This window comes from Diadema antillarum, unplaced genomic scaffold, assembly GCF_040938485.1.
Source record: "Diadema antillarum isolate AM-2024a unplaced genomic scaffold, OU_Dant_1.0 seq00002227_RagTag, whole genome shotgun sequence".
Lineage (NCBI taxonomy): Eukaryota > Metazoa > Echinodermata > Echinoidea > Diadematoida > Diadematidae > Diadema > Diadema antillarum.
Window position 1 is genome coordinate 345,108 of NW_027272859.1, and position 133,405 is coordinate 478,512.

Genomic DNA, 133,405 nt, shown 5'->3' on the forward strand with positions numbered 1-133,405 from the left:
AAACTCAGACGACACAAGCTATAAATAGATCCACTTTACGCGCGTTTTGCACATGAGCAGAACATGTTTTTTTTTTTCCTTTGAACGTCCCCGTCGCGAAAATCTAAGCTCCCTATTACAACCAGCACTGACCACTGACAATGCTCACTCTCCACTCCCTATAGGGAGCATTCCAGCCAGTCGCCAATTCACAAAAAATGCGCACAAATCATGTATTAATATAGACACTTTGCCCAAGAGCAGAAAAAAGGGTCATTTGTACCAACAGGCATTTTTGTTTGTAAATTCACTGAGATAAGCATCTGTGATGCAATGATTATTTATGTGATCCTTATCTCAATGGTGATTGCCAGCACATTCGCCTGACAGCAAGACTATTTCGCAATATACAAGGAAATAGGCTATTATTGTATTCATTACAAAACAATGAAATAGATGTCTGCTAAATTGTCAACTGATGGAGTATTCTGATCACCTGCCCTAAACGCAAGCTCATTCTTTGTTTGAACATGAATATGTGTACATGAGCTAATTACGAACTGATTCGTTGTTTGTTGTGCGTGATAACTAGTGGAGTGCTCTGAAGATCATGTATTATTTACATTAATCTACGATACTTGCAAAAGTTGTAGTACTGTAAGTAGTAGTGGTAAGATAAATGGTAAATTCATGCATCATAACTATGTTAAATTTTGTTTCATATAGTATACAGGCGGCTGAAGAAAAATATCACCATATACTAAAGTGTACTTTCTTCTGAGTTAAACTGCCATTTCTATTTGGGTTAGTGCTTATGATGAAGAAACTGACACTAAGTCTTGTCTCATATTCTGCTCACCATAATTTGGAAGACCAAAATGCGATAAATGTACATCGTATTTAAATAGCGGACACATTTTATGCCCAAAAAGGGAAGTCGCCCTCTCATATTATTCTTCACTCAAAACTTTGAAAACATACATGCGAAAAAAGTGTCCCTTTCTCCGAGTTAAATGTTGTCTTTGTTTTGTTTTTCTTGGTGGGGGATATTTCATTTCATTTATTTATTGTCCATAAATTGGGCATGCCCCCCCCCCCAAAAAAAAAGAGGAAAATCTTCATGAATAAGGTGGCATACATGGTTACACATGCAAAAAGCGCTCAAAATGAAATACAAGAGGTAATGAAAATAACCCACATTGAATAAACTCAGAAATCATTACATCCAATACCCTCCCCCCCCCCCAAAAAAAAAAAAATACATCCACGACATAACGTAACGATAATGTGGTAACACCAAGAAATATGACGCTTTGCATTCAGGTAATGTGTATTCTGTCTTTGTGAAAGAGCATGCTTGAAGACTCGTTCAAAGAAGGCTTGAAGAATTGCCTCAGCAGTGCATTTTCCGTGAACCCCTGTCGAGCAGGGTCCGCTTGAACAATACAGTATTATATATTTCCTTTGATTAAAAATGTCCAAATGTTTCACACAAAGTACTGAGTTAGTAACTACCATTCCTCAAAAAAATGTGAATAAAAGATAAGGTGCTTTGGAAATATGTGAGTGCACAAGATTTATTTGTCCTTTTAGCGTTTTTTTTTTTGTGTGTGTGTGTGTGTAAAATTTGATATTTTTTGTGGAAGAAGTGAAATTGCTAAAAAGTGCAATACACATTTGAAAGCAAAAGTGTTTGTTATTTAGCTTTAAATATTGCTTCCATAGAAGCTTCCATAATGCAGGCATTTACAACCGTATAACATTACCAAAGATGAATCAGTAGTTCAATTCAAGTTCGAGTTCAAGTTTATTTCCGTTGGCCAGAACATTATATGCGTCATAATTTCTTTCCTGACAAAAATAATGTAAACGAGGCAATGTTTATTGAACAGAGTACACAACAATAATTGAAACCTTATAGTAACGACACATTGTAATGAGTATACTGAAGTATGTAATGTGAACGATGAACAGTATGCAGTAGGCGTTTTCACATCAGCCCGATAAAAATCCAAGGTCGAGATATTTTTCGCGATTGCGAAATAGCGGGCTAATTCATTTCTTATTCACATCAGCCCGAGGAGAATTAGCACGATTTTTTTTTCGAGCTAATTCGACAGCTGAGTATGTGAAAACAGCATCAGTAATGTGTGTGCCCTCTCAAAAATTCCTCATGATTTGTGTGCAGTTTGCCTCGATCGATTGGGTCACACACGCTAGGCATGATGGGATGCATCGCGCTAATTTCTCGAGTCGTTTTCACATTATCAAATAGCGCGCTACTGTCCCGCTATTTCAGAAATTTCCCGAGTTGGACTCGAGAAATTTTCTCGATCAGAGCGATGCACTAGACGTTTTCATATCAGCCCGATGTTTCGAAATAGCGCGCTACTTTCTGACTTGGGAAATTGAAAAATATCTCGAGCTTGGATTTTTATCGGGCTGATGTGAAAACGCCTAATTAGTGCGCTAATTTGTGTTAACATTATCAAATAGCGCGATATTTCGCTATCGGGATAATTTCCCAAGTCAGAAAATAGCGCGCTATTTCGAAACATCGGGCTGATTTGAAAACGCCTAGTGTGGCAAAAATGGAGTGACCCTTTGAAAAGACAACGCTTGTTGAATGTGGATGCCTCTTGAAAAAAAAAATCAATGCAAAATTGGTTTAAACAACAACAACAACAAAAAGAAGAAGAAGAACAATTAAACAATGTTAAAGCACAATGGTTGGAAACTATAATACATATTTTATCTGAATGTAGAAAGATGGGGACGAAAGGAAGTGAGATATGTGAAGTGAAATGAAAATACACTCAAATTTTTCACAGTTGAACAACATTTAAGCACACAGTACGAACACACGCACGCTCGTACACACACAATTACACTCACAAAAAGGCACCACATGGATGAATAAGTTTTAATGAATAAATGTTTAGACAAATGACACATCTAAATACCGATAAATGTATGTAAGTTATTGTACACACACACACATATATATTTCATATATATATGTGATTATATATATTATAATATATACTATACACATACACGTGCAGATGTATATAGACATATAATATGCTATACATTGTATACATATGTATACCGGGTGTCCCAAAAAAAAAAGCGGAACGGTGGATTTTAAGTACCTTGCGGTCTAAAAGTTATATATCTTTTGACATCATTGGAAAGAATACTCTTTCTAATGATGTCAAAAAATATATCACTTTTAGAACGCAAGGTACTGAAAATCCATTTTTTTGGGACACCCGGTATATATATAATACAGGTATAGACATATTTTATGCATACATCAGTGCATGAGAACACACATCCAATCTGATGTATGAAATGAAAGAGAAGGAAGCGGAGAGAAGTCACTTAGGCCAAAAGAAAACCGTCTAGGAAAGAATACAAATATTAGATAATAACGTACTATGGAACCGACACAGAGAGTGCGATCATTAAAAAAAACCCACAAAAAACACGAGAGGTAGGGGGCCTACCATATACTCCCATCTACGAGATCTCTTTCTCTGTTTCTCGTTTTGAATATCTCATCATATCAATATGCTACTTCACCACATATTTCATATATTCAAAAGGAAATTAAGAAAAGAGAAAATATTTTATATTATAGTGTCAGTTTTTGTGCTGAGGTTATCACCATCGCTGTCTCGAGTCATGCACGGCTCAAAGTCAGCGGGGAGAGCGCGGGAAGCTATCAGACAGGCATTCGGTTCGGACCGGGGACTCATCCGCTGCTTTGTATGGTGCGACTCTTAATCAGACCTGCTTTGGTTTCAACTTGGGAGCAAGTATGCTTGCAGGTTGGCTAGTAACTGATCAGTGGGAATCAGTGGGAATGTTGGGGGATGATTGTTCCAATCCTTGTGGGATTCATTTAATAGTACATTATATCTATTGTTGTATGAAATTATTCGCTTCAGAATGGTCTCATATTCAAGTAATGTGCAGTTTAATGTTTCTAGGTTAGCATGCCTGTGCCATGCAGTGACGGGACATTAAACTGCACATTACTTGAATATGAGACCGTTCTGAAGCAAATAATGTTCACACAACAATAGATATATAATGTACTCCTAAATGAATCCCACAAGAATTGGAACAATCATCCCCCAGCATTCCCACTGATTCCCACTGATCAGTTACTAGCCATCCCCTTTAATTGTACAGTGCAATTTAGACGTTCCTGACTTTAGAATATTGAAAATATGGTTTAACCCATTCGTCACTAAACCGCCCGAAATCGCCTGTCTAACTCCCTAAAACGCCCGAAACTGCCCGTCCGTTTTCTTTTTACTGATTCTATGCTTTACCATTTTTGTTTTCATATAGAATATTATAATTATGTTATTTGAAAGAAGTCAAATTTCAACAAAAGTAGTTCAGAATTGTATCTGTGACACACCATTCTCTAATTGTTAAAGTCTATAGACTTTCAAGTTCTTATTCTCTGTTATCAAAGGACACTGGACTAAGTGAAATAACTAAATTTTTTTTTGTCGAAAACGAAATAAGTTTTGAAATTGAACTTGAAAATAAACGTGACTTATTATAAACAAAAAATAACCATGTAAACAAAAATAAACATGTAGTGATTTAAATTTCAGAAAGTTGTCGAAATTAGAGCAATATTGTATCTTCCATGGCACCATTTATCATAAGCTATTGTGTAACTTCAGTTGTTAAAGGGTTGAAAGAAATTATCAATATTTCATTTTTGTAAATAATTCATGATGTGTTGGTTTCATCATCTTCGAGAAACGCATGTTTAGTTTGACCAAGGAGGTTCGAGAAATGGAGTCACAACAGTCTTATTCGCTTTGATCCCATGCTCGAAGCCGCCACTCAAAAATGTTTGAAGTATGTGTCAAACTGGATCTGCCACTCAGATGCGAAGACAATTGACTCGTGTCTCATTGCATAATAACCAGCCACTTTCCAAGGAAGATATGTCTTTGTGATGGTAATTACTTTTCGCTATCCCTACTTACAAACGATGGGCGGTAGACAATGGTAAAGGCACGGGGGCGCGCAAATAGAAATTGCTCAAATATTGCTGAAATAGATATCAAAATTACTCGACTGTACGTGTCTGTACGCTAATCTGACATATTAATTTATAAAGAACTATACTTGAAGATGATACCATATTAGTTTCATTTGGCGAAAATAAGGAGAAAAGTGAAAAAAAAACCGGCTTTCCATGAGGGTAAACTTTCAAACACTTTCACAAAATACAGCTCAGATTTACACTTTTGCACATAATTATCGAACGGAATTGACTTTTGTTTTATATGCTTTGTCATTAGGTGAAATTTCATTGCATTTGATATATAAACGAGCAGCATATACCCGATGTTAATTATGTTAGCGTTAAAAATGAATCTTCAGATTGCTCAGAAAGATGGCGGCTTCAAGCATCGAACATCAAAGGCACAAAGGGCGGTGAGTTGGCTCAGTCGGTAGCGCGTCTGCCTCACGATCACGCGGCCCGGGTTCGAACCCGAGTCTGGACTGAGCAATGTTGTGTGTAAACATACCGTCCCCTCTAGCAAGAGGCAAAACACTCTGTCCCTCGGATAGGACATATATTGGAGGTCCCGTGTTTGAGAGAGTCACAGCTCATGCACGTAAAAGATCCCGCTTCATTTATTCATCGCAAAGAGCAGGGTGTCTAACCCGGTGAAGTGGTCCCACCCCACATCCAACTGGACCCCATGGAAGACCAGCTTAGTGTATAGCTGAATATGGGCTATCCAGCCATCTTCACAGATGGAAAATGAACAACAACAACAACAACAACAACAAATGCACCTGTGGAAATCTTTCGTCCATCCATAGAAAACTGACAGCTGATTGAATAATTATAGTCAGTTGTAAATCCATCTCTCGAACCTCCTTGGTTTGACGTTTAATCATTACAATGATTCGCTGGTATTTCTTTTGAATATCTATCGGAAGTAATCAGCTGCAGTGCGATCCTTCAACTTTTGAACTCGATTGTCTTGGATACAAGCATGTTATTTGATTTTGCGATTTTAGATATCTCCTTTGTGCACGGACTACATTTTTTTTTTTTAGTCAAGGTCTTTGTAGGAATGAGTCTTTCAGTTAGAAGAAGTGAACTTATGTGAAACATTAAAGGAGACCTCCCGATGATTTTCAAATTTTTACATTTGAACAACTATAGATTAGTCATACTGAGTACAGAGTTTCAGAACTTATGATGATTGTGATGAAGAATAAGAATGTTTTCGAAATTTATAACAAATTGCAATGAACAAGAATGATGGCATGGCAGCCTCACCATAAGAATGCATGAATTTCGGCTCAAGGAAGCAGGACAAAAAGAAGGCATGCATAGATTATACACAGGTGAACTTGCCAGCCAGCGGTATTGTAATGGAATTACACTGCTACATTTCTGAAATATGTGAGCCTCTATGTCATCAACACTGTCAAATGTAATTTGTTTAAGATTTTCCAAAGAATTGTTTCTCTGCTTATGAACTACAATAACTTTCACACATCTGTACATGGACCTGTCGATTTATGTACTACATGATGTGAAATTATGAAAATCGTCTGGAATGCCCCTTTAATCTTTTTCCCCTAACACGCCTAATGTTCGTGTTGGCTTCAGCACAACGTGGAAATAAATTTCTACTATTGATTTTTTTTCTTTAATATAGTATTGGCCAATGTTTTTACCGAAATTTTAACGATATGTAATAACGAGTGAGTACAAAAGCTGTCATCATTAAAACAATATGAAGCTTTTATAACCTAATACATTTTGTATTTGTTACTTGGCGGATTCTCGATAAATTTTTCCTCGTTGTATGAATTTGGTCAATCCACCAAAGTTATTGTCACATGGAACAGGATAATCCCATATCAGCTTTCTTTCTACCTTCGTGAACTGTACCATCCGAAGTTGCTGATAAGAGAGTAATTTAGATAATCATTTACCGGAGTGCTCGTTATATAATCTCTCCTGATTCTGCCGCTAATCCAGCTCTGTGTCTGTTCTCAAGAGCCATTCAAAGTGTATAAGGTCCGTTTTATCTTGTTATTTGCTGAGATCAAATCCGTATTGTCACCACCCTAGACTTTCCTCTCACCTCCCTGATCAACTCTATAGCTGACTCTCAATAAAGCAGTTGCTACCAAAAGATCGTCTTCATCGTGTCCTCTGTCTATAATTATTGAGTGAGCTACGGTAAGACCTATTCAATTTTCTGTATTTCCTTAGTTCTGTTGCATTGTTGTGTGCTGTACGGATTTTGTAGTATAAAATTTCTGAAGCTACATATATGTTCCATGTTGGAATGATTAAAGATTCTTGTTTAGAAGTTGTTTCTGTGAAACAGAGTTTGCATCGAATTTGAAGGGGAATGAAACCCAAATATGCTATGTGGATTGAGCGACTTCATCAGAATTATTAGTTAAAAAGCAGGGGGAATGATAATTACCCAAGACAAAGAATGGAAGGAAAGTGTACTTCTCATTAAAAAGGACACTTTGCTAAAAATTCCTTTTATTATTACATTTTTATTATATTGTTGTCCTACTGTGACATGACTAATTGTTGTAGTATACGGATTGCTTGATTTTTATTTATTAGTATCACTGTGTGCTTTATTGATATTTCTCAATGTTGTCATATGTTGACATTGAATATTGCAAAGGAGTAAATTTCAAATTTTATGTTCTGTATTTATCATTAGGTTTTCACATACATTCATTTGAAAAAACCGCCACTGTGATTTGAGGGGAGTGGTTCCAACAATATAGGTTATTAAAGTCCACCCAAGTTCACATATCCAATGTGGATTGAGTGAATGCAGCAATATTAGTAGAACACAATGACATCAATGAAAACTTTGGCAAATCGGACAATCCGTTCAAAAGCGAATTTTAAAATATCTGTACAGTCACTGATGGATGAGAAGACTACTATACACCATATGATGTCGCATGCGTAGAATGATAATGTAAAGAGAATTTCACAACATTCTTTTTTTTTTTAAGTATAATATTTCTCGACATGTCACTGGCGTGTGTTAAGGGTAATATTATTGGGTGCACGTCACGAGACCGACACCCACGAGTCATACAGCCCACAAGTTATACAGCTCACAAGTCATACAGCCCACGAGTCATACAGCTCACAAGTCATACAGCCCACCAGTTATACAGCCCACGAGTTCGACACTGAGTAAATAAAGCCCACGAGTTCGACATCAAGTAAAATAAGCCCAGGAGTTATACAGCTCACGAGACCGACACTACGCACAAAAGGCTCATGAGACCGACAGTAAGCAAACAAAGCCCACGAGACCGACACTACACTTAAAAGGTCCACGAGACCGACGCTACGCATACAAGGCTCACGAGACCGACATTACGCAAAAGAGGTTCACCAGACCGACTCTAAGCAAAGAAGGCCCACGAGACCGACAGGATGAACAGCGCCACCTATAGACCAATAAATTGTATAGGGTGTCCTGATAATAACATAGGAAGATTATGAGAGGTGGAAAAGAAGAGTTGCCAACTCCGGCAGGGTGTTACCCCATCAGTTGCCCCCCCCCCCCCCCCCCCCCTGAAATGATCAGGATCTTTAATTGTGTTTGCATGGGTGTGTGTTTGTGAAAAAAATAAAGTACAGTAAAAGTGTGTAACAGATCTTTCCACAATTAACCTGCGAGGGTGTTGATTTAGTATTAATAAAAAATAAAAAATAATGTAATCGTCTATTAAGGTAGCGTTAGGAATTCGGAAAAAAACCAGATGCATCCATGGAAACAGCTATTGTATTTCACGATAAAATGTACTGTTCGGAGGAGAATAACACAAGCCACAAAATTGAGGTGAATCAGTGTGATATAAAACGTTTTAATCAGTAGAATTACATTATAGTTACAGAGAAAATTACAAATAGATCTTACTGCAAAACGTCAAAGCAGGAGGGTAGAATATCTTAAATAGAATAAGTAACTAGTGAATCGGGAGAGAGAAGAGGTAAAATTTATATCTTGTCCATCTTCTAGCTAAAAACTGGGAAAGCCTATTAAAAATAGCACGATGGCATTATCAAAGCTGTAAAATTAATCCATACATCGTTATTGTCCTCTTTTAAATTCATTTGTTTTTTTTTTTGTCTCCTTTTTTTTTTGGGGGGGGGATGAAAAATACTAATTCTTCTATTTTTTTGGGGGGGGGGGGAGCTAGGGCGGGGGCATGAAGAATACAATTCAATTTTTCTACTTGATAACAATGTCGCTCCCTGACACACTCCCCCCCCCCCTCCCCAGTAGTATGTAGAAATACATATTTCATGACGTTCATAATTATGTAGATGGTCACCATCTTTCAACTGATAGCGTTACGAAATTACACCCGCCAGTATGTTATTTTTCCGTTCATGGAACACCCTGTACAGGTAATTGACATGTAGATGGCGCTGTTTATCCTGTCGGTCTCGTGGGCCTTCTTTGCCTACTGTCGGTCTCGTGGGCTTTCTTTGCTTAGTGTCGGTTATCGTGAGCCTTTTTAGCTTTAGTAATAGTGTCGGTCTCGTGGGCCTTTTTTGCCTACTGTCGGTCTCGTGGGCTTTCTTTGAATAGTGTCGGTCTCATGAGCCTTTATTGCTTAGTGTCGGTCTCGTGGGCTATATTTGCTTAGTGTCGGTCTCATGAGCCTTTTGTGCGTAGTGTCGAACTCATGGGCTGTATGACTCCTGAGCCGTATAACTCGTGGGCTGTATAACTCATGGACCTATTATTGATGTCGGTCTCATGGACCGTATGACTCGTGGGTGTCGGTCTCGTGGGATGCCCCCATATTATTCCCCCTGCCTTCTGAAAAAGGCAAGTCAAGTGTTTTTTTTTAAAATTAATTTATGCGAGAAAAGTGAAAATATGTTAAAGTATCTTTATATTTCTTTATTATTGTTGTACATATGTGACATCACATGCAGTAGTAGTCTTCTCATCCAGCAGTGACTGAGCAGAAACATAAAAATTCTTTTGAACGGATTATATGATTAATCTCAAACTTTCACCGATGCGTTCTACTAATATTGCTGCATTCACTCAATTCATATGTTTGTGAAGGTGGGCTTGTCCTTTAATATTCATAATCTTACCGGCACCTTTCACTGGCAGAAAAATGAAATCAAATTGAACTGAATTGAACTAATGAGTTTGACCGTTTGTTGTTGGTTTTTTTTTTCATTATTCCCTTTGAAGGCGATTTAGGGCAGTGAAGGGTATGTCAATGGAATACGAGTCTGAGTTTGACACTTTGGAGGGGGGGGGGTTGAGGGACATAGATGGACAAAACAAAAAGGTAAAGAGGTCTCCTCCAATACTCAAATATAGAATACATCTACGTTAATATGCAATGACATCCATAACGATTTCGTCGTTGACTTAAGATAAAAATAGTTCAGTGTAATGTTATCTACCACTTACGGCGCATATTGATATTAATACGAAGAATGGAGTTGATGTTTAGAAGAAGAACAATCACTGAGATAATGATGTTCCTTTTTTAAAGGACAAGTTTACCTTCATAGACATGTGGGTTGAGTGAATTCAGCAATATAAGTAAAACACATCAGTGAGAGTTTGAGGAAAATCGGACAATCAGTTCAAAAGTTATGAATTTTTGAAGCTTCTGCTCAGTCATGGCTGGATGAGAAGACTACTGTAGCTTGTGATGTCACGTGAGTACAACGGTATAAAGAAAGTATAAAGAAAATTCACCTTATTTTCACTTTTCTCGCATAACAAAAGAACACTCGACTTCTTTCTTTCAGAAGGCAAGGGGAATAATATTATCCTTAACATACCTCAGTAACAAGTCCAAGAAATGTGCACTTTATTCAAAAAGTAAAATTTTGTGAAATTCTCTTTTCATTTTCACTATATCGGTGTACGCACGTGACATCACACACTGTAGTAGTCTTCTCATCCAGCAGTAATTGCGCAGATACTTTAAAAATTCATAACTTTTGAACGGCGATTGTCGGACTTTCCTCAAACTTTCACTGCTGTGTTCTACTATGATATTGTTGCATTCACTCAATCCACATGTACATGAAGGTGAACTTGTCCTTTAAGTCCAGCTTGGATCAGCAATAACTAGGTGATTTGAAGAAGAGTTATGTTCCCCACAATGTTACCACCGAATTTCATACAGGACTTCAGAATTTCCTTTCTGAAATACGGCTTACCTTGTAGCCATGTCCATTAAACTTTATGGAAGATCGAGCCGCTTGGAGTAATAGATAGAACCACCTGCCTGGATAAAACCTACGTGAAATTTGCGCACATCGCTCCAAGACGCCCAGTGACGTTCCGTATCACCTCCCTCTTATGCATATGCATGATTTTTATTCTGCCAGGCTGTTGGTTACTTTAGATTTGTGCGATCATCTTCTTTCTTTGCAGTTATCAGGGAGTCAGGGAGGTGTTGACACCTCCCTGCAGTTATCATAGTCGCCGGCAAGTGTCTATACGTATACCTCACGTCCATACAGCGAACGAAACATTTGAGTGCGGACAGGAAAACCTTGAGCTATTCCACAAATAGAGTAAGTTATGAGTTATGAAATTTTATGATTCATTTAAGAGAATGTGGGAAGCTGTTATGACGTGTAAAGATATCAAAATTTGGGTGAAAGTGTGTGCCTCCATGTTTATGATTCGCGCGTGTGTACTGGGCGTGGCGCGCTACACACCAGCACACATACAAAATACACCTAATAATGTATGTGTGTGTATGTGTGTGTGACAGCATTAGTTCTCTCGTGGCAGCAGAGCAGCCAAAGGGCAAAGTCCGTATGCGCAGGGAGGTGGGACCTCCTCCTTGGTATGCAGGTGACATGGGAAGAAATGCGAAGACGAAGACCGAAGATTCCAATGCTGTCTCATTTCGACACGAATTACTTGCGGGTACTAGTAGTCAATACCGTACATCGTTTATTCCCGAGATCCATGGATGATGTCCCTCCAGCGCTACATGTCCTTCGTGTCTTGCAGCACAGTGTCTGCCGTATGTGTATGTGTAGAAAAAATGTCGAGGCCGTCCGCGCCTAGATTTCCCATGTAGTGGTTCCCATAATGAATCTGAATGCAGTGTTTATCAAAGAGTATAGAAGCGCACGCAGTGCGCTTCTATACTCTTTGGTGTTTATAGCTCAGGGTGTTCTCAGGCTGGGTTCACATAAAAGTCTGTATACGGTATACGGTATACGGTAGTCGCTATTGTTATTCGCTATTCGCTATACGCTATCTGGGCATGGCCGGTCAGCGTCACCACCACGCGTGTCCCATTCTATTCTTCTGGCAGGTTAGTCTGGTTTCCAGACCCTTTGCCAACTGGACTCCGCGGCGACGAAGTCGTCACCTTTGCCGAAGGCAAATGCGGGACAAAATCAACTTAAACTATACTAGTTTTCGACGTTGAGGGCGTCAATATCTTGAATAAAGAAATAGTATAGGCAGAGGGTCTGGAAGCCAGACTACTTTCAGGTTGACCCAGTACACTATCACCCGCACCATCAACTCCTATCCCATACAGGGAGGATTTCCTCGTCCTGCACAACCATCCCAGCAAACTTATTAAAAGTTTCTAAACTTAATAGATTACATAGGAACGTACCATTTTTGTTACAAGAAAGCTATAAATTGAGTATACGAATAAAAAAACTGACCCAACTCCATCCTGGGGTCATTTGGGGTAAATCAATTAAAACTGATTATTTTTTAATTTGTTTAATAACATTATATTTGATCATGATACACAACACTGTATCAGAATATCAGTCTACATGTTTATTTTTGCTAAAGGGCAAATCCAGACCAAAATTTTCATTATTTCATATCACGAGAGACGGTATGCCAGGCACTAAAATCGAACAAGCACGATTCCCACTATGCTATGCTATACGCAGCTCTGCTGTATAAGGCATTTTCGAATAGTGCCCATATGTGACCAGTAGGAAATCCTATCGTTCGATTCAAGATATTCGCGTGCCCTCGAGAACGTGCACCGTATAGTGTACTCCTATTATAACGGATTGTGAACCCAGCCTTATGGGCATTGCCAGCAAACCTTAGCCTCCTCTGTGCGACTTTGGAGCTGACTTTTGGAAAAGTCCCATAAAGTTCTTTGTGATCCTCATCATGTACTGGTTATGTTAAAAGAGCCATCCTGAGCGTCATGTGTAACAACTATCTAAGATCTTACCAGTGAGATGAGTTTTTTTGGTAATGATAGAGAATCATTGTACATGGCCGGCGGAACCGTGGGGCCGTGGGGGCTCGGGCCCGCACACTTGTTGTGCACCATACAAAGGAATACATAAGGTGTCATCACTTTGGGCCCCCACACTTTTTTTTTTGTTTAACGCGGAAGTACGTATAAGTGGCACAAAATAGAAATAGATAGAGATCTTGATTGAAGTTTGAGCGCGGTAAGGTTATGTTTTTCCACAGAGGACTTTGTAAACGCTCCGCCGGCCCTGTAATATACCTTCAGTTCCCTGTGAATCATGCACAGCGATCACAAATGTCCAAATTACACTTTTAAATATGGATTTCACAGATTCTGACGATCGAAAACGAATGGAGACAGGACAAATCTGCCCTGAAAAATAGGACGCTTGCTTGTGCCATGTATTTGTATACAATCGATTATCAAAAGACAACTGCTATTTATAACAATCGATCGCAAAAATATACCAATCAGCGACTATTTCAGATGGCGAAACAATCACTTTGTAAGTCAGCAATACACAGTTAAGGCTAATAACAATCATTATAATTAATGATTACAGTAATACTTCTAATAATGGTGGCATATTGTATAGCGCGCAGGTCAGATTTTCGACGCCCAGAGTGCTTTTATGCAGACATACTATGCAATCAAGCTGCACATAATAATTATGATACACAAGAACAGAGTTACACAAAATGTATTAAGTAAGGCGTATGGATGATAAGAGGTTAAAATTATCAAAAATACATTTGTCTGTTGCAGAAATTTAGCGAAGAGTCTTGGAAAGATTGTTCCATGCTTTCTCTAGTGCCTTAGAATTTAAATCTAAATTATGAGGTTATTCCTTCCCTATGTATATAAGGCTTGTGTCCTGACGAAAAAAGAATTGATGTGTCTTACTTGCCTTTTATGCAATGCTTTGATTCCAGATCATAATTTCTCTTTATATCTGAGTCTGGCCAAGGAGGTTCAAGAGCTGGAGCTGATCAATGCCTATAGTTATTCGAACAGGCAGAATAGCAAATTTCAGGACATTAATGCACATCACTACGTTATGAGAGATTAAAGGCGGAATATAAGTGACCTATAGAGACCATACCTTTGGCTTGTGTATTTAGAGTGGAAACGCAACACATTTAAAGAAGAGATGTTTTGGTTTTGGTGCGAAAAAGAAAGAAAAGAAAAAAAAACAGCACTCTGAATACAGGAGCATATTACAAAACTTATTTGAATACAAAGAGAAATCCCGGTCGTTCTTAAAGTGTGTTGCAATTTTTCATCGTAATGAGTGTCTACCAGGGTTTGTCGTAAGATTTGTCTTAAACCATTCAGAGGTTCTGAAGGTCACATTGCCCTGTCAAAATCCCTGTCATATACTGGATTGATGCGTATACCAAATAGATGTGCACGAAAGCTATAGTGATATTTGGGGGAATTTAGCACTTCAAATTTACGGTGCCTGTTTGCGCACGGAGTTAGGTACAATACATCATAGGCAAATCTCCCTACAGCAGGATTTGATACTGTGTAAGTATAAGGATTTGAAGGAAAGTTGAGGAAAGAAAATGGGATTGTCGGGAATTTTCTTTGCTCAATTTTCCACTAATAAATAATATTCATTCTGGTCAGTTTTTTCTGTTTGCGTTTGTTATATAAGGATTTGATTAGAAATGCACAGTTTATTTGGCTATAGATTTAGGCAATTTATGAGATTCGGAGCGTTCATGAAAATGTTTGAATCTAATGAGCATGGGTGAAACATTGGTTTAGATGAGCGTTACTATTGCATGGTTTATCCGTCAAATTTGACTGACAATTTATACCTGAAATTGTTGGAATACAAAACAGTGGCGGATCCATGCAGGGAGAGCGCACCGAGTTGCCCCCCCCCCCCCCATGAATTTTTGTTAAACAAAAGAAATAAAAAGGAAAAATTGGATCCGCCCCTGCAAAAGCTGACTTTTTTAGAAGCGAGAAACGTGATACAACTTGTTGGAAGCAACGTTGGCATGTATTCCTTCGAGGTACATACATGTATACCAATAAAAGACATGTGCAAATGATTTCATTGAGAACAACAACAACAACAGCAACACATGATTGCCTACTTTATTTCTCGCCGTTTTAAAGATTGAATAAAACATTTCTCGACGAAGTAAGTTCTCTGATACTGGAGTATATAGCCCGAGGTGTGCCGTTAAATACAATAATGATTATTAATGATTTGTCATCCTGGGGATACTATTATGTTTGGGATGCCTCGAACGTACGATTTTTACAATATCATCCTATGTTTACCTGTAAATCACTCAGTGTCTCGTTCTGATGCTATTAACCCTTTGCTTGCCACATTATTTCTTTTTGTCCGTAGGTATGTGAGTGAAATTTGTGCACATTTAACTTATTGACACAAAGGTTGATGTCATGTTAACCTGTCTGTTCTTTTTGTCTGTCTGTCTGTCTGTATGTATGTATGTATGTCTGTCTCTCTTTCTCCATTCCTTTCTTTCATGTATAGTTTTGAATGGCTTAACATTTCTGGCAAGACATATTTTGATCTATGCGAATGTTTCACTGTGGACATTTTTTTTTTTTCATCTTGAATATGTTTTTGATCAAATTATGTCACAGGCGGGTTAAATTTGAAGATTGGTTAAGTTTTTCTTTTTCCTTTGTTGTGTCCCACGGATCTGTCTTTGGAACTTCCATGGTCAATCATAAAATGTGAAACTTTGCAATACGTAACCCTACTTTCAGATATGTGTCGGAGGATATTAAACTCTATGCCAATGTGAATCGTAGCATGAATTAAGACTAACCGAAGCCCAGAAACTAATTTTGACTAGTAGAATGAATTACAGAGGACTTTACATTCCATTAAACTTTGACACCAGAATAGACCTCCTTTCTTACTGGTGTCACAATTAATATGCCTTTTATTCTATACATTGTTTGTGTGCCGTGTTAATTTTCTATCCACGACGGTGGTGTATGTATGTCTAATTTCTGCACATTTGATTGGCATATTATAGAAAAGTAGCATCTATTCCCACAAATGTCAGTATATATGATTGATAATTATACTTTTACTCTTTAAACTAAAATTCCGTTTCTTGTTACATCTTATTTCTTCCCCATCATAAATAGTTCCATTTTCAATTAAGGAGGCTGCGAAGTCCTGCGTAAAAGAAGATGTCGAGCGTCGTCTTTAACAACAATGAATCCGACATTGCCAAGGACGGGAAGGGTGACGCATACGTCAAAGTGGCAAGAAGTAAGATTGACACCCTGCGAAGCGTTAACAAAGATAACGCCGAGAAAATCTATGATGACGTGGCGCGAGAATACGACTCGGTAATTATGCATTTTAACGTTTCGTTTTGGGGGACAACAGCCTGATGCCTTTTCTATTTGATCATCCATTTGGAAATGAATCCTATCGTATGGAGACAATGATGTGTTGTTTATATTAGAAACATAAAGTCAGAGGTCAAATATGCCGGGGGGAGTAGATTGATTTGTTGTATACATTTTGCAGTGTAATTGAGTCGATCATGTTATTACACGTACATTGTAGTATCAACGATATCATGTTACGTGTTTGCAGCATGTACATTTTCATAATTCATCGAGCAAAGCTTCGTTCAACTTGCTGATATGTCAAACGGTAACTGGGTGGGGCTGTTTATGTAAACAACGACTCCCTAAGTGCCTGATCTTCAGAAAATCTTTCGAGATTAGATCCACATGTCCTTCTCATGTACAGAATGGCATTATGTATATACATATGTATTATATATATATATATATATATATATATATATATAGACGGATAGAATCACCAAGTGTGTATATGTATATATATATATCTTTTAATATACAAATGATACTGGCACAGGTCCGTCAACAATCCTATATGCAGAATATCACTTCTGTTCCAGAGGCTCACGTCGATTTTCGGCATATGATTATGCAGATGACTATAATCCAATAAACATTTGGTTTCGTCACCAGCCCTTTGATCACGAAAACTGATGTTACGTTGTTTTCCAATTAAGACAAAGGTAACGACGAATAAGATTATGAATTTATTCTCTTTAAACAGATAGTTGAAGCTATATATTACAATGCACCTGTACTGACAACCAATGCTATCCGCGGAGTAGAGCTGAGCAAAGAAGCTGCAATTCTTGACATAGGCTGTGGTACTGGCCTCGTGGGTGTAGAGGTAAGTTGAATTCAGAAGGGGCATTCCAGACAATTCATATGATTTCAAATCATGTCGTGCATAACTCTTGTACATTTGGGTCGGGGTGGGGTGGGGCGGAATTTATTGTGGTCCTGGAGCAGATAAACCGATGTTCTGACAAACCCAAAGCATAATACACTGAACAAAGATGATGGCTTGGGAATTTAAATTATCCAGTAATTAAGCAATGTAATTTTATTACAATATCACATGCTTAACAAACCCACCAGTGTGCTTTCTTTTTTGTTTTGTTTACTTTTTATAGGCATCCAATCCAATCAGTATTCCTTTGTGAAACTGCTATGTCACCGTCCTTGTTCATTGTGATGTGTTATAATTTTTGTTCAACATTCCTATTTGTCATAATCCAATCTACTGTAAATTCTGAAACTCTGTATTATAGTTTAGCCAAGACGCTTAAAGGCAAAGGTCTAAAATCATAATAATTATTGAGGTCTCCTTTAAGCAAAGGGTCCGGCTTGCTATATAAAGGTGCTTGTCAAGAAATTTGCAAAATCTGACGATTTTCAAAGTTGAGAGTGAAGGTTTTTGTGAGGAAAAGTCTTATTACCAAATTTGACAATAATGCATGGATTTATTTCGTTGCCATCTGCCAACGAAGACGGATTTTTAACTTAAAGTTCAGACATGGTACTTGCAAGGCAAATTGTTTCCTTTTTTTCGATCAGAACTTTAACACTTTCCTGAGAGATTAATTACGGGCTTATCGTCACTGGCAATTGACTGGGGTAATGATCATTGTTATCACTCAATATAAGGCAGCGTGCGGTCTCATAAGTTGCTTATTTGAACAATTCAGTATTCTTCTTCCATAGGAAATAAAAACTGCAAAGGCTCCTCAATCTACAGAGTATGAAAATTCATTACCCAAAAATGACTCGACAAGTAGAATGTTGAGCCCTTTATCATTTCAAAAATCGGGGAACTTTCTTTGGCAGCGGACAAAATCGGTATTTTGCTGAACTATATCTGGAGCAGGGGTGAGATGTAAAGAACATCAGTGACTTTTTAAAAGTTAGGCCACAGGTCGGTCGGTCTGCCAGTGTTCCTTACTATAAAAAAAAAACTATTAAAAAAAGCGTTCGTCTGTGATCGGTACCATTGACCAATTGCTCTCTAATTCACACGTCCTCCATATACAACTTCATCTAATTAGATGGGAAAGCATGGTTACAAGAACATGTACGGACTTGACCTCTCGGACGAGAGCCTGAAAGTGGCAGCGGAAAAGGGAGTTTACAGCCGGACCGTCCAGGCCAACTTTGACGGAAACTGCCGGCTGGACTTTCCGGATGGTAACACGGCTATTTCGAAATGATTACTCGATGACAGGCCTTCTTAGACTTAACCCATTGTTTACTGGAAACGTGTTCATGTGTTTTGTATTATTTACCTATAGTGAAATTTGCAAGAACTGACTTGGAGGCAAATGATGAGCAAGAATCTCCGAAGCAGACTTCCAACGTTTAATGCTAACATAGTAATGACATAGATATAATTATGAATGATATAGAATTGTTATATATACATAGATAGAATGTATAATATGTACATCAAAATATATATATTCGTCTTACTTTCTCATGAAGTAAGAATTGAAAATCATTGAAGTGGTCCTCTTCGTGGTTAAGTTACGTAAAATTTACAAAAATATATGCGAATCCAATGAATTTAAAGGGACCGAGCTGTTTTGGTTGAGGTGAGGATTTAGCTTTTAACATTTTGCGTGATATTCAGAAACCACTCTGTGAGATGTCAAAGAGCATGCAATTCTAAGGGGTATCAAAAGTTTATTTGATGAAAATCAATTTTGAAATGGCTGAGATATCCCAAAACAAGGTGAAACAAAGAGGCTAAAGTCGTGGCCTGTTGCCTTTTATTATTATCACTTTTTTGGATATCTCAGCCCTTTGAAAACCAATTTTCATCAAATAAACGTTGAATCCTTCTTAAAATGACATGCTCTTTCATATTTCATAAGAGGTTTCTCATTATCTCACTTAGGAATGTTATAAACCTGAATCCTCACCTCAACCAGTACTGTGCGGTCCCTTTAACAACAATATTAGGAGGCCTACATTAAAAGATGTGTAACGCATTTAACAGGAAAATCTCACAGTCCGTGCAAGCATGGCAAGAGTTATGAATTTTCGTGCCACCATTTCTGGATGAGAAGACAGCAACAGTTTGTATGTTACAGTAGATCTTACTCTTTTATTTGAGCATGTTTCGTTCTGTACGATTTGAAGACATATGCCCAAACAAAGTACAAACTGACGTCATATGCAAACATGCGAAGAAGGAGACCGATTCTAAGAATGACGGGATCCAACCTATTGACGAAATATCTTGATTTTCGTAGATTTCTCAATAGTTGAAGCTGAAGGTAACATGATGTGTTCATTATAACGTGTCTATGTTGTGTGCTTATTCTTTCCACGATGAAAATGTTTGATTTACAAAAGATGAACAACGCAAATGATTTCTAGGCCATGCTCTTTCCCAATTTTCCCTCTCTCGCTCAACCCCCCCCCCCATGACCCATTCTTTCTGTCTCTGTATCTTTCATCCATTGATCTGTATATACATGTATATATATCCGTTTATCTTTGTACATCTAACTGTATCTATCTCTTTACTATAATCTTTGTCACTATTTACTCTTTTTCTTCTTCATCATCTTCTCGGTCATGTTCTATTTTGTCTTCTTCTTCTTCTCTTCCTGCTTAATGTTTTTCTTCTCCTTCTCCCCCTCCTTCTTCCGTTTGACAGGATATTTCGACGTTGTAACAAGCACTGGCTGTTTTGTGCCTGGTCACCTAAATGGCGACAGCGTGCCCGAGATGATTCGCCTGACTAAACCCGGTGAGGGCGCACCACACGACAATAGATTGTATTGACATGGTTTTGGTGGAATTGCGCTTTTGTCATGAAATAATTATTTATCATGTCGGAATCAAAGGACCGAAGCCTGAGAAGAGTTTCCTCTTTTAACATCGGGTGCTGTGAGTGGAACATGAAATAATATGTCGAAAATACCGATTTTGATAAAGTTTCTAACATCATCTTAACTGTCATTTGTATTGTTATTGTGATTGCATTATATGCTTAGTTACCATTTTCATTATCATAATTGTATTACTTGTATATAGTGCATGACTTATTGCCTTGTTGGTATAGTAAGATGAAATGGTGGTGGTAGATATCCAGTCGATATGGATGATAGGACAGGGTAAAAAATGTAGCCTGTGGTAAGTGGTGCAGTTGCCATAAGCAAGCCTGGCAGCGTGATATTAAAGGGTATAAAGCTTCTTTATGGCGTATGGCCTTGTCCGCGGCAGCTGACGGTACATACAGTGAAGTGTGCTTGCTGAACAGTATAGTTCAGTCTGGACATTATCAGCCCATTGGCAGCATGGTGACATGTTTCCCTAGCAATGATTCCTCTAGAACACTGTTTAATGTCAGGAATGCACAGACAAGACAGAAACAAATCCTCCTGCAATCCAAATCTTTGGTTGACCTCTATTGATACTTTTTGGTTAGTAGCTGCCTATCAAACCAAATCAGTCTATACATACTTCATGAGAGTATGCATCACATGGTTTTACTTTTAAATCTTTTAAATCTTTCATGATTTTTTTTTGTCTGCACTCTGTTTAAAGGCCACACCACTAACAAAAAAAAGTCCTCCAGATATCTTCATTCATATTCCATCCGTGACGTCATCCTCTTGTAACACTTGCGCTGAACAATAGACACAATCGTGTGCCTCACCATGCATTGCTATTACTACCTGCACTTATTCACAGCGGCATCCCGTGTTATCTTTTTTATGCAAAATTGTTTCTGACAAATTTTTGACGGAGAAATCTATGGTATAAGGCACATAAATGTCTGTTGTTAATAGGCTCAAGTGTTAGATGATCTATACGTGGAACGAGAATCAAAGGGAACGAAGCGATAGTATAGGAATAAAATTGAATGCCACCAGTAGGTAAAATTAACACAACATCATTGCCCTGCGTCACATTCAGCAATGCCGTTGAGGACGAGTCCCGAGTATACTCGGGCAGGGGTCTATGGGAAATGCACGTTGTAGAAAAATCAGGGGTTAAGAGGTGTGCACAGAGCGAATTGACGTAGGACCTGGAATAGTCCCTTTTCAATTATTCCAGAAGTATAGCTTCAGGTAATACACCTGCCGTATATACAGAAAGACGAGTCTATGATATAGGACAGAAACCAGCTATTGGAGCCATGGCAGAAAGTTAACCCGTTCCGTACGGGAACCTGGAGGCCTGTGTATTACATCTATGGACATTATAATGATGCAGTATGAAAAAGTTTAGTTGGGATCTGATTAGCCAGAGAGAGAGATGTGCCAAACAGTGTTGAATCCTAAAACTTAGGGCCATCAATACTTATTACTCGTCGCGTGTCAAAGGTTGCATTTCATATGATTAAATCTATAGAAACTCATTCTTTTCAACAGTAACTTCGTGGGGTGGCCCTTAACGCTATTAGACGAATGACTGAACGTTTGGCTCCTCTCCTGGCTCTCAGAAAGAACGGGGTTGGGTTTTACATCGCCAATAGTAAATGAGAAGTTTAAGTCGAGAAGCGGCACTGATTATTTTGTGTAGGTAGTCGCGACAACCCAGAGTATTTACAGCGAGTATACGTTGCTGCATGGATGTACCATTAGCCATGATATGCCTGCTTATCCCTGCAGAGACTGTTTTGCAACGAGGAACCTTTTCCTTTGTTGCCATTAAAATACGAATACGAGAAGCTTTTGAGAAGGAGCTTTAGGGCGGACGTCCACTTGGGCGCGGACAGGCTCCGGAAGGGTTGCGGAAGCAAATTTTGTTATTTCGGCATCCTGTCCGCGACAGACGCGGAATAACTTTGTGAATCGGCTTGTCCTGGGACATTCCTAGGACTGTCCGCGGACTGTCCGCGGACTGTCCGCGGACTGACTGCGGACATTCCTAGGAATCACTCCGGAAGAGCGCGAAATACCTCGGAATATGCTAATCGTAGCCGGGCAGCGCGGAAACATCTAGGATTACACCAGGAATGAACGCGGACAATCAGGATGCCTTCCGGACAACACAAGTTAGGCATGCGGACAAACTGCGGACAATACCAGGAAAATGGAAAGGTATAAATTTGGCGCTGACTTTGACTTTTCCTCATTTGACTGCTAGCCGTCATTGATGCTCCTTGTTGTGCTTCCGCAGTAGCGGCTGATATTATATTAATATGATTGGTCAATATTATTTGATAATAGAATGTGACCACCGATAGTCGAAGAATAGGATTGTCTGCATGTCGGCTGACGACTCATTTTTTTTTTTTTGATTTGTCTCATCTGGGAGAACAATTTTTCTCTGCCTACAGTCACATGGATAATATTCGCAAACTTTTTGAACCATATATATTTATGTATATCATATATATATATATATATATATATATATATGTATATGTAATCATGTTGATGAGGTAGTCCACGTTTGGGCAAGATAAAAAGATAAGTAACAAAACTGCAACAAAGTTCATGCTGTATTCACCAACGGTTTATTTCTTCACAAGAAATAAACCGTTGGTGAATACAGCATGAACTTTGTTGCAGTTTTGTTACTTATATATATATATTCTTTATTCCCTTTTTTTAGACCTGTGCTTTATCCATCGTGAAGTATGTACATGTTTTGTCTGATACTTCTGTATAGAGCATGCCAAAATGATCCTAATCATTAAATTTGTGTTTCTTTCTCTGATTTTTACCCTTGTGCATTTCTAACCCTCTCTTATTTCGATCACTTTTGAACATTTTTAAGTCCGAGAATTTTTTTTTTCATGCTTAGAGCTTACTAGCCTATTGTCAGTGAAGTGTAAAAGTGGGGAAATATTTTTAACCTACTTTAATTTACTTTTTTTTTGGGGGGGGGGGGGTTCAGCTGGGCTGTCAAATTGGACAATCGAGTTTATTTGCAACTAAAACAAAAAGAGAAGAAAAATTATTAGGTAATAACAACTACGAAAATCATTCAGGTAAAGAATATTTCTGAAATGATTTGTGATGCTTAATGTGCACTTAAATATATACACTCAGCAAAAACAAAAGAAAGACAGAAATTTAACACTTTTTCGAGTTCATGATTTATTGCTTTTTCTCTCATTTCACTTGAATTTTGAAGTGACAGAAAATTCTTCATTTTCCTCCATCATCTTTAGCTTTCATTGTTATTTTGGGCTTCAAAAATATTACATTGTAATGAGACCACAGGTATATCTTTGCAATTGAATTCATGCTTTTTAGTGTGATGAATTTGTCTTTTGTTCTAATATGTTGTATCATTAGAAAGCATTTACGTATGAATAACAACTTGTTCATGTTTATATAATACATTAACATTTAGCCAAAAATTCTATGCTTTCTTTTTCTGAGTGCACTTCCACCTACTTTTGTGATTTTCAGCTGGGCTGTCACATGGGACAACATAGTTCGTTTGCAAATAAAATACGAAAACCACATAAAGGAAAATGTACTATAGTAAGTAATAGGAACCAGGAAAGTCACTCAGATGAAAAATAATTTCTGAAAAGATCAAATCAAAACAAACTTACTAGGAAATTAGGGGGCTGATTTCACTTCTTTCTGGTTGCTTTTGGCACAGTCTCTACTACCTTCTTCTTTGCCTTCTGGGACCGGAAATTCTTTAGATATACCTGTTCTTCATCACCAGACGAAAGGTGTGCCTGTGATGGAGATATTTGCATGGGGGCCTCGCCTCCCTTCTTGCTCATTTTGCGTTTCATTGGCATGACGGTCGCGGAAAGTGTCGACATTTTCGTGTCTCGATCACAAAATTTCCGCATAGGTTCCGGACACTTGCATATATAGATTCGCATCGGCTCCGCGCTGTCCTAAAACATTCCTGGTGTCTTCCGCTTTCATTCGGGAAGCTTCCCCACACCGCGGGATTCTTTCCGGAGCGTGTGCGGAAGGAGCGGAAGGGTTCCGGACAAGCGGGACATCCTCAGGACATCGTCAGGACAAGTCGCCGAAGGTGTCAGGAAGTTCATTTCCGCGTCCAAATTTTGGTCTCGATCAAAATTTGGACGCGGAAATTTTTCTCTCTCCCGAAGGTGCGGAAACGCCCGGACATGTTTAGGACAGTGAGCGGACACGTTCAGTAACGTGCGGACAGGTTCCCGAAGGAGTGCGGAATACCAAATTTGCATTCCGGGGCTTGTCCGCGTCTTGTCCGCGCCCTAGTGGACGCCTGGTCTTAGCTGCGCTCAATGGTTACGTCATCGACTGGCAAACAATGCCTATTCAAATCGAAGATACTGGGAGGGTATGGCCTATTTACAATAGGCGTTTTCACATCAGCCCGATAAAACTCCAAGCTACAGATATTTTTCGCGATTGCAAATTAGCGCGCTATTTCATTTCTTATTCACATCAGCCCGAAGAGAATTAGCCCGAATTTTTTTTCGAGCTAAGTCGACAGCTGAGTATGGTGCAAACAGCATCAGTAATGTGCGCACTTTCAAAAATTTCTCAAGCTCTGTGTGCAGTTTGCCTCAATAGGCGTTTTCACATCAGCCCGATAAAAATCCAAGCTCGAGATATTTGTCGCAGAAAATAGTCAGCAAAATAGCGCGCCATTTCGAAACATCGGGCTGATGTGAAAACGCCTAATAGGCGTTTTCACTAATGTCAGAAATTTCCCGAGTTGGCCGGACTCGAGAAATTTTCTCGACCAGAGCGATACAACTATTAGCGCGCTAATTTGTGTTCACATTATCAAATAGCGCGCTAATATTTCGTGATCGGGTTAATTTCCCAAGTCAGAAAATAGCGCGCTATTTCGAAACATCGGGCTGATGTGAAAACACCTATTGTTGAATATTTAAATGACCCAGGCTATTAAGTGAGGCCTGACCCCGTCGATTTCGTGAAACATGTATTCTTTGCATGTTTCCGACATCGTCCCATTGAATTATAGATCATTCTTTCTTCGTAACAATGGAAAGCGGAAAGCTAATTTCTTTAGAGAGAGGCCCACTCCTTTAGTAGCATTGGTGCTACTCGTAGCCTAATATGTCCTGCGTCGTGTCGTAGTGTTGTACTCGGTCACGATTTTTGCGATACATGTACTACTGTGGGACTGGGAACACTAGCGTAGTGAAAATAAATAAATAGGTAAAGTAATATGAAAAATATAGTAAGCGCGCCGCAAGTAGAGGCAGGTACGAGTGAGTGGTGACTGTCCTTCCTCGCTCCATTAGATTTTGATGACGACCCCGTTACTTTTTTTATAAGATGCCGGAAAGACCTCGATTAGAGGCTGTAGTTCTATTGTAGTCTTTGCATTCTAATGTTTTGTTCTGCATTCTATTTTCTCCCCTCATTATAATTGGCAAAATCTTTCTAGGCTACATGTTAAGAGGATTGTTCGTTTATTCATTGCGTTTGTCAGGCCGTCTGGAGGACGACAAGCAGACGTTCCTCCAAAACCAGATTGTACAGTTATACCGTAGTTGCTCTTCTCATCTTACGTATTTTAGTGATTTTATTGTGGTAGTTTCGTCGTCATATTATAATAGATATAATACATTCCTCTAAGAATTGCTGTTATGGCAATTGATAATATCTTACCAGATAATCTATATCAGAGTGGCAATGATTGACTATCATCCTTGTAAATAACGTCATTTACCATTTTACCAAAATTATCATCATCACTTTGTTTGATGTTTCAACAGCTATGTCCGCCTTGTATTGTTTCTTTTTTTATGTCATAATTCCTGGGTTTTTTTGTTGAGTTTTGTTTGCAGATGAAACATCAATGTGGCTTCATTTGGCATTGTTTGTTTATATTTAACATTTTCATTTGGTGCGTATCATGCAGTGATAAATTATGTCCTCTTCTTTTTTCTTTCATCCAGGTGGACATCTCGTCCTCACAATTAGGGAGAAGTGTTTTGAAGAGGGCAGAGGGGGTATAAATCTGAAGAGTACCCTTATTGATCTTGTGCAGGAAGGGAAAATCTCGAAAGTACGCCACGAGAGAGGACTCTATTCCATAGACAACACCGAGGGTGGTTCAGAATCTCAGGGGCTTGGCCTGGTTTATCGTGTACTCTAATCCTATTTTTGACCTCTCTTGATGTCCGCCTGGACCTATGTCTGGACATGTTGAATATAAAACAATGGACACTGGATGTGAAGCATGGTTCAATGCATGCCATTCAAATAGAGATACGCTATCATAGATATTGATAAAGATATAGATATAGATATAAATATAGATATAAAATTAATGTGTGCAAAGTACATGCAGGCGTGGCCTCGTGGCACGCATGAGAATTGCATGTAGTCGTGGCATTTAAATATAATATCGTAACTACTACTGACATGTGTATAGGCCTATAAAATAGATAATAATGGGGATAATCTGTGAATTCAGCACATCTACAAATCCCGTCGGATCCCTATGTATGCCAGTAGTTAGCTAAACCTACCCAGTAGGTGGAGGTAAAATCCAAAGACAGACACGCTACGACTGCGTGCAGATCTCGTGCTCTGCCATGAGGCAACGCCCGGACTTCGCAATTACTCAAACATAGTGTTGTAGGTGCATGGCTAAAGCATGGAGCTACATATTAAATATTAGCTCCGTACCTGGTCAAATGGATTGTACTGCAGCTATTTTTGTACGCTGAACTTTACACAAACTCCTGAATTAAGTCAGTTGCGATTATCGTAATCACTGCCCAGATCGCCACCTCCCTGGACTTATCTTTCACTGTATGTGCACAAAGCTTTAGATAGTCTGATGCACCACACGCTAGCGTGCAGGTTCCGTTTGAGCAAACTTGATTTTTTTTTCCTTTAAAGATGATAGATTATACCCTCCCCATGACCGTACACAGCGGCAAGTAATTAAAGATATATATTTTTTTACAAATTTAAATAACTGAATATATTCTTGCTTTTTCTTTGCATGTTTTGAATATACTATACCAAAACTGGAATTCTAAAAATGCAAGAGATGTCTCGTGAGGACGGGTGTATAGATACCTCCTCCCACCTACCCCACCCCCTGTTCGGTATTTGAGTTTAGATAGCATATTTCAAATGATTTAATAAGTGAATGAAAATATCACGAAATCGTTAAAGAAATCTGTTTATATTTGTGGTGTTTTCTTTTAAACTTAAATCTAAGTACATAACCAACATATCGTTTTACTTTTGTTTGTTTTTTCTTTTTCTTTTTTTGATCGACGATTTTCCACTCAAGACCAGTAAATTATCAGTAAAATAATGAGAAAATAACGCAGCTGTTGCATTTATGGTTGTGTGTAACTTTTTTGTCGGAAATGGAAAAAATGTTTAGATAAAATGAAAATAAAATGAAACATCTGATCGTCACAGAGGGCCAAAGAGAGTCATACTCAAGTATTTTAATGATAAAGTCCTCCATGGGCACGGTCAGACTGGCAAAAGATTGCGAAGTTTAAGATCGCGATCTTTAAGATCTCGAAGTTTTGCCAGTGTGACCGCACGGCAAAAGATCGGGAAGACTTCGCGATCTTAAACTTCGCGATCTTTTGCCAGTCTGACCGCGCCTTATGTGACAGCAATGGTTTCTCCCTCTTTCATTCTTGCCGGCATAGTGCGGCTTGCACTGTGTTCTGAATTCAGAAATTGGAAAGACAGGAACGAGAAATTACCGATGGCTCACATTTCTCGATGATTTTAAGTCCATGAAACCTAACATTAAAGAAGTATGTGAAAATATTTGCACGGTTTGTTTTTTTAAAGTGCACATTTCCTCGACTTGTCACTGACATATATTAAGGTTAATATATTATTAGTCCCCTGCCTTCTGAAAGAGGTAGGTCAAGTGTTTTTTTTTTTTATCATGCGAGAAAAGTGAAAATATGTCGAATTTTCTTATTTTCTTTTATCGTTTATACACACGTGTGACATTACGAGGTGCAGTAGTCTTCTCATCCAGCAGAGACTGAGCAGAAACTATTAAAAATTCATAACTTTTGAGTGGATCGTCCGATTTTCCTCACACTCTCACTGATGTGTTCTATTAATATTGCTGCATTCACTCAATCCACATGTCTATGAAGGTGGACTTGTCCTTTAGATTAAATCTGTTTTCATTTGTTTTTTCTTCCATAGAACGCAAAATTATAAGACATAAAAATCATACATTACTTTCGGTATAATTTTTTTTTTAACTGCAAGGTGAAAAGCAAGTGGTAATTAAGAACAGTTGGCAATTCATGTATACAAGGTGTCAAGCCAGTCTTATTGCTCAGGGAGAAAAAAAAAGGGATCCACTATAGCACTATATGTACACTGTATTGTGGAAAAAACGTGAATAAATCAATGCAGAACTTACACTTATTTGATTTATTTTGATTTGATTTGTCTGTATATAGCATATCACTCTGCAATTTATTATTTTTCCCCAGCAATATCATTAAACATAATATACATATATCGTGCAACAAACTAAGGCTGTTTCCTACAACTTCAACAATATTCATTACCCGTGCATCATACTGTGACATAATTCCATGCGTTTATGAATTACCATAATTATTACCAACGGTTGCCAACAATAAGCAAAAAAGGTTGACTCTTTGATAATAGTTGATATATATTATATATGCGTTATCAATACAATAAACGAAGGGATCCAACAAGATGGTAGTGGAAGAGAAGGTATAAAAGGAAAAAGACACAGAGAAAGAGAGAGACAGAGACAGACAGAGAGACAGACAGAGGGAGTAAGAGATGGGAATGATAAAAACCTCCCGATACTAGTCTTGCGAGATCATAATTATAATCATGTACATACGTATATAATTAGAATAAATCAATAGATCAATGTATCCACGAATATTTAGGCATGTAATTATACAGTCGTGCTGCTATTGTCAGATAAATACTTATGCTTTATAAATAGTAGTAATAAGGTAAAGAATGAGATAGTTCAAGACAGGAAAGCAAAAGTAAAGCACAATAGCATCACACGAATGTAAATAGGGGCCTATACATAGGCATACGTGCTTTGAATTAGTTTGACATAATATCGAATATAATGTTTGTAGGCAAGTGGGGAGTATGACTAAAGTTGAAGTTTATTATCAGTCTTATTCACATGTGTACATGACATGACACATAATAAAAGACGCGTGCATGAATACAGGATAAAAGGTACCAAAAAATAGCACGAATGTTAATCAAGTCCGATACCTATCTGATACAAATTTTCTAAAAAGATAATAAGTACAGTACAATGAATAGCTCTACAAACTGTGGTCTGAAATACATGAAACAAACATATTTACAACTATTTAAATCATAAAAGATTTTAGTTAAAAGCTTGACATGATTATATATTTCCTAATAAAAAAGTAGATAATATGTGGAATAAATAAAGCAAGGGATTTAATGAAGAGTTTTATTGCAAAATGAGCTAAGCGCCATTTTAAGCATTTCAATGTCCAGCATCAGAACAAATATATTAAACTTTCCACCTCACTTGTAACATAACAAGAACGGAGTTAGCTCATTTTGCAATAAAACTCTTATATATATATATATATATATATATATATTTATAATATACTATTATATATATATATATATATATATATATATTTATAATATAATATTATATAATATATATATATATATTATATATATATACATAATATACATATATATATATATATATATACATATATAATATAAATACATATATGCATATATACTTATGAATTTTGCTGAATGATATTTAGCAGTGAAATTAGCGATAGCACACGTAGTACTTTGGGCATTACACAGCCAACACATGTGATTTTAGAGATCTATGGAATGAGTATGAGTACGACAGATAATTTCATAAAGATACTCCAACAAATGACAAAGAAAACTTTCCGTAATAAGTGTTAATTGTAGGCAAATTCAAATTGTTTCTTGTTATATTTCTATGGATAGTATTATATCTATGGGATACAAATGAGCAATATTAATGTATCTAAAAGCTGAATGAGGCAGGTTACCGTTTTAAACATTGTATATAAATGTACAGACACACAGCTTATGTAATTGAATAATACCGAGAAGCCTTAAATTTTGAAATATTTCTATTGCTGGATTCATAATAGGGTTGAAAGAAATGACTCTTACTGCCATCTTTGGGGCAATATCCAAAACTTAAATTTGATTCATATGTACTTTCCCTAACTTCTATTCCATACATATATTTAAGATGAAGTTGCAATAGTGTTTTATACATCAGTATCAAGATATGACTTAGTATGATATAATTCCTTAGCCGAAACAAACACCAACCTTTTCAATCTTTCCAACGTGAGTTTTCCAACTCTAAACTTTAAACCCTAAGCTGGTGTTTCCTTGGTAGGTGAGGAGTTTTTCTCTTCTGAGGAGTCCTTCCTTTTGCTTCAGTTTTCAATAAATCACGATTCGGTGGACTGTAATTATCTCTACACTTGCAAGATTGTTTTTCTTTTTGGAAATTATTATGTAGCACCTCCTCGTTGCTACTTACTTCTCATTTATTTCACTTCATTTCGGTTAAGTTGATCAGAATATATGAGGATCATAGGACACCAGAGACACATTAGTTCGTATCTATAATTATGAAAAATTGGAATGGACGAAAGGAAAATGGAAAAAAAAAGCACGTTATGCAAAACACATAAAAAAAAACAAACGAAAAACCAAAACATAAAACCGTTATATGCTTTATTTTTACTTAGATGAATATAAACATAATATTCATATGCATCTATTGCCACACGACATCTGACATTAAAGGTCAACTATGTATCCAGTAAAATACAGAAACAGAAACGAACCCTCCTGTAATAAGCTATTGTTATCAAATTATACATTAGGCTTCTAGGTTCGAATCCTACAGTATATACACGACGCGATGGTCTCTTCTCCAAGTTGAGCCTCTTGTCCTAGTTTTGTGGTAATAATGATATTAATGCCTTTCAATAATGATTACATGTAGTAATGATTGTAATATTTTAGTATTGCAATATAATGAAAGGCTTGCCCCGATATGATCAAATCATAATGCTGTGATAAAATAAGTGATAAAGACTAAATTCTTAATCATTTTGCGTGTCTTGGAATAATGTCGGTAACCATTACTTGCTTTGTTATACGATTATTATCCTTGAAAGGAGTAAAAGCAGTAAAACGAAAATTTCAGAACAATAATAACATAAAATGCATCATGAAAAACATAGATGGGCTTCGCTCGTAGCATGAAAACCATAAACAGAAACATGTTTTTTTTTTTTTTTTTTTAATGAAGACATGAGTCCCCGGTTTCCACCTATAGGTCACCTTTTTTCCCGTCTGGTTAGCTGGTCTTTTAGTAAAGAAACAGTTGGACAAATATGACATTTGTTGAATTACTATCTAGCTCTTCTGTCCTAATATTATCAATAAATGTTACTTTGACAAGCTTCTGTCATTTAAAATGTCTTGTTTGAGTTTTTAATCAAGATGTCCACTGCGATTTTTCTTAAATATGTATATCGATTAAAAACTGCAGCGGGAGACCGAGAGATGAAAAGAAGAAATGTTGTTTGCAGGTTATTCTCTGGTTCTACAGCTTTTGGAACAATATTGATCGAGATCCTGCGATGGAATCGTACCTTTTTGAGATGAAATGAAAGTGGAAATCTATTCATACTTCTTACTCTTTTAAAATCTTTACTCGTCATTTGAATAGCAGGCCAGGAGGTGAAACAGCCAAGTTATCTTTATTCATCCAAAATATCACTAAGACTATAAAAAAGGAAGAAAAAATGCATTAAAATTCTATAAATGTTATCGATTGCAAAGTCCGATATTCCTAGTCTCATGCAATGGGGTAAAAAGAGATTTGAAAGAAAATAGAAAAAAGAAAGCTGAAAGAAAAAGTTAAGAGTGCAATAACGATAATCGTACAGAAATTCTGCTTCCTGACAAGTTTCTCAGATTTTGTTCTTGATACTTGGTGCCATGACCTTTAAAATCTGTACACAAAATACAGTCTGCTCATATCCCACAGAGTATCAGTTTTGATTAGGTGGATTTCACTACATTAGCACTTCAATTCAATTCATTTATTTTCATTCTTTTTCAACAAAAACATAACACAGAATAAATCAGGAATCACATCATAGGCATACATTCGACTGTGCAAAGGATAAATTCAAATGATGGTTAACAGATAAAGATATACATGCATACCGGCAAAATACAAAATTATGTTTTGAGGGGAAAAAAGAATTTAGAGGTCCAGTAAAAAGCATGGTTGTATGTTGTGAACCTCTCAAAAGCAAGGAAAATGGAATACGAATAACATCCATTTCAATACAGACGTAAAGAGTGAGAGTGAATACACGAAAAAAACATCATGACATTGATTGACATAGATGAAAGCTGACGAAAACATCTTAAGTTGGCCAAATTTCGGGTCTCCGACTTTGCTTGCCAGAGTTCTAAAGTACCGAAACTTTCAGGTGCGAGTTTCTTCACTTTGTCTCCCTCTACAAATTACTGGTAGATTGCAGTTTCGAGTCCTACTGGTTCCTTTTTCCCGACATGTTTGTTAATTTTCAGATCAGCAGTTGCGATCTTAACAAATTTAATTTATAGAGGGAGACAAAATAAAGAAACTAGAGTCGCACCTGAACCTTCACCCCTCTGAATGATATCTTTCTTTCATTTACCGAAACTTTGTTTATTTTTTTTCTTATTTTCTTCTTTGTCAAAACTTTGTCTCATTTTGTAAAAATGAAGGCATCGTGTGGTGCTCTACAATCTATAATTATTAACAAAGTCCCTGTATTTTGTAGTGCTAGACATTCTAAAACATAGGATGGACAACATGAATCAAAGATTACTGTCACTAACACTCATTGATATTTAAAAAAAGGAAAGATGAAAACAAATCGACACAGATATGTAACTTTTAGTGTTATTACTGTTGGGTGCATTACGCTGTCTTCCATTTCCCAGCTTTCTTGGTTGTTGCACGACGATTTTCCTAGGATTTTCCCCCTCCTTTTGGCTTGCAGATCAGATTAATGATTCCAGCTCTGATAAGGGGATTCCCCGATGCGTAGCAGATTGGGTTGATGGCGAAACTCATGTGGCTAACCACCACAGCGGCCTGGTTAAAGGCAATTGTTATAAGAGATAGCAAAGGGTAAAAAAAGAAGAGTTTGATCGCAAAAAGACTTAACTCCATTCTTTTGAATTTGAGGTTTTTGCGACTAAACCTGTCAAAAACAAATGAAATAATAAACAATTATGTGATGTTTTGTCACACTTTCAAGAATGTTCCTTGTTATGAAACACGTGAGGTATGACTGGAGAAGTGTTATTGAGCAATTCTGATGAAATACGTTAAAATGTGTAAATATTGCGCTTAACTCGTTCTGTGATAAAGCTCTTCTGAGATACCACTATTCCTATAACTTCTCCTACTTCTAATAGAGATCTTCGTTTCATTATGATTACGACTATCAATATCATGACGTGTACTACCAATATTGTCAAAATTATCTTCCTATCCTTATAATCTTCATTCTTCCTATTGCTGCTGGTGTTATTTATGATGATTCATTACTGGCATTTATTCAATGAACAACAAAATTTATCATGATTTTAAAGATATGCAGAAAATCGATATTAAATTGACAGGGACATATGAAAAATATTTTAACTTGTTGTCACATGATAAATACCAGAAGACTGAGCACTATATTAATCAAGCTAAAAATGGCGTTTATTATCAAGGTAACAGTATACAGGAAAAAACACAAATATATATATCAAGAATGATCATAAATGGAAGCGAGAGATTATCAAGCAGAAGGGTGAAGATATCAGCTATGAGTTTTCTTCCGTTTGTCTCCTTCTGTCGCGTCTGTAGAGATGAGATATTCCAAATCTCAGGTCGTTGTTTCGAACTTACATTTTAAGTCGTAGTTGCGATTTTACAAATTTCATTTGCACAGAGGGAGACAAATTGAAGGGCACTCATACCCCAACAAAGATCATGATAATCAAAATCATGACATAACATATATTCTTTCAGTCATCCGGTGTAGCTATTGTCTCGTTCCAATAGATCAAACGCCTCTTGTTCGTTGATAAGATAGATTAGTCCCTAAATTCCGAAAGTCTATGTTAGCAGTAAAAGATGTTTTTAATTAGTCATTATCAGGTCAGCAAAAGACTATGTTATCTGCTGGTATAGATAGACCTATAACCACATGTAATATACGCAGCTTTCAGCAAAGTCACAATCGTATATCGAATTCGGGAAAGTAGAACTTTGACTGGCAAAGTTTATCACAACCTTCCGTCGTTCATGCATTTGTCATGTAAGGTAATGAAAACGTCCATATAACAAAAGAAAAATGGTAAGGAGAACCATGTTTTCTTTGATTTTTTTTTTGTATTGCAGCTCTATTCACGATCTTTAAAACTGAAATTTCTTTGCCTTATTATGTTATTGTACTCGACATTAAATTGAGACAGTATAGAGAAAAATTATCAAGTTTATCTTTTGGGATATTTTCTTCCGATTACTCATGTACTTAATTTTAGGTTTTTATTTTTTGTTTTGAAAGACATAAGTTGACTTTTCGATGTGTATAGCCTCGTCTGGCTAAAAAGAATTGGAAAAGTTTAATGACAATTTGTAGAATTGTCTATGTAGTACTACATAGCACGTGGTTACATACAGTTCGGTTTTTTTTTTTTTTTTTGGTTCGTAATTCCAAAAGTGAAATAATGTTCGTTACTCCGAAGGATCGATAATCCGAAATTGAATAAGGTTTGTCATTCTAAAAGTTAGTTATTACAGTAATTAGAAGAAATAAATCGCAATTCCAAAGTTTGTTGATAACCGCAGTTTCTGTTTTTGTTTTTGTTTTTGTTTTTGTTTTCTCGTTATCAGTGTGTTTTGTTTTGTTTTTGTTTTTTTCATTTTCGTACTAATGAACGAACCTTCGGAATAACGCCACAATTAATGCTCTGATAAAATTTGATGAACCCTATTTGATTTTCACGCACACCGCCCCATAGAATATGCTACCATAATAATAATTATAAACGAAGCTTGAATCTTTATAAAAACGAGCGTGATACTTACGTTGAAGATTCCAATCGAAACGCAGTGGTCGCACAACAGGTGAACGCTGTAAGCTATTATGTACGGCAGACTAGAAACGAGCAGGATAAAGAAGATCATCGTTAGAGTTCGTTCCGCCCGGTGGTAGCTCCTCTTCTTCCCACCTGCCGAGGGGTGCTGGTGGGTAGCGTTCTCAAGATCCCCTTCATCCACGGTTGACCTGTCAAACTTTACTGACACTGTAGCCACACTACGACTTTCTCGAGAGTATTCTGTAACAATTAATATTGTTGTAGGGAAAACGTGTAAAATGTAACCGCTGACGACATTTTTAATTGTTTTCTTTTTCTGATTGTGAGTAATGTAAGCTCAAAAGCTGTCACTATCACCAAAAAACGACAAATGATGTGCGATTATATCGCATGTGCAAGAAATTCCTTATCATAAAGTCTCAATTCCATGCAACTGCAGAAAGACAATTATAAGTTAAGGATTTATCATACTTTTCAGCACAAACGACAATTAATTCAAATTCAATGTGAGATACTTTCAGTTTTAAATCAAGTTTCTTTTCTGATTCCTTGCTTAATTCAATACAATAAGCCAGTCGAAAGCTGGATTTTTTTTCCATTTCATAAAATGCTTGGAAATAGAGATGTTGGCTAACGAAAAAAAAATTGAAATGTTTTCAAGAACATGCAGCAAGATGGCCCTTCAATCTATTTCATACTTTTCATATCGGGTTACACAGTAAATGTTAAAACCATAAATCATTTTTGTTTCAGCAGAAAATCACTCTGTCTATAAACAATCAAAAAAAACAAACACAAATGATACACACGTATTGTGCTTACACACACAGAATAGTCGTGATGGTGAGTGATTAATTTCAGAATTAAGGTTCAGATTATCAGAGGAAATAAGACTGGACTTGCATTAAAGCAGAAAAGCAGAAAATGACCGAATGGCAATATTGTAACAAAATTGATATCATTGAATTTCTTTGACGTTCTCTGGTTTTCAATTGTATCACACCTTTTCCAGGAAAATAAATTTTACAAACATACCTAGTACGAACATGGCATGAATGCTTCATCAACAAATGAACACACTTTTCAGAAAAGTGGCATTGAACATATGCTGCAGTCTTTTGAGAACACTTGACATGTTAAAAAAAAAAGGTTCACGCATTCCTCGAATTTAAGATTCAGATATTTTTCAGTCAAATAAACTTTCCGTTTTCTCGGTTGCAATATCTTTTCAGGTTAAACTACTCCCCCTGATAGGGCTGTGAATCGAAAATGACTCGGACATTATTGATATGTCTTACTCTTTAGCTCAATTCCTGTCTGAGAAATATTTGCAATATTTTGTCTGTTTATCTTGCGCGATTCTTGTTCTGAAGGGCAGAAGGGGGAAAAGGTGTTCAGTATACGGTTTGCGCATTAAGGCGATAAATAAAAATGTCTCGCTACTCTAATTACTCAAATCATAAAGCAAGATTCGTCACATATACATGCTCTTCCTATATCATATGAGTAAAAAAAAAGAAGACAAAAAAAGATGAGGTTCGAATACGCCATAGTGTCAGTGAACTTCGAAACTTCTATGAATGGCAAAATAAACTTTCGTACTTTCTTTCTTTTTTCGAAAGTGGGTTCTTAAATGTATGTCACTACAAAACAACTACATAAGGAGTAAGATGATTTTATTTTCTTCAGAGACATTTGCAACATTTTTAACCTTTGGGGTAAATACTTATAAAATAACAAAATCATTTTAAAAATTGGAAAGAAACATTCCGATAATGCAAACAATTACTTACCAGGATTGTTTGACTTTGTCTCAGTCGTTAATGACTTCTTGAATAATTTTCGACGAGTAATAATTCCGTATATTATTACGTACAGCATACCAGTTGTGAGAACAGGAATGTAGCGAGTTATCAGCATAAAATAGAGGCCTATACTTTCATTGATGCTGAATCGAGACAGGCACACTTTATCTGGAATATCGAAGCCCCTGCCTAGTATCCATGGTAACGCATACAAGTAGAATGAGATGACCAGCACCTGGCTGAAGTAGGTCACCAGAATTTGCCTGACGGCGTACGTCAGGCGTTTCATTCGAAGATGATGTAGCGGACTCCTGATCGAGCGAAAGCGATCGATTGCGATGACGAGTGTGAGAATGTAAATGACCTGCACGGTATAGTGGGCGAAGAAGAGAAATATCTCGCAGCCAACCTTGCCAAACGGCCAGTATCCCAGGTACGTGTTCACGCTTCGGAAAGTGATTTCGACGCCGTTACAGAGATCCGCCATCGCCAAGCCGACGATGAAGCTGTTCGTGTACGTCATCAGTTGACGGTTGGTCAGAATGGTGGCGATAACGAGGGAGTTTCCTAGGATTGCAGTCAGGGCAATCGCAACTGACAGAGTACCGAAAAGGGACGAGAACCAGGAGCTAACGTTCGATTGCCCACTCTCTGTAATGTTCTCGAGATGATCGAAGTTATTAGTGTACTCAGAGAAAACAATCTCTGATATACTCGATATTTCTGTGACCGCCGACATCATGAATAGAATAAAGAAATTCCTTTAAGATGAAATGCACCGACAAGATTTCCAATGAAACAATGGTATAGTCCATAAAAGTGAGAAACAATCTTTTTTGTATAGTGCTCAAGTAATTTACTTTTTTAACGTATACGTATAGCAAGACTGTAAACGATGCTAAACGAGGCCGTTAGTGTTTCTTCATCTAATCAAGATGCACATTAATGTGTAACAGTTATCTCTTTAAAGACGATAGCCACTTTTGTTTGAAATGTTGAACGATTTAATGCTCTGGGCACGCAAAGTGAAAGGTCCTCTAGCTGTACAAAGCAAAGGAAAAGTGACGCATTGCAAAAATTCCGACAAAAAAAAAGGAAAAGCATTACCGGAGCTTTCCACGGATAAAGGATCCTCTCGAGCTTGGAGCGTTCATGCTTTTATATCGACCCGAAGCTCCGGCAGGCGTTCAGCTAATACTAGTACATCGGAGATAATTATACTCTGAAGTGTAGCAGGGCGGACGCAATGGCAATCCGTCCAATCACATTTGACCGTGCTTCTAATATATGAGGAGTGTTCATGGAAATGGCATAGAGATGGCACGATTGAAGAGATACATCGTTGAAAGTGCTTGAGAACAAAGTACAGCTATTAAGATATGACAAGAAAACCTAAACATCCCAATTCATTACTAACACACACACACACACAAACACACACACACACACATACACACACATACACACACGTACACACACACATACACTGTAAAAACATCGGTGTTAGATTTAACACCACGGGTGTTAAATCTAACACCGATCAAACTTCAATAAAGGTCCACACCCACAGGTGTTAAAAATGCACTGTGATGGTGTTGAAAAGTGTTCACCTGACACTTCGTGGTGTTAATTTGACACTGTACCTGGTGTTATTTTGACACTGTACTGGTGTTAATTCAAAAATGACACCACATGGTGTTGATTTGATATTTGTTGGTGTTAATATCAATGGTTTAACACCCGTCAAGCTTCAATAAGGGACCACACCAGCTGGTGTTACTTTGGTGTAAATTTATTTTCACATTTTTTCAAAAATCTAGTATTTTAATGTAAAATTCTTGATCGTCTTGTTTAAATTAAAAATCAACAAGAAGTGCAGTTACTAAGAAACTCTTCAAAAAAACAGTTTAAAATTTGGAAATGACACCCGTAGGTGTTAATTTAACACCATAAATGAGCATCGAAAATCTAACACCAGCTCGGTGTTCACTATTTAACACCGGACTTTTTGCAATGTACACACAGACATACACACACAACACTTGTATGAATTATAGTATGTAATCTATATGTATACATATAAAGTATATATACATAATATATTTAATATTCAAACATATATACGTATAGTTATATAATAAGTATACTTATTACTTGTGATACTTAATACATTTTTGCTTAAATTTGTTTTGAAATGCCTGAGAAATACGAAATCAAAGGGGTCCTAATAAATGATGGAACTATCTTTTATAAGGACTACGTTGTGTTCACTTTGTTTTTGGATATCTGAGCCATTTCAAAACCAATTTTAATCAAATAAACTTGTAAAAAACTTTGTGCCGTTTCGTGATTCATAAGACATAATTATTTCACAAAGAGTGAAAATCTGAAGCCTCACCTCAACCAAAAACATATCCATCTCTTTAAGCAAAAATATATCTGTATTTCAGTAATTCAGAAAATATATATCTGTAAGACACCGGGCATACCGTATCATCTTTGATTTGCGAGACTGCTAAGAATGCAATGACGGTTTGTAAGCACCCGGGACCCAACCAAAGGACAGACTGCTTTGAGTTCCCTTTCAATGGACTACTCTCTGCAGTGATAGTGCCTTATGTAGGGACACAGCTGCCGTAGCCAGGGGATTCGAACCACGTATTTCGGATTCTCAGTTCGTAACAACATCCACTGAGCCACAACAGCGGCCCCTTGAAACGTGAAAGAAATTGATCTCATATGATGGAACCCAGTGGCCGCCATTTTAATGAAACGGGCGGTGATTTGGCTCCGTCGGTATAGCGCGTCTGCCTCCAAATCCAAAGGACCCAGGCTGGATTCCTGAGTCTAACTGTGTCTGTATTTATTTATTTACCACTTGTGGGATGGATAGTCCTTTCGGATGACCCTTTCAGCAAATTGCTGTAGTGTTGTGCATAATCATGGAGCTACTAAATCATCCCTCCCCTCTATATCAGCAAGAGGAACAAAATACTCTGATCCCCGGGTAGGACGTAAAATGGAGGTGCAGTGTATTGGAGGGTCATGGCTCATGAACGTGTTGGATCCCACTTCATTCTGTCATCTGATAGCGCAGGGTGCAGAAGTCGTTGAAGTGGTCCCGCCCCACACCCAGCTAGACCCCATGGAAGACCAGCTATTGCGAATGAATATGGGCTATCCAGCCATCATCTCAGATGGAAAATTAAAGAAACAAGGAGAAGGGGGGTGGGGGGGGGGAACGTTAACATCGAAGGCGAAATGAATAATTGTAACTTCAAGGAAAATGGCGCAAGAAAATACATGTTTTTTTTCGTTGTGTGTGTGTGTGTGTATAATTGTGTGTGTGTGTGGGGGGGGGGGGGAGCAAGCGAGGGACTGTACAGCGATCTTATGTTGACAGTAATCATCTGCTTCCCACAAACCAGTCAGCATACCGCAACCTCCACTCAACAGAAACTGCCTTGTTGAAAGTGCTCAACGATCTCCTTCTTGCTGTCGACAAGGGCAATGAGGCTGCTCTTCTTCTTCTTGACTATTCGGCTGCGTTTGACACGCTCGACCACACGTTGCTACTACAACGACTTAGTAATGACTATTCCATCACAGGCACTGCCATCCAATGGATCAAGTCATATCTTCAAGATCGCGCACAGAGGGTGATAATCAATGGGACCTGGTCATGTCCTAGTCCTATCAGCTGCGGAGTTCCGCAAGGATCCGTTGCCGGCCCCCTTCTTTTTCTCCTCTATACAGGTCCACTCACCAGAATCATCAATTGTCATCATGGAGTCAACTACGCTATGTATGCTGACGACACTCAAATTTACATAACTATGTCACCTGGCGATAGGATTGCTGCTGTTAATTCACTGAGAGAATGTCTCAACGACATCAAAACCTGGTCCACTGCCAACAGACTCCGTCTGAATGAAGACAAGTCTGAACTCATCCATTTCTCATCACAGTTTAGGAGCACAGTTCCTCTACCAGATCTAACTACTCGGGATGGGATTATTAAGGTCTCTGACTGTGTTAGAGACCTTTGCTTTACTTTGGACAAACACTTAACTCTTAAACACCATATCACAAACATTTGTAAGTCTGCATCATGGGGTATTTTCAAAATAGGGAAGATCAGGCGTCTGCTTGATCAATCATCAGCAGAGCGGCTCGTCCATGCCTTCGTCTCCTCCTATCTGGACTACTGCAACTCCCTCCTTGCCGGCCTCCCTCTTTCTCACATATCCCCTCTCCAACGTATCCAAAATTCAGCCGCTAGATTAGTCTCCCTTAGTAGGAGACATGACCATATATCTCCTGTTCTCCGCTCACTCCATTGGCTTCCAGTCCATTCCCGTATTACTTTCAAGATCCTACTTCTGACGTACAAAATCACACGTAATCTTGCACCCATATATCTTCAAAACCTAGTCTCTCTCCGCTCCTCCTCTTCTGCCAGACCCCTCCGTTCATCTTCCTCTCTCCAATTACTTCATGGCCCACGTACAAAAACCCGTTATGGTGACCGAGCCTTCTCTTCCATTGCTCCCACTCTTTGGAATAAACTCCCTCTTTATATTCAGAATGCCTCATCTGTCGAATCATTTAAAATTCTTCTTAAAAGTCACCTGTTTAATCAGCTGTAATTTTTTTTTTTCTGGAGGCGCACACAGTTATCAATTATTGTACCATTGTATCACATGTATTTTTCTTTTCTTTTCTTTTCTTTCTTCTTCTTTTGTTACTGTTAACCTTAATTTTGTTAATGTTATTGTGTTTTCTAGTCTATTTGTATGAGTAGCAAAGTGCGCTTAGAAACGTCAGTATGAAGCGCCATATAAATGCAATTATTATTATTATTATTATTATTACCAGTCAATAGATGGCGCGATTCCGAGGGACTGCTGGCCAATGTGCGTAGTAATCGACTAACTAGTCGGCTACACACTGGACAGCACCCATCCAGGAGCTAGCGACGGGTGATCAATGATGGTGAGTCGCATGATAGGCTAAAGCCCTGTTTCATACACACCCCACCGGAGGAATTGCTCTCCTCATGTAATGCAATAAATCAGCAGGAGAGAGGGTGGGGTACCGTTTGAACAGACCCACACCGAAAGTCTTCTCTGGGTAGATTTTCTTCTCCGCGCCATCTATCGACGGGACAAAGCCGAAGAGTGCAATGTGTCTGTTGATAATACGTCGCGTTCTTGACAGCTGATAATGGAGCAATAGCAAATATCAAGACAAGTTCGATATAAAAGCAATATCACATGAATACAAAATATTCCATAATAGGCTAACAACATGTACCTCTTAAAATACTAAAAGCATTATACTCTATACGAAATCTTCGAAATTTCTAAATTCAATATGATTACCATGACTTTGAGTTTGGCCCCATAAATATCATTGAAGATATACACTATTTCACAATAATTGGTACAAAGACGCAGACAGGGTTTCAAATTTTTTGACATCGCTATTCTTAAAAAAAAACCCAGAAATCCCTGGTATAAACATTTTTTGAATAATTATGAGTACATGAAATATGCAAATTGAAATTTACAAATATGTTTCTTAAATTTGCTTTTAAAATTACATTTGCCTTAGTGTCAAAAGATGGGACGTATAGTATTGGTGTGAATTGCACGTTTTTGTAACTCAAGAAGTTTATGTAATAATAAGAAAAAGATTCGTATTTACCTTATTTGCAATTTGCAATCACAAGACATTAAATGTGAAAAATGCAATGGTGTTAACTAACATTCTTAATGACAGCAAATGTTTAACATTATTGAATGTCCCAATATTTGAATGCAAATTGATACTTTCCAATAAATTCAATCTTCATGTTCTTTCAAATTCAAATATTTATCAATCACCAAAAAATGTAATGCTCCATATATTGCTTTTCACTCTTTATATTGACACATTACTTACTTGTAATTTGACATTATAAACTTGATTCAAGCACGATACGATATGTTTAGACAACTTGATTATAGTAATGCAGTTTGTCAGCTATAAAGAGCGATTATTCTATTGTTAAAACGTTTTTATCTTTACTTGGGCTATTATCATCAATAAATAAAAATTGAGGCAAGAAGCTTCTTTACACAAATTGCATATCATCAATATAATCTAAATACAGTTGGATCGGTTGTACAAGGGGATAGCTAGAAACCACAAAATACACCCCCCCCCCCACACACACTAAGGATTCATATATATATATGTATATATATATATATATATATATATATACATATATATATATATATACATATATATATATATATATATATATATAGAGAGAGAGAGAGAGAGAGAGAGAGAGAGAGAGTTACCTAATCCCTCGCACGACAGCTATTTTTTTGTTTTGGAAAAATAAAAACTCTATTGTCAATTACAGAGAGCGCAATGTTGGTTGTGAAGAAAGGAGAACTCTTTTGCATCCCATTGGTACCTAACAGTGTTGACCAATGTTTACATGACTGCGCACATTAAAGGAAACCAACACCCAAAGAGAAATGCGGATTGAGTGAAAGCAGCAACATTAGTAGAACACATCAGGGAAAGTTTGAGGAGAATCGGACAATCGATGCAAAAGTTTCGAATTTTTAAAATTTTGGTGTCGGAATGAGGATGAGGAAACTACTTGAGTTTATGGCATCATATCTGAACAACTATTATTAGGAAAATGTAAAGAAAATTAAACATGATTTCACATTTCTAGCATAATAGAAAAGGACTTGAATAACCGCCGCAGTTTCAGAAAGCAGGGGGAATAATTACTACCCTTAACGTACAACATACCACCCTTGGGCAGATGGTAAATCCCATCATAAGTTGGCTTGATCAGGTACCAGTAGTAATAATGATACACAATGATGTGATAGGTTAATGTCCCATATGTTTGAAAGTGAGGGTTAAAAAAAAAAAAAACGCTTTCTCTCTCACTGATATTTGATCAGAGCAAAATATTGAGGTTTTCTTCAACGGGATTAAGTTTGACATGATACCTTGTAGGACTTGACAGGGAAAACCCCTTCTATACTGTCAAAGCAGTTTCATGTCATAGCATCATCCAGGGTCGAGGCTGCTCGGGTCGCTGTAGGGGAGATGCAGGGTAGTGGTGCCACAGCCTAGGAGAGTGGTGCCACAAGAAGAGTTCACAAGGTGAAGTCTCTTGCGCCCTCTGTTGAAAGTGCTTATTAAAGAGATGGTACAGTATTGGCTGAGATGATGATTAAGCCTTCAACTTCTTATGAGATACTTAGACATAACTTTATATTCTTCTCGGATCCTTGAGCATCCGTGTTTATATGTGACTGGGGCGTAAAAGGTTTCATGATTGCAGTTACGATGAGCAGCTTGTCCTTACTTTACTTCTTTATGCCAGAGACTATCCTATCTACATAAGAGGCTGTGAGTAAAAGTAATGATGTCATATTTGTATAGAAATGATGAGTATTTAAGCTTCTTTTATGCATTTTTAAAGTTTTGGTGTTGGAACCGCTGGATGAGGAGACTACTAGAGGTTATGATGTCACGTGTGGACAACAATACCAAGAAAATATAAAGGGAATTCCACAAAAAAAAAAAATCACTTTTCATGAAAATTACACATTCCATAAACTTGATACTGACATATATTAACGGTTCTGTATACCTTTGGAAGTAGTAATTCAAAAAATGTTCAGGATATCACATTTGATGCATATTTGTAGGTCTGTTTTATCACAAAACATCCTATCACATAAACGTTTGTGCAATACACTTAAAATTTAAGGAGATATCAATATTTTTCTCAGTAAACCATAGCTGTAGGCGATTTAATCCGGAAACATTTTTATTATAACTTATGTTAACATTTTGTGTATTTAAAAATATTCAACATCGATTATACTGATTCAATTTTTTACAGCGGTTGTTTCTACCCCTAACTCATATTTTAGAACTATTTTAAAGTACTAATGCTGGGTTTTTGTTTCATCTGCAATTGGTAAATTATGCCTTTAATGGTAGCAATCATTCCCCTGCTCTCTGAAAGCGTTTAGTCAAATGCTCTTTTATCATGCTAAAAAAGTGATTTTTTTCAATATACAGTTCTTGAACAGTTCATAAGAATATGTAAATAAGTGAGCTGATTATATTCACGCCACAATTTTCCCTTGATTGAGTAAAAAAAAAGTCCAAGCGCAAGACATAAAGTTATTACTGGCTGAGTAAGTTCAAAATGAACAATTATTCAGATATATCAGAATTTGAAACGGGGGCATAACTGCGTTTGAAAGAAAAATATATACAACCCCTATACAGCAAGTTGTGAGGAAATGACATCATTAATCCTCGGTCAGTGTCCAAAGTTAATGACATTTTTTCAAGATGGAAATACAGAGTTCTGTTCATATTATGGCACATAATTGCATTGAATGCGTGAGAAGCAGAGGTATCTCAGTCGTATGCCGATGAAATGTTTGGATGTTATATAAGATGGACAAAAAATATCACAAAGTGTAGGCCCTAAGTTTATGGGGAGTTTGCCTGTTTATTGGTTTATTTACCTACTTCTATATCTATTTTCTATATATAATCTTACTTTTGTCACCGCAGCCATCCTACTGACTTCGGAAACATGCCACGTCGACGTTGAAATCTGTGACTGAGTAACTGGCAGCCGACCTTGAGGGCGCCGCTCACAGTCTATAATATCATAATCATGCATCACATCAAGCACTGTTCTACAGGGTAGTATGACGTGAAATTCCTGTTCCGTCAATTCACTGAGAGGAAGCACTTGCAATGTTTTGTTCAGACTGATTTACAGGAAACGATTGACAGAAATCTTGGGAGTATACGTGCCTGAACGAAAAGGTACACAAAGGGGAAAATCCCGCCAGATTTTGCCCTTCTGCCCAATTGCCAAGGTCAAAAAACGTTTAGATAGGTCTTCTTTTTAGTTAAAGGGGAATTCTACAGGCCAGTTAAAATCTAGTTTGGAAGACAAGAGTGAAATTTGACAAGCACAACAGAATCGGCTTGAAAGTAAGAAAGCTATGAAATTTTAAAGATTTGCTAATTTTTCATTAACAGTTCTTGAAGTTGATATGGATATGTAAATGATGAGCTGATGATGTCATCACGTCACAACGAAAATTCCATTTTTCTGTCTCAAAAGCTTAAAGCATAATGTTATTTGATTTGATATTATTTGAATAACTTCAAAATAATGATAGTCAGAATATTATCAGGATTTGAAACTGAGGCATAATTCTGTTTGAACGAAAAAAAAAAATCAATTTTGTGGGCAACCTCTACAGCAAGTTGTGAGGAAATAATATCAACAATTTAATATTTGCACATTCACATTGACTATTAACAAGAACTGTTTCATGAAATTAGCAGAACTTCACAATTCCAAAACTTCCCTGTTAATTTCCATCCAATTTTTTTTTACATTTTCATTGTAGTACTTAAAAGCCTTTGTCTTTCTTTTCATACTACCTTTCAGTTTGAATTGTATTTCCCTTTAAGCTCAATGATAAATTATAGAATATATCAGCCTTTGAATACTGGCAGAGCTTCCTCATGAAAGCGCTTTTTAACTCTTCACGGGAGACCAGATTTCAATTAAATATTGACGACTTTCAAATCAAATTTCAGTTCATTGTGTTTTGCATAGAAACCATGGCGCACCTTTAAACCTGTTAACAGATTTGGTCAGTATAGCAAAGAGATCAGCTTTGTTTGGCCACCGGTCGCAGAAATAAATCTTCTTGCATTAACATGAGTGAGAAGTGTTCCCCTCAAAAACAACAACAACAACAACATCAACAACAACAATTCATAGTGGAGATAGGCCGATAATTTATAGTGTGCCCTATATACTTGTGTCCTGCGGAAGTTTTTCCACTCGTATATCAGCCATCAAGTCAACACTTTTAGTACACCTTTTCATCCAATCATTGTTGTTTTTAACACTCGGTGCCAACCAATCAGGATGCACAGTGTGCGGAAACCTTTCAAAGTTCACGCGAGAGATAGAGATAGAGATAGATAGATAGATAGATAGATAGATAGATAGACAGATAGATAGGTAGATAGATAGAATGAGAGAGATGGAGCCTCGGTCATGGCAAGGTTCCTTTCATTGTTTCGTAAATGTAGGAACCGCGGACTGTCGTCCCACTGCTGTCACGGACGCAACGTTGATAATGTCCCCACTGCATTTATACCTAACGTTCATGACATAATTTCTAAATGTGTTTTCCTCGTGAAACGTGTTGTAGCGATAAAATATGTATAATCATTTTACAAGTCTCTGACTTGAAAGATGTGTTGCTTTCACGATAAGGTACATCTTTGTCATGACTTTGGAAAGGAATTGAACGTCATGTACAATCCGATTTTTTTAAAGAAAATTCAACACGACGTACAATCCGAATTGAATTTTTAAAGGAATTAAGGAGTTTATCTAAAAGGACTCTTCTATAGTTGCCAAACGCAAGATTCCATGACTTTGATGAAGATGATTTAATACAATTAATGTCGTGTGTACCGTCAGAACAGCGTTTGAAGATGGTTAAATTTCATTATTTCTATAGAAAACAGTTTATTACAAGGTGATTGAGTGAATTTTCCAGGACAAATCATTATCAATGTAGAGCCCTGGTAATTGTAAAGATTTAATGAGCAAATTCATATCTTAAGGTGGTTAGGTAGATAACTCATGAGGTTACGGATCTTTTACTGAATGTTGTAAGTAATAATCATTTTATTGTACGTCCATGCTGGACATTATGTATCATTCTATTATGTTGATCATGGAGCCGTTGTATACAGCTCCATGATTTGTAGCCCGACCAGACGTCTATGGGCGGCATTAGGGCTGTGTATAGTTCCACATGATTATTTTGTTGCATGATCTCATTTAGGAATGTAACAATGAATTGAAATTTAAATCAAATTGAAAGTGAAATTGAGACTAAACCGAAATTTAATTTTCAGTTCTGCAGAAGCGACCCATAATCATCAACCTGGAGCGCTCGGCGGGAGCGTACAATCACTTAGTGTTTGACATGACATTTTTTTTTTTTTTTTGACATTTGACATTTGACATTTGACATTTGAAAGGAAAGTGCAGAACTGTTTGGTAAAATGAAAAATGTATATCACTTGTAAAGTTTAACTATGCATATCACATCGAACAAAGACAAAGAAAGGTAATTTTAGGGGGAGGGGAGTGGTCAAAGTACTTATCAAATGTCTTTGATTTTGTTAACCTCTCGCTAGAAAGATATTTCTTAACTTATGTAAAGACATTTTTAAGTTTTGTCAGTAGATTACAGATTCTAATTGTCTTTGGCATACATTTAAGCTTATCTATTTTGTGTTTTTCCTTTGTGTGTATTGATATGTTAGACTAGTAGAATGTGTTCCTTTGGACATGTGCGTGTTTATGTTTTTAAGAAATATATATATAAATATATAATTATACAAATTCATGATATTCTTCCGTCGAGATATTTTCATTGCAACTGATTGACAAATTGCCCTACACCGACGTAAATAAGCACTGAATTGTTCAGTGTCTTAGTAGTAGCCATGATAAAAAATCATGGGCGTACATACTCGAGCAGGATTCGAACCTACGACCTCCTGATAACCGGACAGGCGTCATTTCTTTTCTTTTTTTTATCATGGCTACTACTAAAACACTGATCAATTCAGTGCTTATTTACCATAGTGTTTACGTCGATGTAGGGCAATTTGTCAATCAGTTGCAATGAAAACATCTCGACGGAAGAATATCATGAATTTGAACAACAAAGCAGTACCCGCTGCATGCTAAAAGGATTAGAACCAACACTTGCTGTCGGGCGAAAGCTCGGTGGTCTAGTGGAGATAACGCCTGTTCGGTGATCAGGAGGTCGTAGGTTCGAATCCTGCTCGAGTATGTACGCCCACGATTTTTTATCATGGCTACTACTAAAACACTGATCAATTCAGTGCTTATTTACGTCGATGTATAGGGCAATTTGTCAATCAGTTGCAATGAAAACATCTCGACGGAAGAATATCATGAATTTGCAAACACTTCATAGTGCCGTATTTATAAAGAGAGTCTGGCTAACTGCTAAAGTATACGCCATGCATGTACTCAACGTTTAACGCGTTAGTGGGTAAAATAAAGGGTAGATAACAATGGGCACTGCGGGTGAGCGAAGTTTGGCAACGACAGAGCTCCACGAAGATCACGGGACCAGTTTTGACCAATCACAGGCCTCAAAACGCATAAGCCGAAAACCAAGTTGGCCAGACTCTCTTTATATCATTCTGCACTGACGCTTCGACATTTAGGAAGATGTTTTTGTAGACACAGATGTTTACTTTTCACAAGGTCAAGATCGCAAAATATAGACAAGTAATACATAGGATACATGCCTAAAATTTTTTTCTTTGGAATTTAGGCACTTATCTATCATTCGAATTTCATCCATTTTTATCACTCCTGTATATCGCTTAGGTGGTTTCGAAGATCAATGACTGCAAGTGGACCTGTTTTTGTTGCAATTTTCGTCGGGTTGTTTCCTCTTATGACTGGACTACAAACCTAGTTTTCGTCGAAACTCCATGGCCCGAACTCACGAAGGTTGTGTTATACAAATGATGCACAGGATAGAGTGCGTTAGTGGAGGCGTATAGCGCACTCGAGGGTATTTACAATTGTGAAACATGCACGAGGCGAAGCCGAGTGCATGTTGCACTACATTGTAAATACCCGAGAGTGAGCTGCATCTCCACTAACGCCACGAAATAATCCTGTGCATCATTTGTTTTATAAAATGGGTCGAAAATTCGAAAACCAACAGCATTTTTCACGTACCTTTGTGGGTCAAGATGTCCGAAGATGTTCGTCCCAAACATTTACGCACGTCGCACTCGGAAATCCCGCACATATAACTATAAGTATGATGGGGGGTTGGGTTTCCGGACACTTAAGTTCCCGCATGAAAACTTACTTATTTTACATAGAATATGCACCCTTTACCTTAAAGACTTGATATAGACTCCTCATATAGGCCTACTAGACAACATACTCTGAAAACGGCGTGAGAATTAACCTGTTAAATCGTTGGATTTGCCCTTCAAAGTGACTCCATGTACGCGTCCGGTCCCACAAGGCGACGCTTGGTCTACTGTACGTATAAGAGTATACGTACGTGTACGCCACACATGTTATGCACAAGGGAAGAAAGGCCGGAATCTTGTTATCATGGTATCCGTAGAATTCAGAGAAAAAAAGAAATATAGCCGATCTTCGAGGATTTTGTCATTTTATGTGAGCAAAGAGGTTGAGATCTTCGCGTGCGTAGGTGAGGGGTTGTAATCAAATACCGGAGTGTGCGCACGGAGCTCTTGGGTTGTAATTACAGGGGGCGTGGAGGAGCGCGCATTGAGGGCATATTTGCGCGTATAATCATCATTTTGGCTTCTACCAACGCGTCTGATTGGATGGAATAACAATTAGATGGGAGGGACCTAAGATAATTACAGGGGACTTAATCATACCTTAATTACGTCCTCAGAATACCGATTTTGCCCATGATTAAGGGCCTATTAACTTCACGACTTAATCACAAAGTTAATTACAGACTTAATTACGACCTCAGAATACCACCCCTGGTGATTTTCGCGCCTTTTTTGCTTCGCGTCGCGACGCGAAATATTTCACGTGTAAATGAATGGGTATCGCAGCACCTTTGCTTCGCGAGAGATTTCATGTACAGATGAATGGGTATCGCGGCGCCTTAGATCACTGCACTTCGCGAGAACCACAAGGCACGCATACACTCAATGCGACACGGGTTACGTTAGAGAGACTCAGAGAGACTCTTATAAAGCCCTCATTCTACCTAAAAAGAAAAAAAAATGTATTACGTTACAACAGAGTAGGCGATATCGTAGATCTATAATTAGACAACAATAAGCAAGCTAGGGTTCTTCGACGTACCGTAGGCCTTTGGGGAGTTCATGCTTTGCCGTTTGAAAGTTGGGGTGGTATTCTGAAAATCTTCCTAAGTTTCTTCCTAAGTTTCTTCCTAAGTCAGAAACTTAGGAAGTGCCTAGGAAAGACAAAATTGGTATTCTGAAATTTCTTCCTAGGCACTTCTTAATGCAAATTAAGCCGTCCTTATCCCCACCCACGTCCTTTCCTAAGCCAATACGAAATGCCGTATCATAAGGAACTAACCAATGTCTGCCAATGACAATCGCATATTACTGTGACGTAGGGTCAAATACACGAGTGCGCGGCACGTCCCCTTTCTCACGCTCATTTCGCGCATCAAAGTACATGTGCGCGCAATGACTGATAAGCGCGCCTATCACGATGCTTGCAGTTTGCTATTCTTAACAATGTACTTAGGACAGGGGTGGAGCTTTCCTAAATATGTTCCTAAAATTCTTTCCTAAGTGCATTCTAGAATACCAACTTCTTCCTAAGTCAGAAATTTGGGGGAAATTACAGAATACCGGTTTTGCGTCATATAAATTAGCATATTGATGCGTACGCAGAGCCGCCGGAGGCGGGGCCTTCGGCCCCGCCTCCGGCGACTCTCCCTTAGAGATGAATTTCAGCCCAAAGGGCTGAAATTCGTCTTTCCCGTCGTCTGGGGCCCCCAAAAAGCCCGGGAACGGAACGGCCGTCAAAAAGTAGGTTGAGCACACAATTTTTATGAAAATTGAGTGGTTTCAGAGGAAAACTGCTCTAAATCAAGATAACTCGAGTAAATCGTCGATAAAGAAAATCGAGGCGATTTTGACGGAACTATTTTAAAGGTGATGACGTCATCACAGCTAGCAGCTCTTCTTCCTTTCACTCTTTTCGACACAAGTCATTCACGATCAATCACACTACACACTAGTTTGGCAAGGCAGCGCGTATACGCGTATTGTCAAGAGACATCACAGTGCGCACTCAACTGCTATACGTATTGTACACTGTACTAGTAAACATGCGCGCGTTCTGCAGACTCAATACGCGCTACCACTGCACACGTACGCATCATAAGCTGTTGTGTGTAGGTACTGGATGTACGACTGCATAGAGTCAACATGGTGGGCTGTCAAGAGCACCCACACAGTGCGTAAGCTCTATTGTAAGCTAGCACCAGCAATTAGATAAGTGATTGTTTTCTAGTCTCACCCAAATTGCTATCGATTTCTAGGATACGGACTATCCTCAACTCCTAAAAACGTGAGTATTCATCGTAAATTCGGGTAAATTTTAACGGCTAGTCTAGACTAGCATCGTCAGGATCTAGAACTACATTATTCGGGGGACACCCCCGAAACCCCCGAGAACAACGTAAGATACCACACTTCTCACCGCACAGATCAAAGAAAACACACGTAAACAAATGCAATCGTCGACAGCCGAATCACGGACCGTATCGCAGATCGGATTAATATTTCAGATGGTTGCTATCGGCAAGCGTAATTACGCTCTTTTCAGAGCGATTTGCGCTCTCCGTGATTGGCTGCCGGTATTCTGTAATTTACCCGAAATTTGCATATTCCCGCCCCCTTCCTAAGTTTCTTCCTAAGTCTACTTAGGAAGAAACTTAGGAAGATTTTCAGAATACCACTTAGGAAAAAATCCTGACTTAGGAAGAAATTTCTTCCTAGGAAGGATTTCAGAAAATGGTCTCGCAGTTCACTAACTCGAGCGACCCACCCAAAAGATGTTGACAAATTAAACGAAACTGCAGTAGATAGTAGGCCTGCTTTAACGTTAGCGCTAGTTAAGCCTAACGTTAGTTCTACCTGTCTAACAATAGGCCCTATTTCCCGTAATCTCATTCCTAATAATTATTTTTTAGAGTGTCTAACGATTTAGTTAGAGTCTAACTTGTTCACTGTTTACGTTAGAACACCGTACGAATCACACGAATTTACAGTGGCACTCGATGCTTTAATTGCTAGAATTTTTCCAGTGCCTAATCTAACCTTATACGCTGTTACTGAATGCTACCCAAATTTACAATGTATACTTGCATTTTAACAGGAAATGATAGTCCGTATTCATGTACAGACAGCTAGGTAGAAAGACGACAGAAAACACAATCAACTGCAGCTCACAGTCACATCGTTGATCAGCTCGAGCACGCACATCACCGCACTGGCAACCGAACGTACTTGTTGACAGATCGGATAGGCGTATTGCATGTATGAAGCGCGTAGTGAGTTTGCAGTTTGCGCATGTTTACCAGTACGTTGTACAGCATGCAATGCACCGAGTACACTTCAGCGGCTGAGCGCGCAGTTGTCTCTTCATAGTACGCGTACGCGCTGCCCTCCTGCTGAGCTGCTTTCCCGAGCGTGAATGACTAGTCAATCTTCTTGAAAAGTAAAGCAATATGCCCTTAAAAAAGAGGTAAATTACAGAATACCAGCAGTCGAATACTCTTAAATTCATTGGGAGGGATATAAAACAAATATACCAGGCCAATTTTTCGAGGCACCGGTTGAAACTATGTGCCTTCGGTGACTTCAGTAGCACTATTTTCTTCGGGGCTGCGCCCCTCAGAAAATAGTGCTACTGAAGTCACCTCATGCGCATAGTTTCAACCAAAGACGCTTAACTAATAAGACACGAAAGTGCGCGCTAATCCTGTACAAAACAAATGGACAGCGCGCGGTCCTCATGCGTATTACGCACGTCACCTGAGACGCGCTGTCTTGACACTTGATAAACATACAGCAGCGGCTTCAGGGACAGCGCGTCTCAGGTGATGGGCGCCTTTGCCTGAGACGCGCTGTCTTTGAAGATGTTGTTGTTTATCAAGCGTCTTTGATTGTGAGATCATGTTGTTGCCAAATTTTTACCTCCACGAAATAATCCTTATTACTTTAAAATCCCGTTCTTCAAAATAATACCCTTAACAGGGCTGCCAACATTGGAAACTAGTTGAGAGTGAGACTCCCATAGGCCAATGCTATGATTTAGGAGTCAAAATGAGTGAGATCAATAGAAATGCATGCAAATGAAATAAAGTTTTAGAGTGAGAAAGGACCAAAATGAGTGAGTCTCACTCTCAATGAGTGAGAGTTGGCAGCCCTGCCCTTAATCGAAAAAAAGCTACGACTATAATTTTTAAATCTTTTTAAGATAATAAAAATACCACTGTATTTGGAAATGAATGATGTTTCTAGGTGTACTGAGTTTGTACTTGGCTCTCTTTTGTATCGTCATGTAGGGCAGCCATTTTGTGTCCATTGTTATCGCGCGCCTTCGTATCTTGTTATCTCTAATCTTTGGTTTCAACCAGAGCCTCTCAGGCCTGGTATATTTATACAACACCTCAGAATGATGTCGAATTGTGATTGGCCAAGAACATGTCACATGACATTCAATAGAAAATACCTATCAAACTCATTGAGAGTGACAGCCATACAATAGGCCCCTGGCATGGGCCTATAGCACGGCTCGAAGGTACTATAGCACGGCTTCGCGGGGGGCTACTAATGCATGGCCGCTCACAGAGTTCTGTGGCTCACACCCGTAGCAAAGCGCCAGCAAACTACATTGTACAGTGTACGTGCTGGCCGGCTGCGCTGCGCTGCCGGTAAGTCTCACAGACCAGGCGCGGCGCCGGCGGACTACTGCAACGTTAACGTGTACGCGCAGTTACTTTACCTAGCTACTAGTAGTTGCATGTATCGCGGCCTTTACACCTAGCGGTACTGCTGTGTTTTTACTTTTGACTCTGATCTGCTACGTGGACCACAGTGATCCCAACATCAAGATTTCATTTCAAGTTGAGAAACCGTAATTTGATTATTTTTCTGTGTTTTTATACAAAATCATTTTCGGAAATAGACAAAGTCTAGACCTACTACTAGATCTACCGACATCTCAGATCGACCTAACAGTCAGGCCTAACTCGATCTAACGTTAGCGTAGAATGGGTATAGCCCTGCGGAGTTCGTGATTCCTGTGACTGTGTGGTCGAATCATGACGAGTGTTTGAAAGCAGTACACGCAAGGTGGTTTACAATTCTCTGCCTAATTGTTACATTTATTTTTGGGCCTTCCTGAGTTGGCGGTCACCAATTTTGTATTGTGATTGTGGACAAGGTGTTGTATAAAACGAATAATTTATGATTTTGTTCGTGCATCGGGGCACGTAATACCGCACTCGGCGCGAGATTCGCCACTGGTCTATTCAACGCGGCGCTACGCGCCTTGTTGAATAGACCAGTGGCTCATCTCGCGCCTCGTGCGATATTCGTGCCCTATGCACTCACAACTCATAAATTATTCGTATAATATACCATGGTTTACGCATTTTTTTTTTTCTGCGTAAACAATCAGCGTGTTTCTACAGAACCCCAAATTCCGGGTCTATCGGATTGTATCCGATAGAGGGGGCTGTAGAAACACACCAGTAACGGTTTCTTTCCGATGCAGATTCCGATACCGATTCCGCTTAACTTAACCGTCTAATGAGGTAGTTCTTTCCGGGGCAGTTTCCAGTGTCAGCGCTGTAGAAACACGCCAGTTTCAATAATCCGATACTGACCCGGAAGACAATCACCAGTTTGACATACACGTGTACGGTAATGTGGCCATGCATGTTGCAGCTATTTATCTAACGTTGAATAGTTGGGTGTCTCCAACACGTCCGAGTATCAGGTTCTAACGTTTAATACTACTGTTACTAGTCACAATTTGCCTCAGATTTGACAAACTTGTAAGGAAAATACTCTGAATTTTAACATAAAGAAAAGACATACGAACAGGGGCAGGGGTGTTATTTTTACACAGTTGCGCTGTAATTTTAAAACCAAGGCAACTAACACTAGATTTAGTATTTAATAGTAACCGTTCTCATATTCTCTAGGCCTACCTAATACTTTTTAACGTTAGATTCGAGCTACTAGAACCTATAGTTCTACGAGTACGACTAACTTGTTACATTCTAATTGACAATACTATACTAACTAGCGCTAACAATAGGCCTACGTGTGAGATGCACATAGAATCTACAATAGTAGGGGTCTATTAAAAATAGATATTCTCTAGGCCTAATACTTTTTAGTTCGGAAAAGACAAACTCTAAAGTCTAGCATTAGCAAACTAGTGTTAGGGTTTGTTTTACGAACTTTTTGTCGTTATTCTAAAGGTTCGTTACTAGAGTCTAGACTCTAGTCTAGTTTGTTAATCCGACAAAGAATCAAATAGAAATATGGATCTTGGTAGGGCCTATAAAAATACGACGTTTCGTTTAAGTCCGAAAATGAAAGGAAATTCAAACATTCATTTACTGAGTATCGAAACATTTGAAGCACATTATATCAATCCAAAAGTGGAAAAAGTGAGTCCACTTGGGGTGTAACGTTAGAATATGTCTATAACAACCCTAGTTAACGTTAGATTTTAGAGGCAAGGTGCCTACCTAAAACGAACTTTACCGTACGTTAATAGAATCAACGCTATCTAACGTTAACCGTTAACTGTTTTGAATAGGCATCCTAACAACGGCTACTTCTGTTCTAAAATCTAACGTTGACTTTGAATATAACTAACAGTTCTTTAATGTTCCATAAACCCGAGTTTCTACCCGAATTTAAAATCCTACCTACCAGAGATGCCAAGTTCAAAAAACCTTTATGAGTGAGATCTTTATGACTCGGCGTCTCGGCGCTTGCGCGCACGCGCACGCGAAAGAGGAGGGTGTCCCCCTCCAATGGTAGGGAGCTTTTTTAAATTATTAGCTCTTAATGATGCGATCTGGTGCATACTTAAGTGACTATTTTTTACTAATTTTGAAAGGCAAAAGGGAAATATACCTTCAATTGCAACTATCACTCTAATCCTTTGAGCTATGCTCCTTATTTTTGGCCCAAATTGCAAACTTCACCAGATGCGTGAGAAAAATGGGTGCCATGCGTGAGATCGTGAGACAGACCCTAAATGCTTGAGTCTCACGCAGAATGCGTGAGACTTGGTAGCTCTGACCTACCCGAAGAAAGAGGTCTATTAAGTGCACGGTTAACAGTCAACTTTAGCCCTCACGTTTAATAGGCCTTTGTTCTAACGTTACTTATAAATCCAATGACACACAGTAGATCCTTTTAGTTGTAACGTTAGGCTGTTTGTGTTTAAGACTCTAACAGTTAGATTCTAGACTACAAACGTTTTAACTTGTTAAGTTAGCTGTTAGAGTGGTTCTCTAGGTCTAAGTTAGGGCCTAATCTAAAGGGGCACTGAAATTCAAATGCATGTTGATTTAAAATACCCTCAAGTTCTCAACACCACTTTTGTGGTGAAACGGATATCTAACGTTAGAAACATTCCATTTATTTTTAACGACTTTTTCTTTTTATTCTTCAGATAAACGTTAGACTCTACTTGGGAACGCCCACAAAAAGAAAAAAAAAAGAAAACACCTTCCAAACTAACACGTTACAAGTTCTAACGTTAGATCTATTTTAAGACATACCGGTATTATTATTCCTCATCTGTCACTGTCAGTCATTGGCAAAGACAGTAATGCAGTAGAAATAGTCAAGTACGTCTACAGAAATATTCAACAAAACTAAAAAAAAAAAACACCTTCCAAACTAGTTCTAGACTGACTTTAAGACATTTCTAATCAATATAGTCAAAATAGAGCCTATATTAAATATGAAATGTTTCTTAGAGCTACCCTTATATTCCCAAAAGTGATGTTTTCAAATAAAATTGGATTTCAGGGCCCCTTTAAGAACGTTAGTAAAAGTAGGCCTAACGTTAGAATCTAACGTTAGGCCAAATGACAAGTACACTGTAACGTTAGAAGTAAATGTTGTAAAATGTGGAAATCACTAACATGAATAGTCTAACATTAGGCCTAGAACTCTAGAGCTAACTTAGTAGTCTACTACTAGTAGTAGTATTACTAGTAAGATAGTATCCAGTCGCAGTAGGCCCAACGACTCTTTGACTTTACGCCTAAAACGTGTAGGCCCTAATCTAATCATTTCTTATCTTAACTTAACGTTAAATGTTAGACTAGAAATATGCCTAACGTTGGGCCTAGCCCAACAGTTGAGTAGGAGGTTCTACTTCTACTCTAGAAACTAGTTAGCAAAGTTAGAATTGATAGAACTTACAGAACTCGGTCAGACGCGACAGAAGCTGTGTCTCTGTGAACTGCTGTTGTCTCGTCACATGTGATAATCCAGTTATCAAAATCCAACCTTAAGATCCGTGAAAAATTGACGAACCAATTCAAGAATTGGTAGAAAACAAAACTAGTTTCTAATCCATATAAACGTTGGAGCTAACGTTAGAGTAGGAGCCTTAACGTTAAGTTAGATGAAAACAAATTCGTCCAGCAGCCGGTTGTAACTTGTACCCACTGGCCACACTAACAATTAGGCCGGGCCGGCCGGCCCAGGGCTAGGCTAGCTAGCTAGGCAGGCCCTGTGCTCAGTTTCGTTCAATCGGTGATCGCATCCGCATCATTAGGCCCACAATGCACCAGCCAACTTTCCAGATATCCGGTCACACCTGCATTCAGGTGGAGAATCGGATTCAATCCGATTATGCGCTTTCTGTAGAAACAACCCGGTTCCGCGTTGTAGCGCACTGTTTGATTACGCGCTTGCAAATGCTAGGTCTATCGGATTCTCTGTAGAAACACGCTGATTTTCACCCTTGTTTTAGACTACGGTGCAAGTTTACACCAAGGTCTAAATCTAAACCATCTTGTGAATTCGAGCCGATAGTCGTTGTCCTTGGAGGAGAATGGGAAGCTCTAGATTTGCGACGCGGACGGTTGAGACAATTATTGCGTAACGGTGTTTGCATTGCGTGCTCCTCTCAAAATTGAGAGGACGTGAAAGTGGCCTTCAACGCGTCTTGAAAGCTCAGACGACGCGAGCTATAAATAGATCGAATTGAGAAGCAATTTTTGAGCCTGCAGTGAATATTTCTTTTTCCTCTGGAATTCCAAGTCGCTTAAATCTAGAGGTTCCTATTATCAATGTCCGCAATGGTTTGGAGATGAGTGGTGAGACTATTGTACCTGCTAGAATTTATGCATACGCGAAAAGGAATTTGTTGACACGGCTCGTCATCATGGTCATGTGAAAGATAATGACGGGACAAGCATAGAAAATAACAACCAAGAGAAATGGTGCACTTTAATAGATCTAGCCATTAATTTTTTTTCATTCGAGAAATTACAATTTCAAAATGCTCTTTTTCTTCTGTGGCAAACATTGCAACATATTCAACTGAATACTCCTATTAGACCAGGAGCTGGCTGCTGGTCAATTTACCCCACCAAGCCCAAAGGTTTGACCCCTCAGAGTTGCTGGGGCCACCCTCCTCACTAACAAAATGCGCGTCAGCCTGGTCTCTGAGGGCGGGTTCAGCCCCCAGGGACCCCCCGAAAAGGCCCTCCGGCGGGTGTAATTTACCCCAGGAGCCCATGGACCAAACTTGGCCTAAATGAATGTCCTGTGGGTGTACATAATCAATATATAAAAACTGACAAAATATCTGGTCGGGAAAGGGGTTGCCAGACCACTTGTTTGCCGGTACAAAACCTCGTTTTTGGTCAAGGAGTTTGCGCCAAGACTACACTGTCCCGTAGGCCCTATACTGTAGCATCTCCCAACAGTCAGAGGGACTAGCTGTGGCAGTTAGTACATGTAGTAGTCTTGGCGCAGACTCCTTTACGCCCAACAAGGGTTTGTGCCTGCAAACCGAGTACCCGTTAAACCCTGGGACCCAGGGTATAGTTTGCATCCAGAAATTCACCACGCACATACGCACACACACACACACACACACACAAACGCACACATACACACACACACACACACACACGCACACACACTCACATGTTCACACATGACTCTATGTATATACCATAACACTAAACATGTTACTTAGCTTTCTCAATAGGCTAGCTACTAGTAATACAGCCATAATACCTTGCACATAATAAATGTCAGGCCTATTAGATGTTCATACCTTTTGAATGTTTTATATGGATACTATCAAAGAAGATATTTAAAATTTGTGGGAAGTTGCAATATGTTTTACTGGCCACAGAGCCTACTTCTTCTGCATGATGTATTCACCTTATGAGACTCAAACAGAGCTTTTCAGAAAATGCTGAAATAAAACATTTGTTGTGAGTAGACTGCAGTTTCAGACCAACCACAACAGCACTAAAAAGGCCAGTTGTATTAAACACATTTAAGTAAACATTTTCATCAACAGTGCATTAAACATACCTTTAATAAAGTTTATGTCAACGAGAGGAAGTCAGATTTAGCTTGGATTACTTCCTTTTCTCCTGCTTGATATCCTCTTTTAAATACAAATAACAAGTCTCAATCCTCATGTAAGATTCTTTTGAAAACCTTAAACTAAAACTTGTGTTTTTGGCTGATACAAACCACCCTACGATGCATAAAATAGGCAAGGATTACAGCTGCATCCATGCCAACAATTCCTTTATTTGACTCTAATAAATTCCAAATTAGAATGAACTGCATAACATAACATTGATAAAGGAGCTTAATAGTTCTGGAAATGATATCGATCCATTTTCATACTCAGTAGTGCATGTCATCTTATAGTCTTGGCCAAATATCTGCATATTGATAAGAGTAATGAACATAATTATGGTGTTCTATATAAATTATATACATGTATTGCTGAACTTCCTTGAAACATCAAATAACAAGCTTCACAATAGAATGCTAACTTTCTGTAATGAAAATAAACAGGCTGAGAGCATTCACTTTGATCTTGTGTTCTCTTTATTTCTTCAAGCACTTTTTTTTTGTCAACTTCTTACTTCTGGGATACTTTTTTATTTATAGTTCCCATCCCCACACAAATGGTGTCACATACTGCAAACACTGCCATTGACCGTGACCAGTATAGACCAAGTTGAAACATCAAAATCATCGGCTTAATGAAATAGCTCATTATAGCATATAGGCTGAGAATATGAACTTGGTCTTGTGGTCCCTTTATTCCTTCAGCACATTTATCAACTCCTTATTTCTGGAGATACTTCATCTTCAGTTCCCCAGCCCCACACAAACAAAACTCAACCTATGGTGTCACATATACTGCAAACAGCACATCATAGTATGATTGCCATTTACCCTGGACATATACACACAACATTGACACATGAAATTACCAGCTGAATGATCTGCTAGCTTAATTTCTTTTCTTAAACAATAGCATCTGTTATATCAGAATTTTTGTCAACTCCTCATTTATGAGATACTTTGCCTATCCCCTCCCCCCCCCAAAAAAAAAGGTGTCACATACCATACAGTTGCAATGTAGTTCATGTTAATGATTTAGTTGCCATTAAAAACTGCGACAATTACACATCAAGCCATGCATCACACTAAAGCTTACTATAGACTAAAACTTACATAAATTACGTATAATGTAGGCCTTAATAAGCTTTGCACATGTTTCAGTCACAATCTACGATTCCTGAACTGACCAGTATTTGGCATGAATTTGTTTCATATACAAACACCAAACATAATTTCATATTTTAGTTTATCGTACAGTCTGATGCATGATTTGAGGTATGATATAAGTGACGTCTACTCACAACAAAGGGTTTATTTCAGCATTTTCCAAAAATATAAGTGTAGCAGGTTCTGTGGCCAGTAAAACAATACAATTTCACTCAAATTTCAAAATCTCTTCAGTGCTCCTGCTTGAAGGTTCACTGATAGTATCGATATAAAACATTCAAAAGGTATGAACATCTTTATAGGTCGGACATTTAATATGTGCAAGGTATCATGGCTGCACATGTATATTATGGAGAAACCACTGAACATGTTTTGCGTTTTGGTGGGGTAAATTGACCAGCAGCCAGCTCCTGGTCTAAAGAATTTTAGCAAAAACACAGAAATAAGCTAAGCTCATTAGCCCTATCTAAGTTGCTGACCAATCTTAAAATGTTATATGGCTGATATATCTGAGAAAGTTATGAAAACACATTTGAAAATAGTTTCAAGCATTCGATTTCAAAAATGTATACTTGAACATAAATCTACGCTTTCTATTTTCATTTTCAATTGTTTGACACACAGCTACTTTAGCCAAGATACTTTTGTCGAAAACAATTGCCTCAACTGAATATCTTCTGCCGATTCTGGTTTTGAGTTTATAGCATCGAAATCTTTGACATATGCATACATCAGAGGTTGTACAACTAATTATGTAAATCATTTTTACTATACCAGTCCATTCTACTAATCCTAGCTTAGCTGATTCAAAGCGAAACGTTAAAATGTAATCAGGGAGGTGCTAGAGAAGAAGAGACAACTATACTGCTCTCTTTTGAAGTCATGCGCGGCACCGCCGAGAAGTTATGCGTTCAATTACAGGTGTTACCCAGGTGCTTTGACAAAAGAGAGCATCAATAATCGGGACTAGCACTCCATCTAGAAATACTTGCCCCTACTGCAATTCGCTCTCTCTTCAATGTGATGGCAACAATGAATTTGTTTACCTTGAATTGGAGCAGCGAATCAAAATGCAGTGTAAAACAGACAATTTCAACAGCAAATAGTTTAAAAGCACGCTGGAACACGCTTTAGCGGAGTACTTTATTTGAAAGATCAAAATATACCAGATTAAAAGATAGAAAACTAACATGCGGAAATGAGATTATAGAAAAATATTAGGTTTTTAAGAGAGGGCCTAATTTCCATTTCATTTCGATTTGCGCACTACGAAGAAACTAGAAATACATGTTTATAATACTGAATTCTTTCCTAAACTATTTTAAGTCAATTCGAGTATTTCATTTAAAATTTTACGGTGGAATAAAGCTTGTAATTCAACGAAAGAAGAAATGCGTTCTTCGTCTCCGAACTTCGTCCTGCAACTAGAGCGGTACCGAGCATGACTTCAAAGCGTAGTGGAATGCTAGACATCCCACTGTAACGCCTTGAAGCCAAACATGTGTTTGCATGATTTAAGAAGAGTTGGCACTCCATCTCTGTAACACCTCCCTGGTGTAATTATCTTAAGTCAGCTAATATGTATATAATATACTTGATGTATTATGGTGAGTATTGATAACAAAGCCTTGTTCGCACATGCAGGAACATCGTTCAAAATCTGTGTAATGCTACGTATCATTCTTATAGAAATAGAAGGAGTAGCCCTAGTGGTACTACAACCCAATATTTAACATCGGTCGTGTACATCAACTCTCTGTCACTTATGAAAAATCACACAAACAAACAAAGGTCTGGTAGTATAATTTGGCAAATCAGATCTTTCAAGATCTTCAGTTTCTCAATTTCAATCTCACTTAAGTGTCGTATATCCCTTTTCCAAAACGTAATGAAAGTTTGCACTTTACATTGTTGTCTCCTAACGATTTGTATGGAATCTTACGATGATTTATTTTGCAGTTTTGGGGAAATAACTGAAAAAAATAACATCTTGTCACTCGAAAATTCGCTTTCCTTTTGAACGGAGAATTTTGGATTTGTTTGCGGTCCGAGTCAATTTGGTGGTAATCTATTGTTTTTCGCTCCATCAGGGAAAAAAAAAAGTTTCCAGTTTTATCATTCTCAGGAAAGGTTTTAATTGATCTTATACAACATACCAAATCAGGAAAGTAATCCGATTTTCAGGGGTGGCCAATAGGACACGCAATCATGACCATAATAATCAACAGATTTTAAGAATTCAATTCAATTCAATTCATTTTATTTCCATACTTCTCATTTATGGACATTATAACAGAAATCAAACAAGTTCTTCCATCTTGTAAACAATGTGCAAAACACAACAATATACATGATGATAACACAGTAATTATATGTAATAACTGGTCAAATTCGAAATCGAGATGGGGTTGATCAAAGAAAAGTATGACGGGACCTACATGAAAGCAAGCTTGTTTGGCTGTAAGCCCCGAGTAATCAGTGTTTGTAAAAAAAGAAACGGAGAACGGATAGTAGATAAGACCAGATGATGTAAGGGTGCCAAATAAGATAAAAAAGAATACAAAAATGTGAACTATTACTGTGACCGAGCTTTCATTGGTTTCAGGAGTACAGTGCACTCCCGTTATAACGAAATGCTCGGGACCGGCAGTTTTCTTTCGTTGTAACGAAATTTCGCTATAACCGAACAAATACAATATATAACGAAAACAAGGAAACCACGTATATACATCATATCCTGTTTGCTGAATAGTCATCATATACTAGAAAGCTATGTGAAATGTGATGGCCCGGGATAACTGTATTACAATAATAAACGCAAGTTCCCCTCAGAAACTGTGCGTGACACAAAGAGCGAACTTGGTGTGAAGCGTTCACCCATGTAGAGACGCTATGCTTGTTCCGCTACGTATTTTCGAAAGCAATTCGCATTTCGTTATAACGGAGCACATTTCTTTTACTTTTCCTTGTCTGTGGCGCTCGGAAAAGACTTCGTTACAACGGAAATTTCGCTATAACCGTGTTCGTTATAAGCGAATTTTGTACCATAGACTTTAATGGTGATAATTTTGGGACCAGAAGATTTACTTCGTTATAACGAAATTTCGTTATAACCGTGTTCGTTGTAACGGGAGTGCACTGTACAACATTGAGACATTACAGAGCAATACGAGCAAATGAGACCGTCTTTAGTCTGCAGCTTTTAGAAACACCATTCCTCGCAGCAAATATGGATGCCAAAAAGAGAGATACAAATTCTCATGCACCATTCGTCCCAGTCTAGAGCTCTCTTCTGCCTTCCTGACGTCTCTCCATCGGTCTCCAACTCTAGCCACTGAGAGTTTCGACCGCTGCACATCCCGCGGATGATAGGCCCATTGGCGGCCTGGACGTAGCCAGCCGGAATTATTCCTGCGACACGGTAATTCTCTGTCTCCATCTTGTTCGAGACCAGGTCGTTGACCTGGATTAACAAACAGTCGATGCGAGGGAAGAAAAATAGAGAACTCTGTTAGAATGATTGAATAAACTCAAATAAACATCAACTATGCGGAACAGAAACACACAACCACACCCACACATACAAATTAGAAGCAGGCATGTGTAACAGATGGGGGCAGAACTTTGAGAGACAGTGCTTGTGTTGAGAGGCCAACGGATCAACATGCACTTGAAGTATAAAAGATTCTCCACACATCAAACAGGATGTCAAGTTGGATCTTCTTTTCGACGTAAATTGCAAACACTGACTGGTCCGAATTCACGAGGGTGGTACAATTGAAACCATGGTTTAAACCATGGACAAAGACCGTAGTTCTATATGGGGCGCCAAGTGTTGCACGACCTATTTCGTTACGTAATCAGTCATTTCGTCGATTTCGTCGACGATAATTTATGTTCATTTCGTAACAAAATGTTAACATTACTTCGACGAAATGGTCATTTCGTAACGAAATTGGCCATGCGACACTAAGCGCCTCATACAAAACTACGGCCTTTGTCCATGATTTAAACCATCGTTCCACCTTCGTGAATTCGGGCCATTTAGTTTCAAAAGCAGTAACGGCAGATAGCGTGGAGGACACGCCCACGCACACAACGACAACGCCACTTCCCGTAACCATGTGATTTGCTACATCAAGCCTCTTCAACTGAATTACATCACACACACATGCACACAAACTCATATGCACACAAACATTTTACATTATAAATCATATATCACAATGCACTTTTAAAGATAGATATAGGAACCATGTCAAATCAATCTAGCATGAAAAGTACAAAAATGGGACCCAGCTCTCAAAGTAGGGGAAGTGTGGGAGAGTTGAGCCACTTTTTACATTTAGTGATATTGTTCAATAACTATACACAATTTATGGATTATTCGTTCGCTGGTATATACTACAACTATTCAGGCATAGTATTATGATAGCCCAATAAGACACCTAGCACAAACAACTTGGGGGTGACACTTCAACAAAAATATTTTGCAAAATGGCTCAAGTCTCCCTTGACGTGGTGAGAGTTGAGCCACGGGGTTGGGAGAGTTGAGCCACTATGCTATAGGCCCTACATATCATATTAAGAAGTTCAGGCTTATTGAAGAAAATGACTATGGAAACCTATCTAAGGAAAGAGGGTGTAATGGTAACAGAGGGGGCGGGGCATCTGTTTGACTTACGGGTCATCGGATGGATAATGTGGATGTTGTTGAGGTCCACTTACGATCACATGATCAGGATTTCTAGATGCACCCTGAGTGGATTTGCGTAATAAGTCAACTCTTGGTGTTAGGAAGAAGAAACCGCCCGTAGGGCGTCACCCCTAGCGAGAACACCACATACCTTTCCAATATTCCTCACCTCATCCAACTGCAGACCCGTTTCTTTGACCAAAAAATGACACTCATTGAGCCACTTGAAGGGAGGGTTGAGCCACTTGAGGGCTGAGCCATTGGAATACAGGGTTTAGCCATGGCACAACTCTCCCTCGACACGTTGGCACAACTCTCCCCACAGTCGCCATTTAAACTAACCCTCAAAACCTATGAAAGTGACCACACCAAACATGTTGAAATTTGCTGAAATAAACAAATGATATACAGACTATCTGCTACTCCATCTGATTCGCACTTATCCTCTACCGTAGGTGTGAGAGAAAACCACATATCTGACAAGTGGACATTCACTTTTGGTGACCAAAATGGTTTTTCTTTGACTATTTTGTCATGCTTTGTCCAATGTCGCTGCCTCATATACACTGGTATATAGTTAATCATAGGCATGAACAAGAAATGGCAGCAGCTGACTGCAGTCAGTCCCTATGGAGATGTGAGGTGGCCTGGATCAACTCTCCCAGTGGCTCAACTCTCCCACACTTCCCCTACATCTCGAGCGTGAAAGACAAACATGCAAACTTCACGATATAAACGTGGGACATCAAAAAAAAAAGTCAAACATAACTCTAAGGCTGCGTTTATCAACTTTCCCCAGTTTAAACGACTTTCGAAAGCCCTTTCGATAGCCCTTTCGATAGCCCTTTCCATAGCCCTTTCGAAAGCCCTTTCCATAGCCCTTTCGAAAGCCCTGTCCACTCCCTGTACTATTAATGTGCCGCTTGTTTTCGTCGGCTGCGTTTATCAACTTTCGATAGCCCTTTCCATAGCCCTTTCCATAGCCCTTTCGAGAGCCCTTTCCAAAGCCCTGACTGCCTGTACTATTAATGTGCCGCTTGTTTTCTAAGAAGTGACGGCGAAAAGCAATTACCATCATAAAGACATATCTTCCTTTGAGAGTGAGGAGTCATGATACAATGCCACATGAATCAATTTTCTTCCTATCTGTGAGGCAGCTCCAGTTTAGCACATACTTCAAATATTTCTGAGTAGCGGCATGAGACATGGGATCAAAGGGAATGAGACTGTTGTTACTTTATTTCTCAAACCTTGTTGGTGAGAGAAACACCTCCTTGTTCCAAGCATATGCGTGCATTACACACAGCTGTATGTATATACCTGTGTACACGTACTCGTGTGCACTTTACGTGGCGCGCGTCTTTTCAGAAACTGGAAACGCATGGTTGCGCAACCGCAGTATAGGGCGACCTAAAGGGCTTTCAAAACAGCTTTGCGTTTATCAACTTCGAAAGGCTTTTACAAACAGGTTTCTGATACACCTGTTTAGGAAACCTGTTTGGATCGTCACAAATTTCGGGCTTTCGAAAAGGCTTTCCTAAAGGGCTTTCAAAACAGCTTTGCGTTTATCAACTCGTGAAAATTCCTTGAAAGCTGTTTGGATAACCTGTTTCTGCCGAGAAAGGAGAGTTGATAAACGCACCCTTTCGTAAAAGGCTTTCCTAAAGGGCTATCAAAACAGCTTTGCGTTTATCAACTCGTAAAAATTCCTTGAAAGCTGTTTGGATAACCTGTTTCTGCCGAGAAAAGGAGTTGATAAACGCACCCTTTAAGAGTGACCTGTGCAATCTCTGCGTCCATGAGGTCATAATCATTCGAAACAAAAACCGCTCAACAAAAGGTCCGAAGTCATATCAAAATGTAGACACAGGAAGAGGCAAATCATCCAACCGTCAAGCCACAGAACTCTACACACAGAGTAAGAGTTCTGTGCGTCAAGTCCATCCACTGCGCCACATAAACACATACACGGTGAAAGCCAGTCTGCCTGATTATCGCCCCACTGCGTGAAACTGCGCGCCGGTAGGGGACAAGACGCCAATATCAAAGCATACTTACGCCTATTATTAGACATGAAGACCACATTTTAGAGTCCCTGTAAATCTAAACATTACCAATCTACATGATTTCTACATCGATGAAAAGCTGAAAAGCTGAAAAGCTGAAAAGTTGTACTTTGATGACATCCTACCACTTGAAAGGTTGTGACATATGAAATATACTGAACAAGGAAACATAATTTTTGCATATTTTTCATTTTTCTTAGAAGGTACATTAGAACAATGAAATAAACGTGGACCAAAATGGAAGAGGTATGAAAGGAAAGAGGAAATCTCATACTTATGAAAATATAATGACTTCATGTAGACTGATTCTTGGAACGGGTCAGGTGATCGAATAAATCATTGCGTTGTACAATTAATTTTTGACGAGATTTCAGTTTGCCGCGAATACGCGTTTTTGATTGGTTAACTCCCTCTGAGTGGAGAGTTGAACGGCGCGGAAGGACAGTAAACGTGTACTGTGCATACAGTTATACTCTGTGTGTAGATGAAAGTGTATGACCCTATAGCCGGGTTCACCCGTACAAAATAGCGGGATGACGATCGCGATGCACATCCCGAGTTTTTTTCGAGCGTCCACACGTACCAAATTAGCGGGATAGCGATCGCGATCGGTATCCCGCTAATTTGGCGAGCGTCCACACGTACCAAATTATCCCGCTAATTGCCGATAGAGATAACAGCAAAGCCTGCAAACTGGGTCACGCAGCGCCCTTCTCTTATCACTGCCTGCGCGCACTTACCTTTGTCCAGTGTCTTTTACGCGTCAGTGGTGTGGTTCGCGCGCTGTTGTTGTTGTGCTCCAAAGAGGTGAAGGACCTCTTCGCAGAGGCCTCGCTGTTGTGATGTGCGTATTGCATGATGGGATGTAAAAACTCGAGATTCTAATCCCGACCGTTCACACGTACCAGCGCGGGGCCAATTATCCCGCTAATTGACGAACCAGCGCAAGATTTCTTGGGATTAGCATCGCGATGCTTATCCCGCTAATTTTCGGGTTTTTTCAGTCCACACGTGCAAAAAACTCGGGATGACGATCGCGATGCAAATCTCGAGATTTGTATCCCGCTAATTGGTGTACGTGTGAACCCGGCTAGTGTGTGTGTGTACGCGCGCGCGCGCGCACAATGTATGTATACGCGCTCGGGCTCAGGCAACTAACTGCAACTAAAATCTCCACGTAAACAACAAGAACAACACTCCACTCTGATCGACAGCTCAACTTATAGGCTTGGATTTTGTTTACTCAACTAGATACCATGACGCAAATCTCTCGTTTGAAGAGGCTACACCCCCGTAAATAATGTACAGATGTATATCTAATTTGGCAATCAATGTAGTAGGCCAGCCAAGACAAGTGGTGTGGTTCGCGCGCTGTTTTTTTTTACTTTGCAGACGGCAAAATGTTCGAGTTAATGCTAAGTTTCCCAGCGATGAAAGTCTTGCAAAATCGCGATACTGAAGTTTAGCGTACGGCTAGTGTATATCGGCAATCAATGTCAAGCAAAATTTGTTAATGCGTTTTTGCCGAAAAATGCCTTTTTTAGCGCAAAATTTGAAAGAATGTCAAAAATCACGATTTTTATTTTTTTATCGAAATAAGTAATGGTTGATAACTACCTTTCAAACTAGAAATGTGTTATCTTCCATTTCAAGTTCAGAATCTGAATAGTATACATTTGAATGTAGAATACTACACGCACATATATGGCGAAATGAAACATAAAACCGCGATTTACTCAAAATTGTACTTTGTAAAATCTTCCAATATTTCAAAGTTTCTTAAAACTACCTAAATCAATCTATTCAAAAGTTTTTATTTTTTCGAAATATAATATATGTTCTGATATCTTATGCAGCAAAGAAATTATAAGATAAGGCGAAAGATAAGTCGTTTTATGTTATCCTAAATAGGACGATGTATTTTTACTGGACGCGCATTTTGAATGAAAAATCGAATGTTTAGCGTAGGTCCATTATATATTGTACATGGTATAGTGCGTGTATTTATCTTACATAGTCGGCGAAGTCAATGGACAGGTTGGATAGCTGACTGCAAAAACCCTTTGTGGCACCTCGATATGACTAAAATGTGCTTCTTTACAAAAAAAAATACAAAGAGGGGTGTTGTTACCATGGCAACTGATCATTATAAGGTCACTCCCTGAAAATTTCAAATATTCATGATTGTAAAACGTACAAGTGTTGAAACATGTTTTTTTTTTTGTGTGTGTGAAAAATGTATCAATCTAACTAATCTATGTTTAACAATGAAACCTAAGAGTTATATATAAATTGTTTACTATGTTTGGAAATGGTTGTCATGGAAACAACCATCCTGTATACTCACCCCTTCCCCCGAGAATGCTTGGGAATTCATGGTTATCAATACAATGCTATGTAGTTTGCATTCTCAGGCCCTGAAACGCAGCCCTGCAAGGGATAGGCACGAAATCACTTTTACTTTTGTAATGTTCTAAGGCGAGGTGTTTGCATTTTATTTTGATCTATCCTCCCGCAGAAGACTTACTAAATGTTTCTTTTATGATTGTTGATTGTTTACATGAACGTTGTTTGGAACGCACACTTATTCGGCGACATAAGAATATTGTATCCCAGATATTTGTGTGAAAAAGTAAGGCAAATATCACCCTCAAAAAAGAAAACAAGAAGTAAAAAGGAAGTAGAGTTGAAATGCGTACAATGCAATAACAGCCTCATTTCCCCTTCCCATCATTAAGTCGGTTAAATCATCGAGTCTATAGTGCAGATTATATTTATCCTTGGCCAAGTTCTGTGTCCTTGGAGCAGACATGTAACAAATTGTTTGCAATTCGATTTTTTTTTGTTCTATATTATCCATCTTTGTGAAAAAAAATCATTTCAGTTATCACCAACACTCTAAATTCCCAGTCAACCAACAAAATGTACGACACAATGTGCACACGCCCGCAACCACCGTCTCAAACAGCGTTCACGGACTATATCAACACACGATGAAATACAGTAAACAGTAAACGAGGCAATTTCTCTTTTTTAGATAATGATTTGCCATTAGCGTACATTTACTAGAATAGCAGCACTTGACATCTATATTGCTGGTTACCAAAATGCTGATAAAAATACCATACACAGTAAGAACATGCTTGAATCCTGCAAAATACAAATGATTATTTGTCTTCAACAGTATTTCGTTTTGAAAGGTAAAGAACCTCAGTCTCGATTTGTGGACATCTAAAAACAAAAACAAAAATTCCATCTGAAAGCAATCTTCTTAAATGATTAAAAGCATTAAAAAAGAATGAGTCCTCAGTGAAAAAAGTTTATCATGAACAAATCTCTGTGACATACATCCAAAGACTTTGAAAATCAACGATACAAATTGCGCTGACTACATTAACTGCATTGATAAACTCAATTTTTTTATTGTGACATATTCTATGTGTCCACCATCACAAACGTTACACCAGTTAGAAAAACAAAATTTTCTCTTTAGGCAATATTTCAATATCTCTATCTTTTTTTCACAATTTGTGGTTACATATCCTAGCTAATTATGACTGTGCATACGCTGTTGCATTGAACTTTAGTCACTGTACAACTAAACTAGAATGGTGACTGCCAAATTTTTAAAATTATACTTTTAATCTGATATTATTTTTGTGTTCTGCAGACCAGTGCGATAAGATATCTGTACTGAGTATTCGTCTCTCAGTGAAGAAAAAAAGAAATCACCTCTCCAAAAATGCATGGGTAATGCTTCCCTCTAATACTTTCCCTTATTCCAAGTACCAGAATGGCTGGGGCCCTGAATAGCTAACATATATTACAGTACGTTTATTACCAACATCATGACAATTATGGCACATGCGAAAAAAAAAACAGGCAAAACATACATCTTGACCAGGTCATATTCTTTTCACTACTTCTTGTACTTGGTGTTTGGATTGGAACCTTCTACTTATGTCTTTCATATCTTAAACTAGAAAAAACATGCTCTGTGCTATTTCCCTTCAGATTCACCAACTGTTCCTTTGTGAAGTTTTCTCTTTTTAAGCATTTCAACGCTCAGTTTTCTTTTTTTTTTCTGACCAACATGTCATATATTTTCCTCCATCTGATGAAGAAAGGCAAAGTTCACTTCCCTTTTGTTGACCCCCCCCCTATAAAGACAAAAACAAAAGACATTCCAATCTGACAGGATTAAAATGTTGGCGTTTGGGCTTCAAAGGAATTAACAGGATCAATTTCCATGAAGTACTAGTTTGCGGCTTGTAACTGAGTCTCAAAGGCATGGTATAGTTTTGGTTGAGATGGAGATTCAGACTTTAACTTTTTGCAAGCAAAAAGAAACAACTTATGTAATATGAAAGAGCATCAAATTCTTAGAGTAATTTGAAGTTTGTTTGTTTAAAGTTGTTGGTCTTGAAATGGCCGTGAAATTTTTAAAAAAGTGACACAATGATAATGATTAAAAGTGGGTGCCACCTTTTATTAGGACCTCTTTGTTTTTGTACATCTCAGCCTTTTCAAAACCAATTTTTAACAAATAAATTTGGAATTCCTCTTTGGTATTGTTTACTCTTTAATATTTCATAACAGGGCTCTCATTATTTTACAAAATCTCCATCTCAGCCCCCATCTCAACCAAAAGTAGACCATCCCTCATCCCTTTAATGCTGCAATCAAAATTGGAAGTAGATCTATATCAAATCATATTGTAAATTCTGTTTGCCAAGTAGTGTTGTGCACATTTTGATATCAGACCTTGTTTTACTTCATCACTAAAGAAAAAAAGAACAAAAAGATTAGAAAAGAAGAGACATGAATTTTTAGTTAAGACCATATTCTAAAAGAGCAGACTTTAAGCTTTAAAATGATGTATAACTCAAATCAAATGGACTCTCCTAACCTATCTAAATATTGGAAAGAAAGCACAAACTCAGGAAAAGTGCGAACTGAGAAAAGAGGCTCTGAAGTACAGTGTCTATTCAAGCGCTTAATCTTTACCAAACCGTGCTGGCTGTGCGATGAATGGGACAAAAAAACAGGAAGTAAACCACCAGAGTAACAACATTGAAGGTATTATCAGATTAAACTGAAATTAAATATGCCTCATTAACACATTCTGTCCATAATTAATGCTAACTTTCAAAGCAGTAGCACCATCATTTCAAAAGTTATTAGAGTTGAAAGTGAAGAGTATGGACAGGGTTTCTTAGAAATGAAAAGGGGATTCTGAAGACACACCTAATCACACTATTCTACCAAAGATGTTCGTGATAAACTGCTAAAAAAAACACTTTCCTGCCCGTTTTATCATTTAATCTGGATTCGTGGAAATTCCCAATCTATACACATGTCTTTCATATATATATATATATATATATATATATATACATACAGCTGTATTCAAATTCTATAATAGTCCTGAAAGCACATTGTGATTACATTTGAGAAGTTTAGATGGATGAATTCCACATGTAAGTTCAGGTTCTAATGACATCCTTCCTACGGAATCTGGATGCGGACTGGATAGCCTGGCAGGGTTGTTTCTGGAGAGAGAGAGAGAGAGAGAGAGAGAAAAGAATGGTGTATCTGTCTTTACTTGATGAGGAAAATGACATGGGCATTTTAATCTTTGGTGAAGACACAGTGACATACACGCTAAAGATATACGGTTACTTGATTTCCTCTATATGTAGTGTTTCCTTAAAAACAGTAAAGTATATTTTATACAGTAGATCCTAATTGTAGAAATTTAACCGTGAGTACACAATAACATAAAATGTAGGAAACTTTCATGATCCAAATATTCAATTCTTTCCATTAAGCTTTTTATTCCATTCAGAAAAATTTCAAGGTAGTGCTTGCCTGATACTGCAACTGGATACATTCAAAACTTTCGTGCATATATTAACCCTGTGACCTTTCACATCAATACCCTCATAACTAATCAAAGTCAAATTGCTTAGAGGTTATGGTTACTTTGCCATCCGAAGGTAAATGCAATACCATGGTAGCAATGTTCTACAGTCAATAGAAATCAGGGTTTACCTGTAATTTACAATCAGCAGCAAAATCACAACAGAAACTAAAATGCTACAAGGCCCAGGTAATCATCTCTTCTGTATAAAACCAAATTTGAAGATGATCTGCTGAGTACACGTTAAGTTACTGCAAGATGAGAATAGGACAGATGTGCCACGGTGTGAATGGATGACTGCAACAACATAAAGACTCCATCAACCATCTTTGACAGAGGCTAAAAAAAAAATAAATCGGCACTAATTCATGTGAATCTTTGTTGTTGGAGTGATTGACTACATGCATGTACAGTACTGCATTCATTTAGCACAAAATGCATTTATTTTCTGCCCAATGAACGATAGACAGTCAAAAATTTGGTCAAGATGTCAACGGCTTGACAAAATATCCCAACCTATTTGGGGTTTACATTTTACATGCATTATTGCTTACCTCCCGTATTTCCTTTCGAAATAGAGTGCAGGATGCACAAATTAGAAGTTGGTAGTCAGGACATCTGTCTCTTTCTTTTTCTCTCTTGTCCGTAGTTAGCTGTGGTTTGCAGGGTCCATTTTGTCCACTTTGTGCCAATTCTGGTCGAAAATATGATTAACAAAAACTTAAAGAAGTTATCATTTTTATGAGTGAAACAGGATACTTATACTGCAACAAAAAACAAACACATTCATCATGAATTAGAATCAATCATCACGATCTGATGAATCCCTTAGTATGAAATTTTGTATCTTCAGGTCACTGTGAACATTAATTTGTATTACAGGTAATACATTAATCATGTCATTGTTATTATCATCTTTGATGCTCTAAAGTCATATCTTACTGAAAATGAATTATATAGGATGGAAGTCATCTTGACACCTGTAATTCCTGTACACAAATATTTGATTGTATCATGCTCTCATTTGTATGTGGATTAGGATATGATTTCCTTGCATAAATCGGTTTGTATTCATGAGATAATATTCCTAATTTCAAATCGTTGACACTTACTTGTGAGCTGGAAAGGGCATTTACATCGCAGTCAAGACATCTTTCTATCTTCCCCTCACTCTAGTGGATGTGATCTCAAACTGAGCATGTCCATTTGTTGCTGACACCTTGATAAAAATAAAGAACAATACATCACAGCATACATGTATTACCCTTACATCATACTTAACGCAACATAATAATAATGGAAAATAAATTGATTTGAGACTAAAGTACTTGTACATTGTATTGTACTGCAACTGTCAAAGTGAAAACATGCTTGTTGCAACTTATTCAAATGGAATAGGAATATTTAATACTCAATGTATTTAATTTTGGCATTATTTTCAACTGGGCACTTAACTGATACATTTGATAATCAAGCACTTAGTAACTTAGTATATCAAAGATATTTGAAATTAGACCGCTATAATGTATTTCAGACATTTACCGTTTCTTACCTTCAGGTTGTTCTGCACCTTGTTGCAGGTAGAAAGATCTCAAACTTTACAATTGGATTTTGGCAAGTCAGGATATGTCTCTCTCTCTCTCTGGCGAAGTTTGAAGACAAGACCCAGTCTGTCCACTTGTTGGTACATCTAGCTGAAAACAGAAATCAACATGACTCAAATAATTGTTTTTTTTTTTCATTGTTAAAGCAGAGCATTATAAGCTAACAGTGAACAAAAAAAAATAATAATTTGAAATTTGATTGTTTTGTATAAAGGCATCTTTGCATTGACATAATTTTCTTTATTCCCCATGCAAATCAACTATAACTATAGATATATATCTCTTTTACTGAGATGTGATTTTTTTTTCTAGCTTTTTGAATTTTCAAAAAAGAAGAAGAAAGATATTCAGGTTTCAGTGAGTCGGTATAAACGATCCATTAAAAATTTAATATTTACATTTTTTTCAAATGAACCTTTATTCTATGAGATATTAACGTAAGAAGTTGGTACTTATGAGTAAGAAGTTGGTACTTATGAGTAAAGACATTTCTAAATACCGGTAGTTCCTTTTTGACTAGATCTATTTGTAAACTAGAAGAGTACATGTAAATGATTCACAGATTAGGAGAGGTTGGCAGCAAGGACTGAACACTTTCTCCCCCCCCCCCCCCCTCTCTCTCCCTCTCTCGGGCATATTTGAATGGCAAGATCACTTGGTTGTAAACTCGCTTTTATACATGTATATAAAATACCTAGGCCTAAATCCTAGACCCTTTTTCTATACCCATGTAGAACCGACGTCTACAGGACCAGAAAGAGTGGAGTCAACATTAGACCTCTGCTCTAGAGACTAGTATTAGTGCTAACATTAGAGCGAATGTCAGGATATTATAATGTTACATCAAGATAGAAATGTTACATCAAACCTTAATTTTTATATCAAAGTTAGCCTAGATATATAATATATTCATAGATTCTAAAACATCTAGATGTCTAAACGTAGGTCTAGCTAGGCCTGGTTACTCTTAGCTGGGTCTTTACAACAAAACTGCCTAGATATCTAACTTGTTAGTAGGTTACAAGAAACCTCTAACATTAGGTAGAAGACAGTACAGTGGTCCAGATCTTGACTAAACCCAAGGTTAGATCCTACATTTAATTCTAGACGCCAGCTATTTATACTTCAGACCCCCTAGACTGTAGGTCTAGTATTAGTATTTGATTAGACTCTAAACGTTAGTAGATCTAACGTTACATCTACATCTACATCTACACCTGGGCTTCTGTATAGACTACAGGCACAGCCCCTTGCCCTGGACCTGGCTCTAGCCCTACAAATACATCTAACGTTAGTAGTAGTGGGCCTGTATACTGTCTACGTTTACAACTGCTAATGTGCTAACGTTTAATAGTTGTTCAGTTGATTGTGATTAGGGCCTAGCCCGATTGAATTGATTTGGCATAAACAGGCGTAGCAGTACATAACACTACGTGTAGTATCGAACCCTGCCCTAACGTTAGCTAGAATGTCTAACACTTGAGTTAGAGAGAGTGTAACCGTTCATAGATTAGACCTAACGTTAGACGAGGATTCAGTCTAACTGCATGTGATGAGGCCATAGATTAGAAACCTAGATCGAACGAGCAAGACACCTAAATCTAGGCGTAGACCTAATGTAACGTTAGGCCTCTTTTCGCACCGTGTCAAGACGTGCCTTACGGAATTTAATCGGTGTTCCACTAGCAAGCACCGCCGGCACGGTCGGGTGGCGGCCCGGGGGTTGGTAGGCATGCCCACGGGATCGATGCGAAATACAATCATAAGTCTAATCACATCGGCCTTACGTTAGATTCTACTGGCGCTTGAACCGTGATGTTTACCAAGTCTCAGATCAAAGTTGTATATCTAACTGCTAGATTACAGTTCCCTTATGCGGTGCAATAAAGAACTATATATTTATTTACTAATTTACTTACATTCGAAGGAAATAGTCCCTTTTTCAGTCACCACGTTTCCAACTCAACGACCAAAACATGCAGCTCTCGCGCGAGCTAGAGACTTTACCTGTAGACGTACGCACACGTATTAAGTATTCGCGCGCACACAAGCAGCGCGGGGCTACTGGAAAATGCTCGAAAATGCATTTTCTGAGTTCCTGCATGTTCAGAGTTTTGATTAAAAGTAAACATTTCTTCAAGAAAACTAGAAATAATATTGACACGTTCAATTAAAGAAGCATTTGTAGTTTTATAAAACATTAAATTACTTTTGGAAGATCATCTAATTAGCTTGTAAAAAGAAACTTTGCAGAACGTTAATTCATCTGTGAATATCATTTCGAGAAAACAACAATCAAACATTTGAGAGCCCCATATATGGCTGTACAAAATGACTTTTTAAAATGCTGCGGAAACACATTTACATTGCAATTTCATTAAAAGGGACAATTGAAACTCATGATCTTTCAAATATCAATTGAATGCAAGCAAAAAATAAAAATCGTGATTTTTGACATGCTTCTGAATTTTGTGCTAAAAATGACAATTTTCGGCAAAAATGCGCGTGACATCCGGCCGTACGCTATTCCTTAGTATTTTTGCAAGACTTTCAGTATGAGAACGGAGCATTAACAAAAAAATGCCGTCGAATCCTTATCTAGAGCCTTTTTTGAGGTTTGGCTGGTCTACAAACCAAAAATATAAAACACCTGTTTCTTGACCCTGGCCTAATCTAAGCATCAGTCATCGCCACAGCGCCACAGGGGGGGGGGGGGGGGGGGGGGGGGGGGGCACCGCGAGAGGAGGAGATTGTTTTGGTTTTGGCATGGGCTATGTAGCTCCTTCTTATTCCTGTATTTTCGTTATTTACGGGTCAATTTTTTTCGTTCGAAATGTAAAATGGATGACCATAGAATTTCTCAATAGTATATAAAATTGAAAACGTTAGAAAGGATAGAGAAAATTGAGTTCACTTTGAATGGTCTGCCACAGGCAGATATCCTTATCATGCTCTTACGTAATACGACAGCTGCTGTAGTCATTAAACCCTGGCTTGGCCTCCAGGTTTGTCACGCCTGAGCAGAAAGTTAATTTGCAATGGACAAATACTTCGACTCCCAACTCTCAAACGAAGAATCGTTAGGGGGTATAGCACCCCATCAGCTTCGTTAAAGTGGGGTCTCGCCTCAAACGAGGGATTGACGGCATGCAGTAACTGTTGCATTATTGAATAGTTTATTATTAATCAATGAGAAAAGATCTAACACATACTTTGCACATATAGTTCTTTGGGGCTCTCTATTGTGTATTACAATAATTATTCCATATCAATCCACTGTATACATCGCTGAGTAATTTAACTAATGATACCCTGGGAGCGCATGATCATGCATGTATCTCAAATTGCCACACCGCGATTTTTACTCGACGAGACTTTCAATTTTTATAGTTTTCTAAGCGAGGGACCAATTCAGTTCTTACTGTGCTATCATAACAAGAATCTCCACAACGTTGGATATCAGTAATGAGGTGATTCAACCTTGGAACGGGTCGGGTGATCAATAAATAGAAAGCCTTGTCATAATCTGTTTTAGGATCGTTTTAAAAATGTCAGTAGGATGCAGTGATAAGAATGATGGTATCATAAGTTCATTTTACATGATGTAAGCATTAAAAGGTGTGATTTATATCAAATATTTACAAATCATGTCAATTAGTCACGGAGAGTAGATCTTAATGTCGTCCCTAAGTGAATCTCGTCGACCATGCACTTCGTCTCTGAATATCTCGCAGAATCTCGGGTGCCGATAAGGACATGCGCAAAAACCTGCGCGTACGATAATTTTTTTTTTTTATTTGAGCTCATTAACAGCCGCGTTGCGGTCTGACTGTGCACGAGTATTCACAATAGCACACATACACTTTTTAATGATACCTGATTATGTTCCTTGTTCCTGGTGAAGTTCTTTGCCGTCTGTGCCAGTTTGTCTTCAAGGGCGAAACCCGCGCACGAATTCTGATCATGGATATTGATAAACACCACATTCTGCCGGAAGGATTTATAGAAACAATTTTGATACATTTAGTTAAAAAGTTTATAGAGACTTCATAAGAACGCATGAAAAAAAAACCCACTAACAACAGTACGAACTCGCAGCCTTTTTCCTGCAACATGATGATTTGTCTCACTGGAAATATCAACAGGGGTGGGAAAACCTTTCATACTTATCATTGAACAAAACTGTCCTTGCATATGACATAAAAAAAACCATGCAATTTTCAAGGTAAATCGATGATATTGCTATTACACCTAAAGGCCCGAATTCACGAAGGTGGTACAAATGAAACCATGGTTTAAACCATGGACAAAAACCATGGAGCACCAAGTGTCGCACGGAATATTTCGTTACGAAATTGGTCATTTTGTCGACAAAATGACCGTCTCGTTAACGAAATTATCATTTCGTGGACGAAATGATGCGACACTTGGCGCTCCATGGTTTTTGTCCATGGTTTAAACCATGGTTTCATTAATTGTACCACCTTCGTGAATTCGGGCCGAGAGTCGCGACTATATGAACCTATGAGGAGGACCGGTGGAAATGCAACAGGTGGGTCAGAAGTTGTGGAGTATCCCCCTCCCATGTAGGCCTACTTGTTTTGTTTTCCTGGGATGGTTGTCTAAAAGCTCTCATATATTTCATTCCATTCAATTTATAGAAACGTCAAGAGTGTGAAAAACATATTGCGAAGATGACAAATACACATTGACAAAAATGCATAATTCAACTCACTGAATATTGCCCTTTGTCCTTGTGCATGACTGTGTGCTCTTTTCCAAACAATTCTGATTTCAACAATTCGTCAAATACAGCAAGAATGAAGACAACACGCTTAGATCGAGGCCGTATCCCCAACACATCCACCACACATCCAACAGAAAAATAGCCGTAACGAACCAAAAAGTTCCACAATGCACAATTTGTACAAAATCGAAATAATCTTGAAAAAGTCGACTCAAAGAATAAGGAATAAAAGAAAAATGAGTCGAAAGATGAGACGAAAAATGGAGACCGTACAGTCGCCACCGAGTAGCGCCTGGAGTGGACGATTCCATTGTATTGTCATTTGTATCACATATGTAATATGTACCTTATCATGTTGGTATTGCACATCATGAAAAAAAAATAAACAATGCAAATATAGGGGTAGCAACCCGAAATCGAACTCACTCGATCGAAGTCGATCGCGATCGTGGCCGGCGAGCTGCCGCTGAAGTTACCAGGAGCGTTGATGAGAATAGTGTTGAGGGCGCTGTTGTAGGTCATGGTTTCGGAGGCGGACTCCCCGTTTCTACCCCTCAGCTCCACGTGCCCAGTCTGCAAATCACGTGATCAGTTATTGTCAGTATGAGTTTGAGTTTGAGTTTGAGTTTATTTATTTAACCACGGTAAAAAGCTTGCAATCAGCTGAAATGATAACAAAACATAGAAATTATACAATGAAGAAAATGCAAATAAGAACGTGAAATAATCATTGCAAACGAACACTAAAAAGAAAAAGTCACAAAGTAAAAAAGTATACAAAGTATAACATGAAAAGTGATATATGAAAAGTATATACAATGAACAAAAGTTATCAAAACGAGAACTAAGGAAAATAATTTTACAAAAATATATAAAGGTTAGAAAAATGGACAATCATACTATCACTATGCAAACAGATGTAGACGTTCTAAAATAGCAAACGAGCTTTTAACGAGACGGGGTGGGGGGGGGTCAAATGATTTGACAGACATGTTCTATGAGAAAATATTTAGGTGTACAAAATTAACACCTGGATGTAAGTTGAATATAAATTATTGCAATTATACAAATCTTTTCTTTATTTCTGTTATAAATAATCTAATATCATTAATTGTCCTAAGAGTTATAGGGAGACAATTAAAAAGCAGAGAAACGTTTGATAATATGATTTACTTTTTCTTAGAAACTTGGTTCGTGCTTTTGGAAGAACAACAATAGTGTTTTCATTTCGGAGATTGCAAGAAGATTGAGATCTAAACTGAATCATGGAAGACAGCGAATCAGGGGCGAGGTTATGGAGCAATTTAAAGATGATTGTCAGGGCCTGAATCTCCCGTCGATTTTTCAATGGTTTGGCATCGGTGGTACTATACAAAGCTTCTCTATAGAAACGACCATAAACTCCCAGTTTGTAAAGACAGCCTTGACTCTACAGGGTTGGTCTGTTATCATGACGTAGCGACTTGTGTTTGAGCACTATATTAGAAGGTTCAGCTAATATTCTGATTCTTTTCAAAAATCAGTTTATGTGAAACGTTTATCAGATAAGATGCTATACATAAGAGGACTGAGAGGGATAATTTTAACGTATAAGAAACCGTCCTACATCAATAATATACACTCAGAAAAATAAAAAGAAAGTGAACGCTTATTCAAGTTTATATTTCTCATAGAAAATTTGGCTGAACATTAATATTTTATATACCATGTAAAAGATAATTCAATTGGCCATCAACCTGGTAGGTCAATGAAAAAAGGCAAACTCTACGCATGAGTGAACACATTCGGTTTTGTTTTTTCTTTCAAAGCACAAAAGTAAAAATTGCAAAAATGGACAAGTTTTCGTTCATGTGTATGTCCTCTCCCATGTAACAACGACAGCAAGATACAAGTAAAATAAAGATTGAGTTTCAAAAATCATCCTATAATCTCTGTGATAACTTTGTAGCCCGCAAAGACAAAGAAAAGCGAAAAAAAATGACAGAGAAAATTAAGAATCTTGTGTCAAATCCAAATGCAAATGGCATGAAAGAGGCAATAGTAACAAAAATGGAAGAAATTTCAAATGTTATTACTGGTTATTTCAAATTAAGAACTGATAAAAAAAAATGTTATTTGGTTCTTGAATTTGTCTCATGAATTCTTAAATTCCTAAATCAAAAGAATGAAATAAAGAAAGTCTGTCCATTTTATCACCTTTGCGGCTTTCTCCCTATTCATTTGAAGTTTGATTTGACAGAAAACTCTAATTTTCCCCCAAGTTTCCCACTTTGTTAATGCTTCAGGACATAGAGACATACAAGGGGACGCAATTTTTGCTATTTCATTCATGTCTCTCATTATGTTAATTAACATTTTTTGTTATCATTGTTATCTTGAAGGGCGTTTGCTAATGAACAACAAAATGTCAATTTTTGCCATTTTTATTTTTGTGTCTTGAAGGACAAAAATCAATGTGTTCACTCATGCATAATATTTCCCTTTGTATTTCCTACCAGTCTGATAGCCAATTAAATAATCTTTAATATGGTATATAACACAATGATTTTAATCAAAATATTCTATGAAAACTATTGTGTGCTGGAAAAAGTATTTAATTTCTTTTATGCTGAGTGTAGATCGGTAAACTGTTTCTTCAATAAACTTGTTATGACGACATAAAAATAAACCAAGAAATGCAGTTTGATCATGTAAAAACGAAGTTCGTAATAGATTTGTAGATGTAGATGTTTATTTCATTTCAGAGAAAACCAATAGTCTCACTATCTATACCTATTTTGTCTACGCTTTCTTGGTCTTCGTCAAACGTTTGTAAATGTAATCTGCATTTAAAAAATTTCATGCCATCCGTGAAATATGATTATCTGCATAATGTGAGTTTCCAAAATGTGGCCTTCTAACCACAGTGGAAAACACAAAACAATATTATTCTAAGGTTTAATTAATGCTACGAAATTTTTGGGAAAAAATATTATGATCATTTTTCACCATGACCATAATCAAAACGGAAGTTATAAACTATAGTGTCTTTGTACTCACAGAATCATGATCCAGGACTTGATCGCGTGCCCCAGCAGGGCGACTATTGTTGGTTGGTTGCTGACAGTGAGCACTCCCCTTGTGAGCCATTGCAGTGATTGTGATGGCACCGGCTACAAGCAGAGCTGTGATGAGTACAGCGGTACAGGGGATCCTCCACAAGGCGAAACGCGAGCCTCTAGGTGGCACCGTATCTGCTCCCATCTTGGCGTACGCTGGCAGAGCCGACGAGCTGTCGTACTGAGGTAGGCAAAGGAAGGGAGAGGGGGGATGGGGTAAGTTTTGAGGTGTTTGGGTGTTAAAGTTTGAATGAAGAGAAGTGAACTCCGGAGTTATTAAAGGGATGGTATCGTATTTGTTTACGTGATGATTCAGTTTTTAACTTTCCGCGAGATACTTAGAATCCACTAGAAATGAAATATTAAATAGCATATAATTTTATAAGGAAATCAAAGCTTACTAGATGAAAATTATTTTTAAAATGGCTTAGATATCCAAAAACTGACTTTAAAAAAAGTAGTCCCAAAAGTTGAGTCTCACTTTCTATTGGGATCGATTTATTTTGAATATCTCAGCTATTTCCAAACCAAACTCCATCAATAGTAAACTCGTAAGTAAACTCATTAATTTCGTAAGAGTTTTCTCATTATCTCGAAAAATTATCAGCAACAGAAGTAGGAAACCTGATGTCAAATCTCAACCGAAACTATGCTATCTCTTTAACTGTGCGAAGATTTTAGATGCAAGCAGAATATCAACGTCGATCATAATATCATGATAATATGCTCGTTGCCAAGGATATCACTACATATATATATATATATATATATATATATATAAGCTCTGTCAACACCTCATCGCTGTCATCTTGAATAGTATATAGTGCTGTTGTATTTGGGTAATTTTGTAAAAAAGTTTATACGGACAATTTTCTAAAGAAAATGATAACTTATTCTCGCATCCAACTGGGATACACAAGTTAAGTATTCGTCAATATGATATAATACATGAATCACAATTCTTTTCAGTAATATCCTAGAAAACATCAATAACCTATAAATGACTACGTATATACATGATTCAATTTAGGACAAAAGATAGATGTGAGCATTGATTCCATTACCAAAATATATTGCATTACAAAATTTGCAAATAATTACCTAAGAAATCATGCCGTGGAAGGACAGCCACTATAAGAGAATGCTTGAACAATTGGCAGGAATACCCAAGGAAACCTATATATACGTATACATTATTCACTTTAGCAGAATGGAGAAAAAAAGAACTACTCTCAAAAACACAAATAAAAACAAGTACGAATAATGCTATCAAATCATTTCTGTGACGTGAAGTCAGTTTAGAAGCTTGCCTGTGATCCTGATTTCTCCATGGTGAAATCGTAGTTGAAAGGCCGTCAGTGGAAGAAAGTTGCAAGGTCGACAGTTGAAAGAGTTGGTTGTAATTCTGCTCACGGTCCAGCTGCTTGATGAAACGACACTGCAAGCATTGGCAAGTTCACAAGATTTATAACAAAACGCTTGGGCGTGGCTTTGTAATAACTTACATTTCATTCAAAATCCTCGTGCTCTGATTGGTTGGAACCAAATCAATGGAGCGCTCATCTAAATCTGGCTTTCGTTCAATTATGATCTCAAGTTTCACTGAAAATCCGTCCTTGGACATGATGTTTTACCCTCAATGTTCCCTCTCGACCTATGAATGGGTACTTAGCAAAGCTATGAAGTATTAAATGTTAATGGCAGGTCCCTCGGGTAGAGCGGTGTCAACACTGTAGAGGCTTCCCTGGGTTAAAAAAAAAGACATTATCATCATTATCAATGTTATTCTTATTGGCTTCACTATTGTTATTATCACCATTATCATCATTATTATCATCACCATGATTATTATAATTATCATTATCATCATCATTACTATTATCATTATTCCTATCATTATCTTTATTTCCTCTTGAATCCTACTACTATTCCGAATCTGGATACAAGCAACACAGATCTCTGCAGTCAGCCAGGCCAAACAGCACCATAATTAACTAACCTAGGGATTAATGTCTTTTTTCTTTAGCACAAGATTGAACTAGTTAGGTTTAGATCAGTATCATTCTGCCATTAACTACCATTGTCAAAATATATTATCCGCAATAAAGGGGATAATTAACTGCAATGTACAAGTGAAACTAGAACCATTTCCCTATGTGTAAATACACAGATTGTACAGATGCTCGGCGCGATCAGCTCGCGGGGACCAGTGCCGTATATTAAGAGAGTCTGGCCAACTCGGTTTTTGGCTTATGTGTTTTGAAGCCTGTGATTGGTCAAAAGCCGGTCCCGTGATCTACAGGCGCCATGTCGTTACTGAAGTGCGCTCATACGCAGTGCCCATTGTTAACTACCCCTTATTTGGCTTGGTTATTTTGTTACGTCTGAGCGTACACGCTAACCCTGTAACGCGTAATACGCGCGGTAACGACATGGCGTCCAAATTAGCAGTTGGCCAGACTCTCTTTATATACGGCACTGGCGGGGACACCAGTCCTCAATAAAAGACCATGTTGATATAGGGCCAAATACACAAATACGCTCCTCGGATCGACAGGTAACAACAAATCAAATCAAATCATATCACTTGTTAACAGAGCCTTACTTTTCTTTCTACATAAAACCTGAAAGATTTCATATCTTGCTTTTTTTTATTGTAAGCGCCCTGAGCCTCACGGAAGAGGGTATCAAACATTCACTGCATTGTATTATATAGTATAAGCCAGATCGGAGTTCCACTTTGCGCATGAGCAGAAAAAAAGGTCATTCGTACCAACAGGCATGTTAGTTTTTAAATTCACTGAGATAAGCATCTGTGTTGTAATGATTTATCATACCATCCTTATAAATGCTGCATACCATCACATCCACCTGACAGCAAAAGTGGTATTTGGCAATATCAATAGAAAGAGATTGTTAATACAATCAATGCAAAATAATGATATTGGTGCTCTCCAAAGTGTTCATTGGCGGATCATTCTGGTCTTCTGATCTACGTAAGTTCATTCTCTGTTCCATCAACTGTTATGTAAAGCTTATTAATCGCTCATAAAACGAGTGAATTACCCCTAACCGACTGAGAAAAAAGAAAGGTCATTCGGACCAATGTGCCAATGAGCTAACTCCGAACTGGCTTATTGTGTTCTATTGCATTGTATTGTATTGTATTGTATTGTATTGTATTGTATTGTATTGTATTGTATTGTATTGCATTGTATTGTACTGTATTGTATTGTATTGTATTGTATTGTATTGTATTGTATTGTATTGTATTGTATTGTATTGTATTGTATTGTATTGTATTGTAAGATTCTGCATTGTGTGACGGTGCAGTGTATCTCGATTGCGGCATTGATTTCAACATTGCCTTATTTATGAAGTGATACCAATCTCCTTGGTCAAACAGTGTCAGAGAGTTATATATTTCTTTGTCCTTGTTTTATTATCCCAGTTTACGTAAGGAATATGCATTGCACAAAAAAACTCCCGCATCCCATTAAAGGATATTAATGGAAATAAAACGCACCATCTTTTGGCAGAAATAGGGAAAATCCCATCAAAAATTGGTCTAAACAGGTGCCAATAGTATCAATGATGAACATGATGTGATAGGTTAATGTCCTATACTTTTGAAAGTGAGGGGCTTTTTTAAATATACTTCCTCTTTAACTGATATTTGATAAGAGCAGTGGCTCTAAATTATTGAAGTTTTCCTCAACGGGATTAGTTGGCGTGATATCTTGCAGGACTTGACGGGAAAGCCCCGTCTATGTTACAGCAGTATCGTACCATAACACAGCATGACTGCGGCTCGGGTAGCAGCAGGGGAGATGCGGGGAGTGGTGCCATGAAGAGAGTGGTGCCACATCGCTTGATAGTCAATCACCACATAAAACTCAAGCTAGTGGACTCACTCGGGTAACTATTTCGCTATAGAGACGTGTGTTACAATTCAAAATTCAAAAAAGAAATCTGTAAAATAGCTGGGAGAAATGAGGTGTTTCATCTTCACTAACCTGGATAAGTGAGATATACCCTTTCTCCCATCAAATTTCTAAGGCGGGTTCCTCAGCTCAAACTCTGTCCAAGCAAGGGTCCGCAAAGCCAGATTACGAGTTCTTTTCACTCAAAAATTCACCTATTTCTGTACTTGCACCCAATCAATGGAATTTGAAGGGACTATACGACTCTTTAATTATTAAAGAGTCGTATAGTCCCTTCAAAATTCCTTGAGAAAAGCTTTCATCTTCCAACCAAAATGCAGTTTGTAGAGGAATTCATACTTAATATCTGCGGCTATTAAGTTTTTTGCCAAACTGCATATCTGATTTTTTATTATTTTTTTCCTTCATTTATTTTGGTATCTTTGGTACGATTTTGTGAAGCAGTCAGGGACATTCCATTTTATTTACAGGTGTGAGCCCTATATCAGAAGTCATATTTCTTAATTGATTTTTTAACATCATAAATGTGTTTTTGATGATAATTATTTGCCTCTACATCATTATGAGAAATTGCACATTGAAGGGTTGTAAAGCTTCTCAAAGGGGAACTTTTTTTCAAAAATAAATCTTGCAGTGTTAATTAGTTCTTCATAAGATGAATATCGACATACAGGCAGTTATCCTTGATTAAGGGGGTATCATCATCACCTTATTGCCTACAGAGTACTGTAAAACACTTTGATTTATCAAACAGATTAACTTTATGTATTTTGAGCTGTTTCAGTGGTACCCAAAACAAAGAAATACATTAGAATACCACAATCATTCGAAGTTGTGTGATACTGATGACTACAACTATGTATTAAGATGTACCACAAAAGCATAATAAGAAAACAAATTGTAGCTATTAAAGCAGACTTGGGGATGGTAGAGGGTAGAGGGAGTGGAGGGGGGCGGGGGTAGGGGGAGGGAGGGAGGGATTTGACAGAATAGATCAACATAAACTAGCAGAGCTTGTAAGGGATGAATACGTCCCATTGACTTGTGTGCATTACATGCATACTCTATAGTAGAGGTCTTGTGATTGTTTAATATCATAAATGTGTTTTTGATGATATTTGCCCCTACATGAAATGAGAAATTGCACATTGAAGGGTTGTAAAGCTTCTTACCTTTGAAAATTTGAAAATGACACTTTTGAAAATGATGCCCTTTTTTTTTCCAAAAATAAATCTTGCAGTGTTGATTAGTTCTTCATAGGATGAATATCGACATACAGGCAGTTAACCTTGATTAAGGGGGTATCATCATCACCTTATTCAAAGTTGTGTGATACTAATGACTACTTTGTACTAAGATCTAGTACCACAAGAACATAATAAGAAAAAAAAATTGTAGTTAAGCAGAGTTAGGGGGTTGGGTAGGGGGAGGAGAGGGGGGACGAGGGAGGGAGGGATTTGACAGAATAGATTAACATAAACCAGCAGAGCTTGTATGGGAGGAATACTTCCCATAATGATTGACTTGTGTGCATTACATGTATACTCTATAGGGCGCACTCGGGTGAATAATTCCCCATAAAGACGTATGTTAAAATTCAAAATTCAAGAAATTCTGTGAAATAGCTGGGAGAAATGAGGTATTTCATCTTCACTAAGCTGGATAAGTGAGAGGGCCCTTTCTCCCATCAAATTTCCAGGGTGGGTTCTTTTGCTCTAATTCTGTCCAAGGGTCCGCAAAGCCAGACTACGAGTTCTTTTCACACACAAAAAAAAAACCAGTTATTTTCTGTGCATGCACCTAATCAAATATAGTCCCTTCAAATTCCATGAGTAAAACTTTCATCTTCCAACCAAAATGCGGTTTGTAGAGGAATTCATACTCAATATCTGTAGCTATTCAGTTTTATGCCAAACTGTATTTCTGATTTTTAATTAATTCGTTTTTCCATTTGTTTTTGGTATCTTTGGTGCGATATTGTGAAGCGGTCAGGGACATTCAATTTTATTTTACAGGTGAGAGCCCTATATGTGAGTCGAACGGAAGTGCAAGAAAAGCTTTAATTGTACCGCGGCATTTGGCGATTTATCAATCGGTTTGGAAGGGTATGTGGGTTTGAGCAGATATGCGAAGTTGGCACGCCGTCGACTTCCTCTTAAACTGATATTTGAAAAATGCAGTGGCTCTACATTATTGAGGTTTTCCTCAACGGAAATAAGGTTGAACTACTTGCAGAACTTGACAGGAAACCCCTGTCTATAATGTCACAGCAGTATCATACCATAACATATCATAACTGTTCGGGTCGCTGCAGGGGAGATGTGGAGTAGTGGTGCCATGAGGAGAGTGGTGCCACAAGAAGAGTTCACAGGTGAAATCTCCTGTGCCCTCTGTTGAAAGTGCTTATTAAAGAGATGGTACAGTATTGGCTGAGGTGATGATTCAGCCTTCAACTTCTTAGGAGATACTTAGACATAACTTTATTTTCTTCTCGGATCACCGTGTAGATCCTTGAGCATCCGTGTTTATATGTGACTGGGGCATAAAAGGTTTCATGATTGCAGTTACAATGAGCAGCTTGTCCTTACTTTACTTCTTTATGCCAGAGACTATCCTATCTACATAAGAGGCTGTGAGTAAAAGTAATGATGTCCTATTTGTATAGAAATGATGAGTATTTAAGCTTCTTTTATGAATTTTTAAAGTTTTGGTGTTGGAACCACTGGATGAGGAGACTACTAGAGGTTATGATGTCACGTGTGGACAACAATACCAAGAAAATATAAAGGGAATTCCACAAAAAAAAATCATTTTTCATGAAAATTACACATTCCATAAACTTGATACTGACATATATTAACGGTTCTGTATACCTTTGGAAGTAGTAATTCAAAAAATGTTCAAGATATCACATTTGATGCATATTTGTAGGTCTGTTTTATCACAAAACATCCTATCATATAAACGTTTGTGCAATAAACTTAAGATTTAAGGAGATATCAATATTTTTCTCAGTAAACCATAACTGTAGGTGATTTAATCCGGAAACATTTGTATTATAACTATTGTTAACATTTTGTTTATTAAAAATATTTGATATCGATTATACTGATTTAATCTTTTTTACAGCGGTTGTTTCTACCCGTAACTCATATTTTAGAACTATTTTAAAGTACTAATGCTGGGTTTTTGTTTCATCTGCAATTGGTAGATTATGCCTTTAGGGGGTAGCAATTATCCCCCCTGCTCTCTGAAAGCGTGTAGTCAAATGCTCTTTTATTATGCTAAAATTCCTGAGAGGAAGCACTTTCAATGTTTTGTTCAGACTGATTTACAGGAAACGATTGACAGAAATCTTGGGAGTATACGTGCCTGAACGAAAAGGTACTCAAAGGGGAAAATCCCGCCAGATTTTGCCCTTCTGCCCAATTGCCAAGGTCAAAAACGTTTAGATATGTCTTCTTTTTTAGTTAAAGGGGAATTCTATAGGCCAGTTAAAATTTAGTTTGGAAGACAGGAGTGAAATTTGACAAGCACAACTGAATGGCTTGAAAGTAAGAAAGCTATGGAATTTGAAAGATTTGCTAATTTTTTCATCTCGAACAGTTCTTGAACAGTGTCTGTTGATATGAATATGTAAATGAGTGAGCTGATGATGTCATCACATCACAACGAAAATTCAATTTTTCTGCCCCAAAAGTTTAAAGCATAATGGTATTTGATTTAATATCATCTGAGTAACTTCAAAATGATGATAGTCAGAATATGTATCAGGATTTGAAACTGGGGCATAATTGAGTTTGAACGAAAAAAAAGTTTTATGGGCAACGTCTACAGCAAGTTGTGGGGAAATAATATCATTCAATTAGCAGAACTTCACAATTCCAAAATTTCCCAGTTAATTTCCATCCGAATTTTGATTTTTGATTTTCATTGTCGTGCTTAAAAGCCTCTTGTCTTTCTTTTCACACCAACTTTCAGTCTGAATGGTTTGGTTTGGTTTGGTTTATTTCTGCATTTTTCATCATTTTGATCTACAAGGTGACAAATACATCAGACCACATATCGTATGCGTGTGCTTGAAATAATAGTGGCCTGAAGAAGTGGTAGTGGGAAAAAAAAGAATCAAATAAGAGTGGGAGTGTTAAGTCTGAGATTGTACAAGGTGCATCGTGCTAAGTGCGGAAGTGCATGGACTTCAAAATAATGGATGACTAGGAATAAAAAAAGGATTCAAAAATTATCGCATCAGAACCATTTTATAATGCAAATGAAATATTTGAAACCAAGTTCCGTTGTCAGACACAGTATCAATTTAATTGGTATATCTAGACAATAAATATTTGTTGAAGGTTGCTTGAAGGAATAAAATGCTGTTCGTGATTTAAGTGGGACAGGTAATGAGTTCCACATGTCATAACCATGACGTCTAATTGATTTATGTGCTAACAGAGATCTAGGTTTGTTTAGATGAAAGTCGGATGAATGTCGTGTGGGGTAAGAATGGACATCAGTATTGTAGACAAAGAATAATTCAAATGAAGATGGAAGATGGAAATAAGTATGGTATTTCCCTTTAAGCTCGATGATAAATCAATGAATCTATCGGCCCTTGAATACTGGCAGAACTTCGTCATGAAAGCGCTTTTGAACTCCTCACATAAAGAAGACCAGATTTCAATTATACATTAACGACTTTCAAATAAAATTTCAGTTTAATGAGTTTTGCATAGAAAGAACTATTGCGCACCTTTAAACCTGATAACAAATTTGGTCAGTATAGCAAAGAAGTCAGCTTTGTTTTGTCACCGGTCGCATAAAATAAATCTTTTTGTAATAACATGAGTGACAAGTGTTCCCCTTAAAAGAAAACAGCAACAACAATATGTAGTGGAAATAGGCCAATAATTCGATATAGTAGTAGTGTGCCATATATATGCTTGTGTCCTGCGGATTTTTTTTTTCCACAGACTCGTCTATTAGCTATGAAGTCAAGTACACCTTTTCATCCGATCATTGGTGTCTTAACAGGATGCACAGTGTGCGGAAACCTGTCCAAAGTTCACACTAGAGATAGAGATAGATAGATAGATAGATACATACATACATACATATATATATATATATATATATATAGAGAGAGAGAGAGAGAGAGAGAGAATGAGAGAGATGGAGCCTCGGTCATGGTAGGGATCCTTTCAATGTTTCGTAAGGAACTACGGACTGTCGTCCCACTGCTGTCACGGACGTAACGCTGATAATGCGTTTACTAAACATTTATTACATGATTACTACGTGTGTTCTTCCTCGTAAAACTTACAGCGATAAAACGGGTATAATCATTTTACAAGCCTCTGACTTGAAAATGTTTTACTCTTCCGAAATATACATCTTTCCTATGACTTGGGAAAGGAATTCAACGTGATGTACAATCCGAATTGATTTTTGTAAGGAAATTAAGGAGTTTATGTAAAATGACTCTTTTATAGTTGCCCAACGCAAGAATTCCATGGTATATAAATGTCATGTATGCAGTCAGAACAGTGTTTAAGAGTGAATAAATTTCATTTTATCTATAGAAAACAGTTTATTACAAGGTGATTAAGTGAATTTTCCAGGACAAATCGTTATCAATGTAGAGCCCTGGCAATTGTAAAGATTTAATGAGCAAATTCATATCTAACGTGGTTAGGTAGATAACTCAAGGGGTTACTAATTTTTTTTTTTTTTTTTTTTTTTTTTTTTACATTCACTCGCGTCAGGAATGTTGTAAGTAATAAATTTATTGTACATCCATGCTGAGCATTAGCACCTATGCAGTTGTTGTCTTTCAAATCTCCGGTAATTTACATTTCTGTATTACAAAATGGCGTCACAGGTGAATACTCCCGATATTCTTGCCGACGTTATGCCTATGCGCGACAGTAAATATTACACACCCCTTGTATTCAATGATACTATACCGTATAGTCCAGATAATATTTTTTCATTCATTACGGGGGTATATTATGTTCTGAAGTTTCTGATCTTTTACCAATATTCTCAAATTGTGAATGTAAATTGGGTCGTAACAAATTACGTGATAAAATACGGTATTATACAGAATCAAAACGCAATGTAGAATTGCAGAAACAGAATTTATTTTTAGAGAAATGGACAGATATTTGTAGTATTGATAATGTTAATTTGGCATAAAAATGTTTTAATGATAAATTGTTGTATGATTATGAAAATAATATTCCTTTATGTAGAATAAAAAACACCCGAAGTAAACCAAGAAATCCTTGGATTACAAGGTATTTTGAAATCCATAAACACTCGTAATTCTTTGTATAAGTTACATATTCGTAACCCAACTGAATTTAATTTGAATATGTATAAAGTTTATCGAAATAGATTGACAAAATTGATTCGTTTATCCCGTAGATTATATTTTTCTGATAGAATGAAAAAGGTCTCTTCGAATAGCAATGCAACATGGAAAATCATCAAAGAGGTCCTAGGTAGAAAGCCTGATTCTCCGCCAACGGATGATATCGATATCACATTAAACGGCATCAAAATAGATGATCCCAATACGTATGCAAACTCATTTACCTCATTTTTTTGTTAACATCGGTCCGGAACTTGCTACTAAAATTAGTAATGCTTCTGCCCATTTTACAGATTATCTTTTTGACCAAAATCAAGAGTCTATTTATTTCAACCCAACAAGTCCAAGTAAAATTATCAATATCACCAAATTCTTAAATAGGTCAAATTTTGTGGTTTTGATAAAATAAGTATGACGCTTTTGAAAGAAATAGTTTATCCACTCGCAGAACCGTTAAGCCATATTTTTAATCTTTCTTTATTACAAGGTATTTTTCCAGATTTGCTGAAAATAGCTAAAGTCAATCCTATTCATAAAAAAGATGATCCTCATGAAATTAACAATTATCGTCCCATTTCTTTGTTGCCTAGTATATCCAAAATTTTAGATTTTTTTTTATAATAGACTTCTTAAATTTATCAATAAGCATGATTTACTTATTCCCAATCAATATGGTTTCAGAAAGAATTACTCCACTGATTTAGCATTGATACAAATTTATGGTAGAATTACTAGTGCTTTTGCAAATAAAGAACAAGTTGCTGGTATATTTTGTGATTTGAGTAAGGCATTCGACACTCTTTATCATTCTATTTTACTCTCCAAACTTAGTCATTATGGTATTCGGGGACAAGCACTTTTGTGGTTTAAAGATTATCTAACTAATGGAAGGCAATATGTTACTTTTAATGGTTGTGAATCTGATCCCCTTTTAATCAAATGTGGTGTTCCTCAAGGCTCAATTCTGGGCCCACTATTATTTCTTCTTTATGTCAATGATATCATTAATACATCCTCTCTTCTCTCTTTTGTTTTATTTGCTGATGATACCAACATATTTTATTCTCATAAGGATCTTAAGATTTTAAATGATACTTTAAATATTGAGTATCAAATTGGTTTAAGTCTAATAAAATTTCTTTGAATATAAAAAAGACTCATTTCATTTATTTTAAACTTCATTCTCATAATGTAGATACGTTGATACATATTAACATTGATGCTATCCCATTAGAAAAGAAAACAAATTCAAAATTTCTGGAGGAATATATAGATGAAAGTTTGACTTGGAATGAGCATTTGCATCATGTTACAACGTGTATTTCTAAAAATATAGGGATTATTTCTGAGCTGAAATTTTTTCTTCCTCGTTCAACTTTATTTTTATTATATAATTCCTTAATTCTCCCATATATAAGTTATTGCAATGTTATATGGGGAACTTGCGGCTCTACCAAAATAAATTCTATTTTCAAATTACAAAAGAAAGTTATACGTATTTGTACAGGATCGCATTTTCTGGCTCATACTGATTCTTTATATCATGAACTTAAGACATTGGAGGTTTTTTATTTGAATATTATTCAAGTAGCAGTAATTATGTTTAACTCCTATGTGCCAAGTTCGCACGTCCGACTCAGTCGACGGCGTGCCAACTTCGCATATTCTGCTCAACAGACAAAGCCGCCAAAACCGATCGATAAATCGCTAATCACTGCTAATCCTGCGGCACAAAGAAAGCGTTTCTCGTGCTTTTGTTCCTCTAATATACGGCTTGCATTCTATGTGGTGATAGACTATCAAGCGGTGTTTCCAACTAGATTTGCTCGTACATTCTAAGTTTCCGTCACGGTTTTATGTTCAAAAGTCATGCCTTTACAATAAAGTAGGAACTGGTCATTCAAAAGAAAAATTTAAAATAGATTTGTCATACAATTTATATCGAAACAAAGCTTGGCATTCTTCTTTAACTTTGCCTACTATTATGCCCATCTTAACAGAAATTTGTAGAAGTTGTACACATTGGAAAAACAGAATTCTTTCTCAAAGCATGACTTCCTTCATGTCTCAGAATAACGTGGCACACAGGGGGTTTCCACCATGGCACATAAAGAGTTAAATATATACATGATCAACTTCCATCATCGTTTAATAACATGTATAGGTTTAATACTTCTGTCCATTCGTACCCTACTCGTATATGTAGAAATTTCCATCTTTTGAATCCCAAATTATTAATGACACATAAATCTATAATACATTCGGGTCCGGATATAAAGTCCTGCTCAAGTATTTATTCTTTGAAAGCTTCATTAAAACGGTATTTGATACAATCATATTCTCCAAACCAATTAAGATAACAAATATTTATGGTAAATGATTGTCATTTTTTGTCAATCTCTATTTTCTTCCTTCAACTGCATCTTGCATCAACACCTGCAATTGCACTGCACCCACCTGATCACTTTCCTCCAAGAGAGTTGTGTCATTGGATAGTCATTTTATGAGGCCTCCATCCGTTTCAAGCTTAATCGCTTACGATGGTGCTCTCCTGCATTCAATGATTTCTGTTGTTTGCTGAAAAAAAACTGTACATTTTATCTTATGTTTCTGTGTATCTACATTGCTCAATGCAATCACTTATGTGTATCTATTTGTGTACTATTATCGATTTATTTCACTGCACTTGCTATTCTTTGTCTTTGTACTTCGGAAATTTGTATTCAAATTGTATCTGATTGAATGCAGAAATAAAAACAAACAAACAAATATTCCCATTCTATTTTCTTGATCATGGAGCTGTTGTACACAGCTCCATGTGGCCACAGTTGTGTAATGCATCTGGGCTGCGTATAGTTACGTGATCATTTTGTTGCATGTTCTCATTCAGGAATATTATAATAATGTATCTTAATTGAAATTATATTGAAAGTGAAATTGAGACTAAACTGAAATTTAATTTTCAGTTCTGCAAGAGCGACCCATCATCAGCTTGGAGCGCTCGGCGGGAGCGTACCATCACTTTGTGTTTGACATGATCACAATCGAGATATGAATTAAGAGAACAATTACATTTTCAGGCAATGCAGAACTGTTTGCTGAAATGAAAAATGTATATCACTTGTAAAGTTTAACTATGTATATCACATCGAACATAAAAAAGAAAGGTAATTTTAGGGGGGGGAGTGGTCAAAGTGCTTATCAAATGTCTTTGATTTTGTTAGTCTTTCTTAGCATATGTAAAGAATGTAGTTTCTAATATTGTCTTTGGCACACATTTAAGCTTAGTCTTTTGTGTTTTTCCAATGTGTGTGTGTAATAACATATTAGACTAGCCGAATGGGTTCCTATGGACACGTGCATGTTTATGTTTAAGAAATTATATATATATATATATATATATATATATATATATATTATAATAATACAATACATTAATAAGGCGCTTAATACGGAAATTTCTAAGACCAAAATAATACAAAAATACAAAAATAGACACAGTGTATAAATACGATAAGTACTGAAAATCAAACTCAGTGTGCACCTCCATCGACCGACCCACAACTGGACCATTCCAAAGGACTGTCTACTAAAAAGATAAGTCTTCAGCAGAGTCTCAAAGTGGCTTGAGGTATGTAGGCAGGAAGAGAATTCCAGAGAGAAGGGGCATTTGTAGAAAAAGCACGATCACCATATATTTGTGCAAGTACGAGGTCCAGGAGTCAGTTGTACTGTAGAGGAAGAACGGAGGGATCTTGAGGAAGTAATGGAACGTAAAGAAACAAGATCTGTGAGATACTTGGGGGTCTTGCCCATTCAGAATTTTGTACGTAAGCAGAAGAACTTTAAAAGATATGCGATGACGTAGGGGAATCCATTGGAGAGAACGGAGGATTGGAGTTATGTGCTCGGATTTCCTGGAGGGGGAGACAAGTCTTGTGGCAGAATTTTGTACCCGTTGAAGTGGGAATAAATGTGTCTGAGGTAGATAAAAAAGTATGGAATTACAATAATCTAGATGACAAGAAACAAATGCATGACTTAATTTGGCAGTTGTAGGTCGGTCAAGGTAGTTTCCTTATCTTCCCAATATATTATAAATAAATAAATAAATATATATATATATATATACATATACAAGCTGCATATATCTGACTCTTGTTCATTGTAGATTGCAGTGTCATGATTGTCTTCTGAATATGTTTACACTCATTCGTTATTTCTTTTTACTTGTGTTTTTTACAGCTTCATATCGATATGTGCATGCATGTCAGATATCTTTATCTTCTGTTTTGCTTAAACCCCGTGGAAGGGTAGAGAGAATATGTTTTGTATATTTTATGTCACAAAGGGTTATAATAACGTACAAAAAGATGCGATTTTATAGCGATTTCACTACAATTGCAAAGCCATTTCGAGATGTTTCGAACCATATTGAATGGATGCAAATTAAAGTTAATATATGAAGAGCTTGCTTCCAAACGGCGCTATATCCATCATTTTCAATGGATTAAACGTCTTTTTGAAGCACATGAAAATATATATATATATATATATATAATATATATATATAGGCTGATTCTTTGTATGTGGTTTCCTTTAGAATGCAATTTTCTTTTTCATTTTATACGTAGATATTAGGCACGACAGACTGGTTATAAGAAAAGGTTTTAAAATGCCAACACAATGCCGTATATAACAAGGTCTGGCTAACTGCTAAGTTATACGCCATGTATACTCAGCGTATTACGCGTTAGTGGGTAAAATAAAGGGTAGATTACAATGGACACTGCGGCTGAGCGAAGTTTGGCAACGACAGAGCTCCACGAAGATCTCGGGACCAGTTTTGACCAATCACAGGCCTCAAAACGCATATGCCGAAAACCAAGTTGGCTAGAATCTATTTATATTAGTCTGCACTGACACTTCGACATTTAAGAAAATGTTTTTTGTAGACACAGATGTTCAATTTTTACAAGGTCAAGATCGCACAATATAGACAAATAATACATAGGATACATGCCTAGAATTTTATTTTCTTTGGCACTTATCTATCATTCAATTTTTATCAATTTTTAGTACACATGTATCGCTTTGATAGTTTCGAAGATCTATGGCTGCAAGTGGACCTGTTTTTGTTGCAATTTTCGTCGGGTTGTTTCCTACTTTGACTGGATTAAAAACCTAGTTTTCGTCGAAGCTCCATGGCCCGAATTCACGAAGGTGGTTTAGAGTAATATACCATGGTTTACGACTTTTTTGTCTGCGTAAACAACGACCGACATTATTGCGTACGCCAACATGCGTCAAGTAACAAACGCGCGTTGATACGCGCATGTCAAAGTTACGTATATTTCACCCTTATTTAGACTATGGTTACACCATGGTCTAAATCCAAACCATCTTCGTGAATTCGAGCCGATTAGTCGCTGTCCTTAGAGGAGAACAGGAAGCTCTAGATTTGCGACGCGAACGGTTGAGACAAGATTACGATGCGTGCTCCTCTCGGAATTGAGCGGACGCGAAAATGGCCCATAAGTCGTCTTGAAAACTCAGACGACGCGAGCTATAAATAGATCGATTTTGATAAGCAATTTTGCGCATGTGCAAAACATTTTTTTTCCTTTGGACTTCCGAGGCGCTAAAATCTTGAGCTCCTCATTATCAATGTCCGCAATAGTTGGGATATGAGTGGTGTGGCTATTATACTTGCTAGAATATATCCATTCTTGAAAACGAATTTATTGACACGGCTCGTCATGTGCCAAATAATGACGTGTAAGTATTACAAATAACAGCAGAAACAAATGGTGCACTTTAGATCTAGCCATTTATTTGCGAAACTATAATCTCAAAATGTTCTTTTTCTTTTGTGGCAAGCATTGCCACATTCAGTAAATGCATCCGGTTAATTTCAGCAAAACACAGGAATAAGCTAAGCTCATTAGCACTTTCAAAGTTACTGACCAATCTTAAAATGCTGATATATCTCAGAAAGTTATGAAATGCATTGAAAAAGTTCCAAGCGTTCAATTTCAAAAATGTACTTGTACAAAAAGCTATGCTATATTTTTCTCAATCGTTTGGAACACAACTACTTTAGCCAGGATATTTCTGTCGAAAGCAGTTGTCTCAATTGAATTATCTTCTGTTTCTGACTTAGCATCGAAACCTTTGACATATGCACAGAACAGAGGTTGTGCAAATAATTTCATAAATCACTTTTACTATACCAATCCGATCCTATTAATCCTAGCTTAGCTAATCTTAAAAATGAAACGTGAAAGTGAAATCATCTTAAGTCAGTTAATAGGCAATGATATACTTGATGGATTATGATCTAATTGTGAGTATTGATAACAAAGCCTTGTCTCCACAGGAACATCGTTCAAAATCTGTGTAATGCGATATAGTATCATTCTTATAGAAATAGAAGAAGTAGCCCTAGTGGTACTACAACCCAATAATTAATATCGGTCGTGTACATCAACTCTCTGTCAATTATGAAAAACACACAAACAAAGGTCTGGTAGTATAATATGGCAAATCAGATCTTTTTGGATCTATAGTTTCTCAATTTCAATCTCATTTAAGTGTTGTATATCTCTGTTCCAAAATTGTTCCAAAAATGTTCCAAAATGTAATGAAAGTTTGAATGGTTTAAAAAATACTTAACATTATTTTCTCCTAACGTCTTGTATGAAATCGTACGATGATATATTTCGCAGTTTTGGGGAAATAAATGAAAAAATAACATCATGTCACTCGAAAATACGCTCTCCTTTTCAACGGAGAATTTTGGAATTTTCGGGGTCCAAATAGCTCTGGCGGTCTATTGTTTTTCGCTCCGCCATCAAAAGAAAAAAAATGTTTCCAGTTTTGTCATTCTGAGGAAATGTTTGAATTCCTTTTACCAGTTTAGGAAAGTAATCCGATTTTCAGGCGTGGCCAAAAGGTGACGCAATCATGGACTTTAATACACAGACAGTAGAGAGCGATACAAGCAAATGAGACCGTCTTTGTCTTAACTTTTAGAGACACGGACGGAAGCATACTTTGCGGCCAAAAACATAAGTGCACACTCTAAAGCACCAGAGCCTCTTCTGCCTTCCTGGCATCGCGGCTCCATCGGTCCCCACCTCCAGCCACTGAGAGATTCGACCGCTGCACATCCCGCGGATGATAGGTCCGTTGGCGGCCTGGACGTAGCTAGCCGGAATTGTTCCTGCGACACGGTAATTCTCTGTTTCCATCTTGCTCGAGACCAGGTCTATGACCTGAATGAACAAACAGTCGATGTGAGGGGGAAAATAAAGTACTCTGTAAGATTAATTAAATAAACTCAAATCAAGATCAACTATACGGAACACACACACACACACACACACACACACACATACAGATTAGAAGCAGGCATGTGTAATAGATGGAGGCAGAACTTTGAGAGACAGTGCTTGTGTTGAGAGGCCAACGGATCAACAGGCACTTAAGTATAATAGATTTTCCACATATCAAACAGGATGTCAAGTTGGATCTTCCTTTTCAACGTAAATTCCAAACACTGATTGGTCCGAATTCACGAAGTTGGTACAATTGACACCATGGTTTAAACCATGCACAAAGACGGTAGATTTGTGTCTACCGTCGCATGACCTATTTCGTTAAGTAATCAGTCATTTCGTCGATTTCGTCGACGAAATGTTCATTTCGTTTAAAAATGTTCATATTACGTAGACGAAATGATTATTATGTCGACGAAATTATCATTTCGTAACGAAATAGGACATGCGACACCGAGCACCTCATACAAAATTACGGCCTTTTTACATGGTTTAAACCATTGTTCCACCTTCGGAAATTCAGGCCATTAAGTTTCAAAACGGCAGATAATATGGACGACTGTTGCGACAAAGATTGTCGCCCCTACACGGATTGTCGCCCCCGTCACGGATTGTCGTCTGGCGACAATCCGTGACGCTTGTGAAGTTCCCAATTTTTGACCTCGATGGCGACAATCCATGATACTTCCCGTAACCATGTGATTAACTCCCTCAAACCTCTTCAATTGAATTATTTCACACACATGCAAACAAACTCATATGCACAAAAATATTTTAGATTATATCATACATAATCCATCTTTAAAAATAGATACAGGAACCATGTAAAATCAATCAAGCAGGAAAAATACAAAAATGAGACCCAGCTCCCAAAGTACATCTGGAGCTTGAATGACAAACATGCAATCTTCGCACTAACGTGGGACATCAAAAAAAAAAGAAAAAAAAAAGGTCAAACCTAACTCAAGAGTGGCCTGTGCAATCTGTGCGGTCATAATCATTCGAAACAAAAACCGCTCAACAGAAGGTCCGAAGTCATTATCAAAATGTAGACACAGGAACAGGCAAATCATCCAACCGTCAAGCCACGGAACTCTACACACAGTGTTCTGTGCGTCAAGTCCATCTACCGCGCCACATAACAAAAGCCAGTCTGCCTGAAGATCGCCCCGCTGCGTGAAAGCGCCGGTAGGGGACAAGACGCCAAAGCATACGTACGCCTATTGTTAGACATGCACACACACTAACATGCACGTGTATTCACAATAGCACACATAAACTTTTTAATGATACCTGATTATGTTCCTTGTTCCTGGTGAAGTTCTTTGCCGTCTGTGCCAGTTTGTCTTCAAGGGCGAAACCCGCGCACGTATTTTGATCATGAATATTCATGAACACCACATTCTGCCGGAAGAATTTTTAGAAACAATTTTGATATATGTAGTTAAAAAGTTCATACAGACTTCATGAGGATGCGTCAGAAAAAAAAACACAACAGGACGAACTCGCAGTCTTTTTCCTGCGACATGATGATTTGTCTAGTTATCTGGGAATATTAATGGGGGTGAGGAAACCTTTCATACTTATCATTAAACAAAACTGTCCTTGCATATGACTTCAAAAAAAAAAACCTATGTAATTTTCAAGGTAAATTGATGATATTGCTATTACACCCAAAGAGTCGCGACTATTGATTAATATGAACCTATGAGGAGGACCGGTGGAACTGCAACAGGTGGGTCGAAAGTTGTGGAATATCCCCCTCCCATGTATTTGTTTTGTTTTCCTGGGATGGTGGTCTAAAAGCTCTCATATATTTCATTCCTTTCAATTTATAGACACGTCAAGAGTGTGAAAAACATCTTGCGAAAATTCAAGATCCAAGATTCATGTCATTTTATTGTCATGCACTCAGGCATAAAAATCGTCATACAAAATATATGAAGAGTTTGTTTGCAAAAACCGATAAGTCCATTTTTGAAGACTTTGAAGTGCGGTCTCTGTCATAAAGTACAAAATAATACCTTTTAAATGATATATTGGTCACTACATATAAAGGTACATTTTTGAAGTTATGATCAAAAGAAACAACAATTTTCTTATTATTCTCTTTATCTTCCTTGACCTTTAATCGCAATTATAAAATGGGTTCAAGAATGTAGCCAATAGGAAGCGCTGAAATGAGTGCTTTGGTTACTCAGTCCCATTGCACTGCGTGTTAAATCCTATTGCCGATCGTCTGTGCGCGCGGCGGCTCCTTTGAATTGCATGCATACGCGCTGTCAATCCTGTAAACAACTTCTAGTTCGGACTGCCGGCCGGCCTTTCTTCCCTTGTGCATAACATGTGTGGCGTACGTATCATACGTACAGTGTACAGTAGACCAAGCGTTGTGGGACCGGACGCGTACATGGAGTCACTTTGAAGGGCAAATCCAACGATTTAGCAGGTTCATTCTCACGCCGTTTTCAGAGTATGTTGTCTAGTAGGCCTATATGAGGAGTCTATATCAAGTCTTTAAGGTAAAGGGTGCATATTCTATGTAAAATAAGTAAGTTTTCATGCGGGAACTTAAGTGTCCGGAAACCCAACTCCCCATCATACTTATATACACTGTATGTGCGGGATTTCCGAGTGCGACGTGCGTAAATGTTTGGGACGAACATCTTCGGACGTCTTGACCCACAAAGGTACGTGAAAAACGCTGAAAAATGCTGTTAGTTTTCGAATTTTCGACCCATTTTATAAAACAAATGATGCACAGGATTATTTCGTGGCGTTAGTGGAGGCGTAGCTCACTCTCGGGTATTTACAATTGTGAAACATGCACGAGGCGAAGCCGAGTGCATGTTGCACTACATTGTAAATACCCTCGAGTGCACTATACGCCTACACTAACGCACTCTATCCTGTGCATCATTTGTATAATATCTCCATTTGGCAAATATGGACTTATCGGTTTTTGCGAACAAACTCTTCATATGCAAAAGAAAACAGAACAATACAACTAAATGACCAATACACGTTGACAAAAATACATAATTCAACTCACTGAATATTGCACTTTGTCCCCGTGCATGTGTGTTCTGTTTCAAACAATTTTGATTTTAACAATTCGTCAAATACAGCGATAATGAAGATAACGCACATGGACCGAGACCCTACCACGTAAACACTCACCACACATCCAACAGAAAACGAACCATAACGAATCAAAAAGATCCACAGTGCACAATTTGCACAAAATGACAAATAATTTTTTTTTAAAAAGTCGACTCAAAGAGGAAGGAATGAACAAAGAAATGAAACGAAAGATGAGACGAAAAATGGAGACCGTACAGTCGCCGAAGTGGACGATTCCATTGTTATTTGTATCACATTTTATGTAAAGGTACTTTATCATGTTGGTATTGCACGTCATGAAAAAAAAAAACAAAGTAAATATAGAGGTAGCAGCCCGAAATCAAACTCACCCGATCGTAGTCGATCGCGATCGTGGCCGGCGAACTGCCGCTGAAGTTACCAGGAGCGTTGATGAGAACAGTGTTGAGGGCGCTGTTGTAGGTCATGGTTTCGGAGGCGGACTCCCCGTTTCTACCCCTCAGCTCCACGTGCCCAGTCTGCAAATCACGTGATCAGTTATTGTCAGTATGAGTTTGAGTTTGAGTTTGAGTTTATTCATTTAACAACGGTAAAAAGCTTGCAATCAGCTAAAAGTTACGTGAAATGATAACAAAACATAAGAATCATACAATGCAGAAAATGCAAATAAGAACGTGAAATAATCATTGCAAACGAACGCCAAAAAAAGTCACAAAGTCACAAAGTCACAAAGTATACAAAGTATAACATGAAAGAGTAATATCAAAAGTATATACAATGAACAAAAGAAATCAAAACGAGAACTAAGGAAGATAATTATACAGAAATATACAAAGGTTGGAAAAATGGACAATCATACCAGCACTATGCAAACAGATTTAGACGTTCTAAAATAACAGACGAGCTTTTAACTAGACGGGATGTGGGGGGTCAAATGATTTGACAGACCTGTTCTACGAGAAAATATTTAGATGTACAGAATTAATACTTGGATATAAGTTGAATGTAAATTATTGCACTCATACAGATCTTTTCTTCATTTCTGTTATAAATAATTTAATATCATTAATTGTCCTAAGAGCTGTAGGGAGACTATTAAAAAGCTGAGAAACGTTTAATAATATAATTTACTTTTTCTTAGAAAATTGGTTCGTGATTTTGGAAGAACAACAGTTGTGTTTTCATTTCGGAGATTGTAATAAGGCTGAGATCTAAACTGAATCCTGGAAGACTGTGAATCAGGACGAGGTTATGGAGCAATTTAAAGATGATTGTCAGGGCCTGAATCTCCCGTCGATTTTTCAATGGTTTGACATCGTGGTACTGTGTACAGAGCTTCTCTATTGAAACGACCATCAACTCCCAGTTTGTAAACACAGCCTTGAGTCTACAGGGTGAGTCTGTTATTATGACGTAGCGACTTGTGTTTGAGCACGATATTAGAAGGTTCAGCCAATATTCTGATTCTTTTCAAAAATCAGTTTCTGTGAAACTTTTATCAGATAAGATGGTACTGCATAGAGGACTGAGAGGCACAATTTTAACGTACATGTATAAGAAACCGTCCAATACATCAATATACACTCAGCAAAATAAAAAGAAAGTGAACACTTTTTTAAGTTTATATTTCTCATAGAGAATTTGGCTGAATATTAATATTTTATATACCAGGTTAAAGATAATTAAATTGGCTTTCAACCTGGTAGGTCAATAAAAAAAGGCAAACTCTACGCATGAGTGGACACATTCGTTGTTCTCTTTCATAGCACAAAAGTAAGAATTGCAAAAATGGACAAGTTTTCATTCATGCGTTCGTGCTCTTCCACGTAGCAATGACAGCAAAATACAAGTCAAAACAAAAGAAAATATTAAGTTTCAAAAATCATCCTGTGATCTCTGTAATAACTTTGTATCCCGCAAAGACAAAGAAAGGCAAAAAAATGATGAAGAATCTTGTGTCAAATCCAAATGTAAATGGCATGAAAGAGGCAATAGTAACAAAAATGGAAGAAATTTCAAAATGTTATCACTGGTTATTTCAAATTAAGAACTGATTTAAAAAAAAATGATATTTGGTTCATGAATATGTCTCATGAATTCTTAAATTCCTAAATCAAAAGAATGAAAATAAAGAAATTCTGTCTATTTAATCACCTTTGCGGCTTTCTCCCTGTGTCATTTGAAGTTTGATTTGACAGAAAACTCTGATCTTTCCCCTTAAGTTTCCCACTTTGTTAGTGTTTCAGGATAGAAAGACATACAAGAAGACGAAATTTTGCTATTTCATTCATGTCTCTCATTATGTTCTTTTGTTATCATTGCTATATTGAAGGGCGTTTGCAAATGAACAACAAAATGTCAATTTTTGTCATTTTTACTTTCGTGTCTTGAAGCACAAAAATCAATGTGTTCACTCATGCATGAAATTTAACTTTGTATTAACCTACAAGTTTGACAGCCAATTAAATAATCTTTAATATGGTTTATAACACAATGATTTTGATCAAAATATTCTATGGAAACTATTGTGTGCTGGAAAAAGTGTTTACTTTCTTTTTTGTGGAGCGTAGATCGGTAAACTGTTTCTTTAACAAACTTGTTATGACGACATGAAAATAAACCAAGTAATGCAGTTTGATCATATAAAAATAAAGTTCCTTATTGATTAATTTTGGTTAAAATTTTGAGTAGATGTTAATTTCATTTCAGAGAAAAACAATAGTCTCACTATCTATACCTATTTTGTCGTTTACGCTTTCTCGGTTTTCGTCAAACGTTTGTAAATGTAATCTGCATTTAAGAAATGTCATGCCATCGTAAAATATGATTATCTGCGTAATGTCAGTTTCCAAAATATGGCCTTATAACCACAGTGGAAAACACAAAACAATATTATTCTAAGGTTGAATTAAGGCTACGAAATATTTGGGGAAAAATATTATGGTCATTTTCACCAAGACCATAATCAAAATGGAATTTATAAACTATAGTGTCTTTGAACTCACAGAATCATGATCCAGGACTTGATCGCGTGCCCCAGCAGGGCGACTATTGTTGGTTGGTTGCTGACAGTGAGCACTCCCCTTGTGAGCCATTGCAGTGATTGTGATGGCACCGGCTACAAGCAGAGCTGTGATGAGTACAGCGGTACAGGGGATCCTCCACAAGGCGAAACGCGAGCCTCTTGGTGGCGCCGTATCTGCCCCCATCTTGGCGTATGGTGGCAGAGCCGAGGGAATGTCGCACTAAGGTAGGCAAAAGAAGGGGGAGGAGGAGGGGGAGGGGAGGGGAGGGGTAAGTTTGAGGTATTTGGGCGTGAAAGTTTGAATGAAAAGAAGTGAACTCTGGAGGTTTTAAAGGGAAGGTATCGTAGGTTTGTTAACGTGATGATTCAGCCTTTAATTTTCCTCGAGATATTTATAATCCACTTCAAATAAAATGTTAAATAGCATAATGAATTTTAAGAGGAAATCAAGGTTTACTATAAATCATCAAGCATCAATAACAAACTCTGAATTCAACTTTCAATTATATGCACTTTCATATGTCGTAAGTTTTCAAATTATCTCGAAAAATCATCATCAACAGAAGTCGGAAAAGATAGATGTATACATATATTCCATTAGCAAAATATATTGCATTACCAAACTTACAAATAATTACCTAAGCAATTATGCAGTGGAAGGACAGCCAATATAAGTAAATGCTTGAACACGTGGCAGCCCAGGAAACCTTTCTCCGTATACACGTTTAATTTACCAGAATGGAGAGAGAGAAAAAAAAATGTTCTCCAAAACACAAATAAAGCAGATGCGAATAATGCTATCAAATCATTTCTGTGACATGAAGTCAGATTAAAAGCTTGCCTGTGATCCTGATTTCTCCATGGTGAAATCGTAGTTGATGAAAGGCCGTCAGTGGAAGAAAGTCGCAAGGTCGACAGTTGAAGGAGTTGGTTGTAGTTCTGCTCACGGTCATCAGCTGCCTGATGAAACGACACTGCAAGTTCGCTTGATTTATAACAAAACGCTTGGGCGCGGCCTTGTAAAAAATCAAATTTCACTCAAATTCTTCGTGCTCTGATTGGTTGGAACCAAATCAATGGAGCGCATATCTAAATCTGGCTTTCGTTCAATATGATCTCAAGTTTCACTGAAAATCCGTCCTTGGACATGATGTTTTATTCTCCATATTCCCCCTCAACCTAAATGTATCAATGGGTATTTGGCAAAGCTATGAAGTATTAAATGTTAATGGTAGGTTCCTTGGGTAAAGCGGTGTCAACACTGTAGAGGCTTCCCTGGATTAAAAAAGAAGAAGACATTATTACCATTATCAATGTTATCCTTTTGTTTCACTATCATTATTATCATGATCATGATCATTATCATTATCATTATCATTACTATTATCATTATTCCTATCATTATCTTTTTTTCATCTTGAATCCTACTACTATTCCGAATCTGGATACAAGCAACACAGATCTCTCCAGTCACCCAGGCCAAACAGCATCATCATTAACTATACCTTCGGATGAATTTCTTTTTTCTTTGCAAAATATTGAACTAGTTAGGTTTGGATCAGTATTATTGTGTCATTATCTACCATCGTCAAATCATTTGTCCGAAATATAGTGGATAATTATCTAAACTGCAATGTAAACGAGAAGCTACAACCTTTTTCCCTATGTGTAATACACAGATTGTGCAGTTGCTCGGCGCGGTCGGCTCGTGGGGAAACCAGTCCTCAATAAAAGACCATGTTGATATAGGGACAAATACACGGATACGCTCGTCAGATCGACAGATAACAATATCAAATCAAAATCATACCACTAACTGTTAACAGAGCCTTACTTTCCTCACATAAAACCTGAAAGATTTAATCCTTCTTTTATTGTAAGCTCCCTGAGCCTCACGAAAAGAGGGTATCAATCATTCACTGCATTGTAAAGCTAGTTCCGAGTTCCACTTTGCGCATGAGCAGAAAAAAGGGTCATTTGTACCAATAGGCATGTTGGTTTTTAAATTCACTGAGATAAGCATCTCTGATGTAATGATTATACATACAATCCTTACAAATGCTGCTTGCCAGCACATCCACCTGACAGCAAAATCGGTATACGTGGTTTACGTACGAAAGAGCTTGTTAATATAACCAATGCAAAATAATGAAATGGATGCTTTCCCAAGCGTTTATTGGCGGATCATTCTGGTCATCTGATCTTTCTTTGTTTGGACAGGACTGATGAATTCCATCAACTGTTAAGTAAAACTTATGCATTAATCGCTCTGAAAACGAGTGAAGTGCCCCTGACCGACTGAGAAAAAAGAAAAATCATTCGGACCAATGTGCCAATGAGCTAACTCCGAACATATTGTATTGTGTTGTATTGTATTGTAATGTATTGTATTGTAATGTATTGTATCGTATTGTATTGTATTGTATTGTATTGTATTGTATTGTATTGTATTGTATTGTATTGCATTGCATTGTATTGTATTGCATTGTATTGCATTGTATTGTATTGTATTGTATTGTATTGTGTTGTAAGATTCTGATTTGTGAGGTCTGTTAGGTCTGTAGTGAGTACGCGTGCACATCGAAGATTGAAATCCATGCTCCAAGTTATATATTTCTTTGTTCTGGTTTTATTATCCCAGTTTACGTAAAGAATACGCATCGCACAAAAACTCCCCCATCCCATTAAAGGATATTATTTGAAATAAAACGCACCATCTTTTGGCAGAAATGGGGAAAATCCCAATAAAAAATTGACATAGAAAGGTGCCAATAGTATTAATGATGAACATTATCAGATAGGTTTATGTTCTATACCTTTGACAGTGAGGGTTTTTTTTTTTTTTAAATACACTTCCTAGTTTACTGATATTTGATAAGAGCACTGGCTCTAAATTATTGAGGTTTTCTTCAACGTGATTAAGGTTGGCACGATATTTTGCAGGATTTGACGGGAAAGCCCCGTCTATAATGTCACAGCAGTATCACACCATAACATACCATAACTGTTCGATTCGCTGCAGGGGAGATGCGGGGAGTGGTGCCATGAGGAGAGTGGTGCCACAAGGAGAGTTGAAGCGCCCCTCCCTCCTCCCCCCCCCCCCCCCCTCCCCACCTCTTCTAACTTGTATCCAGAGTTCACAGGTTAAATCTCTTGCGCCCTCTGTTGAAATGTGTTATAAGATCACTGTCACTCTAGCACAAGGAAACAGAGGTGGTACAACACAACAAAGACACAGGCCACAAAAAAAAGAAAGAAATCAAAACCGCAGTAAAAAGTGAATTTCTCCTATTCATGTACAGTGTATGACCCTCACTATGACTGAGACGACAGCAATTGATTTGTCTGCGATTTATGTATAACCTAGATCCATCCAAGTCTTTCTTATTAGCATTTCATTTCATTTGGCAATTTGTGAACATAGAATCCCACAGCCAAGCGTTCCTTCCCATTTAATCCTGTTACCACAATTTCTTGGTTATCTTACAAGTTGTATACTGCTTTTCAATCAGTACATCATGTATATGAGGTTTGCGTTTCCTGAGCACAATGAGCATTAACGTCCATTATTTTTGTTTTCAAAGAAAGTTTTGCTACGTACATTGCAATACACTCTTAGTTTTATCATGTTCCTGAAGTTCCATGCATTCAACACAGAGGTGACAATAATAATTATGTCATGGCCTTGTAGCTAACGTTTTATAAAGTGAACATAGTGTGTGGTCTGGCCGCGTGTTACTTACATGTGTCTATACGTGAGTTGTTCTTTTTTTTTTCCTCCCTTTCTCTTCTTCCTCCTCCTCCTCCTCTTCTTATTCTTTTTTCTTCTTGCTCCAACAAACTCGGTTTACAGACAAACATACAATTTTTCCAAATTGCATTCCAAACCACATATTCATGTTGCTTATCATAATCATTCATAGCCACTACTCGTATGTGACCGAGATTTTGGGGTCTCGCTGGGACAGTGTGAGAGGCCTGCATGTCCCACCGTGAGTATTGATACATAAACTTAATACGTATGGAGTACGAGGTCACGCTCTGCTCTGGTTTATAAATTATTTGCAAAACCGTCAACAGCATGTTAGTTTTCAGTCTTATGAATCACAGAAACTTGATATCAAATGTGGGGTACGGGGTACCTCAAGGCTCCATTTTAGGGCCTCTGCTGTTTAATATTTATGTAAATGATATTATAGGTTCTTCTCCATCTTTGAATTTTATACTTTTTGCTGATGATACATCCATTATTACATCAGATTATGATATAGGAACCCTTGTTAATCGTTTGAACACTGAATTATTGAATATATTGAATTGGTTTAAATCAAACAAGTTACCTTTGAATGTTAATAAGACAAATTTTGTTCATTTTAGAAAACCCTACTCACAGGATCTTAATGTCAACATATCAATTGATGGTTTTTCTCTTTGCGAGAAACAGGTTATTAGATTTTTAGGCATTACAATCGATTCTCATTTGACATGGAACGAACATATATCCTGCCTACAAAGGACCCTATCAAGAAATATTGGCGTACTCTGGAAGTTGAAAGATCTCTTATCAGAACGATCCCTGATTATTTTATATAATTCGTTAATTTTGCCTCATATATTGTATGTTTTCAAATATTGTATGGGGAAATTGTAGTATTACTATACTGAATTCATTGTATTTACTCCAAAAGCGTGCTATTCGTATTATTACTAATTCCACATATTTATCTCATACAAATCCTTTATGTCATCGTTTGCATACTTCGGAAGCTTCAGGACATCCACATTTTACAAACAGGTATATTTATGTACAAGTATGCAACAAAACCTCCCTCTTTATTTCATAATATTTTTCACTTAAATTCGAATATACACACATATCCAACTCGCCGTTCGACAGATTTTCACCTTGTAAACCCCAAAACTGTTTTAGCTCAGAAATCAATTAGACATTACGGTCCCGATGTCTGGAATAACCTACCTGATCAATTAAAGCAGTGTACTTCATTTTTTTTCCTTTAAAGCTCATTTAAAAAAGTATTTATTATTGAAATATGTTTCCAGTTAGTAGTCTTTGATCAATGTATTTTTTCTTTTTCTTTTTTCTGAAGTCTCAGTAAGCCCTGATCCATGCAAAGTGGGTTTTTTTGCATTCCCTCCCGTTCCTTTCTTTGATAATGATATTGCATACATTCAGTAAAGCGTATACCTTACCCCCAAAATAGGCATGCTACAGCCTTTATTCTCTCTTGCACTGTCACCTGCACACACGACGCACTGTCACTCGCACACACCTACACTTTTATTGTCTACTATACCATGCAGTAGTCAATGGTGCTGCGTGCTGTTTTTTTTTTCTTGTTTTAAAGCGCCAAGTCACTATTTTTCTTTTCTGTTTTTTTTTCTGTAGCAAAATGTGTTTTGTGCATCAAGATTAAGAGTTTTATGAGTACAGATATAATTGGTGTTGTATTACATTGGTATCACATATTCAGATAGGGCCTCGTCCACGTCAAGCTCTGCTTATGATGACGGTCCCCTGTATTGATTTCTCCTTTGTTAATAGATACAGTATGCCTTAATATTTTATTTTGATTCATAATTATGCCACTTCAGACTGAATGTACACAAATGATTTTTCCTTGTATTGATTTGTATGTATCTGTATCATTTTGTTTTCATTTGCAATTGTATTCGGAGAAAGAAAATGCAGAAATAAACCAAACAAACAAACAAACAAACAGATCGACAGATAACAATATCAAATCAAATCATATCACTAACTGTTAACAGAGCCTTACTTTCCTCACATAAAACCTGAAAGATTTAACCCTTTTTTTTATTGTAAGCTCCCTGAGCCTCACGAAAAGAGGGTATCAATCATTCACTTCATTGTAAAGCTAGTTCCGAGTTCCACTTTGCGCATGAGCAGAAAAAAAGGTCATTCGTACCAATAGGCATGTTGGTTTTTAAATTCACTGAGATAAGCATCTCTGATGTAATGATTATACATACAATCCTTACAAATGCTGCTTGCCAGCACATCCACCTGACAGCAAAATTGGTATACGTGGTTTGGCAATATCAACAGAAAGAGCTTGTTAATATAACCAATGCAAAATAATGAAATGGATGCTTTCCCAAGCTTTTATTGGCGGATCATTCTGGTCATCTGATCTTTCTTTGTTTGGACAGGACTGATGAATTCCATCAACTGTTAAGTAAAACTTATGCATTAATCGCTCTGAAAACGAGTGAAGTGCCCCTGACCGACTGAGAAAAAAGAAAAATCATTCGGACCAATGTGCCAATGAGCTAACTCCGAACATATTGTATTGTGTTGTATTGTATTGTAATGTATTGTATTGTAATGTATTGTATCGTATTGTATTGTATTGTATTGTATTGTATTGTATTGTATTGTATTGTATTGTATTGTATTGTATTGTATTGTATTGCATTGCATTGTATTGTATTGCATTGTATTGTATTGTATTGTATTGTATTGTATTGTATTGTGTTGTAAGATTCTGATTTGTGAGGTCTGTTAGGTCTGTAGTGAGTACGCGTGCACATCGAAGATTGAAATCCATGCTCCAAGTTATATATTTCTTTGTTCTGGTTTTATTATCCCAGTTTACGTAAAGAATACGCATCGCACAAAAACTCCCCCATCCCATTAAAGGATATTATTTGAAATAAAACGCACCATCTTTTGGCAGAAATGGGGAAAATCCCAATAAAAAATTGACATAGAAAGGTGCCAATAGTATTAATGATGAACATTATCAGATAGGTTTATGTTCTATACCTTTGACAGTGAGGGGTTTTTTTTTTAATACACTTCCTAGTTTGCTGATATTTGATAAGAGCACTGGCTCTAAATTATTGAGGTTTTCTTCAACGTGATTAAGGTTGGCACGATATTTTGCAGGATTTGACGGGAAAGCCCCGTCTATAATGTCACAGCAGTATCACACCATAACATACCATAACTGTTCGATTCGCTGCAGGGGAGATGCGGGGAGTGGTTCCATGAGGAGAGTGGTGCCACAAGGAGAGTTGAAGCGCCCCTCCCTCCTCCCCCCCCCCCCCACCTCTTCTAACTTGTATCCAGAGTTCACAGGTTAAATCTCTTGCGCCCTCTGTTGAAATGTGTTATAAGATCACTGTCACTCTAGCACAAGGAAACAGAGGTGGTACAACACAACAAAGACACAGGCCACAAAAAAAAGAAAGAAATCAAAACCGCAGTAAAAAGTGAATTTCTCCTATTCATGTACAGTGTATGACCCTCACTATGACTGAGACGACAGCAATTGATTTGTCTGCGATTTATGTATAACCTAGATCCATCCAAGTCTTTCTTATTAGCATTTCATTTCATTTGGCAATTTGTGAACATAGAATCCCACAGCCAAGCGTTCCTTCCCATTTAATCCTGTTACCACAATTTCTTGGTTATCTTACAAGTTGTATACTGCTTTTCAATCAGTACATCATGTATATGAGGTTTGCGTTTCCTGAGCACAATGAGCATTAACGTACATTATTTTTGTTTTCAAATGAAAGTTTTGTCACGCACATTGCAATACACTCTTAGTTTTATCACGTTCCTGAAGTTTCATGCATTCAACACAATGGTGACATGGCCTTGTATAACGTTTTATAAAGTGGACATAGTGTGTGGTCTGGCCGTGTGTTACTTGCTTGTGCGTGAGTTGTTTTTGTTTTGTTCTGTTTTTTCCTTCCTTTCTCCTCCTCCTCCTCTTCTTCTTATTCTTTTTTCTTCTTGTTCCAACAAACCCAGTTTACAGACAAGCGTACAATTTTTCCCACTTGCATTCCAAATCATATATTAATTCATATTGTTTATCATATTCATAGCCACTTCTCGAATGTAACCGAGATTTTGGGGGTTTCGCTGGGACAGTGTGAGAGGCCTGCATGTCTCGCTGTGAGTTCTCGTTTCCATCATGGCCTAGAGTGCATTCACTTTCTGTTCCTACATACTAATGTCGAAAGGTACAATTTTCAACTGCCCCTTTATTATCCTTTATACGGATGTTATAATACCATGTTAATATAGACTGCTTATTCCAAACTGTATTCTATACGTGCATTGCATATCTAATACTATTTTTTATGTTGTAGCAACAACAAAAAAGGAGCTGAAAACTGCTTATCCAATAAAGGCGAGCCAATGGAGTAAAATGGAGTCAAAAGGGGGCTGAGCTTTCCATCCTAGCAGAATCTTCGTCAGAGGCAAAATGACAAACAAGCAGGGAAAGCAATCACATAATAAGGACTTCATACAACAAGAACAGTCAGGGATGGGCTGGGTACATAGAACAAAGAAAACAAAGGAAAGGGTTGGAGGTCATGAGCAAGGAGCCCAACAGATAAAGGGAGGGGGATTAGAGCAGGAGGGTGGACAGACAAAAAGCAGAGGAGCGCGGACAGACAAAAAGTAGAGGAGGGTCAGTAATGATTATGAGGATCATGGGGGCAACCATTGAAAGAAAGGGATGAATAGGGAGGCAACATCAAAGAAGATAAGGAACACCAGAGGAATAAAGAAAGGGAAAGAGTGCTAGAGCAGCAGATGTTACATTCAGCACCCTGTCGTCCTTGGATTTGGTGGCGCTACATCGGTGACATTTTGTTCATCTGGACCAGGGAGGAAGAAAGCCTCCATACTTTCACTGACCACATCAATTCTTTCCACAGAACCATCAAATTCACTTCTGATTTCTCCCAAGAAGAGACCAACTTCCTTGATGTCACCGTTAGAAAGAATTCTAACCATGCCGCCACCACTCTCTACACTAAACCAACAGATACCCATTAGCACCTTCACTCAGCCAGCTGCCACCCTCGCCACTGCAAAACCAGTATCCCTTACAGTCAAGCCCTCAGACTTCGCCGTATCTGCTCTGAGGATTCTGGGTTTTCTTTCCATGCCAGGAACCTGAAGAGACATCTCGAAGCCAGGAGCTACAGTCCCAGGAGAGTTCAACAAGCCATCAACAAAGTTTGTTCTCTCCCCAGATCTGAAGTTCTCAAACCGAAAACCAACAAGCAGGACACCACTGACAGAATACCCTTCGTGACCACTTTCCATTCCAATCTACCCTCTCTCCACAATACCCTTCGTGATAATCACCATATCCTTCACACCTCTGATCGTCTCTTACAGGCCATCCCAGATACTCCCATCCTGGCACACCGACCGACGCCCGCACGCCCCACAACCTCAAGGATCTTATCGTCTTTGTTGAAGTACCCTCCCTCACTGACAGTTCTTCTGCTATACAGCATGGCACATTCAATTAATGTTCAGCCAGTAGGTGCATCATTTGTAGTATACACACCCATGAGAGTGACCCTTTACCTGTTGGGCTCCTTGCCCATGGCCTCCCACCCTCTCCTTTGTTTTCTTTGTTCTATTTACCAACCCTGTCCCTGTCTGTTCTTGTCGTGTGAAGTCCTTATATGTATGCGATTGCTTTCCCTGCTTGTTTGTCATTTTGCCTCTGACGAAGATTCTGCTGGGATCGAAAGCTCAGGCCCCTTTTGACTCAATTTTTTATGTTGGTTACACTTTCATGGTCTGTAACGCATTGAGGTATCACGTCGGGATGAGAACGCTAACTCGCAGCGCTATGTCACCCTCTCCTACTTGTACTAAGAGATCAGCTTTGTTTGGCCCCCTGTCATGGATATAAATCTTCTTGCTCTAAGATAAGCGACAAGTGTTCCCCTAAAAACAAAAAACAAAAAAATCAAAACAAAACCAAGCAAATAACAACAATATCCCAATTCCACACTTTAGATAAAGATAGGGATAGATAGAAAGATAGATAGATAGATAGATGGATAGACGATTGTTTATGTTTATGATGTAATTCCTAATCGTTGTTTATTATGTGTTATGTTTTGTTTGAAAAAGAAAAATGAAAATTAATGAACTGAATTGATAGATAGATGGATGGATAGATCGATGGACAGATAGACAGATGGATAGTCGATGGTTTATGTTTATGATGAAATTCCTGATCGTTGTTTATAATGTGTTATGTTTTGTTGGTAAAAGAAGAATGAAAATCAATTATTTGAATTGAATTGAATTTATAGATAGATAGGTAGATAGATAGATAGATAGATAGATAGATAGATAGAGGATGAGAGAGATGGAGCCTCAGTCATTGTTTCGTAAATGCAGGAACCATGGACTGTTGTTCCACTGCTGTCACGGACGTAACGTTGATATATTTCTCCTGACTTTACTAAACATTGTTCTAACATAATTACTACCTGTGTTTTTTCTTCGTAAAACACGTAACGATAAAATGTGTAAAATCATTTTACAAGTCTCTGACTATAAGAATGTTTTGCTTTTACGAAATAAACATCTTTGTTATGACTTGGGAAAGAAATGTGATGTACAATCCGAAGTTTAACTATGTATATTACATCGAACATAGAAAAAACAAAGGTAATTCTATTGGTGGGGGCGGGGGGAAGAAGTGGTCAAAGTACTAATCTAATGTCTTTGATTTTGTTAACCACTGGTTCGAAAAATATTGCTTAACTTATGTAAAGACATTTTAAAGTTTTGTCGGTAGATTACAGATTGCAATTGTCTTTGGCATGTACATTTAAGCTTATCCCTTTTGTGTTTTTCCGTTCTGTGTATTGATATGTTAGACTAGCCGAATATGCTCCTATAGACATGTGCATGTTTATGTATTTCAAATTTTAAAAAAAAAATCTGAGTCTTGTCAATAGATTGTAGTATCATGATTGTCTTTGATATATGTTTACACTCATTCGTTATGTCTTTTTACTTGTGTGTTTTTACATCTTCATATCAAAATATGCATTATCTTTTATTTCAGATATCTTTATCTTCCGTTTTGTTTAAGCCCCTTTCTAAGATAGAGAGAATATGTTTTGTATATGTCACAAAGGGTTATGATAATGTACCAAAAGATGCGATTTATAGCGATTTCATTGCAAGTGCAAAGCCATTCGAGATGTTTCGAACCATATTGAATTATGCATAACGCAAAATTAAAGAATATAGGCTGATTCTTTGTATGTAGTTTCATTTGAAATGCATTTTTTTTTTTATTCCAATGCGTGAATATTAGGCACGACAGACTGGTTATAAGAATAGGTTGTAAAATGCAAACACTGCGCTTTAAAACACTTCGCAGTGCCGTATCCCGAAGAGAGTCTTGCTAACTATATACTAAATTATACGCCATGTACTCAGCGTATTACCCGTTCGTGGGTTATATAGCGTGTACGCTCAAACGTCATTTGATAGCTGCTCCACGAAGATTACGGGACCAGTTTTGACCAATCACAGGTCTCAAAACGCATAAATCGAAAAACGAGTTGACCAGACTCTCTTTATATTATTCTAAACTGACACATTTAGGAAAATATTTTTGTAGACACAGATGTTCACTTTTTACAAGGTCAAGATCATAAAATATAGACAAGTTTATATATACATAGGAAACTTGCTTGGATTTTTTTTCTTTGGAATTTAGGCACTTATCTATCATTCAATTTTCTTCAATTTTTAGTACTCCTGTATATCGTCTTGGTAGTTACGAAGATCTATGGCCATGATAGCTGCAAGTAGACTTGTTTTCATTACAATTTTCGTCGGGTCGTTTCCTACTTTGACTGGACTAAAAACCTAGTTATCGTCGAAACTCCATGGCCCCGATTCACGAAGGTGGTTTAGACTAATATGCTATACCATGGTTTACGCCTTTTTTTTTCTGCATAAACAACGACCGACATCATTGCGTACGTCAACATGCATCAAGTAACAAACGCGCGTTGATACGCGCATGTCAAAGTTACGTCTATTTCACCCTTATTTCAGACTATGGTACAAGTTTACACTATGGTCTAAATCCAAACCATCTTCGTGAAATCGGGACGATTAGTCGCTGTCCTTCGAGGAGAATAGGAAGCTCTAGAGTTGCGACGCGAACGGTTGAGACAACGATTGCAATGCGTGCTCCTCTCAAAATAATGAGCGGACTGAAAATGGCCTACAACGCGTCTTGAAAACTCAGACGACGCGAGCAATAAATAGATCGATTTTGATAAGCAATTTTGCTCATGCGCTGAATATTTTTTTCCTCTGGACTTCCGGATCTAGAGCTCCCTATTATCAATGTCCACAATAGTTGGGAGATGAGTGTTGTGGCTATTGTACTTGCTAGAATTCATCCATTCGTGACAACGAATTTGTTGACACGGCTCGCCCTCATGGTCAAGTGCCAGATAATGACGGGTAAAGATAAGCATAACAAATAACAAAAATGATGCACTTAAGATCTAGCCATTTATTCGGGAAATTACAATCTCATAATGCTCTTTTTCTTTTGTGGCAAACATTGCAACATTAACACTCCGATTAATTTTAGCAAAAACACATGAATTAGGTAAGCCTATTAGCACTATCAAAGTTACTGACCAATCCTAAAATGTTATATGGCTGATATATCTCACAAAGTTATGAAACGCATTTGGAAAAAAAAAAGATTCATGCGTTCGATTTCAACAATGCACATGTACACAAATCTACGCTCTATTTTTCCCAATCGTTTGGCACACAGCTACTTTAGCCAGGATATTTCTGTCGAAAGCAATTGCCTCAACTGAATTATCTTCTGCCGATTATGGATCTGAGTTATCATCGAAATATTTGACATATGCACAGACCAGAGGTTGTGCAAATAATTTTATAAATCACTTTCACTATACCAATCCGATCCTACTAATCCTAGCTTTGCTAATCTTAAAAGCGAAACGTGAAAGTGCAATCATCTTAAGTCAGCTAATAGGCAAATGATATACCTGATGGATTATGATGTAATTGTGAGTATTGATAACAAAGCCTTGTTCCCACAGGAACATCGTTCAAAATCTGTGTAATGCAATATACTATCATTCTTATAGAAATAGAAGGAGTAGCCCTAGTGGTATTACAACCCAATATTTGATATCGGTAGTGTACATCAACTCTCTTTTACTTATGAAAATCACACAAACAAACAAAGGTCTGGTAGTATATTTTGGCAAATCAGATCTTTCTGGATCTTCAGTTTCTCAATTTCAATCTCACTTGAGTGTCTTATATCCCTGTTCCAAAATGTCATGGTTTACAAAATAATTAACATGATTGTCCCCTAACGTCTTGTAAGAAATCTTACGATGATACATCTCGCACTTTTGGGGAAATAAATGAAAAAATAACATCATGTCATTCGAAAATACGCTTTCCTTTTAAACAGAGAATTTTGGAATCTTTCGGGGTCCGAATAATTTTGGTGGCAATCTATTGTTTTTCGTTCCATCACGAAAAAAAAAAGTTTCCAGTTTTATCATTCTGAGGAAAGGTTTGTATTCCCTTTACCAGCTTAGGAAAGTAATCCGATTTTCAGGCGTGACCAAAGGTGACGCAATCATGGACTTTAATTCACAGACTTTAAGAACTGAGACAGTACACAGCGATACGAGCAAATGAGACCGTCTTTGTCTAAACTTTAGAGACACGGACGGAAGCATACAGGGATGCCATAAACAAGAGTGCACACTTTAAAGCACCAGAGTCTCTTCTGCCTTCCTGGCATCGCGGCTCCATCGGTCCCCACCTCCAGCCACTGAGAGATTCGGCCGCTGCACATCCCGCGGATGATAGGTCCGTTGGCGGCCTGGACGTAGCCAGCCGGAATTATTCCTGCGACACGGTAATTCTCTGTCTCCATCTTGTCCGAGACCAAGTCGATGACCTGGATGAACAAGCAGTCGATGCGAGGGAAAAAAATAAATTTCTCTGTTAGATTAATTCAATAAACTCAAATCAAGATCAACTATACGGAACACACACACACAAATTAGAAGCAGGCATGTGTAATTCAATTCAATTCAATTCAATTCAATTCAATTTATTTTCATACTTCTCAATGAAGGAATGTACATCAAATAACTATGATAAAAACATAGTGAATCATAATATCCGGCTTGGATGTACAGTAAATTAATGTAGGCATGTAAAACATATAGCGGTCAATCATCGTACGTTTGGTTCTATGTATAACGCCAAAGAAATATGCTGGAACCTACTTAAAAGCGAGCTTGTTAAGCATAGGTCCAAAATTCTGAACAGAGTGTAAAGATGAGTAGCACGGATGCAACGTAGGACCAAAATAAAGAGAAACAAAAATGAAAGGCAAAAATACCTGGGGCACTAACAGAATCGTCTCAATACATTAATAGTGATATACAGACAACCACATTCTGCAGATGTAAGAACAGTTGATTTAGCAATGTTGACAATAGTGTAATAATATGATTTGAATAATGGTGAAAAGAGAACAACTCGACATGCGAGTAATGGATGGGGGCAGAACTTTGAGAGACAGTGCTTGTGTTGAGAGGCCAACGGATCAACAGGCATTTGAAGTATAAAAGATTCTCCACACATCAAACAGGACGTCAAGTTGGATCTTCCTTTTCAACGTAAATTGCAAACACTGACTGGTCCGACGGTACAATAATGAAACCATGGGTTAACCCTATAAAGCCCAAGCTATTTTAACCCTTCCCAGGCCCAAGGGGGGGGGGGGGGGGGCACATTGTGTCCCCCTATATAACTTTGTTATTGTTTGATGTTTTATCGTCATATTTGGCACATGGATAGAGCAACTCATATTCTACATGACCGCACATCTCAATTTTCTCAAGGTCACCCATAGAGGGCGCGATTTACCAAAATATAAAGAAATAAATAGAAAATATGCTAAAAAACATGATTTTTCTGTTTAATTTCTTTATCCCCACTATATATTATGTCTTTTAGACCAATCATTTTCATATTTGCCACAAATGATGTGAAAGTCAAAGCTCATTATTTGTTATTGAAAAAATTCCTCAAGGTCACCACATGGGGGTGCTATTCATAACAAAATAAAGACATACATTATGAGACCTGTGATGTATTGTTTGGGGTAGGTGCATGCATAGTTATCACATTTCATATTCCCATAATATTGGAATTTTAAGTTTTCAGATTGATAATGTGATAAACAAATGATATTAGAGGTATATCTTGGGTGAAAGAATCAAAATGACACAAGATGGAACGGTAATCTTTGGAAAATACTGTTATTTTCAAGTATCTCCATTATATCTATTGCCGATGCCATTGTCACATAAAAAACAAAGGAAATACTAGGAAAAACATTTCAGGGCCATAATTACTTCACATTTTACTTCTTCAGCAAATGAGCCAAGAAACGCCCACTTCATACACTATAATATTGTTAATTGGAATTGGAACAGAAAAATACGCAAAATCTGACTGACATGGTTGTCAGTTTATGGTTGCCATGGCAACCAGTAATATCAAATATAGCTAATTTATATATCAAAATGTTTGGAATAAAATTTTAGGAAAAGTCACCAAAGTTGGTTGAAATTGGATTAAGGGCGAAGGAGTGGCGAATGAAAATCTGGTAGGGTTAAACCATGGACAAAGACCGTAGTTCTGTATGGGGCGCAAAGTGTTGCACGACCTATTTCATTACGTAATCAGTCATTTCGTCGATTTCGTCGACGATAATTTAGGCTCATTTCGTAACAAAATGTTAACATTACGTCGACGAAATGATCATTTCGTAACGAAACTACGGCCTTTGTCCACGGTACGACCATTGTTCCACCTTCGTGAATTCGGGCCATTTAGTTTCAAAAGCAGTAACGGCAGATAGCATGGAGGACACGCCCACACACACAACGACAACTCCACTTCCCGTAACCATGTGATTTGGGCTCTCGAGCCTCTTCAATTGAATTACTTCACACACACATGCACACAAACATTTTACATTTCATCATAATGCACTTTTAAAGATAGATATAGGAACCATGTCAAATCGATTCAGCATGAAAAGTACAAAAATGAGACCCAGCTCTCAAAGTACATCTCGAGCGTGAAAGACAAACATGCAAGCTTCACGCTATAAACGTGGGACATAAAAAAAAAAGTCAAACATAACTCTAAGAGTGGCCTGTGCAATCTCTGCGTCGACGAGGTCATAATCATTCGAAACAAAAACCGCTCAACAAAAGGTCCGAAGTCATTATCAAAATGTAGACAACAAGAACAGGAAAATCATCAAACCGTCAAGCCACAGAACTCTACACACAGAGTAAGAGTTCTGTGCGTCAAGTCCATCCACCGCGCCACATAAACACATACACGGTGAAAGAAAGTCTGCTTGAAGATCGCCCAACTGCGTGAACCCCCGGTGGGGGACAAGACGCCAAAGCATAGGTACGCCTATTATTAGACATGCACACACACTTACATGCACGAGTATTTACAATAGCACACATGAAGTTTTTAATGATACCTGATTGTGTTCCTTATTCCTGGTGAAGTTCTTTGCCGTCTGTGCCAGTTTGTCTTCAAGGGCGAAACCCGCGCACGTATTTTGATCATGAATATTCATGAACACCACATTCTGCCGGAAGGATTTATAGAAAGAATTTTGATATATTTAGTTAAAAAGTTTATAGAGACTTCATGAGGATGCGTCAGAAAAAAAAAACACCAACACAACAGGACGAACTCGCAGCCTTTTTCCTGCAACATGATGATTTGTCTAGTTATCTCGGAATATCAATGGGGGTGGGGAAAACCTTACATACTTATCAGTGAACAAAACTGTCCTTGCATATGACTTAAAAAAACAAAAGCATGTAATTTTCAAGGTAAATCGATGATATTGTTATTACACCCAAAGAGTCGCGACTATTGATTAATATGAACCTATGAGGAGGACCGGTGGAACTGCAACAGGTGGGTCGGAAGGTGTGGAGTATCCCCCTCCCATGTATTTTTTTGTTTGTTTGTTTGTTTTCCTGGGATGGTGGTCTAAAAGCTCTCATATATTTCATTCCATTCAATTTATAGACACGTCAAGAGTGTGAAAAACATCTTGCGAAAATTCAAGATCCAAGATTCATGTCATTTTATTGTCATGCACTCAGGCATAAAAATCGTCATACAACTATGGAAAAGAAAACAGAACAATATAACTAAATGACCAATACACGTTGACAAAAATACATAAATCAACTCACTGAATATTGCACTTTGTCCCCCTGCATGTGTGTTCTGTTTCAAACAATTCTGATTTTAACAATTCGTCAAATACAGCGAGAATAAAGACAACACGCATAGACTGAGAACCTATCACCAACACATCCACCACACATCCAACAGAAAAATAGCCGCAACGAACAAAAAATTTCCACAATGCACAAATTGTACCAAATCGAAATAATCTTGAAAAAGTCGACTCAAAGAATAAGGAATTAAAAAAAAGAATGAGTCGAAAGATGAGACGAAAAATGGAGACCGTACAGTTGCCACCGAGTAGCGCCTGAAGTGGACAATTCCATTGTTATTTGTATCACATAAAGTACTTTATCATGTTGGACTTTGCACATCATGAAAAAAACAACAACAATGAAAATATAGAGGTAGCAGCCCGAAATCGAACTCACCCGACCGAAGTCGATCGCGATCGTGGCCGGCGAGCTGCCGCTGAAGTTCCCAGGAGCGTTGATGAGAACAGTGTTGAGGGCGCTGTTGTAGGTCATGGTTTCGGAGGCGGACTCCCCGTTTCTACCCCTCAGCTCCACGTGCCCAGTCTGCAAATCACGTGACCAGTATGAGTTTGAGTTTATTTATTTAACCACCGTTAAAAGCTTGCAATCAGCTAAAAGTTACGTGAAATGATAACAAAACATAGAAATCATATAATGAAGAAACTGCAAATAAGAATATGAAATAATCATTGCAAACGAACGCCAAAAAAGAAAAAGTCACGAAGTCACAAAGTCACACAGTATACAAAGTATAACATGAAAAGTATATATAATGAACAAAAGAAATCAAAACGATAACAAAGGAAAATAATTATACAGAAATATACGAAGATTAGAAAAATACCATCACTACCATTACTATGCAAACAAATTTAGACGTTCTAAGATAACAGACGAGCTTTTAACGACAGACCGGTCTATGACAAAATATTTAGATATACAAAATCAACACTTGGATATAAGTTGAATATACATTATTGCAATCATACAAATCTTTTCTTTATTTCTGTTATAAATAATATAATATTATGAATTGTCCTAAGAGTTATAGGGAGATTATTAAAAAGCTGAGAAACGTTTAATAATATACTTTTTCTTAGAAAATTGGTTCGTAGTTTTGGAAGAACAACAGTGGTGTTTTCATTTCGGAGATTGTAATAAGATTGAGATCTAAACTGAATCCTGAAAGACAGTGAATCAGGGACGAGGTTATGGAACAAATTAAAGATGATTGTCAGGGCCTGGATCTCCCGTCGATTTTTCAATGGTTTGACATCGGTGGTACTATACAGAGCTTCTCTATTGAAACGACCATCAACTCCAAGTTTGTAAAGACAGCCTTGACTCTACAGGGTTGGTCTGTTATCATGACGTAGCGACTTGTGTTTGAGCACTATATTAGAAGGTTCAGCCAATATTCTCATTCTTTTCAAAAATCAGTTTATTTGAAACGTTTATCAGATAAGATGCTACTACAGAGAGGACTGAGAGGCACAGTCTTAACATATAAGAAACCGTCCTACATCAATATACACTCAGCAAAATAGAAAGAAAATGAACACTCTTTCAAGTTTACATTTCTCATAGAAATTTCGGCTGAATATTAATATCTTATATACCATGTTAAAGATAATTCAATTGGCTTTCAACCTGGTAGGTCAATAAAAAATGGACAAGTTTTCATTCATGCGTATGTGCTCTTCCATGTCACAATAACAGCAAAATACAAATCAAAACAAAAGAAAATATTAAGTTTCAAAAGTCATCCTACGATCTCTGTAATAACTTTGTATTCCGCAAAGACAAAGAAAGGCGAAAAAATGAGAGAGAATGATAAGAATCTTGTGTCAAATCCAAATGTAAATGGCATGAAAGAGGCAATAGTAATAAAAATGGAAGAAATTTCAAAATGTTATCACTGGTTATTTCAAATTAAGAACTGATTAAAAAAAATGATATTTGGTTCTTGAATTTGTCTCATGAAATTCTTAAATTCCTAAATCAAAAGAATGAAATAAAGAAAGTCTGTCCATTTTTTCACCTTTGCGGCTTTCTCCCTGTTCATTTTAAGTTTGATTTGACAGAAAACTCTTTTTTTTTTCATTTCATTCTATTTCATTCATGTCTCTCATTATGTCAAATTGGATTTTTTTAGCATAGCTATCTTGAAGGGCGTTTGCAAATGCACAAGAAAATGTCATTTTTTGCCATTTTTACTTTCGTGTCTTGAAGCACAAAAATCAAAATGTGTTCACTCATGCATGATATTTCCCTTTGTATTAACCTACCAATTTGACAGTCAATTAGATAACCTTTGATATGGTATATAACACAATGGTTTTGATCAAAATATTCTATGAAAACTATTGTGTGTAAGAAAAAGTGTTTACATTCTTTTTTGCTGAGCGCAGATCGGTAAACTGTTTCTTTAACAAACTTGTTATGACGACATGAAGATAAATCAAGTAATGCAGTTTGATCATATAAAAATGAAGTTCCTAATTGATTAATTTTGGCAAAAAATTTGAGTAGATGTTAATTTATTTCAGAGGAAAACAATAGTCTCACTTTCTCTACCTATTGTTGTCTTTTACGCTTTCTTGGTCTTCGTCAAACGTTTGTAAATGTAATCTGTATTTACGAAATTTCGTGCCATCCGTGAAATAAGATTATCTGCGTAATGTGAGTTTCCAAAATGTGGCCTTATAACCACAGTGGAAACCATAAAACAATATTAACCTAAGGTTGAATTACTGCTACGAAATATTTGGGAAAAATATAATGATCATTTTCACCATGACAATCAAAATGGAATTTATGAACTATAGTGTCTTTGAACTCACAGAATCATGATCCAGGACTTGATCGCGTGCCCCAGCAGGGCGACTATTGTTGGCAGGTTGCTGACAGTGAGCACTCCCCTTGTGAGCCATTGCAGTGATTGTGATGGCACCGGCTACAAGCAGAGCTGTGATGAGTACAGCGGTACAGGGGATCCTCCACAAGGCGAAACGCGAGCCTCTGGGTGGCGCCGTATCTGCCCCCATCTTGGCGTATGGTGGCAGAGCCGAGGGAATGTCGCACTAAGGTAGGCAAAAGAAGGGGGAGGGGAGGAGGAAGGGGAGGGGAAGGGGAGGGGAGGGGTAAGGTTGAGGTATTTGGGCGTGAAAGTTTGAATGAAGAGAAGTGAACTCTGGAGGTTTTAAAGGGAAGGTATCGTAGGTTTGTTAACGTGATGATTCAGCCTTTAATTTTCCGCGAGATACTTATAATCCACTCGACATAAAATGTTAGATAGCATAATGAATTTTAAGAGGAAATAAGGTTTACTATAAATCATCAAGCATCAATAATAAACTCTTAATACAACTTTTAATTATATGCACTTTCATATTTCGTAAGTTTTCACATTATCTCGAAAAATCATCATCAACAGAAGTCGGAAAAGATAGATATATACATATATTCCATTACCAAAATATATTGCACTACCAAACTTACAAATAATTACTTAAGAAATTATGCAGTGGAAGGACAGCCAATATAAGTGAATGCTTGAACACGTGGCAGCCCAGGAAACCTTTCTACGTATACACGTTTAATTTAGCAGAATGGAGAGAGACAGAAAAAAACTGCTCTCCAAAACACAAATTAAGCAGATGCAAATAATGCTATCAAATCATTTGTGTGACGTAAAGTCAGATTAAAAGCTTGCCTGTGATCCTGATTTCTCCATGGTGAAATCGTAGTTGATAAAAGGCCGTCAGTGGAAGAAAGTCGCAAGGTCGACAGATGAAGGAGTTGGTTGTAGTTCTGCTCACGGTCCCGCTGCCTGATGAAACGACACTGCAAGTTCGCTTGATTTATAACAAAACGCTTGGGCGTGGCCTTGTAAAAACTCAAATTTCACTCAAATTCTTCGTGCTCTGATTGGTTGGAACCAAATCAATGGAGCGCATATCTAAATCTGGCTTTCGTTCAATATGATCTCAAGTTTCACTGAAAATCCGTCCTTAGACATAATGTTTTACTCTCCATATTCCCCCTCAACCTAAATGTATGAATGGGTATTTGGCAAAGCTATGAAGTATTAAAATAGTATTAATGGTAGGTTCCTTTGGTAGAGCGGTGTCAACACTGTAGAGGCTTCCCTGGATTTAAAAAAAAAGAAGACATTATTATCATTATCAATGTTATTCTTATTGGCTTCACTATTATTGTTAACATCATTATCATCATTATTATCATGACCATGATTATTATAATTATCATTATCATCATCATTACTATTATCATTATTCCTATCATTATCTTTATTTCCTCTTGAATCCTACTACTATTCCGAATCTGGATACAAGCAACACAGATCTCTGCAGTCAGCCAGGCTAAACAGCACCATAATTAACTATACCTAGGGATGAATGTCTTTTTTCTTTACACAAGACTGAACTAGTTAGGTTTAGATAAGTATCATTCTGCCATTACCTACCATTGTCAAATCATTTGTCCGCAATAAAGGGGATAATTAACTGCAATGTATACGTGAAACTAGAGCCATTTCCCTATGTGTAAATACACAGATTGTGCAGATGCTTCGCGCGATCAGCTCGCGGGGACACCAATCCTCAATAAAAGACCATGTTGATATAGGGCCAAATACACAAATACGCTCCTCGGATCAACAGGTAACAATAAATCAAATCAAATCATATCACTTGTTAACAGAGCCTTACTTTTCTTTCTACATAAAACCTGAAAGATTTAATCTCTTGCTTTTTTTTTTATTGTAAGCGCCCTGAGCCTCACGGAAGAGCGTATTAAACATTCACTGCATTGTATTATATAGTATAAGCGTGTTCGGAGTTCCACTTTGCGCATGAGCAGAAAAAAAAAGGTCATTCGTACCAACAGGCATGTTGGTTTTTAAATTCACTGAGATAAGCATCTGTGTTGTAATGATTAATTATACAATCCTTATAAATGCTGCTTACCATCATATCCACCTGACAGCAAAAGTGGTATTTGGCAATATCAATAGAAAGAGATAATGAAATGGGTGCTCTCCCAAGTGTTCATTGGCGGATCATTCTGGTCTTCTGATCTACGTAAGTTCATTCTTTGTTTGAAAACGATTGATGAATTCCATCAATTGTTACGTAAAGCTTATTAATCGTTCTGAAAACGAGTGAATTACCCCTAACCGACTGAAAAAAAAGAAAGGTCATTCGGACGAATGTGCCCGTGAGCTAACTCCGAACTGGCTTATTGTGTTCTACGTAGATTGCATTGTATTGTATTGTATTGTATTGTATTGTATTGTATTGTATTGTATTGTATTGTATTGTAAGATTCTGCTTTGTGTGACGGTGCAGGGTATCTCGATAGTAGTCCATTCCAGTTTATTTCAACATTGCCTTATTTATGAAGTCATACCAATCTCCTTGGTCATACAATGTCAGAGAGTTATATATTTCTTTGTTCTTGTTTTATTATCTCAGTTTACGTAAAGAATATGCATTGCACAAAAACTCCCGCATCCCATTAAAGGATATTAATTGAAATAAAACGCACCATCTTTTGGCAGAAATAGGGAAAATCCCATCAAAAATTGGCCTAAACAGGTGCCAATAGTATCAATGATGAACATGATGTGATAGGTTAATGTCCTATACTTTTGAAAGTGAGGGACTTTTTAAAATATACTTCCTCTTTGACTGATATTTGATAAGAGCAGTGGCTCTAAATTATTGAAGTTTTCCTCAACGGGATTAAAGTTGGCGTGATATCTTGCAGGACTTGACGGGAAAGCCCCATCTATACAGCAGTATCATACCATAACACAGCATGACTGCGGCTCGGGTAGCAGCAGGGGAGATGCGGGGAGTGGTGCAATGAGGAGATGGTGCCACATCGCTTGATAGTCAATCACCACATAAAACTCAAGCTATTGGGCTCACTCGGGTAACTACTTCGCCATAGAGACGTGTATTACAATTCAAAATTCAAAAAATTCTGTAAAATAGCTGGGAGAAATGAGGTATTCCATCTTCACTAATCTGGATAAGTGAGATATACCCTTTCTTCCATCAAATTTCCAAGGCGGGTTCCTCAGCTCAAACTCTGTCCAAGCAAGGGTCCGCAAAGCCAGATTACGAGTTCTTTTCACTCAAAAATTCACCTATTTATGTACATGCACCCAATCAAATAAAGAGTTTGTTCGCAAAAACCGATGAGTCCATTTTTGAAGATTTTGAAGTACGGTCTCTGTCATAAAGTACAAAATAATACCTTTTAAAGGATATATTGGTCACTACGTATAAAAAGGTATATTGTTGAAGTAATGGTCAAAAGAAGCAAAAATTTTCTTATTATTCTCTTTATTTTTCTTGACCTTTAATCACAAACATCTCCATTTGGCAAATATGGACTTATCGGTTTTTGCAAACAAACTTTTCAATTAGAGCCGTATAGTCCCTTCAAATTCCATGAGAAAAGCTTTCATTTGCCAACAAAAATGCAGTTTGAAGAGGAATTCATACTCAATATCTGCAGCTATTCAGTTTTTTTGCCAAACTGCATTTCTGATTTTTGATTAATTGTTTTCCTTCATTTATTTTAGTATCTTTGGTACGATTTTGTGAAGCAGTCAGGGACATTCCATTTTATTTACAGATGTCAATTCAATTCAATTCATTTTATTTTCATACTTCTCATTTATGAACATTACAACAGAAACCAGACAAGTTCTTTTACCTTGTGAACAATGTGCAGAAAACAAACAATATACATGGTGATAACACAGTAATTACATGTAATGATAACTGGTCAAAATCGAAATCGAAATGGGGTTGATCAAAGAGAAGTATGACGGGACCTACATGAAAGCTAGCTTGTTTGGCTGTAAGCCCCGAGTAATCAGTGTTTGTGAAAAAGAAACGGAGAACGGATAGAAGATAAGACCAGAATGATGATGTAAGGTTGCCAATTTTATGTAATAAAAAAGAAAAAGAAAAAGAAGAAGAAGAAAAACAAACAAACTATACATTAATATGAACTTACTGTGACCGAGCCATCATTATTATACAGCCTACTTTGGTATATATACTATGAACTATTGTTGCATTAAAACATGTGAGCCCTATATCAGAGGTCATATTTCTTAATTGATTTTTTAACATCATGAATGTGTTTTTGATGATAGTTGCCCCTACATCAAATGAGAAATTGCACATTGAAGGGTTGTAAAGCTTCTCACTTTAGAAAATTTGAAAATGACACTTTTGAAAATGATGCCCTTTAGGTTTTTTTCCAAAAATATATCTTGCAGTGTTGATTAGTTCTTCATAAGATGAATATCGACATACAGGCAGTTAACCTTGATTATTAAAGGGGGTATCGTCATCACCTTATTCAAAGTTGTGTGATACTCACCCTGATGACTACTATGTACTAAGATCTAGCACCACAAGAACATAGTAACAAAACAAATTGTAGTTAGGCAGATTTAGGGGGTGGGGGTAGGCGGAGTAGACGGGGGAGGAGGGATTTGACAGAATAGATTAACATAAATCAGCAGAGCTTGTACGGGATGAATACTTCCCATAATGATTGACTTGTGTGCATTACATGTATACTCTATAGGGCTCACTCGGGTAAATAATTCCCCAAAGAGACTTCTGTTAAAATTCAAAATTCAAGAAATTCTGTGAAATAGCTGGGAGAAATGAGGTGTTTCATCTTCACTCACCTGGATAAGTGAGCTATACCCTTTCTTCCATCAAATTTCCAAGGCGGGTTCTTCAGCTCAAACTTTGTCCAAGGGTCCGCAAAGCCAGACTACGAGTTCTTTTCACACACACAAAAAAAAAAAAACAACAACAACAACAGAAGAAAAAAACACCCATTTTCTGTTCATGCACTCCATTAAATATAGTCCCATGAGTAAAGCTTTCATCTTCGCACCAAAATGCAGTTTTTAGAGGAATTCCTACTCAATATCTGCAGCTAGTTTTATGCCAAATTGCATTTCTGATTTTTGATTAATTTTTTTCTTCATTTATTTCGGTATCTTTGGTACAATATTGTGAAGCAGTCGGGGACATTCCA

At 37.5% G+C, this 133,405-nt stretch overlaps 4 protein-coding genes across 4 annotated transcripts; 1 reads left to right on the forward strand and 3 right to left on the reverse strand.

The window, feature by feature from the left end:
• The first annotated feature begins 16,497 nt into the window (after positions 1-16,497).
• LOC139714305 (methyltransferase-like protein 27) lies at positions 16,498-26,745 on the forward strand. The gene is made up of 5 exons (XM_071626019.1): positions 16,498-16,659; positions 17,411-17,533; positions 18,732-18,870; positions 20,348-20,440; positions 26,546-26,745. Exons 1-5 carry the CDS (start codon positions 16,498-16,500, stop codon positions 26,743-26,745), a joined length of 717 nt encoding a protein of 238 aa, XP_071482120.1.
• Positions 26,746-33,705: 6,960 nt separating this feature from the next.
• On the reverse strand, positions 33,706-38,378 carry LOC139714306 (octopamine receptor beta-1R-like). The gene is made up of 3 exons (XM_071626020.1): positions 37,772-38,378; positions 35,824-36,074; positions 33,706-33,831 (listed from the first exon to the last, which is right to left on the reverse strand). Exons 1-3 carry the CDS (start codon positions 38,376-38,378, stop codon positions 33,706-33,708), a joined length of 984 nt encoding a protein of 327 aa, XP_071482121.1.
• Positions 38,379-44,720: 6,342 nt separating this feature from the next.
• On the reverse strand, positions 44,721-85,635 carry LOC139714307 (uncharacterized). The gene is made up of 6 exons (XM_071626022.1): positions 85,615-85,635; positions 84,246-84,485; positions 81,633-81,779; positions 80,336-80,446; positions 65,437-65,633; positions 44,721-44,790 (listed from the first exon to the last, which is right to left on the reverse strand). The coding sequence occupies exons 1-6, from the start codon at positions 85,633-85,635 to the stop codon at positions 44,721-44,723; spliced, it is 786 nt and encodes a 261-aa protein (XP_071482123.1).
• A 14,799-nt stretch (positions 85,636-100,434) lies between these two features.
• On the reverse strand, positions 100,435-109,053 carry LOC139714298 (uncharacterized). The gene is made up of 5 exons (XM_071626013.1): positions 108,930-109,053; positions 108,069-108,308; positions 105,435-105,581; positions 103,255-103,365; positions 100,435-101,898 (listed from the first exon to the last, which is right to left on the reverse strand). Exons 1-5 carry the CDS (start codon positions 108,948-108,950, stop codon positions 101,653-101,655), a joined length of 765 nt encoding a protein of 254 aa, XP_071482114.1. The 5' UTR covers positions 108,951-109,053; the 3' UTR covers positions 100,435-101,652.
• Between the last annotated feature and the right edge of the window lie 24,352 nt (positions 109,054-133,405).

Coding starts and splice junctions, on each gene's coding strand:
- LOC139714307 (XM_071626022.1), bottom strand. CDS start 85,635: ATGGAGAAATCAGGATCACAG. Junction 80,447..81,632: donor TCGCGATCGACTTCGATCGA/GTGAGTTCGATT, acceptor TCCTTCCGGCAG/AATGTGGTGTTTATCAATAT. Junction 44,791..65,436: donor GCTCTAGACTGGGACGAATG/GTGCATGAGAAT, acceptor CCACTCTCCTAG/GCTGTGGCACCACTACCCTG.
- LOC139714306 (XM_071626020.1), bottom strand. CDS start 38,378: ATGTCGGCGGTCACAGAAATATCGAGTATATCAGAGATTGTTTTCTCT. Junction 36,075..37,771: donor TCGATTCAGCATCAATGAAA/GTATAGGCCTCT, acceptor TAATTGTTACAG/AATACTCTCGAGAAAGTCGT. Junction 33,832..35,823: donor TTTCGATTGGAATCTTCAAC/GTAAGTATCACG, acceptor GCCTTTAACCAG/GCCGCTGTGGTGGTTAGCCA.
- LOC139714298 (XM_071626013.1), bottom strand. CDS start 108,950: ATGGAGAAATCAGGATCACAG. Junction 108,309..108,929: donor TGGAGAAATCAGGATCACAG/GCAAGCTTTTAA, acceptor TGCCTACCTTAG/TGCGACATTCCCTCGGCTCT. Junction 101,899..103,254: donor GGAACAAGGAACATAATCAG/GTATCATTAAAA, acceptor TTGTTCATTCAG/GTCATAGACCTGGTCTCGAG.
- LOC139714305 (XM_071626019.1), top strand. CDS start 16,498: ATGTCGAGCGTCGTCTTTAACAACAATGAATCCGACATTGCCAAGGAC. Junction 17,534..18,731: donor CTGGCCTCGTGGGTGTAGAG/GTAAGTTGAATT, acceptor TCATCTAATTAG/ATGGGAAAGCATGGTTACAA. Junction 18,871..20,347: donor CCGGCTGGACTTTCCGGATG/GTAACACGGCTA, acceptor TCCGTTTGACAG/GATATTTCGACGTTGTAACA.